General features: G+C 39.0%; 1 protein-coding gene across 1 annotated transcript; it reads right to left on the reverse strand.

Annotated features, from left to right (window-relative positions):
- Window positions 1-7998: 7998 nt before the first annotated feature.
- Window positions 7999-74170, reverse strand: RASSF6 (Ras association domain family member 6). The gene is made up of 11 exons (XM_020988485.2): window positions 74086-74170; window positions 60100-60187; window positions 37677-37755; window positions 32618-32760; window positions 22198-22295; window positions 16787-16971; window positions 13480-13581; window positions 10705-10756; window positions 9836-9954; window positions 9645-9742; window positions 7999-9542 (listed from the first exon to the last, which is right to left on the reverse strand). The coding sequence occupies exons 2-11, from the start codon at window positions 60162-60164 to the stop codon at window positions 9467-9469; spliced, it is 1017 nt and encodes a 338-aa protein (XP_020844144.2). The 5' UTR covers window positions 60165-60187; window positions 74086-74170; the 3' UTR covers window positions 7999-9466.
- Between the last annotated feature and the right edge of the window lie 70009 nt (window positions 74171-144179).

Here is a 144179-nt window from a genome sequence, read left to right on the forward strand (position 1 = left end):
TGGAAATAGGAAGTGCCTATTAAATGCTTTTTCATTCCTTCAGTCTTCTTATTCATTCTGTCACTCTCTTTCCTCTTTTTGGATTATTTAATCCATTTGCATTTAAGGTTATGATTGTTAGACTTGTGTTTTCCTCCTTTATTTCTGTTATGTTGATTTTTGGCCCCCTTTCCTTCTAAGTCAGCTCTCCCTTTCTATTAATTTTCCTTAAGTCACTTTGCTGCTAGTCTATTGTGAAAGCCTTCCTCCACCCCTGCTTCCATTTATCTGCTCTAGCCCAAGTTCCTTGACTTTACTTCCATTTTCATTTTCTTTATTTATTTGCCTGATCCTTTTGATCTTTCTCTTTTCTTATGCAGCTAAGTATGTGGTTCAAGATTTTCCCTTTCCTTCCTCTCCCCCAACCTTTTAATGTAACATCTTTTTAACAGTGTCCTTTCCAAGGAATTTTTCCTTTGCTTTGTTCTTATTGTCTTTCTTAGTGGACTCTCTGAATTGTATTCTTCAGTTTGTAGGCTATCATAACCTTATTAAAACAATTCTCTGCATCACTTATGAAAGTAGTGTTTGTATGATGTCAAATTTGACTCCCTCCTTATACCTTTCATATGTTACTTTATTTGTAGACCTTATTTCATCCCCTCCCCTTTCTACTGTATCTCACTCTTAGGAATATTAGCTTATAAAGAAAGCAGTGCCAAATGGAAGCAGATTGCATGGTGGGAGTTTCTGTTTCACAAGTCATGAATTCTGGTCTTAACCTCTTAAGTGAAATGATATTTGTAAATGATTCATATAGTGCCTGGCTCATAGTAGGTGCTATTTAAATGCTTATTCTCTTCCTTTATCCTGTCCTTGTTGTGATTACTCAGCAATCTTGAAGTCAGTTTACCCTATGTCTGATTCTATGTCCCTCCTACCAGCTTGAGAGTTGGCTGCCTTCAGGGACTCATATATTCCTTCTCCTGGATGGAATCTACAACTCATTTTCAAACAATATGATTGCCTAATGTGAAAAATCCTCCCCCCCCCACCTCAAGGGAGGAGTGGGGAGCAACATTAGTAAGTCTCTGTCTCTTACTGCAAATATACACTTCCTCCCTCATGAGATGCTTTATTATGGCACCTTTCCCATTGCCTTCTAGGGTGTGACCCTTCTGTGCTCCTTTCCATTCTTCTGCCGGATTCTTTCATAGCCTGCACACTCGTAGAGGGATTACATGAATTACTATTCCTCTTTATTTACCTATGGACTAGGATGGGAATATATTTTTAGCTCTACTGTATATATGACCTTCCTTTTTCCCCTCTTATAAATCTTCCTACTGTGTCATCCCTCTCACAAACTATAATTACTTTTTTTTTTTGGTTAGGCAATGGGGTTCAGCTAGTAAGTGTTATATGTCAGAGGCTGGATTTGAACTCAGGTCCTCCTGAATCCAAGGCTGGTGCTCTATCCACTGTGCCACCTAGCTGCCCCACAAACTATAATTACTTATCAGAGCTTACAGGATTCAGTCTACAGAATAGTAATTCAGCTCTTGGTTTTGTTCAGTCATGTTTGACTCATGCCCCCATATGGGGTTTTCTTGGCAGAGACACTGGAGTGGTTTGCCATTTCCTTCTCCAGCTGATTTTACAGATGAGGAAATTGAGGCAAACAGGATCAAGTGACTTGCCCAGGGTCACACAGATAGGAAGTGCCTGAGGGCAGATTTGAACTCAGAAAAATGAAGTCTTGCTGACTCCAGGCCTAGCACTCTATCCACTGCAGTGCCACCTAGTGGCCCCTTCCTTGTTGCCTTCTGATTATATAGATTCCCCTTAGGCCTTTTCTGTCCTCTCTTTGCTTTTTTTTTCCTCTGTACTTCTCAGTTCAATTTTTAAAATAGTTTATAAATATAAGATAATGATTTTATTAAGAATTATTTAAGAATAAGTAATAATTCTTCTGTCAATAATTATACCTTCTTGTATTTTTCTTTTGAGGGATGTTTGTAATTTGAATATTTTGTTAACTTTGTTTTTTTTTCCCCTTTCTTTTTAAAGGAATACCTTAAACACAGCTTCTCTTTCAGAGCCTGGATTTTAGGCAGAATCAAGGCTGTGGCATGGACTGCGTAAGGACTCCTACAGCCAGATCCTGAAGAACAAGTTTGAGAGGTTATTTGCACTCACTGTTCCTGGTACATGGAATGGGCTGGGGGTGTGGGGTGTGGGGGTGGTGGTGGTAAGGATACCAATTGGGATTTCTCAAATTTTTCATTTTTAAAAATCTTGTGTGGTGTGTCTGTGTCCTTGTAGAACAAGCTTAAGTTATTTCATGCATACCTGAATTTTAATTTGTTTTGCTGTGGTTTGGAAAGGCTTGAGGAAAACATCAACTTGCTTATCATGTAATTGTCTCTCATTTAATTTTTTACAGATTCCTTCCTTCCTTCTTTCTTTCCCTCCTCTCTCCCTCTTTCCCTTCTCTTTCCCTCCTCTTTCTTTTTCATTCTTTTTTCCTTTCTTCTTTTTTTCTCTTTCTTTCCTTCCCTCTTTTTAATTCTTCCTTCCTTCCTTCCTTTTTCTTTCTTTCACTTAGTCATGGGTTGGGAGACTAGCTAAACAAGTTTAGTAAGAATTGTTTGTTACTTCAGTGGATCTAGGACTTTACTGGGTGCAAGTCAAAATCCTTCCACTAAACTTTCTTATCCTGTTTAATTCTTGTCTGCCTTTCCAGAAATCCTCCAGAAAAGATGCCCTCTATGTACTGGAGGTCTTCCTTTGGTTTTTACTCTATTTCCTGAATACCATTGCCAGTATTAGGGTGTTCATTTACTATCCTCTGTTCTCCTTGCATGATCTGCTCACCTCTGTAGTCATACATATATGTAATCATGCCTTCATGCTCTTTTTAATCATCAGATCACCTGCAAATTTAATTCTTGTGAGATCTGTGATTTGTCAGCCACATTGTACAACTGGGAAAATACTAAAAGTCCCATAGGGATTTAGCATCAGAGGTGTGATTAGACTCCAGGTCCTCTCAGTTGTCATTCTACTACACTACTGTTCCAAAGACCTTGGACTTAATGGAGGGGTCCTATGGAGTTCTGGAGCTTGATGTAATCATCACAATGTTCTCTACAAAAGGAGATGTTTGGAGAAATTTGACATCAATGGAGAATCCCACTTTCACTTAGACTTTGTACAGAACATAAAAATAGATAGCATTTATATAGCTAAATCTTAACATCATTTATAGATGAGGAAACTGAGGCTGAAAGTGACTTGCCTATGGTCACATAGCTAGTAAGTGTCTGAGGCAGGATTTGAACTCATCTCTGACTCTAGTTACTGTGCCGCCTAGCTGCTGAGACCCTGGTAAGTGATTTTGGTGAGTACAGGACTCCCTGTTTTGTGATTTGATGATGTTCAGGGAATGTTTGAACAGTCATTTATTGTCACATATGTCCTAAAATCTATGAGTTTAACATATGTGAATTATTTTATTTGAGACATTTAAAACTGCTTTTTGCTTCACCTACTCAGATGATTTTATGAAATTAGCCAAAAAGAGACACTGTATATTCAACTAGTAGCCTATGAAGATGTAGTCTCTTGTAGGAAATCATCAGACTGTAAAAACCTGTCTCTTCTATTCTCGTGCTTTCATCAAAGTTACTCTCTATATGTATATATAGTCTTTTTTTAAAAAAAAAATCAAAACGAGAATGTAAGCATATAACGTGGTAGCTACTGCTTCTTCCCCCCTAGTCATTAAACAAGTCAATAAGACTCTCAGTGAGGGCTAAAGTACTTAATGTCTGGGACAGCTGGCCTGGGCATCAGAGGTCTTTTCCTCCTACTTTTGGTTTGTGGGCTATATTCTGAAGGTACGGAAGTTGCTAAAAGCCCAACCTCTCCATAAAGATGTCGTGTATAGGCTAGCAGACTGGGGAGCTGGGGAATGCTCTCTCACCAAGAGGTCCCAGCTTTTGGCTCACATTAACTCACTGGGAGTTAGCCATGGGAGTAATTTAGCCCCAAAGAGAGGAACCAGGCTTTTCTTATACACTCTGGCTTGGTATATATACCCACCCTACCTCCAACACTCAGAGTAGAATTCCAGGTCTGATAAACAAAGCTTAGATGGGTTTGTGTGTAAGGTTTCCCAAAAGAGGACTTATCAGGGTTGTTTCTACAAAGGAACTCAATGTACAAAGAGGATTAGGTATATGATAGTCATTTATTTCTCTACAAAAGAAATACTTAAAACACAAAAGACTCATTGATGTACATTGACAAACAGCTATTAAAACATAAGCTATAATTCCTATTACAGGATTGATACTTAAAATACCAAAATACAAAACGTTTTCAGGGATAGGTAGAGAGCTATTTCTCTTTCACTTTTGCTCTGAATTATCCAACCAACTCCCCCAAGGTCCTCATCTCCCACAAAACCAGCCAATGGCTTGGGCTCTTCTGCCTGCCAGAGGTCATCTCTGAGCAGAATATAATCACAGAAAACTTCCTCCTACTGCCAGTCAGTTCTGACTCAGGGACTCCCATACTCTCGAAGGAGCCACTCCTGAAAAGTTCATCCTTCATGATTTCTGTTGGTCCCATGTCCTCAGGGAAAGAAACACAAAACAGAAGAGGCAGCCAGAGACCTGAGGTAGAGTTTCAGGTTCCCCTAGATGGACATATGCTCTTTCTATCATGCATGATCAGCTTCCAAAGGATAAGAGAATAGAAGCCCCTCCCTACCTCATGGGAAAGTGTCAACATGCTGGGCAGATGGGAAGAGGAGTGACCGTGGAAGTGATTTCTCTTCCTTATGGGTGATTCTTGTCCTCTTGGACATACCACAGGTAAGAGGTCTAAGGAGCTAATAAGGACATCATATCATCATCACAAAGCTTAACACCTTCAGGGTAAAGCCATAGATTATGACTAGAAGTGTTCAGGGGACCTCATTTCAACTTCATACATGTTCCATGGGAGGGCACCCATTCATGAATCTCCATCACTGCCTCCCATCACCTGTCCTAACAACTACATTAAGGACTTTCTTAGGATCATACATTTCGAAATGGCCAAGAGTTAGGCCAAGAACCTTAGACCAAGAGTTCTTAACCCTTATTGTGTCATGACCCCCCTTTAACAGTTTGGTGAAACCTATGGACCTCTTTTCAAAGTTATATTTTTGAATACAAAAAATAAAACACAGAGAATTATAAAGGAGACAAGTTATATTGAGATATAGTTATCAAAATATTAAAAAAAAACAAGTTTATGGAATGCAGGCTAAGAAACTCTTATTTGGCCAACATCTTTCCCCCTATCCCCTTAAGCGGCATAGCAAGGATCCAATCTCACATTCTCTGACTTTGAATTTGGTATCTTTTCCATCGCATCACACTGTATTTTAGGAGTCAAAGTACGAGGCTTAAGAGTCAGGAAGACCTGGGTTCAGATGCTGACTGATGACTTTGGCTAAGCCTCTTTAAGGCTGCTTTCCCATTTACAAAATCCTTGAAAATGCTACCTATGATACAGAATTGCTGGGGATGGTGTGAGTCTGAACAGCAAAGTTTAAATCTCTATACAGATGCCACTAATTTATTAACTACCTTAAATTAGTATTATTTATTCCATTTTAAAAGAAAACAATAGAGATGAAATTCTTCTTGCCCAGAAAACCCCCATAATGTGCATCATTGACCCCATCTTCTCCTGTTTTTTTCCAGCATGTTGCCTTCTCTGTCATCCCCTTTCTGTCACTGAACTTCAGCTATTTTTCTATATAATGGATCCTCTGTTGAAGCCCATGTCTTTCTCCTTCCAAGAAAACCTCATTTGGTTAGCCTTGGTAGATACCATTCTACATCTCTTCTCCCTTGCCTACACTCCTTGAGAAAGCTGTTTACAGTAGGTGCCATCACTTCCTCTACTCACATGTGCTTCCAAATCCTTTGCTATCTGAGTATCACACTCATCATTCAACTGAAAACTGCTTGCTCCAAAGTTGCTAAGGATTTCTTAATTGTCAAATCTAATGGCCTTTCCCAGCACAGCAAGGGGGTGCCATAGTGCATAGAGTGCTGGGCCTAGAGTCAGGAAGACTCATCTTCCGGAGTTCAAATCTGCCTTCAGATACTTACTAGCTGTGTGATCCTGAGCAAGTCACTTAACCTTGTTTGCCTCAGTTTCCTCATCTGTAAAATGAGCTGGAGAAGGAAATGGCAAACCATTTCAGTACCATTTCCAAGAAAACCCCAATAGGGTCATGAAGAGTTGGACGTGGCTGAAAAATGGCTCACCCACAACAAAATGGCCTTTTCCAACCCTCACTCTTCCTGAGCTCCCTTTCTGCTAACTGCGAAACTCCTCATTGCCCTCTCCTCCTAGCTGCTTCCTCCTCTCTGAGCTTTTGTGGCACTACTCTCTCCTGGTTCTCCTCTTCTTACCTATCTCACTGCTCTTTCTTTTCCTTCTAAGATCTTCATTCAGGGCACGGCCACCAACAGGTCTTTAATGACTCACTCAGTGATGTTATTAGCTACTATGGGTTCAGTGATCCTCTCTAGACAGGTTATGCCCAGATCTACCTATCCAGTCATAGTTTCTCTGCTGATCTTCACTCCTGCACCACCATCTGCCTTTGGAGCCTCTCAAAGGGGATGTTCTGCAGGCTTCTCAAAAATCAACATGTACAAAAAATAATTCGTAATCTTTCCCTACCCACCATGCCCTAACTTTCCTCTCTTCTGAACTTTCTTGTAACTGGTGAAGGAAACACCACCATCCTACTGGGCATCCAGGCTTACAACCTCAGGGTCATATTTGACTTCTCCCTCCCACTCATGCCACAGATCAATCCAATCCATTGCCGGATCTTGCTCATTTCTTTTTTCATAACATCTCTTGTCTAAGTCCCCTTCTCACCATTCACACCGACACTACCCTAGTGCAGGTCCTCACCACCTCCAGCCTGGATGTTTGCAATGGCTTTCTGGTTGGTCCCCCTGCTTCCAGTCTCTCTCCATATTAATCCAGCCCTGATTTAGGTGCCAAAGTGATTTTCTGAAAGTTCAGGTTGGAGCATGTCATCTCTAACTCAACAAGCTCTAGTGATTCTTTGTTACTTTCAGGATAGTTCTCTGTTTGGAATTGAGCTCTCTCCCTTTCTTTTCTTCTTACATTTTCCTCATTTTCACATACTATATTGTCCTGCTACATTGGCCTCACACATGACATGCTATCTACCAGGTCCAGGCTTTTGCACTGGTGATCCCTATGTATTCACTCTTCCTCCTCACCTCCACCTCCTTGAGTGAGTCCTCCTTTGAGACTCAGCTCAAAGCTCACAGTCTCTCAAGAGGTCTTTCCTTGTCCTGCCCTACCTCCCCACTGCTAGCACCTTCCTTTTGAGATGTCCTTCCACTTACACTACAAAGATCTTATACAAAAGTAGTTACTTGCATGTTGTCTCTTCCATGAAAATGTGAGCTCCTTGAAGGCAGGGATTGCACATATTTCCTTTGTATTCCCAGAGTTTAGCACAGTGTCTGACACCTGTGTGAATGCTTAATAAAAGCATTTGTGATGAAATCCATTTTTATCAAGCCCTTCTTTCAAGGTATAAGTAATTTAGTCTTCTCAACTAAGGAAAGCTATCAGAAAGTAGCATGAGTTATAAGCTACTGTGATATATTACTTTAATATTGAAAAGTAATTTTCCAGCTGTATACTTACCATACAGCGCTCTAGTGTATATCACATATAAAATGTTCACTTGCCAACTTGCAAGGTCATCCTCATTTTTGTGAAAACCCAAGAGTCATCAATGAGCTATAAACTCCACTCCATATTCTTTATGAATATATGACTTAGAACATTATGAGTTATAGTCTATATTTTCAGCCTCACATTTCACAATTGGGCAAATTTTTCCTGAACAGTTACCAAAAAGCAAACAGAGTAATGAAAGCCCAGTCACATGTATACATACACACACCATACAAGGAAGTCTTTAATATAATTTAATGTATATGAACACACTTTAGTCAATTTTGGCCATAATTTAGAATTATATGTCTTTGAAATGACTGTGACATGTGTTTTAATATTTAAAAGGAATTTTCCAGCTGTGTGCTTATCATATAGTACTCTAGTCTATATCACATAGAAAAGGTTCACTTGCCAGTTTGCAGGGTCATCCTCATGTTTGTGAAAACCCAAAAGTCATTAATGATTTTTAAACTCTATCTTATATTCTCTATAAATACATGAGTTAGAGCTCTATGAGTTATGGTCTATATTCTCAGCCTCTCATTTAGCAAGTAGGCATCTTTTTCTTGACAGTTGCCAAAAATCAAACAAAATAATGAGAGCCTGGTCACATGTAGCATACCATACAAGGAGGTCTTTAATATAATTTAATGTGTATGAACACACTCCAGTCCATTGTGGTGATAATTTAGAAATATGTCTTTGAAATGACTGTGATGTGTATTTTAACATTTAAAAGTAATTTTCCAGCTGTGTACTTATCATACAGAGCTCTAGTCTATATCACATATAAAATGTGTTAGAATTTTTTTTTACAATATCCATGAGAAATAAAAATGGAGGTAGATTAAGAAACAGACCTATTGACCCTTGTAAGGAATTGCTTAAAAAATTATTGTTGATGACAACAACTATAAATAACAATAATAACCACCACAAGCCCCAAACTCATGTTATGTTTCCAGATTTTTTGTGTTTTGAAAGTCAGCTCTGGAAAACAATAAATAGGAGGTCAGGGACAGCTTTGTGAACTTCAGATGAGGTCCTTTACCAGATGTCATGCTGCCTATACACGAGTCCCTTCAGGTCAAAGGAGCTAGAAAGTCAGTAATGCTGGGAAAGGTCTACCTGTAGATATTGCAGTTTACTAGGTGCCTATGGGTCTTTGGTCCTCTGGAGTTTTAGCAGAATAACAGATCACAGAAGTGCACTTACCAACTTGCAAAATCATCCTCATTTTTACGAAAACCTGAATCATCAATGACCTATAAATTCCACTCAGTGAAACTGAATTTCTTTGCAACATAAAGAATGTGTCTGTTTTTAAAAAAGTGTTTGCAGTCTTTATTTCCCATTTCATTTGTCAATTCTTGCAAGAGTTAGTTCACAAAGTTCAAGCTAAGGAAGAAGTTTTAAATTCACACTGTCCAAAATGCATCTCTAACTTTGAAAAAAAAATGAGTACTACTCTGGCCATCTAATTTTCAGGATACATAGTGCCCCAATTCTAATATGAAGGCAACTTCACCTCTTCCTGTGGAGATGAAATTTCCTGGTCAGATGATTTTCTACAAGCTTGAAGTTCCTATATTAATGCATGTACCTACAATATTCAGGCACTCATTAAGTATGCAAATACTTTCACTTGACCAAAGTGTTCGATCCATGGGTGTTTCTTACACTACACTGTTGTCTCTGTCTTTACTATCATTTTATTTTGAAGATGTTTTCGTATAAAAGCCTTCTCTGTACTGAATCTGAAAAGTAAAAAAAAAAAAAAGAAGAAAAGGAAAAATACTTCAATGTGCTTTGGCTTGGCAGCAAAACCAAAGGAACTTAACATAAGAATTTCTACTCACTTTGTGATTATTTTTTGAATCTCTCGTGCTTCTTCATCATTTAATCTTTGAAGGATTGATTCCAAGAAAGAAAGGTGACAGTGAATGTATTCAGCCACCTAAGAAAGGGAGAGACAAAATCGAACATATTTGTGAGAAGCACTGAGTCTCAAAGAAAACAAAGAAAGATTCTGGAGGATGCCGTCTCATACATCACTGCTGATTTCTTCCGCGTCTTTGTCCATAAGGAAAATCCTGGCATTCCTCTGTGAGGGACCTTGCAAAAGCCTCTGAAATAAGGGAATGTCTGTCTTCTTTAGCCGTCTCTTTTCTGAAAATAAAAACAAAGACTGAAGAACAGGCAAGCAAGTTAAGCAGAATGTGGTACAAGAATGTTAATGTTAACCATGCCATAAAAATGATGAATATGAAGAATTTAGAAAAGTAGGGGAAGACTTATATGAACTGATGCAGAGAGAAGTATGCAGAAGTAGGAAAACAGTATAAACGATGGCTTCTTTTAAGTCCCAACTTTACTGGAAGCCTTCCTCAACCCCTCTAAATCCCAGGGCCTTCTTTCTATTAATGATTTCTTATTTATCCTATACTTAGTTTGCTTTGTATATGTTTGTGGGAATGTTATCTCCCCACTAGAATTTAAGTTCTTTGAGGGCAGGGACCGTATATTGCCTCTTTTTGTATTCCCAGAACTTAACACAGTGCCTGGTACATAGTAGATGCTTAACAAATGTTTACTGATTGATTGATATAACATTAGAGCTGAAAAGGACTAAAAATGATCCAAGCTAAACACTAGGTAATTGTAATGATAAGTACCAAATACTCTCTTGTCCTTTATGTTATCAAATTTCTAGGAGTATCTGGAATCCTAGGTTGCCCTAAATATAAGATGGTGGCACAAAAAAATGCCAATTCCTTCCATTTTTAACAGAATGAAACAACTTTGCCATCTGACTTTCTCACTGGTTAAAATAAAAACAAAAACAAAAAAACCCCAACATTCTCTAAAGGAAGGGCCCATGAAAAGAATCAGATGACTTAAATTACCTCCTTTTCTTACCTCCAGTTGCATAGATAATATAAAGAGCAAAATCCTGGGGATTGTTTTCAATCTGTTAAAGAAAAATAAACAATCGTGACTTTCCGTTGTGTAAAAATGCATTGGTTAGCTGTCATGCATCAGTGTTGAGCTCCTTGTTCTATGCTGGAGGTGAGCCTGAGGCTGTGGGTACAAGGCGGCTCATACAGTCAGCTGTGTCAGAGAGGGTGTTGCACCGTGACCTCATCTGCTACTGTCAGGAAAAGCCCAAGGATTTGTTAAGACTAATAGGAAGAAAATCCAAAGCTTAATTTTCTGAATAATATCATCATCATCATCATCATCATCATCTTCATCTTCTTCTTCTTCTTCCTTTTCCTCCCCCTCCTCCTCCTTTCTCCTGAAAATTCTAGAAGGTAGTAGTAGAAGTAGTAGTAATACTAGTAGTAGTAGTAGAAGAAGAAGATGAAGGACTACTACTACTACTACTACTACTACTACTACTACTACTACTACTACTACCACCACCACCACAACCACCACCTTCTAGAATTTTCAGGAGAAAGGTTTTGCTTCATTTTTTTCCCCATTGGTTAAGATAAGGTAAAGCAAATGGGGCTTTACTTTTAACAGATATGACTAGTAAAGGTAGGGGCCTTGGTAGGAAGGCAGGGGACTAGACAGAGAAAGGTGACAGTGCTTCCTATCTTTTGCTCCAACTCCAAATCATTTGGGTGCTAAGTCAGAGAAAATCTTAGGAATGTGTAAGGTCATAAGCTAGATAGTTTGCAGTAACCCTGGACTTTGGCCTACCTTGAACCTGAAGTCTAAAAGTCTTCCCCTTAGCTTGGGAGAACTCTGCTTGTATACCTGGACATAGCTCCCCTGGCTTCCTTTAAGGACCAACTAAAATCTCACTTCACCTTTCCAGATATCTGTTCCATTGATACATTATCTCCAATTTATCCTGGATAAATCTTGTTCGCACAAAAATTGCTTGCATGTTGACTCACCCTTTAGACTATGAGCTCCTTGACAGCAAGGACTATCTTTTGGGGAAAGAGAAGGGAAAGAAATAAGCATTTATGTAGCATCTACTTTGTACCATGAACTGTGATAAGTATACAAATATTATCTCATTTGAACCTCACAACAACCCTACAAGGTAGATGCTATTATTATCTCCATTTAACAGCTGAGGAAAATGAGGCAGGTAGCAATTAAGTGACTTGCCCAGAGTCACATAGTTAAGTGTCTGAGATCACATTCAAACTCGGGTCTTCCTGATTCCAGGCTACTGCCCTACCAGCTGCTTTTTTTATACTCTTAGGACAGTGCCTGGCACATAGTAGGCATTTAATAAATGCTTACTGAGTGACTGGTGCAATGACTGAAAAGCAATTGGCCTCCTCTTATCAGGAAGAGATTCTAGCTACTATGCCCTGGCAGCTTAGAGACAAAAGAAGAGGCCAAAAGCTGGCAGCAGACATCATTGCTCAGTAGAGACTTTGCACCTAGAAGGTATAAGCCACCGCATGAGATGGTGAGATCAAGGCATAGCTGAAACCACGTGCCTAGCACTCACCATGACACTAGTGGGGAATAGTGGAAATTCTTGTTTGTTGCTCTTTGTCTTGAAGAAGACCAACGACCTCACGAGGGTGACGTCTGACTTGCTGTGACCTAGATTTAAGTGGGGCAGAGCTGTGTGAAGTTATCAGCCCCATTCTCTTCTGGAGAGTCAGCAGAGTTCAGTGGCAAGACGAAAGTCAAGATGACTGGTGATGGTCCACCACCCTCAAGGAGAAGTAGGCCCATTGAGAGCAATGCAATGGCATCATTAAAAAGATATCAGTGTTCTTGGGGTGGGGGCAGGGAAGGCAGGCGTAACTTACCCTTCTTGCCCACTAACTTCCTTTTGCATGTACTTCCCATTTGCCACCTGTATATAAATGCCACCCTTCCAACTGATGGTGTATTTTTAACATAGTGTGCCCTAGTTAATAGTCTATTGCTACTTTTTTGCTATGCTCTTTCATTATCTGACTTTGCTTTGAACAAATTACATCCTCTGCTTAGTGGGAGAAAAGGTAATTACATTAACAGGATACTGGGAGTAGATAGAGACTGATGCCACAGAGATGATGTAGAGAAATAGAGACAGAGACTAGAGGACGGTTCCCAGATCACTGAATGTAGTAGACCCACTACTAAAGGATGCAGTTCCTTTAGCCTGGGGTAACTATTTTTGGAGCCCCAAGTACCAGAGAGGGGTGACCCAAGTACTAGCAGAATCCTTTATGATTTCCCCATGATTTGTCTGTAATAATCATCTCGTAAGTCTCTCTATAGTGAATAGTGGTACAATCCTTTAAAAATGATAAAAGGAGGTTAGACCATTTTTCAGGAAGCAGAGCAAGGATGGAAAGGGAAAGCCTATATCTTCACCTGCCCATAAGAACCAGGGCAAATGGAAACCCAGACCTAGAGAAGCAAGGCTGGCAATGGGCGAAGCCCTGAGCTTGTCGATTGTAGAAATAGTAATGGCGGAGATTGCACTGGATTTTGCACCGAAGTAACCAAAGAGATAGACTAGTGATTTCCACTTGAGTTCAGAAGGAAAGATTACCTTGAATTTTTGTTTGTTTGTTTTCTAGGCAATTGGGGTTAAGTGACTTGCCCAGGGTCACACAGCTAGTAAGTGTCAAGTGTTTCATCTGAGGACAGAATTGAACTCATGTCCTCCCAAAGTCAGGGCCGGTGATCTATCCACTGTGCTGCCTAGCTGCCTCTTACCTTGAATTTTTGTAGAAGCTGCTTTATTACTTCTTCTGTTCTCATGTTACTGTTAATTCTCACTTTGGTTTGGGATCCAAAGGCTGGTGTAAAAATTGATGTCTGGAAGAAGGAAATAAATATTATAGCCACATTCTAAGACCTGATTCTTCTATTTGCAGGCTAAACTTTAGGCCCCAGAGCATCAGCAACAGAAAGTTTTGGGTGTAAAATAATAGAGTGGACCATGGCCTGCATCTGTGAATGTCTGGTAGAGTTCTTCAAGATCCTACTATATTAATTGATTATTGATTTTTAATTTTTTATAGCTTTTATTTTTGTAACACCTTCAGTTCCTGAATATATGCCTCCCCTTCCCCATCCCTTGTAATGGACAATAAAACAAAAAAAGAAGGGAAAAAGCAATTGACCCAAACCACCCAACACATCAGTTGAGTGTGATAGAATATGAATGGTTCATACCCACAAGCCCCAATTTTGTAAAGAAGGGAGGGAGGAGCATTTTCTTTTCTCTTCTTTATGGTCTAACTTGGTTTTTGTGCTCTGCCCAGGAAATCTATATGTCTTTCTATGGTTAATGCTATTCATTACCTGGTTAATTTGACCTCAGAAGCCTTCCATATTTTATTCACATGCCTAGCGTTCCTAGGTTCAAAATTTGGGTGGGGGGGTTGGTTTCAAATGAGAGGAGAAGAAAATGATGCCACAGGTTAAATTTCTAGGATAGGGCTTTGTTCCCTAAATTAAATTTCATATTACAGGGCATTACCAATAATGATTTATATGTCAACAGTGACATAAAAGACACCATCAAGGACATGAATGGGCAGAGAAAGAGGTGAGCTAATGATTTATTAAGGAGAAGGGGCAATGATGAACAGCCTGAACACTGCATAGAGAAATGATGGAGAGAGATGGAGATGGCTGAAAGCATAGACAAATAACAATAATTAGACAGGCAGAAAGACAGGCAGAAATATAGACAGACAAAGTTCTTTGCAGATTGGAATTGCTTCATTCATTGAATTTGTATCCTCGGTACCTAGAATAATGCCTGGCGTGTAATAGTCATTTAACAAATATTTTTTGATGAGTTAATTTTGTGTGTGTGTGTGTGTGTGTGTGTGTGTGTGTGTGTGTGTGTGTGTGTGTATGTATGTATGTATGGATTGGTAGATAGGAAGAAATAAGAGGAGAACAGGAGAGATGGAGGGAGGGAAAGAGAGATGATGAGAAGAGAAAAAATGAAGAGAGAGGGAAAGAAGGGGAGAGGAAGGAGAGAAGAGAGACAGAGAAACAGAGACAGATGGGGAAACAGAGAGACAGACAAAGACAACATGCAGGGGTAGGGAACCTTGAGGCCACAACCCTCTTCCCATCCCTGGACTAGAGGATGGTCCCCAGACCACTGAGTAGAATCTCTATATAGGATTTTGGGAAAGATACAGAAAGAATGTCATAGGATGGAAAGGTATGGATTGACTTTGTTCTACACTGGGAGGAGGAAGATCCTTGTTCTTGAGCTGGAAGGGGCCCCAAAGGCCATCTATTTTACAGATGAGGCAATTGAGGCCCAGAGTAGGGTATCTCAGCAGCCATATACAATCCCTATTCCAAGGCACCTGAAGTTAGCTGAAATGGATATTACAAAATTTTAAGAGATTAGAAACTCACTATATATGCTTGATCAGTATGTAAAGAATCATATATTCAGTTAATTATAACTAGACTGGGTGCCCAGTATGACATTTTCATAGTCTATGCTACACTGTATTATAACTAGGAAGCAATGTATGTAATTTCCTATTTATTCTGTACATAGCTTGCTTCTATGTATATTTGTATGTTACTAGATTGTGAACCCCCTGAGGGCAAGGACTGTCTTTTACTTTTCTTTGCATCTCAAGCTCTTAGCACAGTGTGCAGCACATAGTTAGGTGCTCCATAAATGCTTATTGGGCCACTGAGATCTGCTGACTGGAACGGAATATTTTGCCTTGGTAGTTTTTGCCTCACAGAGGTAGCTTGGTGGGGTGGATAGAATATTGGACCTGGAGTCAGACCTGAGTTCAAATCCTACCTTTCACACTTATTAGCTGTGTGACGCTGGACAAGCCTGTCTGAGCCTTAGTTTTCTCATCTGGAAAACGGGCAGATTGGACTCTATGACTTCTAAGATCCTTTCTAGCTCCGAATCTACAACCGATGAGCCACGATCCACGTACCCCTGTAGATGGAGCTGTGTTTTCAAGAGATGGTGCTGCTGTTTTCTTGGCTTGTTATATACATCATCTCTTACCATAGCCTCTCAAATCTCTTCCAGGGCAGGGAGAAAAATATTTTTCAAATGAAAAAGACCATTAGATGGTGAGCTCCTTGAGATCATAAATTGTCTTTTCCCTTTTTTTGCATCCCCACTGCTTAGAACAGTGTGAGCACATAGTAGGTGCTTAATGGATGCTATTTGACTGACTGAAAGTACTATATAAATATTGTACAAAGAGTAAAAAGGTTGAGACTATGATAGGCTGTCATTGTAAATCGTGGGAGGGTCAAATGGGGAACAATTTGGAGAAACATTCTTGAACTGGGAGTAAGTCCAAGTTGAGCAAAAAAAAAAACCAAGGGAATATGGAAAGGAAATTTCCATTCCTTTAGACTTCAGAAGAAATGCTGCCTGAATGATTCCAAGGGTAGAAAGACAAAGAGTCAGATTAGAATAGCTGTTGGGAAATAATAACAAATGTCTACATCCTCAGCAATGAGGTTTTGTTCTCCATGCCTTTAGTAAAATGGAGTCTTTCTCCCAAAGCATTTGTTAAAAATCCTATTAAAAACTAGGATAATATTTATATAATGGTAACAACACTGCAAAACAATTTTGAAAGACTTGAAGGACTCAGATCCCCACAATTCCCAATTGTGATTCCAGAGGACCAATAAAAAAGCAGACAATAGCCCTCCTGACAGACAAGTGAGGCATACTGGGTGCAGAATGAGATGGATGTTGTGGAAATGGCCAAAATGGGAATTTGTTTGAATATGGATATCTGTTTGATAGGTTTTCCCTTCCTTTCCTCCTTCCTTCTTTTCCTCTTCTTTCCCCCTTCCCTTTTTCTCTTTGCTCCTTCCATTCCTTCCCTTCCCTTTTCTTTTTTCAATTGGGGGAAGAGGGGAGGTGAGTAGGAGAGAAAATAATCTTTTGTTCATTGAAAAAGCATACAAAAAATATAAAAGTCAGCCAAAAACTCCTATTCAATGACCCATGCTTCATAATCCCTTCCCTGCCCACTGAATTTTAACTCACCTCATGGTTATAGAAGTGGCCATTAATAGACACCCTGTGATGCTGTTGGCCTCTTCTCTCTGTCCTGCCAAGGTTTACCTTCTTTCTCACCAAGGTTGCTTCACTCATCGTTCTGTATAGCAAGGGAGAGTCCGGTTCATCCCCCACCAGAGGCCTCAGGGTGTTGCTGTTATAAGACACATAATCTAAGAAGAATGCAAGATTATTAGCTCGTGTCTGCTTCCCTGCTTCCTGGTTTGTTCCTGGAATCCCTTTCAGGAACATTTTTTTTTAAAAAGGGATATTCCCAAGGATGATCTAGATTTTTAATGTCTGAAATCCAGAGTAATCCTTCCCCCCTCCCCCCCTTCTTCAGGAAGTGATAATTGTGGCCAAACAGACATTTGTTCCTAGAGTCTGTATCCCCAATGCCCACATCACTGAATTTAAGGGGATTTCAGAAAGGGGGGAGGAATAGCATGGAGTCATGAGGTTGAGGAGCTGTTGTTGCTATTCTGAAAAGGTGAGGCTGGGATTATAAGCTAGACTGCTTTAGCAGGAAACTGTGTAAAGGCTGGGGGTGAACGCTTGGTGATCATCCTGAGAGGAGATGAAGAAGCCACAGACGCTGGAGTGGAGCTGCAGCAGCTTTGGGCAGATAATCACTCGCCAGTTGAAGCAGCAGATGGTGGAGTGGGCTGGTGAGATACCCGTACCCCTACTACCATGTACCTGATACCACCATTGCTAGCAGACAAGTGGTCTTTCATTAACTGACTGAACATTCACCTCTTATTTTCACTCTCTCCAAGAGAGGGGAGAGGAGTTTATATTTCCTATAGTGACAGCTGATATTTCAGTTGAATGGTTCCCCAATTGATCTCTATGATTTCCCTTTTTAAAAACTCATTCCCACTTTATAGGTATATCCATATGTATGTGTGTATATATACATGTATATATGCACCCCCCCAGACATACATACATATATATATATATAGATATATATATATATCTATATATATATCTATATATATATATCTTATATATATCTATATATATATATATCTATATATATATCTATATATATATCTATATATATATCTATATATCTATATATATATATATATATAGATATATAGATATATATATAGATATATAGATATATATCTATATATATATAGATACACACACATATATGTGTGTGTATCTATATATCTATGGAGGGAGGGAGAAGAGAGGGAGAGAGAGAGAGAGAGAGAGAGAGAGAGAGAGAGAGAGAGAGAGAGAGAGAGTGAGAGTGTGTGTGTGTGTGTGTGTGTGTGTGTGTGTGTGTGTGTGAATGTTTCAGGTCTACAACACTGAATGGCATAATGACATTTACAGTGATGTGATTGGTAGAGGGAGCAGGTTTGTTTCTCCCTCCAGCTGAAGAAGAATGGAGGGGAAGGCTCTGCATCTAACAAGGGAGAACATCTGAATCCAGATTTTGTTATTGTTGCTTTTGTTGTCATTGTTTGGGCAGATAGTTCTTGGCAATAGATATAAAAAATCTCATATGGAAAACATATGCAGGTTGGAGAAAGGGCATCGTGACCTGCTTGGCCTTGGCAATACTGTAATTGGGCTGTTAACATGGTATTAGCACCAAACACAAGAGTCATCATTCCCTGCGAATGAGACATATTACATCTGAGTCTTATACTACCTCTGGACTTTATTATATGCATGGAACATCTCCATGAGATGTCTGATCTCCTTTTTATATCTCTTCCTGTTATTTTGAAAGTAAACTTTTATTGATATCTTTTTTTTACATTGCCTCACTTTCCCCTTATATCTTTCTCTCTCTTCCTCCCAGACAGCCACACCATATTACAAATAATATCTTACAAGAAGAGAAAATTAAGAGGAAAAAGAAAAGATCATCAAAATTAATTAATACACTGAACTTATCTGAAAATATACGTGATGTTCCACCTAAGTAGACTTTTCACCTCTGCAAAAGATGAGGGAAAGACCTCTTCTGATCCCTCTTTTGACTATACTTGTTCTTTGTAATTTTCATTTTTAATTGTTTTGTGCTTCAGATTATTTTTCAAAGGTTATTTTCTTTCTCTCTTGCCTTTGGGATTTTTAGATCTTACAAAAACCACCTTGGGGATTCCCTACTCCTTCAAAACAGTTATTGATCTTTCCATATTTTTTCTCTCTTCTTTGAACTGAATATTAATTCAGTTTGTTTTCTTTTGAAATAATTTTCTGAATTTTTTCCTTTTTAATATGTATTTATTTTATTTTTAAACTTATGGAATAAAACAATCATTTCCATAACATAGTACAATTTTAAAAAGACGATCGCACATGGAACTGCAAATCTATTCCGTACAACTTGCTATTCCTTTTAAATATATAATAAAGTTATCATGTAAATCTCTTTTTTTCCTTCTTCATCCTTTTCCCCTCCCCATGCTAGAGATGGCTACCATTAGACACAAATAAGCGTGTCTGTGTGTATACACAGACACACACGATATATGTATGTAAAATTATTCCATACATTACTTCTATTTATCAGTTTTCAAAAAAGATTTTCTTGCTTATGTACTTTATAAAAAACACTCCCAATGACAAGAAAGCTCAGTGGCTCTTTAAATCAAAATTTTGTTTGTGTCCCATGGACAATTTCTTCTTTAATAATCAATTCACTGAAGTAATTGTCATCATTTGTCCTTGCTTCTCAAAGAGGATCAATGACATCAAGACAGTGATGTCCTGACTTGAAACTGAATTGGACTGAAGTGAGGCAGGGCTGTGCAAAGTCACCAGCCTCACTGTCTCCTCCAAAGCCATCTGGACCCAGTGGCAATTTATAGATCAGGAAGACTGGAGATGGCCCCGGATGCAGTGGGAGACTTAGGCCTTTTTAAACTAGGTTCTTTCCCACATCTCAGTTTGTCTGAGGTAATACCCATTCAGGGATTAAGGCTAGGTAAGAAATGAGGCCAAAAATGGCCTCTTTTACCTAGTAAAAAAAAAAGTCAAGAGGGTTTCTGGACAAAACAGAAACAATTGCTGTTTACACTCACTCTGAGCCACTGAAACCCAAACAATGACCAAGTGAGGCTTGGGCTGGGACCTATTGTTGGCCAATCAATGAGAACCTGAATGATTTGGGTTTAAGCGTTTAAGTAGCTTTATTTTAATCCTAATGGGCTTCATCAAAGTCTAGTTTTCCAGTGCTGTATTTTAAGAAATCATAAATGAAACTACATGAGGCAAAAGAGTTAATTGTCCCAGTTCTTTTTTTTTTCTTTTTGGTGATGCAATCAGGGTTAAGTGACTTGCCCAGGGTCACACAGCTAATAAGTGTCAAGTGTCTGAGGCTGGATTTAAACTCAGGTCCTCCTAACTCCAAGACTAGAGCTCTATCCTCTGTGCCACCTACCTGCCTCCCCAGTTCTTTTTTTAAATCATAGAATAAATACATAGGGAAGAGGGAAAAAAAAATTCTTGCCCATAAACACCAAGATATCTTACGAGGTTTCACTGATCAAGATTTATATTCCTTTGGGCAGAACACCTGCCGGTAAGGGTATGTTTCTCTATATGGACAGAGGAAAAGAAGAAGAGGAAGAAGAGGGAAAGAAGGAAGGGAGGGAGGGAGGGAGAGGGAGGAAGGAAGGAAGGCCGGCCGGCCACTGAAGTAACAGGATTGTAAATACATTTTTTGGTGGGGGTGTTGCTGCTGGTGCTTATATGTGTGTTGGACTGACCTATTAGATGTTGTTTGTCTAAGTAAATACTGGTTGTTGGCACACGAGTGCATTTATTCAAATTGTTTCTCATGGTCATGGGGTTACTATCTGTTTCATTGCCACCAATTGGCATATATTTACTGCTTCATTTGCCACATATAAATTTTATATAGCACTGTTGCATTGTGTTGTTGCTGCACAATATTGTATGCTTAGGGCTTATGGTAGCAGACCTGGTTTGCTGACTATTCAATCCTGAAAAAGAAAGGGGGCTGAATTGGTTGAAAGATATTATTGTGTTATGGGCATGGAGCTCTTTGGGGACTTCCTGAAATTAGGAGTGGGCACAGAATGTAAGATTAGGCTATTAGAAAAATAAAGAGTCTTAAAAGACGTGGATGAATGCAATGCAATTTATAACAAGCTCGAGCTGGAGGAGGTCATTTAGGTAGAGTTCTGGGAATTTCCAGCTCTATTCAATCATTGAAAAAAATCTTGAAATATGGTTAGTGGGAGACAGTCTGGGTGTTGTTGTTGAGTCCCTTTTTTCAGTTATGTCTGACTCTTCATGACCCCATATGGAGTTTTCTTAGGAAAGATACTGAAGTGGTTTGCTATTTTTCTCTCAGCTTATTTTACAGATGGGGAAACTGAGGTGAACAGGGTTAAGTGACTTGCCCAGGGTCACACAGCTGGCAAATGTCTATGGCCGGATTTGAACTCAAGAAGATGAGTCTTCCTGACTACAGGCTTGGTGCTCTATCCACTGTGCCACCTAGCTGCCCCTTAGTAGAAGATAATACCTGGAAATTAATCAGCGAGCCACTATCTGAAGAGGGAGATGCTTTTAAAAAAATAAGAGCTCTCATGAGTAGGGAAATACTTGGGGAAGAGTAGTTCAGGAAGAACTATTGAGGGAAATCACACACTTAGCAATTACATGGAAGTCTCATGTCTTTATATTATGAATACTTCCTTTGAGAAAAGAATTGGTAGGTACTGGACCAAAGAACATTGCAAAGGATAAAATAGATTATATTTTCACAAACACAAAAAGACTTGATGCTGACGTGGGAGTTGTTCTTGAAATCGGCTATCTGGGTGCACTTAGACCACAAACTTGTCAAGGCAAAGATAAAAAGTTAAGAAAAAGCAAGAAGAAAAAAATAAAAGCAAAAATAAAAAAGATAGGCTTTACAATTGGAAAAACTCTAACCTAAACTATATAAATAAGTAATTAGCAGAGAACATTGAGAAATGAACATAACAAGTGATAATGGCACAAATTGCTATAATTTTATGCTGAAATTTCACTCAGTTTTGAGAAATTATGATTGGACAGTGACAGATATATGTACCAATCCTGCTGAAACAGAGAAAACAGCCAGACAGTGGGTGAAAGTATTAGTAATAATGGCAATGATGATCTCCAAAGCATGGAACAACCACCATCGTAACCAAAATCATGAATACCAGTTTACATTGGCATAGAATCTTTTCCTTTTAAAATTACACATATGCAGACATTATGAGATCAATTGATAAAAGTGGCTTCCAAGTAAACCTTTTGGCTGGTAATGGGTAAAAAAGGCAAATTTCAGGGAATCATGGATTAATCTTTTGCCCTTGCTTCCAAGGAATACCACACATGCCATGGAAGGTATTGACACTGACCTTCTTTGGGATCTTTGGCTTCCTGCACAGAACTCTGTTTCTTCTCCGGCTCACTGATGCGATAGAGGTCATCAAACTCCCCCCAGCGGGTCATACCCCTGAAATAAAGCATTCTTTATGTTAGTGACATCTATGACAGTTATGCTACAGAACACCCTTCACCCATGGCCATACCTTCAGCTGTATACACATTTAGAGAACTTTAATCCTCATAGAGCCCCTGTAGGAAGGGAGGCCAGGACAATCAGGCAGGTGAAAAAAAATGTTAAGGTTAGGTTCAGATGAAATGAGGCCTCAATAATTGTCGTAAGGACTCCTTATAATTTGACCAATAACTAGTAACTGTTGACAGATTGAATGTGTACTTTTTGTTTTGGACTGGTCTTGAGATTTCACTGGTATATAGTATCTTGCCATATGTTGTGAATGTCCAATAAGCAAATTCCCTCTGTCAATGCCATTTGGCACCTGCCTAGTGACCTGCACACACACACACACACACACACACACACACACACACACACACACACACACACACACACACACACACACACGTATATGTATACATGTATATATGTATACACGTATGTGTGTATATGTATGTATACACACATATATGTACACACACACACACATACATACATACCTGGTAAGTATTTAAGTTATTTTTGCCATTTCTCTGCACCAAGAGGCTAAATAACTTGCCTAAGAGTCCACAACCAGTAGGTGTAAGTACTGAGGCTTGAGCTCAGCTCTTCCTTACTCTGAAGCTGACCTCTATCCATTATCCCATGATACCCCTACCATACATAGTAAAATACTGTCTATAAAGAGATCCATGATACTTTGAGCCCTAGATATCTCCTATCTTGTAAAGTCCAAGGAACAGGAGGCTCCAAATGAGTCTTGGATCTGATGGTCTGCAGCACTATACACCCGGCAGAAGCTCAGGAATTATGCTTTCATGTGTATGTGATATTTCTCCTAATGTAATATAAGCTCCTTGAGGGCAGCAATTGTATCATTTTTACCATGATACCCAGTAGTTATTTAATAGATGCTTGCTGATTGATTGATGCTATAAAACAATTCCCTAGGGGAAAAAAAAGATTTGTTTATTAAAGCAGAAGGAGAGTCTTTAGCATTAGATATCTAATTCTCTGGCCAAACCTGGGACAAAGAATTTGGAGAATCTGGAGGCAGAAGGAGGACTATGTGGAGAGTGATGCTGCGTGCGTGGTACTGGCCAGGATTGAGCTGTCTGCTCAACTGCTCTCCCAGAAGTCATTGCAGGCCACCATGAGTGCTACCACCAGTCCCACATGCTCCTAGAAGTCAACCATCTCTATTGTCATCCAGGCCCTTCATCACCTTGTCTGCTTTGTCCACATTCTTCTGGGCATCTAAGCAGCTTGGAAAGCTCATATGATGGAGGCTCCTTCCTCAGTTCATACTTTTACCCTAACCATAATAAGCATGGAACAATTGACAGGAGATTCCATTGTAGTCTCCTGTTCCAAGCCTATGGCTACAACATATGGGTGGGTTCTGGGCTGAAGTATAGTCGAATCTCTTGTAACCAGAGCCTGTGTGGTAAAATCAGGATTTTTCAAGTTGTAGAAACCCAAATGGAGATGTTGCTGAGCAAAAAGGATTTAGCAGTGGCTTTAATCATTCAAGGATTTGTGCTTTTGTTGTGAGCATTCCTTCCATAATACAGATTACAACATCTCTACAACTTAACGGATGGTCTCTAATAGCTGTGGTGGATGAAAAATTTCATTGACTGGTGACCTATGAATCTCCTGAACCAGCCTAGACTTGTCCTTGAACAACAGGCAAGGTTCGTCATCAGACATAGTCTCAGGCATAGAAGAAGAACTTACAAACTGCTGGAAAAGCCTTTGAAAACCCAGGGTCACCTGCTCTCCCTGATGAGGGATTACAGTAGGGTATGGCTACAGCTTGAGTTCCAAGAAAAGGATGAATTGGCAATGTAACAAGGGTCACCTAAAGACCCCCGAGAACTCTTGTCTCTGGAAACTCTTGCTTATTCACCCAGGTTCTGTGCTGGGTGTTTGGGAAAATAAATTATTCAAATTGCAGTCTAAGCCTCAACCAGAAGAATATTCTCTAATTACTTACAGACCATGGAAATAGCAAAACAATTAGTTAAGACACAATAGCCATACAATAAACAAGGAAAATAATTGAGATTAATAGAATAATTCTTAACCACTCCATAAACAAATGGGTATAATTCCTCATAGGTTCTAGAAGTTTTATAATCTAGGCTAGAAAAAGGGGCAGTCACTCAACTAGCATTTATTAAGCACATATGATGTACCAGGTACTATGCTAAGCTCTAGGGATACAAAAAAAGACAAAAAGACAGTCCCTACTGTAATGGAGCTCATATCTAATGGGGGAAACAAATATGATTTTATTGGCAAAGGGAATCCCTGTATGAGGAAACTCCCTCTACCAGTGCAGATTGGAAACATCTTTTCTTTTATAATTTTCGTTGCCTAGAGCAGGACTTCTTAAATTTTTTACACTTATGATGCAGTGTTAGTTGGTGTTACATGGCCTGAGGGCATGCACAGTGCAAAGTGTGCATGCTTTGTGTTTAGAACCAAGACTGCAGTAAAATGGAGTAATATAACATGGGCAAGAGCTGATAGAAACACCTTGGATTCATTACATATTTGATTTTTAATTAATTTTTGGTCATTATGTGTTCAGAAACCTTTTACTGTTGATATATACACACACATATTACACACATACATGTATACTTATACATATATATGTATATGTGTGTGTGTGTGTGTGTGTGTGTGTGTGTGTGTATATATATATATATATATGTGTCTATCTATCTAACTAGAGGTGTGTATAGAAAAGCAGGTTGTTAAACATTTACCAGCATACCCTTGAATGAAGGTAATATGAAAAGATAACAACAAAATATGATTTTTATACAGTCTCACGGGAAATCAGGAGTGGAATACAGCTGCCTCTGAATTCATGGTCCAGTAGTAAAAGCTCAGAGTTTGGTACTGGTTGTTTCATGAGAATCTATAAAAGCCTTTTAGGAAACAAGTAAGAGAGCTGTTACTGACTCCTTTCTCTAGTCTGGGACCATTGGGATTCTCCCAGGACTTCTGCAGTAGCACCACTTCCCAGGCTCCTCTTCTTCCTCTCTTCTTTCACTCTATCTCATCTTTCCTGGTCCTACTCATGGATGCCTTCAACAGTTCTGCTTTTTTTTCTAGACCTCTTTTCCTAGAAGACTTTCCACCAACTGAAGTCTTCTCCTGGTGGCACCAATGCTTCATAGCTAGACACACAGAGTCCTTGGAAATAAAATCCAGGGAATTTCTTCCAATGAGAGAATAGGAAATTAAGTTCTAGGGACTTTTATCCATATAAGGGTGATAACATGATATAGTAGAGAGAATTCTGAACTTGGAGTCAGAATGACTTGGTTTTTAACATAGCCTCAGAAGTTTATGACCTTGGGCAAGTAATTCACTTAACTTTTTTTTGCCCTCAGTTGCCTCATCTGTAGAATGGGGATAATATGTAGTAGATGTTTATTAGACCTCTATTTTATTCTAATCAGTATTCATCAGCTTAATATGATTCCACATGGGGTAGTGATTATAACTTCTGTATATTAGGCCCCAGAGCTGTGAACTGCAGGTAAGTTCACTTACTTAATCATAGGAAACTAACCAGAGGACCTCCACCCTTGTTTTTCCTTGTTATGGTGACCAAGCCCAGTGTGGTAGAGGTGACTCAATTGCATGGAAAATCCCCTAGCTATTTTTGCTGCCCTTCTGTCCCTGGTCATCCTTCTGTTGCCCAACATGGGGAGATGGCTATGAGCACTTAACCATGAAAGTGTTTGGCAGCCTATGGACTGCCTTTCTACTTGGCCCATTGGCCCACATAGATATTTTCACATCTGCTTATCAGCCTGGTACATAGGTTTGCTCATTGGCTTTGTAGGACCTCCTGAAAGGACAAGATAGGTCTGTCAAAGTCTGCTCATCAGCTCATTTGTCAACCAAAGGGATTCTATATTTCATGTAGACTGTCTTGGGGGATTAAGGTCAAGATCTATCCACCAATAAGACTCTGCATTTTACTGTGTCTCTTCTGTGTCACCTGGGTACCAAGTACTATAAAACTAAGGCCCTGGAAGAAGGGGGCATCACAAATCATGAGGGAGATCTGAGATCCACTTCATTAGAGGGGACTGTGAACCCTTTAATAAAGTGCAATTGGCTCAGAGCTCTGCCTCAGTTTCTTCTGTTGTAGGTTCGTCAATTTTGGACCCCATAAACAAGGACTTCTGTCTCACAGGGTTGTTGTGAAATTATAAGCCACAGGTTAGAGAATGGGGCCAGGGTGCTACATGCAGGTCCAATGACAATAGCAAGGAAGGATGACTGAAAGCCTGATAAAAACAACAGACTTCAGACACAAGAACTGAAAAAGACACAGTGGTCTGGGACCATTTAACAGAATGGGAAATAACAGTGCTATACAGTTCAACAGACCTCAAGGCCAATACCAGACTACATAACAGCTCCATATTTTAGATTTCTAAAGATGATTTTGAATAAGCAAACGGTCAATCAATCAGCAAGTACTCATTAGGTACCTGCTGTGTGCCAGGCACTGTGGAGAAAAGTTTAAGTGTGTCCAATGCCTCCTGTCTAAGAAGGTAGGAAAGTCTGCAACATGGTTTAGAAAAATTCTCACGTATTTTATCAAGTTTGGAGTTTCAGTTTTCTACAAAAGCGACATGTAAAATAACTCATTTCTCACATATGCCAGGTAAATTAGGCACTTCCCCATTAACCACTCTTTCTTACCACTCCCTCCCTCAACCATTTTATAACTGAAGTGCAGGGAAGATCAAGAATTTTACCCAAAGTCAAGAAACAGGTTCAGCATCTGAGTCTCCTGCCCACCCCATTCAGCAGCCTTTGTTTCTCTTGCAATATTAATGTGTTGGTCTTAGTAGGACACAAGAAGTTATTGGCAAACAAGATTCTCTCATCATTATGGTGGACTGTGGCTTCTTATCAGCATTTGATTACCCGGAAGCAGCTGAGACATGCAGAAAAGCTGCCTGGGAAGCCTACTTGACTAGATGTGGTGCTTGAGTTTCTCAAAAACACTTTTTGATGAAGATCTTATAAGTGTCTTAAAATATTTCTGCTTAAATTATTTGACCTCTCATTGACCATTTCATAAGATCTAAGTTGAAGAAATGAGGCAATTTGCCAGGCACTTGAATATTTAAAGATCTGGCATCACTCCTTGGTGATAAATGGTTTCTAAAGTATGGAAGGTGGGAAATTACCTGATAGATGATGCTCATTCTACTCCAGTTTCTAAATCTTTTAAATAAAGTGGAATTTTCATGAGTACACTGGATCTGTGATTAGGTTGAAATACTATAATTTAGTGCTAAATGTACCATATATTGCATTGTATATTTCTCCCCCCATTGTATACAATGGAGGACATCATTTTTTAAAGCATGGATTAAATGTTTTGCTTGGTGAATACCACCAAGACCATATTTACGTGCTACAAGATTTGAATGAAACTCCCTAAGATGTGAAAAGAAGTATTCATTCTAATTCAGAACATAGTCTACCAGATCCAGTCCTGGCCTTCAATATAGGGATTTCCTAACTGAACTAGGGAAAGTGGTCAATGCTTGATTGACAGTTGGTAATTCTAGATGACATAGCCCCTCCCACATAGACTTTGTATATTGTTATTCTTCCTTTAAGAGAGATATTGTATACTTCCTCCCATCATGTATAATAGAGGGCATCATTTTCAAAGCATGGATTGTATGTTTTGCTTGATGAATAAAATCAATACTATATATAAGTGCTGTAAGATTTCAGTGAAACTCTCTAAAATATAAAAAGAAACACTTATTCTAATTTAGAACCTGTCCTACCAAAGGCAGTCCTGGCCTCCAATCAGGGGTTTCCTAAATGAGCTAAAGAAAGTGGTCAATGATTGATTGACAGTTGGTAACCCTAGATGATATAGCCTCTCTCAGATAAACTTTGTATATTGTTTCTCTCTCTCTCTCTCTCTCTCTCTCTGTGTGTGTGTGTGTGTGTGTGTGTGTGTGTGTGTGAGAGAGAGAGAGAGAGAGAGAGAGAGAGAGAGAGAGAGAGAGAGAGAGAGAGAGAGAGAGAGAGGGAGAGAGGGAGAGAGGGGGAGAGGGAGAGAGGGGAGAGGGAGAGAGGAGAGAGGGGAGAGAGAGAGAGGGAGAGGGAGAGGGAGAGAGAATGAATAGAAACATGGAGTGTTGATTGTCATGACTGGCCTATGTAAGTCTCTTTCTTATGGAAGTCTTTGTAAGACTTTGAAAAGACATTAATGGAATTTCATTTCTTAGGAGACTCATAGAGTCATAGTTTGGAGAAAGAGTCTGTGAGTCGCTTGTGCAGTTAACTGTCTGTCTCCTAAGACATGAAATTCCATTATTTTTATTACAGGGAAGAAAAACATGCTAATATTTCCATTATCAATCTACTTAAAAGAAAATCTTCCAAGTAAGTCAGTGAATCAATCAGTTAAATGCCTACGTGTGTTAGATACTGGGCTAAGTGCTAGTGATACAAAGAAGAGAGGACAACAGTTTTTTCTCAAGGAGTTTACACTGTATCAAGGGAGACAACATGCATGGAGGTAGGTATGAGATTGAAATAGAGACAAAGTAATTTTGGTGAGGGTTTGTAGGACGATCTAGGGGAAAAGAAAAAAAATCGTGAGATGATGCTTATTCTGACTTTTGAGGGAAACTAGGATAGGCAAGCAGAGCGTGCATTCCAGTCATGGAGTCAGCCCATGACTCTCAAAAGCATAAGAAGGACATTGAATGCCATGTCTGAAGAACAGTAAGAAGGACCAGGATGACTGGACTGGAGGATGCATGAAGGGGTATAATGTTAATAAGACTCAAAAGATAGGTTGGGAAGGACCTTAAATGCCCAAGAGAGTAGTTTTTGTTTTTAGAGTAATGGGGATCAATTAGTGTTTATAAGCAGAAGAGTGGCATCAAATTTATGCTTTAGAAAATTTACTTTGGCAACTGTGTGAAGGATGGGTTGGAGTGGGGGTGATGTTTGAGGCAGGGGTTTCAGTTAGGGACTATTGTAATAGCCCAAGGAAGAATGGATGAGGACCTTAACTAGGAGAATATGGGTGGAGAAAGGAAATGGAAGAGATAATGATAACGACAATAATGACAACAGCAGTAATAACAATGGTGATTATGTGTAAGTAAGGCCACAACTTTGGGGTTTAAGGGTGCAAGAAGACAACTCATGAGAGATCTCAGTTATATAAGTCTGGGAACTCCAAAGGAAGAATTAGTTAGCTAGTTATTGAAAGAGTTGGCATTTTTAGTAATTTATTAAATATATTTATCTATATCTTTCTATCTATATGTATAATGTGGATCATCTTTGAACTCAAGGAAAGAAACAATTAAAGAAGCAATCAGCCAGTAAGAGACTGAAGCAGAGGAGTTCAATAAATTTTATAAAACACCTATGTACCAGGCGCTGTGCTGAGTGCTTTTATAAATACTATCTCATCTGATCCTCACAGCAACCTTGTGAGGTAGGTGTTACTATCATCCCTATTTTTGTTGTTGTCTTTGAGTTGATTCAATCAGATCCAACTCTCCGTGACCCTTTTGGGTTTTTTTTTTTTTTGGCAAAGATACTGGAGGGGTTTGCTATTTCCTTTCCAGCTCATCTTACAGGTGAGGAAACTGAGGCAACCAGGATTAAGTGACTTGCCCATGGTAACACAGCTATCTGAGGCTGGATTTGAAGTCAGGTCTTCCTAACTCCAGGCCCTGTGCTCTACCTACTGCTCAGCTAGCTGCCCTAATCATTATTTTACAGTTTGAAGAAACTGAGGCTGACAGAGATTAAGTAAGGTCTTGCCCAGGGTTATATAGCTAGAAGGGTATGAGGCTAAAGTTGAACCCTGGCCTGACTAACTCTAGGCTAAGTACTCTATCCACTGCACCAACTAGTTGTTTTATCTTTTTGGGTCTCATTTCTTCAACTCAAAGATGCAAAGAATTCCACTTACTACCTACCACAAACTATTCTGAAAGTAAATGCTGAATGAAATCATTATATACAGGGAAATCATCCATTTCATTTCAGGTACTTAGCCTTTAAAGGTTTCCCTTTGAGGCTCAATTCAAGTGCCTATATTAGACCTTTCCTATTCTCCCCAATTACGTTGTGTTTTGGTATAGGACTAGACACGTGATTTCGTTGTGCAAGAAACTCCCAGATGAGAAAATTCCCTTGACCAGTGCAGGTTGGCATCTTCTCTTATGCTCTTAGAGTTACCTAGGAAGTGGAAGAAATGACTTATCTGGGGTCACATAGTCAGTATGGGTCACAGGTGGGGCTTAAACCCATGTCTTTCTGTCTCTAAGGCCAGCTCTCTATCCATTCCACCTTGTTGACTTGTATAAATTTCATACATTTCTATATACATGTTATTTCTCTAAACAAATGATGTAAGTTCTTTGAGGGCAGGGATCATTTACATTTTTGTCTTTGTGACACCAGTACTTAGCATAGTGCATGGAACACTATAGAAACTTAAATAATCACCTGTTGAATTGAACAGAAATGAGACACAGCCACCTGTTAGTTCCAGCTCATGAAAACTGACCTTAGAGATCTGAAACTTTAAGGAACACCTCAAGACCTTGGTCTTGAGAAGCCCAAGAAGGAGACTTGGAAAGGTCGCACAAATTCTTGCTTGATTTAACAAGCAGCTAAAGAATTACCTTTTCTAAATTGCCTTGTTCAAGTCTGAAGGCCAGCTGCAGCCTATTGTTTTCACCCTATTTTTTTGCAGTTTTTTTCCTTTTGTTCTATTTCTTCTTTCACAACATGACTAATATGGAAATATGTTTCACATGACGGCACACATATAACCTATATCAAATTGCTTACCATCTTAGGGCAGAGGGAGAAGAGGGAAGGAGGAAGACTGAAAATTTGGAACTCAAAGTTTTTAAAACAATAATGTTAAAAGTTATCTTTACATGTCATTGGAAAAAATACTATTTAAAAAAATAAATTGCCTTGTTCCTTAAAGGGAGCATACAAATTAAATTTTGGTTAATCAAATTCTACTGAAGTGCCCTTGGGGAGTTTGACCTTTAGAGGAACCATGCAAAGAATCTTTATGAAATGTGAAGAATAATCTCCAAAATGACCCTATTTTGGACATTTGGGTTTTTTAATATAGAATGCACTTGTCATTTACTTAAATTATGCTATTGACTATGGGATGGCCATCAGCCTACATTTCTATAGGAAATGTGAACAAGATGTAGTCAAGAGTCTTGTTCTGGGGAATGTGGGGAGAGTCATCATACTGTTTGCGTCTCTGCTGTCTCACAAATGCTGTACCTTATAAACGTTGGGAACACAGCTTATAGAAGGGAGAACGAACATGGAGCTCTGGGTTCCACCATCCAGGTAAATGTTAGCTTTCCTTTGATGTTCATAGGCTTTTTCCTATCACCAGAATCAAGTTGTTAAGACTGTTCTGTTATTCTCTTTCTTGTTCTGCTCCTCCCTCCCCCAACCCTCTACCCAACCACCATGCCCCCATTCCACCCCATCCTCCCTTCCACCATTCATTCCCCAGATTGTATTTTGTTTTCAGAATGGCCATGAATTCTACTGGAAATGAAGAAAAAAGTGATAATATTAATGGCACCAATTCTAATTCACTGATGGTGAACTGTAGGCTGCCTTCTAGGAACTAATTCAATTTCCTTCTTCCCACAGTAAGTTTGAGAGGGCCTGGCATGGGACTTGAAGGGTCAAAAGGGGAGGGAATAAGCATTCATATAGCATCTACTATGTGACAGGAACTGGGCTAAGTATTTTTCTTTTTTTACAAATATGCCATTTGATTCTCACAACAATCCTGGGAGGTAGGTGCTATTATGATTCCCATTTTACAGTTGAGGAAACTGAGGCAAACAGAGTGAAGGGACTTTACCAGGGTCATACAGCTAGTAAGTGTCTGAGGTAGGATCTGAACTCAGTTCTTCCTGACTCCAGGCCTAGTGCTCTATCTACTGCACTATGACAATTAGGCTGAACGTTACTAAGGCTTCAGTTTGTAGAGAGTGAACAAAGTATATAAATATAGCTTGGAAATAAAAGGCTCTGTTTGGAACAGAAAATTTGTCTCTGGTAGACAAATATCTTTATGTCTAAAGAGTCATATATTACTCACTTTTATTCCAGTCTAAACATAGCTCATATTTGCATTACATTGTATTTGAGTTATCTGAGGTATAGCTCACCCCTTCTGGGAGAATACAGTTGATGACTTGATGGTGGCAAAAGAAGGGACCTCCTTCTCATCTTGTATTTTCAGCCGGATGGGCTTTTTTACTCCCCAGAATATATTCAAAATTCCTTCGATAACTAGATTGTCATCTTCAGTCTAGAAAACAAAATCTCATCAACACTCTTTGTAATGTATCAAAAAATTCAATATTCTCTCTAAAAAACATAACAATTCAATATGAAAAATGCAAAAATAAAGTCTGTTAGAAATAACAGCAGGAGAAATTGACAGAAAAAACCATATTTGTTTGGTTTCTCAATTTGTCCGCAGACAATTTCATTGTTCAGGGCATCCTTTCATGCTTGATAAGAGGTATAATAATTCATTCACTGATTTTTAAGATAAATATGTAGTGGCATCTTTTATTTTGAAATTTCTTCAAGTATCCCTCCTCTCTCCATTTCCAAAGAGCCATCTCATAACCTTCAAAGACATATACAAGAACAGTAGAAATGCAGCTATAAAGACAAAGTACAAATTATGCCCAAAAGAGACAAAAGAAATATGAAGAGGTCCTATATGTTTAAAAATATTTTTAGCAGCTGGTGGTACAGATGAGAAGCAACAAAAAAATTGTGGTATACAAATGTGATGAAATACTATCATACTGTAAGAAATGAGGAAATAGATTGTTTCAAAGAGATGTGGAAAGAAAAACTTATATGACTAATGAAGAGTCAAGTGAGCAGATCCTGAAAATGGAATTACTATAACATCAAAATTATAAAAATGAAGAATTTTGGAGTCTTTTTTAAACTGATAAAGAATGAAATGAGCAGAATCAGAACAACTCCTGTAAATACTGGTAGGTGGTGCATGCGATAGAGAGCTGGATTTGAAGCTAGGAAGATCTGAATTGGAATATTAGCTATGTTGCCTTGTGTAAAATCACTTTGTCTATATCTGCCTCAGTTTCCTCAACTGTAAAATGGGGGTAATCATAGAACATATTTTCCATGGTTGTTGTGATGATCAAATAGATATCCTAAAGCACTATGTAAACCTTTAAAAGCTTTATTGTTGTTGTTATTACAATAACAACTCTGAAAAGAAACAACTTTAAAATTTGCAAGAAGTATTCAATGACCACCCATTATTCCAGAGGACAGATGATGAAATATGTTATCTGTCTGTTCACAGAAGGGTGATGGATTTAGGCTTCAGAATATTTTTGTACATAGGCAGTGAGGGAACTGTTTTTGCTTGACTATGCATATTTGTTACAAGGAATTTTTTTTTCTCTTTTTTATCAATGGGGTTGGAAGTGGGAGGGAAAGAAAATAGATTTACAACTAATTAAAATGAATTTGTGTTAATTATGTTCATTAAAATATTTTTTAAAAATAGAGAGATTGGTGGGGCTCCAAGTGCGGAATGCTGCATGTACTTTCTGATGATGTCACTGTATTGTTAATTTTTGCTTGTTTACTTTGTTACAAGAGAGTTCTCATAGGGTTTGGGTAATCTGGAAATGTTTTTAATGTAATAATAATAATTATTATTAGAGCTAGCATTTATAAAGTACCTGTGTGCCAGATATTATACTAAGCATATTACAAATATTATTTTATTTGAATCATATGACAAACCTAGGAGGTAAGTTATGTTATTTTCCCCATTTTGCAGTTGAGGAAATGGAGGCAAACAGAGGTTAAGGGAGTTGCCCAAGGTCACACAGCTAGCAAGTGGCTGAGGCTAGTAAAAGCAAAACATGGCAACGTATTTTTTAAAGAACTATTCCATATAACAAATAACACTGTTTTAAAGAAAAATAATGGCTTAACAGATGTAATGGAACATTATTGTGCCATAAAAAATGATGAAATGGATTATTTCAAAATTAACTGGTAAGACCTTTATGAAAGATGCAGAGTGAAGTAAGCAGAACAAGGAAAACAACTGATACAGTTCTAACAACATTAGAGGGAAAAAAAACCCTTTGAAATACGTTAGAATTCTTATCAGTGCAATAAAATTTATGAGTCTAAAAGAACTAAGATCAAACACTCCACTCACCTGAGACGGAATTTAAAATGGTGGTGAATTTAAAATGCAGAAAGAAATATCCATTTTTGGACAGGATCAATGTGGGAATTTGTTTCACTGGACTATGTAGACCATGAGAGATTTGTTTGGGAATGTGTTTTTTTTTAAATGGAGGACTATTTTAGAAGAACTAAATAACAAAAATAAGTTTTTTTTGAAACAAAATTAATAAAGGATTTTTTAAAAAAGAGAGACTTGATACTTGGCCGTAACAAATGGTTTCTTGTATAGATTTCTGTAGTCTGTTTGTCAGGATTTTATTAAAAACTCTTGAATCAGGGGGCAGGTAGGTAGCACGGTGGATAGAGCACCAGCCCTGGATTCAGGAGGATCTGAGTTCAAATGTGACCTCAGACACATAACACTTACTAGTTGTGTGACCCTGGGCAAGTCACTTAACCCCATTGCCTAGAGAAAAAAAAAGGAAAAAAAAGAAAATTCTTGAATCAGTATTTCTTAATGCTCTTGATTTATTTTGTTGTTTTGGTCATTTCATTCCCAAGTGACTCTTCATGACCACATTTGGGGTTTCCTGGGCTAAAATACTGAGTGGCTTGCCATTTCCTTCATGTTCTGTTGTTCTCCTTATTTAACTCTTCCTTGGTTTAAGTATTAGGACTACATTAATATCATAAAAAGATCTGGTAGAATGCTTTCTAGATTAAAAAATACTTTGTTCAATATTTGCGCAGAATATTTTAGAAGTTTGATAGAATTCTCCTGGGAATCCATCAGGACCAGGAGGTTCCTTCCTCTCTCCCCCCTACCCCCATGCTTTGGTGTTTCTTTATAGATTGTTCTATTGTCTTTTCTAAACTGGATTGTTAAAGATATATTTTTGGTAGGTAGTTTTGGTATTTTATGTTCTTAAAAGTATTCCTCTATTTCTTTTGTGTTCTCAGTTTTGGTAGCATTAGAATGCTCACAATAGGGTTCAATAATTCTTTATATTCTAATTTTGTTGTGATTTCACCTAATTCATTTGCTGTTTGGTTGACTTCATTTTCTGCTCTTCTTTATAATTGGGTCAGTAAAGGCTGATCAATTTTGCTAGTCTTTCCAAAGAACTAGCTTTTCATTTTATCATTTCTATAGTATTTTTGGTTTCCAATTTATCTAATTCTCCTTTAATTTTCATTATCTTTTGAGTTTATTTGTTGGTTTTCTCATTTTTGAAATACATATTCATTTCATCAGTCCTCTCAAATTTTGCTGTTTGTTGTTCAGTTGTTTCAGTCATGTCTGACTCTTGAGGACCCCATTTGGAGTTCCATTGGCAAAGATACTAGAGTGGTTTGCCATTTCCTTTTCCAGCTCACTTTACAGATGAGGAACTGAGGCAAATAGGGTTGAGTGACTTGCCTAGGGTCACACAGCTAGTAAGTGTTTGAGGCTGGATTTCAACTTAAGAAGATGAGTCTTTCTGACTCTAGATCTGGCACTTTATCCGCTGTACCACCTTGCTGCCCCTCATATTTTCACAATGTATGTTTTTAGGTATATACACAGTTTTATCCATCCATCCATCCATCCATCCATCCATCCATTGTTGTTCCCTGCCTTGAATTCCTTAAACTCTTAACCCACTGTCTCCAGGGCTCAGCAGGCTTAGCTGTTTAAAGACTTTCCCTAGGGCATGGCCATTCTTCATCCAGATAAAATGTGAGCTGCCTTTCCAATTTAACCAGATAACTTCTTCCACAGGATGACTGGGTCTGAGACATATCCCAGCAATTTGTTAACATACTAACTCCTGGTTAACTCTGTCCTTTGTCCCTTCCCCACCTCCACACCTACTTTCTTTGATGACATCCAAAATTGAGGGTGAGGGTGGGAGGCCCCTCCTCCCCATAAAAACAAGACTTGGCTCAAGTCTTATTTTAAACACTTTCTTTGAATCATTTATTCCAGTCATTTCTGAAACAGTATTGCTACTATTATCTGGCTGTTGAGTTGCTTTTCAGATTTGTTGTCTTGGAGGATGATTCAGAAGTAGAACTCCAGGACCTTTATATAGTATACCTGAATGTATAAGTTGCTTCTTAGTAAATTTGATGATCACCACAGCATGACATCTTTTCTTAGTGAGATTCAAACTCTTTGAGTTGTTTGTTTTCAATCAAAAGGGAAATTTATCTAGGGGCCTTCGATGGAATCTTCAAATGGATGAAATTGCAAATTCAAGAGTTCTCATTTTCTAAAAAGTTTTTTTTTAATGACCATACTTCCTATGGATCATTTACAGTGTTGTTCTGAGGCAGCTAGGTGGTGCAATGGGTAGAGCACCAGCCCTGGAGTCAGGAGGACCTGAGTTCAAATCCCATCTCAGACCAGACATTTGATACTTACTGTGTGACCCTGGGCAAGTCACTTAACCCCAATTGCCTCACCAAAACAAAACACAAAAAAACAGTGTTGTTCTGAGTAACAAATTGATTATCTAACCATCATCTATTTGCTTTTAATTTTATTTTTAATATATGGAATAAAACAAGTATTTCCATAACATAGTACAATAAAAAAAATAATTGCACATGACACTTCAAATCTACCATGCACAACTTGCTATTCCATTCAAATATACAACATGTAAATTATCATTTAAATTTCTTTTTTCCTTTTTTTCTTCTCTACCCCCAATATAGCTACCATTAGACACAAATAGGTTACATATATGTAAAATTGTTCTATACATATTTCAATTTATCAGTTTTTTTCTCTGGATGCAGATAGCGTTTTTCTTCATATGTCTTTTATAGTTAATTTGGGTCATTCTTAAAACAATATTGCTGTTAGTGTATACTGTTCTCTTGGTTCTGCTCATTTCACTCTTCATTATTTTGTGAATGTCTCTTTCCACGCTTTTCTCAAATCAACAAGTTCATCATTTCTTATAGCACAGCAGTATTCATATACCACAACTTGTTCAGCCATTCCCCAATTTTTAAGAACGATGTTGCTCTTACCTCACCATATATAATATGCCGGTTCTTCTGGTCCCCATAAAAAATGTTATAGGTCTTCAATAAAGAATTCAGTTGATCTCTACAAGAAAGGACCACATCAAAATACCATCAGTCTCGATAATGTTAATAATAAAAGGAAGTCACTGAATTTTCATTTCACAAAGGAAATGGAATAGAAAATAATAATTCAATGATTTCTTTCCCCACAATCCCTCTCTAGGACCAAAGTAGATAGCTGACAACTGAAACTTATTTTTAAAAGTTTTAAAAGGGATGTTCCTTAAAATTTCTGTACCCATGACAATGTATGGGTGGAGTGGGTGATAAATGATTAAAATCTATATCCAAGGAATGGAATAAAAAACAATGGTTAGGAGATAGCTAACCTAGAAGAGTCCACTTAGGAACTCAGAAATTACTTCATACAATTGTCAATTGTAGCAAGCAGAACTTGGCAGGAGTGTGCTATTATTTGAAGATCTTCAGGCTTAGCTTCTAAATGCCATTTGCTTCCTGGATATACTCTTGCCTCCAGGCATTTTTCTCCAGAGGTCTCAGCTTGCCTTCAATTCTCTCCCTCCTTACCTTTGCTGCCTGGCTTCCTTCAAATCTGAGCTAAAATCTCACCTCTTGTAAGAAGGTTATCTTGGTCCCCCTTAAATGTTAGTGCCTTCCCTCTATGATTATCTCCAATTTATCCAGTATATATCTTATTTGCACATAGCTGTTTGTCTTCTCCAGTAAAATGTGGGCACTTTGAGCGTTGTGAACCCTGAACCCCATGAACCCCACAAACTCCAATTTGAAAGAGAGACAAATGAAATTGGGTACATGAACCCACGGTTTAATTTCTCGAAGTGGTTTGACATGCATTGCATGGGAGTCCAAAACTGGGTCCCTCTAAGGGGGCTTAGTTTGGGATTTTGGGATACAGCCTTATATGCCTGTAGAAGAGTCAGTGTTCCCAAGGGGTGCCAATCAACCGTGATTGGTTGAGATATCAAGAGATAGGTCATATTAAAATGAGTTCTGAATACGTGCTTCAGAGCATAGTCCATGGGGCCAATATCACCTGCCATCAAAGGAAATACCACCCCCAGTCTTGGAAGTCTGTCTCCACCCAAACCTGAGTAGGATAAAATCAATTCAGACCTGGTTTGGTGTTTGACCAAAATAAGATTTGATGCAATCTCATTATCAGAGATGTCCTTCTAAAGAACATTAGTCAGAAGGATGACAACGGGGTACGAGGGGGGAGCTCCGAGTCTCCAGAACACTGATTACCAAGAGAAATCATTTTTAACAGAGTAAGGGGCTATTTTTGTTTTTCTTTGTATCTCCAGTGCTTGGCACAGTGCCTGCCACATAGTAAGCACTTAATAAATGCTTGTTGACTGACTCAGAGGTAGTTTGACTGTTTACTTCACTGTAGTTACAAATCTAGGGCGAGTGGTGCCCTTCCTAGCTCTTGATGAATCAGAATGCATCAACCTTGTGTGGGGCAACAGAAAAGGAAAGTCGTTGTTTGGAATGACAGATTGCAATGAAAATAATTTGGTCTGGAATTCTTTTGCATTTTAGTATAATAAACACTAATTAAATGCCTATTATTTATGATGCTTTAAATGCCAGGCTATATAATTGGTATTTTAGCCTATTAGTAGAAGATCAACAAGGCCATATCCATGCCTGGGGAAGATTATTTTGTCATTTGTGGGGAGGGATCATGGATTGGAGAGGAGAGAGATGGGAATCAGGGAGATAAATTAGAAGATTACAGCAAGAGTTTATCTGAGAGGTGATAAGGGCCAAAACTAGAGAGGTGAGGCTTTATGAATAAAAAGAAAAGGATGAATATAATAGACGTCAGGGTTGTAGAACTGACAAGAAGTGACAACTGATTTGAGAAAAGTGGTGGGGGAGAAGAAAGACTCAAGGATAATTCCCTAGTTGTGAAACTTGGGTGAATGGAAGGATGCCAGTTAATAGAAAAAAATAGAATAGAAAATAAGAAATAGAAGAAAAATAGAAGAAACAAATTTTCTTAATAGAAAAAAGGAAATTTGGAGGAGAGGTAGGATTAGGGGAAAGATGTTGAGTTCTATTTTTAAAAGTCTTCATTTCTTTGGTGAGAAATTTCTATACTTACAACTTCACTTTGAAAATCCCTATACAAATTAAATTCTTTTTAGCATTCAAAAGGCATAAACTGCTTGAGAGTAGAGATTATTTCATTTATCCCCAGTATTCAGCACAATGTCTAACACATAGTAGGTGCTTAATAAATGCTTATTGATTGAAAAGGCTTTGCATATGTAAGGAATGAGTGATTTGGCCACCAGCTAAAGCTTTAGCAACAGAAATCTAAAGTCTAAAACTTAGACTCTAAACAATAGTTTAAAGACACAAAGAAACCAAATAATTTGAAGTGTCTTGGGACAAATGGAAACAGCTGCTCACTTATTCTTTTCCTTCCTAATTTGGAAATTGGACAAAATATGAAATATTAAGTTATACAAGCTGTCCCAAAAATCTTAGTGTGCTTTCAAGCTGTTAGAGCTTACTCACTCTCAAACTGCAGAACGAATTAATTACCAATGCTCGCTGATTCTGGCTCCACAGAACTCTTGCATCTATTCCCTTCTGCCTATTTGCATGGCTGTCAAATAAATTCAGACCTAGCTAAAGCAGCAAGGCACCCTGAGAAACACAGGAGGCTACAAGTATGTGCCAGGATAGTTAAACCAGCCCCACCACCTTGATCACCTCAGACCCTGGTGGTAAAACCCAGAATTGTGAACCCAAGAGGCTTCCAAATGACCAGACCTACTTCTAGCTTAGTCTCCTGCAGCCAGCACTGAGGGGAGAAATAATTGTGTCAAACAGTCCCACCTTTCTCATCGCTAATAGCAACAACTGTTGACCAACTGCCATTAAAAGGCAGCTATCCTTAGCAATCCTTAGAGTGGCAGCAACCCCTGGACCACTAGTGCTACCCCTGGCCCAGCCTTGTAGCCATCATTCAGAAAGTAATTCCTGTGGAAAAGGGGCCGGCCACTCCCCCTTCCCCACAACCACCAATTAACTGCCACACACAAGACAAGTAAGCCAGACTTGCAGAAGCAATGAGATGGCCTGAAGAGAGAAGCAGGACATGCCAGGCAAATCAAATCATCACCACTACCAGGACTATCTCTCCCCTCACTTCCCAATGGACACAATCCAGGGCTTTGGGGATAGCAATGTTTTTAACCCACTGCCCACAGCTGGCAACCTATGTGGATGCAACCTGGCAACTGCTACTATAGGTGCTCAGGCCACATATCTTGAAGACTCGGAAGAGAAAATTCTTCCACCAAAGTTCTTGGCCTTGTTGAATTGTTCAGCATCAGAAACCTAGATGATTTTATTGTTGTCATTTTTTGTTTTTTAGGCAATTAGGGTTAAGTGACTTGCCCAGGGTCACACAGCTAGTAACTGTCAAGTGTTTGGTCTGAGTCTAGATTTGAACTCAGTCCTCCTGACTTCAGGGCCCGTGCTATATACACCGTGCCACCTAGCTGCCCCAATCCAGACGATTTTATCAGTGTAAATGACATTAAAGGCGAGGTACGACCATCTCAGCTCCAGTACTTCTTCCTACACCAGGCCTTTCATGCTGCTCCAAATGAAGTTTCTCCCCTTGTTCTCTTTATGTTTTTGTTAATGGGGCTCTGCAAATCCCATCTCTATCCTAAAACTGGATTATTTCCTTAGCTTGGAGGGTGAATAAAATAATAATAGTAACTAACATTTATATAGCATTTACCATGTGCCAGGCACTGGGCTAATTGCCTTACAAATACTTTCTCATTTGATCCTCATAACAATGCTGGGAGGTAGGTTCTATTATTATCCCCAGATGAAGAAACTGAGGCAAACAGAAGCTAAGTGACTTGCCCAGGATCCCATAGCTATTAAGTGTCTGAGGTCGGTTTTGAATTTAATTTTTCCTTTCTCCAGGCCTGGTGTCACTGTGTCAGTTACTTGCCCCTTGAGGTCATCTCCATCTTTCTTTCCAAAGGTTAGTTACAATTGATCTTGGCCATTGTCTCTGGGACCATCTCCAGTTATCCTGTTCTATGTCTGGCCACTGGACTCAGATGGCTCCAAAAGAGGGAGCGAGGCTGGGACTTTGCACAGGCCTCCCTCACTTACAATTCACTTGCAAGTCATGGCATCTCCTTCCTGATGTCATGGTTCTCTTTGAGAATGAAGGGCAAACAACAAGAATAATACAATTGATAGGGAAAGTAACTTTAAGGAGTTCAGTGGTGTTTAAAATTACTATATTAATCTGAATTCAAGGTGCGTCCTAGTATAGGCCACACTGGTAAAATCTCCTTAAAAGGAAAAAAAGGTACTTGTTAAAAAAATGATTCACAAGAGTAGGTTTGTAAGTTACATTCAGGTTTGTATAAACCAAGATTTAAGGGAGGTGGGGAATAGTCTCTATTTGGACCAGCATAGTAATAGTTGGAAAAAAATGTGGTTCTATTCAAAATGTTATATATCATGTATGAGGGCTGTAATATACTGCTCTTAGAGTCAGAAGACCTTGGTTCAAGTCTTGTGTTCTCCCACATACTAACTACCATATTGAGTAAATTACATCACTTCTTCCCAGTACACTACTTTGGACTTCTCCATAATGGTGGCATCCATCTTTCAATTTCCTTTTATATGTGGTCCTTCCCCATTAGATTGTAAACTTCTTGAGGTTAGAGACTATTTTTCTTTTTTGTATTTATATCCCCAGCACTTAGCACAGTGCCTGACACATCATAGATGATTGACAAGTATTTATTGGCTGACTATTTTTTTCATAGGCTAGTGAAAGGAACAAATGAGTTGATATCAGTGGGGAAAATGGCTTTCAGTTTATAAATAATTATGTAAATGTAAGAGATGATGATATGATGGTAAGGATAGGAATAGGGATGGGGATGCTGATAGTGGTGACAAGGAAGGGCAGGAGAATAAAAAGCACCAGAATTTATTATGGGATAATTAGAGAGAGAAAAAGCAAAACTTTATTTCAACATTTTTCACTTCACTTTATAGAATCTATAAGCTTAATTTGCACATTACATAAATGAATATTCATAGGATGCCTCTTTGTGATACCAAATAACAAGAAACAAAATCATGACCATTGATGGGGAAATGACTGAAAAAAACCATGGCATGTGAAACAAATTGAGTATTATTGTAGAAGAAGGAATGACAGGCATAAGGAATTCAGAGAAACATTGGGAAGATTTGTATGAACTGATAGATAGTGAAGTAAGTGGAGCGCCACAACTACAATAGCATAAAAAAGAATACCGAAGTCCAAGTGATGGAAAAACCATGGAAGGTTGACATGTGGCAACACAACTGAGCATCCTACTCCAAATATGGTCTGACAAGGACAGAGCACCTTTCACACCAAAGGATGACCATATACTTTATCCTGGATATGACACACCTCCTGATTCAGCCCAAGATCACACTGGCTTTTGGGTCACCATCTTACATTGCTGACTCCTAATTGACCTTGAATCCACTGACCTACCAAGATCTTTTTTTTTCAGACAGTCTAAACACAACTTCCCCAACTTGTACTTATGATGTTGATTATTTAAAACCAAGAACTATAGAATTTCATCTTTATTCAATTCATTCCTATCCCTGTCAAAGTCTTTTTTCCCCCATATTGACTGTCATCCAGGGTGTTAGCTATCCCCCCTGGCTTTGTGGCATCTGCAAATTTGATAAGCATTCTATCTACTAATGTATCTAAGTCATTGATAAAAATGTGAAACATCACTGAGCCCAAATGTAGATCCCTTAAGCACTTCCCTGGAGACCTCCTGCAATTTTCTATTGAGCCACTGATGTCTACTCTGGAAGGCCAGCCACTCACCCAGTTCAGAATACATCTAATTGTATAATTGTCTGGTCCACAGCTTTCCATCTTTTCTATAAAAATAACCTGAGATTATCTAGTAAATGGTTTGCTAAAAACTAAGTAAATTAAATAAAAGCATCCCTCTACCCGCTTGGTAACTCTGTCCAAAAAAGCAAATAAAGGTAGTTTAGCTTGACTTGTTTTTGATGAAGCCAGGATGCCCTTATTTATTCACCACTTCCTTTTCTTGATAATCATTAACCCACATTCTCCTTGGCTCACCTCCATGGATGCGGAGGGAAGGAAGATGTTGGTTTCAGTTCTGTGTAGCTCACTAACCCTATGTCCAGTCTGTTTTACTAGATTGTTATTCTAGAATTTTCCTAGGAACTGAGGTCAAACTCTCTGAGCTAGAACTTATAGACTATTCTCTCTTCTTTTTTGAAAAAACAAAAACATAGGAACATTTGCTCTTCTCCAGTCCTGCAGTTCCTGTGTGATTTGCTAGGATGTTTCCAAGATTACTAATGGTGGTCACCAATGTTGAGATGCACCGGGGATATCTACTTAGATATGGATTAAATGATGTGTTTTCTGACATCATTGCATGTTCCTATGGCTAAGTGAGAATGTGTAAATGATATTTTGAGTAATATGCTTGGGTGTTAATCAAGAAACATTTTTAATCCCCTATTATACGCAGCACTGTGCTAAAGCACTGTCATATAGAGGATGGTAATTGGCTATTCTGGATTCCCACTGGGGGAAAAAAAAGAGAATCAGCTTATAGTTCAAAGTGAAAGACAACACCCAAATGAGGAAAAACTTTCCATATTTAAAAGTCAAACATTAGATTAAGTGACTGACCAACATGGTGTCTCTTCTTCTAAATGTGTGTGTGTGTGTGTGTGTGTGTGTGTACATGTGTGTATGTCCATGGATGTGTACACACACACACACGCACACAGAATCATCTTTCCAGGTAGTTTGTCTGCAGACAAAATGAAGTAGCTAAACTTTCAAATTCAAAGTCCAGATCTACTGCTTGCTAACTTTGGGTTCTCTGCATCTCTCTGGGCCTCAGATTCCTTATCTGTAAATTGAAAGGATTCATTTCAATTGTCTCCAAGTTTCCTTTCCCTGCTAAATCTTATGATCCTCTAAGAACTTAAGTTCTATAAGAAGCAGGTTGTTACACGACATTTCATAGGTACAACATATGCCATGTTGGGCCCTCCAAATCAGCTTGTGCTCTGCCTTTGTTAATCTGAGAGAAAAGCAGTGGCTGAAGATAAATGATTCGAATGCTCCAGAGACCCTCTGTGCCACATACAGTAACTGTCTTCTAAATTTAGGTATGGCATTCGAAGAACAAGGGGTGGAGGAAGAGAATGCCTCTAGTCTGTGATAACTGCACAAACAGTGCTTTCAACTACCTTAGGGTCGGTTTGCATCATCTGCCCTTCTGAATAGCGACCAGTAACCTGTTCCCATTTTCTATCAGGCCAAGGTGGGGGAAGGAAGGATGATGTCAGGCAGTCCAGCCCGGCACACATGGCTCTTCAGTCCAGGGCACAGTTGGAGGCAGGGGTAACCAACCATGGAGGGCAGAATGGAACGACAGATGTGGGGCTCCTGTAGGAAGAGGCAGAAGGCTTGTTCTAATGAGTTAACATAGAGCGCTCAGGGTGAAATGCTTAGCAGTACTTGGTACTTGGTGTATGGTGAACATCACTGCTCCTCTAATGAGAATTACTCCTACTCTGAGGCAGGGAAGGAGCGCTATGAAATAGCTTCCTCCGTCTTCAAGGCACACTTGGACTGCTTTGAATCATCACTTCCCACAGATCTGTATAAATACGTATTGCTGATATATGGGTATAAAGTGCATCTCACTTTATACCCATATAGGAACATAGATTTAATGCTAGAAGGGACTTTGGTGGTCATTTGGTCTAAGCCCTTTGTTTGACAGATGAGGAAACTGGGCCCCAGAGAAATGAAGAGAATGGACCAAGGTCATGCAGTGAGGATGGTGACACAGTCACAATTTGAACCCAGGTCCTCTGCCTCTGAAGCCAGAGTTCTACCCATGCTGCCAGCCACGTGGGGGCAAGGACTATCTTTTGCCTTTCTTTGTATCCATAGAGCTTAGCACAGTGCCTGGCACACACTCGGTGTTTAATAAATGCTCATGGATGGACTGACTGCTTCAATATTTCCAAGAGCCATGTTTTTCTCAGCATGGATGTCCCTATTCCTCCACCTCAGCTCCACTGTAGACTGTGGTAGCCCCAACACATTATATTAAATAGGTTTGTTGAGTTGCTATGAACCAAAACAAAAGAAAACAAAAACCAAATAACCTCCTGCTATTCAGATTTCTGGTGATAAGCCTCCCTCAACCTGCCTAGGTTGGCCTTCAAATGACAGATGTGCAATATGTCCATAGCTATAATTAAAGTGCCTCCATCTTCATAGGTCCTGAGCATACAACCACAGTTAGGAATTCTGTTGCCCAGGGTGGGTTCAAGTAGGCTTGGGGCCACTTGGAGAAGGTGCAATCATTCTAGGAGAAAAGGGTGTCTCCTTTGGGGAGACAGATTGAGGATTCCATCAGTAACCCGAGAAAGGACCTGTCCTTTCTCCCTTTTTCTTTTTAAAGTTTTAAATTTCAAAAACATGTATTAGGTAAATTGGTATGCCCCCCCCCTTTTCTCCATGTGTTCCATGAAGGAGGCCCATTGCAGAAGACTGGAGCAATGAAGAAGGTCAGTAGGGTGTCTATGTCAATAATGCCCAGAATTCCATCATCTTCTCTTTTGTACATGCTTGGCCATGATGCATATGGATAGCTTCCTCAATATTTCCTCAATATTCATAACTTGATAATCTTGTATATTCTTTAATATTAAACCTTTAGGGCAAGTGCTCCAGCTACTTCTTTATCACAGTAAAATCAGATTTCTCATTGATAAAAGGCTTAATATTAAGCATTATTATTAAATAATTATAGCCTCTAAAATTATTTTCTCCAATATTAGACCTTTACAACAGATAACATTAAGGAAACATATATTTTTCTTTAATGCAGGACCAGGATATTGTATTATTAAAATTTTTTTAAAGGAAGAAAATAGGGCTTTATGTAACTATTAGGTCATCCATCAAGAAGTGCTCTATCAGCTTATATGTACTGATATCTATAAATAACAGCAGAGTTCCCCTTGTTATCTTTAGAATCCATTTCAGTCTCAATAAAAATTCTGAATTTAGAGGCAGCTAGGTGGTACAGTAAGAACGCTAGACTTGGAGTCAGGAAGTTGTGAGTTCAAATCCTATCTCTGACACTTATCAGCAGTGTGATCCTGAGCAAGTCAGTCAACTTTTGCCTGCCTCAGTTTCCTCATCTGTATAATTGGAATAATAATAACATCTATCTCACAGGGTTGTTATGACCCAAGTTCAAATTCTGCCTCAGACACTAGCTGCGGGACCCTAGGCAGGTCACCTGACCTCTCAGCCTCAGTTTCCCCATTTGTAAAACAGGGATAATAATCTTCTGAGGATCAAACAAGATAACACATTCATAGTACTTTGCAAACCTTAAAGAGCTCTTTCAAGGGTCACTATTAGAGAGCTCCTGCATTCCTGGTTCTACAGGTTTGATCGGACCCTTCATATTCTCCAAACTGTCTTTCAAGGCTTTTCATATGTTTCTTCTCTTCTTCCAAATCACAGCCAAATTGGCTTTGTACTGCTCTTCTCACTAGGCTTTTGCATAGGCAGTGCCCTACTCCTGGAATGCCCTCCCTCCTCACCTCTTCCTTTTCCAATCCCCATCTTCAAAGTTTCATTCAAATGCTTTTTCCTTCTGGCATGAGGCCTTGTGGTTCATCCACAAGGATCCCTTTGCATTCATTGTAAGTGTATTTATATGGATACTTGTTGTCCTCTCCTGGTAGAATGCAAGCTCTTTTAAGACAGGCTATTTCATTTTTTGCCTTTGCTTAGCCAAAGGAAAGGCACACAGAAGGAGTTTAATAAATACCTCTTGTTGATTGGTGCTAAGGAATACCAATAGTTTCATACTGTTTGTCACTCTTCTTTAAGCCCTTGTTCAATCATGTGACCAAGTAAGCTCCTCCCTCTACTCTCTTGCTTGTCAGCTGGTGTTAAAATAAAGGATTTGAGGCTTATTTACACATGGCTAGTCCTACCTGGCACTATGGATAGAGCTCTAGGCCTGGAGTCAAGAAGACTTGAGTTCAAATGTGGCCTCAGGCACTTACTAGCTGTGTGACCCTGGGCAAGTCACTTAACCTTATTTGCCTCAGTTTCCTCATCTGCACAATGAGGTGGAGAAGAAAAGGGCAAACCCCTCGGTATCTTTACCAAGAAAACCCTAAATGGGGCTGTGACTGAAAATGAATGAAAAACAATAATACCTTAGTCTTAAATGCCCATGCCATCACTGAGACAAAATGGGTGCCATGATCACTGTGCTCTGGCTCCAGAAGGTTGCCTGCATGCAGCTTCCTTGAATAATTTAAACTATCCTATCTATATGAAAATAGGTATATGGATAACAGGGTCAGGTGGAAATCCTACAATTAGGCTAGCCTCACCACCTTAGGGAGGCTCTGTCTATGGTACAATGTGAAGTGGTGCTCAGAGCTGATGACCCTCTGAAGCCTCAATCGTTCAACCATTTCAGTGTGTGACTCCTTCAGTGTGGAGAAGCTTTAGAAATTACAAAGGAGTCTCAAGATGTCTATAGAAAAAGAGATAGGGATAAAAAGGGTTAATTGCTTCCTTTACTACTAATGGTTTTAAAGAGATCCCATGTGAGCTGACTTTGCTATTTGTTTTGCTAAGAATATTTCACACAGCTAGTTTGCATCAGAACATGACTTGAGGTCTTCCTAAGATTTTCCTTCTAGGCATTACAATACTTTGCCTCTTCAAACTTTTTTTTTTGGGGGGGGGGTTGGTTTAAAAGGAAGACCAAGTCAGCATTATACAAAATCACAATGGTAACTCCCTCTACCAATGCAAATTATACTTTTAGAGTTTCCATGAAGCATAAATAGGTGGGAGAATAGTGAGGTAAGATTTAAAATTATAAATAAATGTGAAAAATGTGCCCAGAGTCACAGTATTGTCAGTATTTGACTCAAAAGCAGCTCTGTCTCCACTCTAAGATGCTGCCTTCCGACACGGCCAAAGGGATCTAGTCTTGTCTTTTGGTTTCCTTTCTAAAGCTTTGAATGCTTAGGATTTATCTCTGAATCTTGAGACTACCGAGCCAACTGGCAGCTCCAGTTCTGCACCTGTTCACCACCTGGAAGGCAGGCCTAGGTTATCTTTATCCATCGGTGTTTGAGCTTCATCAGTGAACCCACAGGTGGTGTGCAGGAGAAAAGGAAGCAGGGCCCCTTTCCAATTCCACGTAAGCCCCAGGAGCCTGTACTTTCAGCAGCAAAGTGACCGGACCATGGACGTGGAGTTTGCCCAAGTCTGTACCCATGATGCTACTGGGTGGGTAATAACTTAAGAAGGCAGCTGTTGGGGTTGGAAGTGGTTTGGCCACCTTCCTATGCCTTACACTCCCGCCCCTTCCCCTACGTACTCTTTGATCCAGTAACACTAGCTTCCTTACTGTTGCCGGGACAAAACACTCCATCTCCCAACTCAAGGCATTTTTTCCTGGCTTTCTCCAATATCTGGGCTTCTCCTCCTCCTCCTTTCTACCTCCTGGCTCCCCTGACTTCCTTCAATTCTCTTCTTCAGGAAGCTTTTCCTGATCACCTTAATACTGGTTCCTTCCCTCAGGTCATTATTTCCAATTCATTCTCGATATGGCTTGTTTACACACAATTATTTGCATGTTGTCTCTCCCCTCCCCCACCATCAGAGAGAGAGTTCCTTGAGGGCAGGGACTCTCTTTTGCCTTTTATTTTTCCATCCCCAGAGTCTCTGGCACATAGTAGGTGCTTAATAAATGTTTATTGACTAATTGAGCTACAACAATTTTGGTCTCCCAGCACGTAACATCCATGGCCCTTCCTTGGCCACACCCTAGCAAACCATTTGGTAGACAGCCTAAACCAGGCTGAAGGGTACAGACAGGCCTCAGACCTGCTGCTGAGTTTGAGGGGGGGGGGTCTATCCCAAGCATGTGAAGACTCTATCCACTCTGGAGTGGATGCCACAAAGGCGGCTGAAGCAGGTCCATGGAAAGCTTAGAGCGTGGTCAGGCACTGAAGACGCTAAGACTGCATCCCAGGCCATTGCCAGTCATGCTGACTTGGGACTTGATGACTCAGGAAGGGAGTGAGGCTGATGACTGCAACTCTGCCTCACTGAAGTCTAATTCACGGGCAAGTCAAGACCTCATCTATGATGTCATTGGTCCTCTTTGAAAAGGAACGCCAAAGAGCAAGAGGGGCAGAAGGGTAGGAGGAAGTGCCCTCTTCTACACACCAGACTCAGGCTGCCCTTTGGGGAACTTCTTTTTCCTTTTAAAGGTGTCTTTGATATTCATTTTAACCTAACACACCAGGGAAGGAAAGAGCACCCAGAGTGTGTGGCAAGGCGCCAAGTTCTCAGAGATTAGCTAGTTCCTGGAGGTGTAAAATTCAAGCAGAGCAAAATCTAAGGTACATTTAATACACAGAAAATGATAGAACCACAGATTTACATTACGAGAGAGGCTGCCCAGTATAATACTTAAATCAGTGGAATTTGACAGTTTCTTTCCCTGAGCTATTGTGGGAAATAAAAGGGTCCCGCACCTTTCTTCCTACAAAGACGGTGAAGGGCCGAGGCAATACAGACCTAGATGGCACATAACTTCACAATCATGGAGGGTTAAAGTAAAGAACATCCCCATGCTGCTCACACAAAGCGCTGGGATTTCCCAGGAAAACTTCCCCGAAGCTCCACTGAACAGCTGGTGGTTAGAGCCCAGGGCAAAGTCCTTGGTGATAGACCATTGTGAAAAAACTAAGTGAACCATAAGAGACTTCTTTTCCAGAACAATCACAACTCAGTTTGTTCCTGGGACAGATCAAGCTACTGTTGCCCACACCCGTGTTTGCATAAAAGAAATTATCTAATGGTCATTATTATAATGTGCACTCAAACTTTTTATATATTAGGTTAACTCTGAATGAGAAGCATCTTATTTATTTATCATTCTCTGAAGATCAGGTTTCCCTATCTTGCTCAGGCTGGATATGTATGGGAGCTTTGGCCTGCTCTGTCTGTCACCCTGGCCAATGAGATCCTCCTTAGGCAGCCTGATAGCCCTCCTGGTTTTAGGGGCTCAACCACATTAGTGTGGAGCTTAGTGAAGACACCTGAGTGAATACCCTATTGTAGCTCAAAACCCTGGGCTCAAGCAATTTGTCGGTCTCCTCAGCAGCTGGGATTATAGGCATGTACCACTCTGCCTGGGGCAGCTAGATGGCACAGTGTGCACAGGGCCTGGGGTCAGGAAAACTCATCTTCAGGAATTTAAATCTCACCTCAGACACTTACTAGCTGGGTGACCTTGGGTAAGTCACTTAACCCTGTTTGCCTCAGTTTCCTCATTTGTTAAAACAAGCTGGAGAAGGAAATGGCAAACCACTTCAGTATCTTTGCCAAGAAAACCCCAAATGTGGTCACGGAGAGTTGGACACAACTGAACAGCAGGTTAAAATTAAAAGTACAAATGGGAAGAGGAAAAGGGTGTCATGGAGGGATCTTTAAACAATGTCATATGAGAAATTCTGGAAAAAACTTTAGCCTTCATTTGGAAGACTAGACTTCAAATCCGTATAATACCTGTTAAATATCTGAAGAGCACCAAGTCAAGGATTGGCCTTGTTCTGCTCCATCCCCGAATGAAAACCCACAAGTCATGGGTTTTGTTACATGGAGGCAGATTTTGGCTTAGCCTTTCTAATAATTCAAGACATCTAACGATGGAATATAATAGGCAAAGTAACGTCACCAATAGCAGGCTGCCTCAGGCATCAGGAACACTTGGGTTAACCTTCCACACCGTCTGCAGGGCCAGGGCAGGTCACTCAACCCTTCTGCTCCCCAGGCAACCGTAAAACCTCAACAACCTAAGGGATGTTAGTCGACATCCACTGAGGACATCCCCACACTGATGAAATATCAGACCCTGACCAAATACTAAGTTTGCTGTTGCTAGAAGTATTTAAATACTACAAAGAAATTCCTACCTTGGGTTAGGGGCTGCACCAGTTGATTGAATGCTGGGCAGGGAGTCGGGAAGACCTTGGGTCCGAGCACCTCTGACATATAAGGACTGTGTGACTTTGGGGTATGACATTTCACCTTTAGTTAGTGCCCCAGGCAAATCTCTAAAGGTACAAATTGCAAAACAGGGAGTTCTCTACCTTAATGAAATCACAGGTCTGTCCTCCTCTCATCCCAACATTATTAGTTTAGAAGAGTATAGTTATCCCTTCCACATTGCAACTTTCCCCATCACAGGTTTCAATATAGTGCAGGTCAGCATAAGAAATTAAATGGGAATTGTTGGGGAGTTTTGCTGAAGCCGCAGAGGACACGCAAAGGCCAGCAGATGCCACAGAAAAAGTTTAGAAATACATAAAATATATGTACAGTATTTTATAATATCAACATATTTTGTCTTTTAATAGTAGAATAATTCAGACTTCTCTGGTATGAAGGGAGGGCCACATAATTTTACATGGATTTTCTAGATAGTGGTGGCACCACACCCCTACCCTGTGCTGTGGAAGGAATAACTGTAATCCCCAAGGTAGAAAGGATCTCATTCTAGTTCATCTCCTGCAGGAATTTCCTCTCCAGTATCCCCAACAAATAGTCACTCAACTTTTATTTGAAGACTTCTAGCAATCTATGAAACTTTCTTTGGGTTTAGGTCACACGAGCATCTTCTTTCACATAATATTTGCCAGTCCAATGGTGTGTGCTGGAGAGGGCTCATTTTCACTGTGACCATTTATACCTTGGAAATTAGTAACAGCTACAAACCAGGGCTTGATTTATTGGTTTGTTAATGGTCTAGACTTAAGAAGTGATGGAAAAATGCTAACAATGCAAATTAAACTTAAAAGGGTGTTTTTGTATAATGCCCCCCCAATCAGCTGTTAAACATTTACCAGCATGACTCTGTTTGTCATGAACACAAACCTTAAAGGTTAAAAAGACTAAAGAAAATTCTGCAACTTTTGTGGTAGTAGCAGCATGTTTTACATAAATTGAGTTGGCTGATTTCTCTTAAAGGGGCAAGGAGGCTGTCCTTGCACTTGGATTGGTCTGGGGTCGAATTATTGGTGGCTTCCTAGTTGCCCAAAGAATAAAATGCACCTCATGGATAATTATATAAACAATACATAATGAGGCATTATTTCTTGTGCCTCATTATTTGTATAATTGTCGCTAAGTGAACGGTAAAACTTTCTGACCAGGCATTGCCTACATAGTGAATGCCAAGGCGGAGAACCTAGTCAACCTGAATTAATTAATCCTGATTGATCCTTTTTGTTTTGTTGTGGTGTTTTTTTTTTTTGGCTAGGCAATGGGATTAAGTGACCTGCCCAAGGTCACACAGCTAGTAACTGTTATGTGTCTGAGGTCGGATTTGAACTCAGGTCCTCCTGAATCCAAGGCAGGTGCTCTATCCACTGCACCACCTTGCTGCCCTTTAATTGATCCTTTTTATGGTGGAATAAACAAATGTCACACTTTATTCCAATCCCAAACCTGAACCTGGCCCTCAACATCTCAACAGTGGTTAGTATCAGTTAGTTAGCTAGTAAGTATTATTGAATCCTATTTATATAAAACCTTAGGCTGCTAAGCTCATAATTTGACTTTGTGGACTTTTCCAGATTGGAAGGCAAAAAAAAAATCCATTTAGTTTTCTATCCCTTATTGTTTCAGTGGTAGCCGACTCTTTGTGACCCCATTTGGGGTTTTCTTGGCAGAGATACTGGAGTGGTTTGCCATTTTCTTTTCCAGCTAATTTTACTGATCAGGAAACTGAGGCAACCAAGGTTAAGTGACTTGCCCAAGGTCACATAAGTAGCAAGTGTCTGAGGCCAGATTTGAACTCCAGGCTGTGTGCTCTATCCACCTAGCTGGGCTCATAGAAGGCGAGAAAGTCTATCTGTCTATCTGTCTGTCTGTCTGTCTCTCTTTCTCTCTGTCTCTGTCTCTCCCTCCCCTACTCCCAGTTATTATCTCCAAAGGACTTGAGGGGGAAAGTGAATGCAAGGCCGCCTCTGATGATCACTGGCTGGTTCTGGGATTCTGTCCCTGGCTCCTCAGTGCCTGCCTCCTGTCACGGGAAGATCTGATTTAGTGGAATGAGGATCCTTTGAGAGTGCTGGCTTGCTATCTTCTCCCACTCTTCCTCTTCAAGGTCAGAATAGGATGAAAACACTCTGCATAGTTTGTCCTCAGGTAATATCTGACAACCTTTTTTTTCCCCCAATGGTCAGCTCTATTCTATTTGGTTTTGCTCCATATCTTAGCTCTTTTTGGAGTTTTGAAAAGGTCTATGACGTATTTATCATGTGTTGACATTAAAAATGTCTTTTCCTATCACTAGGGCCCCATTCTACACAGCATTTATTTCAAGTTTTATTTAAGACAACCACAAACGCACACTTTTCTGTCCTTTTAAAGGAAGAGGTAAATATTTTTGAGCCCTTTGACCTTGATTTAATTTAAATCCTAAGTCCCAACTCCAAGCTTTCAGAACTAGGTCCCCTTATCTTCAAATAGCTGAACTCAGTATGGCGGGAAGTGTTCACACCTCTAACCTTTGGCCAAGTGAACATCACAGAAGCTACTGAGTACCCAGGGAAAACACAAGTACTCCCCAGTCCAAAGCCAAGAAGGAAGCATTCTCTGGAACAGTGGGCCTTTGTGTGAAACTGGGGCTCCCTGGAACAGGTGGCCTGGTTGCCTGGTTTCAGTAAAAGAGAGCCGAGCCTCTGAAAATCACACCCATTCACCTGAATTTCATTATATCCCATGAGTTAAATTTAGGCAATGAAGGCAGAAATGCCCAAGGGTGGCACAAGGGACAGCTCTCTCTCTTTGGCAGTTGGCGTTGGGTTCCAAGGTGTAAAGAAAGACAAAACAGATTCTCAAAGGGAAGACTGACCTGGTTCTGTTTGGGGTAACTGACTCTACACTCTTTACTTTTGGGAGCCTGGGAAGAGATTAGCTGTGAGCCAGAGTCAAAGTGTTTTACTTCGCTCACCTTTTAGCCTATTGCAAAAGGCAGAGGAAAGACAGCTTTCTGCCCTAGTTTCTGGCCCTGATAGCTTGGGAGGAGTAACTCCAGGACAGAAAGCAGGATTGTAAACAACAGCAGCTATACAACTGGCAAGTAGAAAATGGAAGCAATTGAATGTATGATACCCTTGCCTCAGGATGATCAAAATGTTTTCAGCTTTTATCGATAGCTTTTGTTTTTACATCATCCTTCATTTCTGAATATATCCCTTCTTCCTTACCTGAGAGAGAGAGAGAGAGAGAGAGAGAGAGAGAGAGAGCGCCTTTATAACAATGAAAAATAGAAAAGAAAAAAACTACACCAAATTAAACTCATCAATCTCAGACACTAGCTATGTGACCTTGGGCAAGTCACTAAACCTCTCAATTTACCTGCATGTACCACTGAGGGGATGCTCTTCCTCCCAGTCATCCTAGCTCCCAATCCAGGTGGCATCTTCAACTCTTCACTCTCCCTTCCCTCCCTCTCCTTACATGTCCAGAGGTGGGCTGGTAAATATTTAATAACAAGCCCTCAAAACACACATACACATACACACAAATACATGTGTATATACACATATATAAAATATATTATATATACAATTGTATATATGTACATATATATTATATATACAATTATATATATAATATTATATATACAATTGTATATGTACATAATATATTATATATAATATATGCAATATATTGTATATACAATTGTGTATATATATAAAATATTCAAAAAATATACAATCTCACACACTCTTAAGTTTACTTTTCATTATTAGCTCTTTCTCCATCACTTTCTTAAGTCTAGAAATCAACAGAATAATAAAGCGAGCCCTCATTTAGAATGCTGGATGATTTCTGAGGTATAAATGCTCACGCTTTATTTAAATTAAATTTGTATTTATTATTACATTAATTATATATTAGTTATATTTATTTAATATAAAATTATTTAAGTTGAACAGTTGGCTCTCTGGAGCTGGCTTATGCATGCTATGCCGCTGCATCCAAATTGTTGCTAAAGCCTGTTGATTTTAAGATCTTTCCCATGAAACCCTTCTCTCCACCCCCAGCTCGGTGAAGGTCTTATCACCTTCTGCTTGCACTATTACAATATCATGCTAGTCTGCTGGTCTGCCTTCTTCAAATCTCTCCCAACTTTGGTCCATCCTGTGTCTATTCAGCTGTCAAAGTGACCTTCCTAAAGGGCAGGTCTGACCATGTCATTCCTCACCCCTGTTCAATGAATTCTACTGGCTCCCTATTACCCCCGTGATTAAATATAAAGTCTTCCATTTGGCCTTGAAAGCCTTTTTTGACCCCATCTCTTCCTACCTCTTTAGTCTTGTTATACTTCCTGTACTCACTATGTTTTTACTGACTGTCTCTCATTCCCAGTAGGCAAGATTTGAGCAAAGTCTTGAAGGAAGTCAGGGAATCCAAGAAGAATTGAGAAGGAAGAGCATTCCTGGCCTGGGATGAAAAGGCAAGAGCTAGAAGATGGAGTGTTATGTGAGAGGAACAGCAATTAGACCAGTGTTGCTGGACCTTATAATACTTGGCGGGTTAAAAAGTCTAAGAGTAGAAAGATAGAAAGGGGCCAAGTCAGGTTCATTTTCTGTATTTGAGTAATGAAATAGAATTTCTTCCACCGTTCTGGAAAGCAATCAATACCTACAGTCCAAAGTCAGTAAACATGGTATGTCCTTTGAGAATCAAGTTTCTGTTATCTAATCTCAATTGGACCCTCCTTGCAGAGAATCATTCCTCCCAGTGCATGTGCTGCATCTCTACTCCCATTGATGGCCAAACTCTTAGAAAGAAAACTGTTTAAATTTGCTGCATCTACTTCCTCATTTCCCATTTACTTTTTAACCTCTAGCCATCTGGCCTTAATTTGGACCACTCCACAGAAAATGCGCTGTCCAAGGCTACCAGTCAGGTCCGAATTGCTAAATTTCAGTCTTTTCTCCTTCTTTCTTCTTTTTGACCTCTCTGCAATTTTCACATTTGTTGAGCAACTGATCCCACCCTTCTCCTGAAAACTTCTATTTTCCTGCTAAAATAACTTTATTTCCCTTTTTGATAGTAAACTGGTTGATCAGGGGCATGCTATACATAGAGTTTATTTAATTTTTTAAAAAAATTATTTTATTCTCAATTCATAAAACAAAACAAGCATTTCCATAACACAGTACTATAAAAAGATGATTGCACATGAAACTGCAAATCTATCATGCACAGCTTATTATTCCCTTCAGATATACAAAGTTATTCATCTACACATTTCTTTTTTTTTTTCTTCTCTGAAAACTTTCCCCTACTTTCTTGACACTGTTCTTTCCTGGTTTTTTTCCTAGCTCTCTGACTGCATCTTCTCAATCTTCCTGACTATAACACCATCCTTTTCTCACCCCCAACCACTGCCTCAAAGGCTCCCCTTCTATTCTCCCTCTGTACCCTTTCTCAATGACCTACTCAGCTCCCATGGACACACTTGTCTCTAGCCAGATGTCTTCCAGGTACACAGCCAGATCTAATATTTCTCATCAATGGTGAGCTCATATCACAGCTTTTGCCCATTGGACATTTTCATTTGGATGTCCCAAAGGCATCTGAGGCTCAGCATATTCAAAATGAGACTTGTTTCCCTTCAAATTCCACCTTTCCTCCATGTTTTTCTGTTTTTCTTTTTATATCTTCGTCCTTCTCATCCTCACAACAGCATATCTCTTGGGATACTGTGATAGCTTACCTCCACATTTTAAGATCTTTTGTTTCCTTTAGTAATCCTTAAAGATCTCATGGTCTACAAAAAGTTTTTCCTGATACCTCCAGACCCCATAGGAATATCTAAATGCCCAAGATCTCCCTTCTCAAATTAATATGTATTTACTTAGCTACTTAGCTATTTTATTTACCTACATAAAGTAAGTTCTTGGAGGGAAGAGGCAATTTTTCTTTCTTTCTTTATTTTTTGTATATCCCACACCTACCATAATTTCCTGAAAATGGAAGCTGGAATAATAAATATTTATTGAATAGAACTGAAGGTCAGGGGTATCTGATGCTTGAAGATACACTTTGAAGTTCAACTTTCTGACTTCTTATTATTTCAGTTGTTCTTATGCCAGTCTTAGAGAGATGCTACCATTTTCATTTTAAAATAGTATTTTATTTTTTCCTATTACATGTAAAGACAATTTTTACATTCACTTAAGAAAAATTTGAGTTCCAAATTTCTCTGTCTCTCTCCTCCTTCCCTAAACAGTAAGCAATTTGATGTCGTTTATATATGTGACACTACAATTTTCAAGAACGTGTTAATGGATTATATTATGTGATTGCCCAGCCAAGTTTCATAACAAGTTTCAAGACAGAAACAGGAAATGGAAATCTGTGTTCAACATCTGGAAAACAGCTTTTAGGGGAAATGTATTTATGGTGCTCTGAGAGTCCTCATTTCCTTTGCTTTTTACGTAATGCTGCTTTTTACAGTTAAAAGTACTAGAAATGACAGAATCATAAAGTCCTATGAATCTCTCTCCCTCTCTAATTAGATTGTGAATTCATTGAGAGGAATTTCTCATCACTTTCTATGTATCCTCAGAGCTCAACACAGTACCTGGAACACAGTAGGAGCTTCATAAATGTTTGTTAAGTGACTAATTTTCTCTTTGAAGAGGAAAGGAACCTCTCTTTTACAGATAAGGAATCTTAGCCTCACAAAGGTCAAATGAAGCAATTAGAGTTAGTGATTAAGGTTAGACCTGAGTCTAAGAGCAGCCCATTAACGAGTTATATCTAGAACTGAGGTTGGTGTATGACTTGGGGCTCCCACTGGTTCAGGCAGAAATCATCCCAGAGTCCATTTACTCGGTTCTCTGATCCTGTCACTGAGCGGGGCGGGGCTGAACTTTGATAGATGAGCTAGCCTTTCTCATTTTAAGGGGTCACCTAAGAGCTGAAGCCATGGCAGAAGAGCAGGAAGCATTAAGGGTAAACTGAGGAAAGCAGCCACAGCTAGGTTTGAGAAGCCGCTGCTGAAAGCAGTTAATGGATGCCAAGAATGAGACAAAGGCTGTGAGATAGAGTTCTATAGGAGGGATACGGGGCAGGAAACGCTACTGGTCAATCCTCCAAAGCTGGATCTGCTGATCCTTCCTCCTCTCCTCTTCCTACTCTACTCACTCTTTCTCCTCTTAGATTGTGAACACCTTGAGAGCAGGGACTTCTTTTGTATCATTAACACTCAGAACAGTTTTTTGTTGTTCAGTCCTTTCAGTCATAACTGACTCTTTGTGACCCCATTTGGGGTTTTCTTGGTGGAGATAGTGGAGTGGTTTGTCATTTCCTTCTTCAGCTCATTTTACAGAAAAGGAAACTGAGGCATAGTTAAGTGACTTGCCCAGGGTCACACAGCTAGTAAGTGTTTGAGACTGGGTTTGAACTCGGGTTTTCCAGACTCCAGGCTTAGTACTCTGTCCACTGGACCACCTAGGAACTTAAGAAATGCCTGTTTAGTGATTGACTTATACTTTGGGGAGGAAAGGAACCAGATACCTCCTTTGAGGAATGCTTATTCATTGAAAGACTTGTTTCTACTTCTTAAAATTTAACTTCCTGTTCACTTTGCCATTTTGAACCAGCTCACCTAATTTATGTGTGTCACTACCCAGATGTAGCAAAGGTCAGCAACAGGGTAACTCTGGAGGAGGAGAAAGATAGATATAAAACCTCAGTATCTTGCCAGAACACTCTTTTCTGTCTTGAAGCTCAGAGCTCATAAAAGAGAATTATTGATTCATTTTTATAACTTCCTAGGGCAAAGAGAGAAAAACACTTGCTAAGATCCATCTAGACAATACAAATCAGCAGGCTAGTCCCATTTTTTTCTTAGTCTGGCTTGAAAGGAAAAAACCCTTCCCAGAAGGGAAGGGCTGAGGAAATGGCTAACGCGTATAGTAACGTCTAAGGGGAGAGGTAGACCAGTTCACACAAGGAGGGGTTACAGAGTTTGTATAAGAGGGGGTGACAACCCTGCTCAAAACAACACAAAAGAGCAGCACTTTAACATCACTGCTAAGACAGCCTCCAAACCAATGCTCTTTCTATACTACCTGCAAATAGCAGGTCACATAAATCACAATAAAGTGGAATATTATGTGAAATTGTACTTACCTTGTAATGAATTTCTTCTCATTGATGAATATCAGAGAAGGGGACTGGTGAGGATTGGTGGTCATTTTTCTCCACTCATTCAGACTGGCTGAAATGACATTAAAAAAAGAAATCCACATGGATGCTTCTTTCAAATGGTTCCTGACTATGGCTATTGGTCGGTAAAAATTAGGAAAGGAAATTATCTGGTATGTCCAGTGATGGGAATTACTATATTCAAATGGAAACTGATTTTCCAGTTCAATGAAAGTGTTTCACCACCAAAACTTTCATTCCAAATGTTTTGTTGCTATTGTGCTGAGAGCAATTTTATGTAGTGATATGAGGTGTAGATGTGTGATGCTTTCATATACCTTTTAGGTACTCAGGGACATCCCCACCAATCCCCATTCCTCTCCTTATTCATTTCTTCTCTTCAGATATAAAGGCACTCTAGTGGGTATGCTCTGGAATAATCTCATAATTTACAGAAACTTTAACAGGCTCAGTCCTCACGCAAGAGAAAAACCAAGGAAATCTCTTATAAGTTGGTTTTTCTTGTCTCAATATTAAACACTGAATTTGTAAGTTTACATGAAAATCACTATTAACAGCCTTGTAATTTATTAGAAATATCAAGTAACATGAACATTTATTTTTATCAAGTAACATAGGTAAAGGCAGCTAGGTGGCTCAGTGGATAGAACACTAGGCCTGGGGTCAGTATGACCTGAATTCAAATCTGGCCTCAGATACCTACTAGCTGTGTGACCCTTGGCAAGTCACTTAACATGCTTGCCTTAATCCACCGGAGGAGGAAATGGCAGCCCACTCCAGTATCTTTGCCGAGAAAATCCTACGGACAGTATTGGTATGCTATGGTTCATAGAGTCACAAAGAGTCAGACACAACTGAATAGCAACAGAGATAAACATTCAAACAAAGTGTAGAAGGCCGCCATCAAGCCAGGGTCACCTCTTTATCCCCCTCCTACCCACCCATTTGGTTTGGGGAAGAGGTAATTTCTTTTTTGCTTTTTTTTTTCCAGGCAGTTGGGGTTAAGTGAGTTGCCCAGGGTCACACAGACAGTAAGTGTCAAGTGTTTGGTCTGAGACTGGATTTGAACTCAGGTCCTCCTGACTTCAGGGCCAGTGCTCTATCCACTGTGCCACCTAGCTGCCCCCAGAAGAGATAATTTCTTAAGAAAAAAAATGTGCTTTGGAAAAATATGGGCTGGGGCTGAGATAATTAGAGGATTTATGCAATTTTACACCAAGTTATGGAACTGGCTAATTTAGTGAATGTGTTCTTGTATTTTGTCTTTGAGCAATGTCTCTCATATGTAGTCTCCACAGGGGAGTATATTCCCCTTTTTATAAAAGCAATCCAACCCAAATAGACAAACCCTGTTCTCACAAAGCAAATGGAAATGTAAGCAGTCAGGCAGGCTGAAATCATGCTCTGACTTGACCAGCCTGCTAAGTTGTGCCTAATATCCTTCTAGCCAACAGTGAGCTTTGGAGAGTGAGTTCTGACATGAGTGACCTTTTCCTTCTAATTTTCAGCTCAGGGGTACCGGGTTAGCTACAGGGCTTATGTGGAAAATGTCCATTGTACTCCATTTTATTCAGCAATGGAATGCCTTATTGCCTGGACCTCTATGCCTACGAACAGAATTAGACTGGAAGGAAGCAGAGAAAGATGCTGGAGATAGAGTTAGAAAGTGTGGGAAATAATTTCTACCTACTTAAATGATACAGTGCTCTCCTGTATAATTATACTGACCAAGCTTGGCTCCAGAGAAGAGTTGAGAAAATATGTGACTCTTCCCTCTTTGCAGAGGTGGGGAGTTATGGTACAGAACATTGTATATGCCATCACACATGATTGATGGGTTGACTATTTTTTAACTGCTTTTTCCCCTCCCTCTTTCCTGTTAAATTTTTGTTATCATGGATGAATCTTTGTGTAGGGCAAGGTGGAGGAATATATTTTTAAATGAAGGTTCTATTTGTTTTAATTCATTTATTTTTAGTTTTCAACATTCACTTCCACAAGATTTTGAATTCCAAATTTTCTCCCCATCTCATCCCTCCCCTTACCCCAAGATGGCATGCATTCTGCTCTTATCCCCTTCCCCTTCTATTTTCCTATAGGGCAGGATAGATTTCTATACCCCATTGCCTGTAAATCTTATTTCCCAGTTGTATGTGAAAACAATTTTTAACATTTGTATTTAAAACTTTGGGTTCCAAATTTTCTCCCTCCCTACCCCCCTGTCCACCCACCCTCATTGAGAAGGCAAGCAATTTGATACAGGTTATACATGTGTAGCCATTCAAAACACTTCTATAGTAGTCATGTTGTGAAAAACTAACTATATTTCTCTTCATCCTATCCAGCTCCCCCACTCCCATTTACTCTATTCTCTCTCTTGACCTTTCCTTAGAAGTGCTTGCTTCTGATTACCCGCTCCCCAATCTGACCTCCCCTCTATCATCCCCCTGCTCTCTTATCCCCTTCCCCCCTATTTTCCTGTGGGGTAAGATAGATTTCCATACCCAATTAAGTGTGTATGTTATTCCCTCCTTAAGCCAAATCCTATGAGAATAAGATTCACTCATTTCCTCTCACCTTCCCCTGTTTCCTGTTCACTGTAAAAAGAGATAATTTACCCCATTCTACTTTCCCTTTTCTCCTTCTCCTAGTACAATCCTCTCTTACCCCTTAATTTTATTCTCCAGATATTACACCTTCATCTTCAACTCACCCTGTGCCCTCTATTTATACATACTGAAGGTTGTATTTTTAAAGTTACTAATAAAAGTAAGGTTAAGAATAAACAAAAGTTGTAATGGTGAAAACGATAGAGTGCTTTCTACTTGTCCTTCCCTTTTCAATTCCAGCCTGCTTTATTTTCCTTTTCAGGCAAATCCGTGCCTACCTCACAGTCTTCCTCCCCTACTAAACCTTCCCAGATAAACACTATTCAACTCTCCTGTCCACCTTTTGCTAATATCTCTTTATTAATTTCAAAATTACATATTATAGTTCAACCATACAATGATGTGGAATACTCTTGGGATTGCTGTCCCCTAGGTATTCTCCAGTCTTCTCACCTGAGTATAGTGCTGCTGACCTATGGTTCTTATTCAAGTCTAACATCTGTACCACGGGTGGGGAGCCTGTAGCCTCAAGGCCACATGTGGCCCTCTAGGTCCTCAAGTGTAGTCCTTTGACTGAATCCAAACTTCACAGAACAAATCCCTTTCATAAAAGAATTTGTTCAATAAAACTTGGACTCAGTGTAAAGCCTGCACCCAAGGACCTAGAGGGCCACATGTGACCTCAAGGCTGCAGGTTCCTACCCTGATCTGTACCATAGGAGAATTTTCCTACAATATTATTTCCCCTTCAGCACATGTCATTCCTTGTAGAGCACACGACTATTTTAAAAAATATTTTGTGAATTAAGATTGATGCAGGACATATGAGTGCAGGAAGACAGTGTGTATTTTGACCTTCAGGGCTCACGTGTAGGCTTGCTTCTTTATTCCCCAAGTATTACAGGACATAGCTAGGAGGACTAGCATATGTGGGATGCTCTTGGTCGCTCAAAAGGTTACTGGTAGAATTCTTGGAGTCAAAATCATAATCATGAATGAAAAAAAACCAACCATGTATTTAGAGTTCACTATGTACAAAGGCAGTGTATTTGCCCCACGCATTTGCATTTTCCTTACAAATACAAAAGTAACTCAGTCCCTGCTCTTCAGAAGCCCAAATTCTAATGGGGACATAATACATATGGAAGGCTTCATCTACAAGTCATGCTGAAGCTAGCTTCCATTTCTGTAGCATTCAATATTTGGCAGGATATTTCCCTCACCAAATCCACGTGAAGTAGGATGACAGGAATTAGAGTTAGAAGTGCCTTCAGCAATCACCTGGTCTAATCCCTGCAGTTTGCCAAAGAGGAAACCAAGGCTTGGAGAGATGACGTGGCTTGCCTAAAGTCACACAGAATCTAAACCCTGGTCCTCTGATTCCAAATACATCTCTTTCTCACATACTACCATGGTAGTACAAGCATTATTATGCACATTTTTTACAGATCAACAAACAGATTCAGCAAAGGGAAGTGACTTTCCCAGGATCGCACAGCTGCTCAATGGCTCAAGCTATGACTCAAACCTAGGTCTTGTATTCCTTCTGCTCCCCCAACCTGCACATGAACAAAGGTTTGAATGAAGCAAATTGGGTGGTTTTCTCACTGCTTCCATTAGCTGTGTTTCATTTTGACCTGGGCCTATGATTTATTTGGTGTTGAGAAATCCCAATGAAGAAACTCCTTTTTACCAGTGAAGATTGGTGACTATTCTACAGCTTTTAATCTTAGAGAGCTGCCAGAGGCACTGAGAGATTAAGCAGTTTGGGCATTCACACAGCCAGCATGTGTCTAAGGCTAGACTAGAACGCAGATCTCCCTGACACATCACACATCCTCTTTCCCATTGCTTAATTTGTATTAACAAACAAAAATAACTAACATATCTTTAGCAAAACTGGATATTCATGCTGCATTTACACTGTGAATCATACTCACTAGTAACCCAAGCTAGATGGAATAAAACCATTTTACTGTTGGTCATAGGCCATCAGATGGCCTAAGGAGATTTCAGGTGGTTGGATGAAAGGATTGGTGATGTCTTAAATCGCTCCATGGCTTTAGAAAGGAAGCTGATGTGGGGACAAAGAGTGCCCTAGGATTAAAAATAATATTAAGGGTTACTTTCCCAGGCCCTCTGAGGGGGTTTGAGGCTCATTCTGTAGCCCATCCTGTACCTTGAGATCCAGGAACTTGAGAGCTTCTCAAGCCCTTTCCCCCTTATCTTAAAATACCATACAGCTTGTACCAAAAGAATTGCCTTTGTTTCCCTTACCTTGTCATTAATCTTCCTCATCCTGTGTCACAACAATTTTTCCTTATCTTGTAAGCAACCATCTTCCTTATCTTGTTTGTTCTTATCCTGTCCCTAATCTCCACCTCCCATAAGAAATCCTAAAGATATGACATCATCCTACAGGCTGTGTAGCTTTCTGTGTATATAAACCTGGGTCTTCTTATGTAGGCATCTTTGTTTAGCTCCTTGCTAACCTCAGGCCCATGAAGCTTTCATGAAATAAAGCTCCTAAGGGCTACAGAGAAAGTCTAAGTGAATTCTTTCACACCTGAACTAGCTCTCCCAATCTAAACCTCAACAAAGCCTATTGAATGAAATGAAACAGAAGAATGCAAAACCAAAATAAATTCTTTTTTCCCCTCACTGTTAAATGAAAATTGGGCAGGTCACAGATAAACCTGAGATTTAAGAACAAAATATTTTAGAAATACCTGAAAAGTCAGGACATGCTTCTGGCAAATGAGTCAGCAATAATGAAGTGTAAGAGAAGACAATCTTTTGCTTTTTTTCCCCTTTTACTATGAATCTGATGAGGGTGGCTCCTGAAAATTTATTTTCATCTATGGAGACCTATAGGAACCACTGGTCTTGACAAATTCCCCTAAACATTTGAAGGGAAGAAAGCAGGGGCATCAGATAGTAAAGGCACAGAGAACATGATAAAGGGAGATAGTCATATGCTACCTATTTTGATATATTTAACAAATATTTGGTAAATGGTTTATTTTAGAACAAATCAATTAGTAATAGATTTAAAGAATATCAGCACTTACACGCATAAATTTCGGTACCTTGATAGGTTCAGCTATTCTTTTGGTACAAATGAGATACATGCAAAGTGCTTAGCTACAGTTTCTGATATATAGCAGGTGCTATATAAATGCTACCTACCTATCATTATTGTTGTTGTTGCTATTGTAACATGGAGAAAGAGTAGTCAGAACAGTGGAGGAAAGACAAGTGAGAGCCTTCTTAAAGGATCCAGGGAAGAGAAAGTATCCAAGAGGAGAGGGTGGTCAGTGGTATTGGGAAGGTAAACTTGTCTCTTTTCTCCCTTTTAGAATGTAAACACTTCACCATCATCTATTCCCTTCCAACTGACCCAAAGTATTGGCCTTCCTAGGTTTCTTTTATCTCAAGTGTGTGCATTTTATAGATCCTAAAGAACCATTTCCCCCTCTTAGGAATGCTTCAAAATCCTCTATTTTATCCAAGTTCCATTTTTTCCTCATCATAGGATTATATTTAGTTTTTCTGGGTAGGTTATTCTTGATTGTAAGCCCTTTTTTTTGTCTTTTGAATATTGTTTTCTAAAATTTTCTTTCCTTGATAATACTTGCAGCATAGTCTTGTGTGATCCCAATGGAGACTTTCTGATACCTAAACTCATTCTGGCTGCTGATGGTATTTTTCTTTGACCTGGAAACTCTGGATTTCAGCTATAATATTCCTAGATGCTTTTGAGTTTTCTTTTAGAAAATGAGTAATGAGATTCTATTTTCCCTTTGCCCTTTTATTCTAATTGATATGGGCTATTTTCCTTTATGATTGATTCAAATAAAGGCATCCGATTAGTGGACCTTGTGTTCACTTCTGCTGCACTTGGTCCAGAGCACCTACATATTTCAGGCCCTGTGGAGTCAGTCTGGTTTCAGGCTTCACTGGTGCCCCACAGGCTTTAGGCCATTTACTAGAGCTCACTTTGTCTTCAATCTTCCCTGGCATGAGTCCTCTCCTAGTGCTTATGGGTGTCTGTTCATTATGCAGCCCTGGGTAGGTTGCTGCTGTTTCTCTTTGTTTTCAGTCATTGCTCTATCTGGTGACCTTTTTTAGACTTTTTCTAGAGTTTATGTGGGAGAGCTAGGCTTTTCTGTGATTTCTCATGTTACCATGTTAACCAGCTGACAAATGATGTTTTCAGTTGCTTTGTATTCGTGATAAAATGAATCTACCAACTCCTTTGTTTAGTTTTCCAAGGACAATTTGTGAGCCATGCAATATTTATTAATTGTTTGAGATTGGGTCTGTCTCACTTGGGTTGGAGCAGCGTCTCATGGAATGATCCCACTACTGATTGCCATGGGAACTTTGACCTATTCCATTTCTGACCTGAACTAGTTCACCCCTCTCTAGTCAGCCTGGTGGTTCACCACTCCTGGGGGTCTACAATATTGGTGCTCGACTTAGTCCAGACACCCGATTGGCTTAGACTACTGCATGCAGCTCAGAAATCTGCCTCAGCCTCCACAGTGTCTGGGATTATAAGTGTGAACCACCAACCTCAGCCTCACTGGTTTCATTTATAGGGAGAATGTCAAGACTGACAGGATGGAATTCCTCTCCTAATTGTCCACTTGACAAGGATTATGCCAGTGATGTACCAACAGCTAAATCAGTGTTTAGAAATGGCCTAAATACTGCCAGGTAGCACAGTGGATACAGTGCCAGAGGGCTTGGCCTGAAGTCAGGAAAACTCACCTTTCTTAGTTCAAATCTGGCCTCAGACACTTTATTACCTGTGTGACCTCACGCAAGTCACTTAACTCTGTTTGCCCTATCTCCTCGTCTGTAAAAATGAGCTGGAGAAGGAAATGGCAAGCCACTCCACTCCAGTATGTCTACCAAGAAAACCCCAAATGGGATCATGAAGAATCAGATGCAACTAAAATGACTAAAGAACAACAAAACATTGCATGAGTCTAACTACCACTGCCTTCTTTTTTCACTACTCTGCCACCATCACTGCAAGATTGGAAAAGGACCACATAAGACTGAAGGTTATTTTGTATTATTCTTAATTTCTTGGGTTTCTATGGAATAATAGGCTAGGCTCGATACGTGCTGGCCTTGTAACTTAGGTTCGATACTGTAATGAAATGAAACAGCTATCTTATTTCATCTGATGATCAATGAAAAAGGCTGTTCTTCACCATGGTGGGGGAAGGATATCGAGCAAGCATGCAGGGTTCATTCAGGTGAGCCAGCTTCCCTGCTCCTGTTTCTTGTGAGGTCTGAAGTCTTCTACTGACCAGAAGCCTAACAGAGATGCAAAGTGGCCTTTTTGTGTCCTGATTCTTTTGCATGTAGGCCACCAACAAGCTCCATCAATGACCTGAACCTTAGACTTAGGAGCCAATTAAATATGAAGGCCAGTGTTTATACGTATTTAGCCTAGCCTATGTAGGGTAGGGCCTTTGGATACTGTTCCTACTACAGGTGGTCAAATTATTTGTCAGTCAAGGTAGAGCTCAACAAACCAATATCTATGTAAATATTTGTGTTCAACCCTTGCTGGCATACAGAATAGCCCAGAGGCAAGATTTATGGAAAACTCTTTACATAACAAGCATTCAGGTAGCGCTTTAAGGATTGAAGAATACTACACAGTAACAGCCATGTTGTATGATGACTAACTTTGGTAGACTTGGCCCTTCTCAGCAATGCAAAGATCTAAGACTTCTCCAAAAGTCTCATGATAGAATATGCTATCCAGGTCCAAAGAAAGAACTATTGAGTTGGACTGCAGATCAAAGCATACTATTTGCTCTTTTTTTTTCTTCTGTTTTCTTTTGTTTCCTCTTTTTTGTGGTTCCTTCTATTGGTTCTAATGCTTCCATACAACATGACTAATGTGAAAACATGTTTAATAGGAATGCATATGTAGAGCCTATATCAGGAGGTAGGGACGGAGGGGCAGAAAATTTTAAAACCCAAAAGCTTTTGGAAGTGATTGTTCATAAATCAAAATAAATTAATAAAAAAAGGATTGAAAAATACTTTGCATGTTATCTCATTTGATTCTGTCCATTTTATAGGTGAAAAAATTGAGGCAGGTAGAGGTTAAGTGACTTGTTCAGAGTCACACAGTTATAAGTGTTTGAGGCAGAATTTAAACCCTTGGAGTCCTTAACTCTACATCCAGTGCCAAATCAGCTGTACCAAGTTGTCTTGAGTTGAATATTTCCTTTTAGTCTCTTTTCCAGGTTAAATAGACCCATTCTTCTAATTATCTGTCACGTGACATGATTGTGAGGCATTTCAACATCCTAGGCAACTGTCCCTAGATGTGTGCCAGTTTGTTGATGTGAATGCAAAGTCTTACTGGCTGGCTGGCTCATCAGCTTAAAGATGACTTGCTGATGTGGCTTCTAGCACTTAAAAATTCCACTTCGCAGGATGGAAGGAATGATTTTAGATGTGGTGTGAAAGTTTATCTACCTTGTTCTTGATATTCAAGTGCTATTCATGCTGCTTAAGATCACATTGGTTCTTTAGGCAGACACATTTCATACTTATTTATTCATTTGTATGAATAATGTAGTTAAGAGAAATCCCCACTTTTTTTTCCCCTACACACCTTAATGTTACAATCCTCTCCATGCCACCCTCATCCAGTGGCTCTTCCACTTAAAGTTTCATCTTAGATTTGTCCCACCATCCTAGATGCTTGAACTCTTTTCTTGGACCCCAATTCTGCAATATATTAACTAACCTTTCCATCTACTAATTGGATACCATGCCATATTTTTCTTTATTTGATCCCAATATCCCCTCATTATCATTTTTTTGTCTGTCCTCTCACAAACTCCTAGAAGAAGCCCTCTTTCCTTGTTCATATACTTCCTCTCTTCCTCTTCACTTCTTAACCCCTTATAATCGGGTTTACAATCCTAACACTCATTTGAAACTTTTCTCTCCAAGGTCACTGATTATCTCTCATTTGCTAGATCTTATGACCTTTACTCGTTTCTCATTCTCATTGCAGCCTTTGACACTGTGGGCTACCCCCATCTTTGAGATATTCCCTCTTCCCTCAGTTTTCACGACACTGCTCTTCTCCTGGTTCTCTCCCTATATCTCTGTTTACTCCCTAGTCTCCATTGATGGATCCTCATCTGTGTCCTTCTCCTGGTGCCTGAGCATAGCCCAGGGCTCTGTCCTGGGCTATTTTATCTTCTTTCTGTACCTTTTCTCTTGGTGATATTATCAGCTTCCATGGGTTTAATCTTCATTTTTAAGCAGATGACTCCCAAATTTACAAATCAAATCCTTATCTCGCCCCTGAACTTCAGAACCACATCTGCAATGGCCAGTTGTTCATCTCTCCTTGAAAGTGCCATAGGTATCTCACATTCAACATGTTCAAAGCAGAACTCATTCTATTCCATCCAAACCCATTCCTCTTCTCACTATACCTCTTTCTATTGAATGAACACCATCCATTCAGGCAATCACATATTCAACCTTGGACTCATTCTTGCATCTTCTTTCTCCCTATATCTCTCACATATCTAAATGGCTAACAAGTCCTTTCAATTCTATTTCCAAGATATTTCTATCATTCTTTCTCTTTGTTCATATAGTCATTATCCTAATATGGGCTCTCATCCCCTCTTCTCTGCACTATTATATTGTTTTTCAGTCATGTCTGACTCTTTGTGATCCCATTCGGGGTTTTCTTGCAAAGATCCTAGAGTGGTTTGCTATTTCCTTCTTCAGATTATTTTATAGATGAGGAATTGAGGCAAACAGTGTTAAGTGACTTGCCCAGGATCACACAGCTAAAAAGTATCTGAGGCCAGATTTGAATTGAGGAAGATAAGTCTTCCTGTGTCCACACCTAGCTCTCTACATACTGTGCCACCTATTACAATAATTTCCTACTTAGACTCCTGATCTCTAGCCTCTCTACAATCCATCCTAGTCTAAACAGTTGACATAATGATACACCTAAAGCACAGGTCATTCTTAAAAGTGTTTCTTGCAAACATTTTGTTGGATTCTGATTTTTAATTCATTCTGCTATCTATTTCCATTTCATGGGTGAGTTCATCCCATTCACATTCAAAGTTATAATTACAATTACTGATCATAGCAACTCCTTCAATGGCTTCTCTTTGCCTATAGGATAAAGTAAAACTACTTTGTTGGTTTTTAAAGCCTTTTATAGTTTGGCTACAACCTATCCTTATAGACTTATCCCAGATTAATCTCCCTCATGTACTTTATGCTTTTGTTCAATTTGTTCCCTGTACATGATATTCCAAATTCTTTTTCTGTGTTTTTGCACAAGCTGTCCCCAAGTTTGGGATGTTGGTCCTTCTTAGTTCAAGTGTCTTCTCCTACAGGAGGCCTTTTTCATTAAGGAGCCTACCAAAATTTTCTTTTCATTTATTTTGTAAATGTGTTATATTTACTTGAATCCCTCTTATTTCCCTTTCAATAGAATATAAGCTCCTTGAGGGAAGAGAATTTACTATTTTTATATTTGTATCCCCAGTGCCTAGCATGGTGCCCAGTACATAGTAGGTACTTAATAAATGATTGTTGCCTTGAATTACTTAATTCATTCAATTAGTTGCTGAAAAATGGTGAGCCTGCCAGGGCCAAAGGCAGAGTCCAGAAACATTTTACTAGAGATCACTTCCAAGGTGACGGAACTCATTAATCAATGTTCCTTGACTATGGTTTTCAGCTAGCTATGGAGTTACCTAATCGTACTGTCATCCAGCCCACATCTTTTCCACATTGTCCAGTCCCAAGAAAGTTATCAAATGTCTCGCGGAAATCAAGAGATATATTGACATTTTCCCAGTTTACTAGTCTCGTAATCCTATCACAAAAAGAAATGAAATAAGGTTGGATTGGCAATTCTAGATAAAAATGGCTTCACCTCTGATAGTTAATCAACTGTGTGACCCTGGGAATGCCTCTATACCTCTCCAGGCCTCAGTTTCCTTCTCTTTAAAATAAATGAATGGTTAGATGACCCATAAGATTAATTTCAATTCTAAACATCTGATGCAGCTATAAATGAATTAGGACCACTGGAGGTATTTATGCCCAAATAGTCCTCAAGCAGGGAACAATTTGGTGTAGTAAAAAGAATAAAGCTGAATTTGGGGTCAGAGGAATTGAGTTTCTATCATGGCTTTCCCTCCTTACTGTCCATGTAATGTCAACCCAGTTACTTAACCTCCCAAAGCCCCAGTTTTCTCCTTTTCAACAACCAAGTCTATGATCCTATGACCTCTACGACTCCTGATAGCTCTAAACTGATGAGTTTACATTTGGAATTTCAACATTGTATGATTATATCAGATCTGGATATATCATAATATAGATGTTGTTATTGTTAATTAGAATTGTTATTGTTCCAAATGGAACTTATTATACTCCCTCCAAATTCATCTCTTTCAAACTATATCATTTCTATTGATAGCACCATTAATCTTGCAGTCAAATGGTTCAGGACCTTGGAGTCAACTTAACTCTTGTCTTGACTATTCTTCCTCCACATTTCCTGCATCTATCTTTCACTCTTCCCTAGTCCAGATCCTCATCAGCTTCTAGTTTCTCCCATCTCCAGTCCATCCTCCACTCAACTCTCAAAATAATCTTCCTAAAGCATTAGTTCTGATCATGTCGCTCTCTTGCTCAAAAACATGCAATGGCTCCCTATTGCCTCCAGGAATAAAATAAAACTTTTCAATTTGGTATCTAATGTCCATCACAATCTAGCTGATCTTTCTGGACCTATTTCTATTATCTCCTTCATAAAAGTTCAATTCCAGCTAAACTAGTCTATTCTTTTTTTTCCCTGAACTCAGTTTTCCATTCCCCAACTCTGTGCCTTTGCTCAGAAGGTGCCTTCTCAGGCCCAAAATGCTATTTCTTCACATCTCTTGGACCTCTTAGATTTCTTCACATCTCAGGCCTGATCCCAGGCCTTTCCAGCTCCCCTCTCTGTTATTGTTTTCTCCCTTCTCAAATTATCTTGCATTTACTTAAACTAATTACTTTTCTCTCCAGGTAATTGCCTCAGCATTCGATTATTGAATATTTTACTCATAGGGTCATAGCCAGTATTTAAATTGTGTTTAAAGCAAAGCAATATAAAATCAATCTGTTACTTTGGATTATATGTGTAGGAGAGCTGGATTTTTAAACCTAGGACTGATAATTATTGCAGTTTCTCAGTCTCATCTGTCTCTAGGGTTTTTCCTTCTTGTCCCACTTTGTAAGAAAGAATGTTTAAAGCAAACTAACAAAAAAAACCAATTCTAAAATGCAATAAAGTAAGAATTCCCACATGTAAAGCATTTTCTAATTTACCTACTGTTTCTTATGTCAGCCCTGAGGGGGTGGGCAGTGAAATTATTATCACTCCCTTTTATAGGTGATAAAACTGAGGCTCTAGATTCAGTCACTTACCAGAAGTCACTTACCAGAACTCAGTTCTTTTGATTCCAAGTCCAGGACCAGGTCCACTACCCTTCAATTGTTTCTCAAATATTATATAAATATAGTTTAACCATTCCAATATTCAGAGAAAGAGGCATTGGGAGCATAGTACTAGATAGCTAGGTAGCATATAAGATCCCTGGACCTGGAGTCAGGAAGATCTAAGTTCAAATCTTCCCTTAGACACTAGGAGCTGTGTAACTTTGGGGAAGACACTTCTCTTTGCCTCAGTTTCTTCAGCTCTGAAATGGAGCTAATAGTACCCACCTCGAATGGTTGTTATTAAGATCAAATGAGATAATAGTTTTAAAGCCTTAGAGGCTGGTTATATAAATGCTAATTATTAGTATTGTTATCATGTGCGAATGAGATATTTACAATGTTTAGATTTAAAATACTTTTATGAATTTAATAGGGAGGGGATCTTTTAAGGCTCAAGGAGACATCCGGAGAATGGTTGCTTTAAACCTGGAAAAAAAGAATGAAAAGAATGGAGGGAAGAGGATGTTCAGTCCGAGGTGGGTCTGACCCACGTGGGCTTCTGGATTTCTTTATTCCGAGGACAGGTGCAGCCGGGATGATGTCAGAGCCCATGCCCCCAGCTCTGATCCCTGATCCCTAGACCTGAAGGGATTGACTCCAGGGGACCAGGCTCCTCCCTTCCCTTTCTCTCATTCCTTACATTCTACCACTGACCTTCCCCCTTCCTACAGTTGGTGGAACAAAGTCATCCAGAGAAGCAATGAATCATCTTAGCCACAGGTACGGGATGCCCACTCACTGTAAAAAGTTGACTTACCTGGGAGGGAGGTCAGAACCACGGAGGAAAAGAGAGGTTTTGTCTGGTTTTCCCTCGAGCATGGCAGGGAGCTCTCTTCCTGACAGATGTCCCTCCACAGCCTTATAAAGTCCAAGAAGCTGTTAATTATTACTCTAACTCTTAACAAGCTGGGGCGTGTTGGAAACCTGAGACACTCCCCGTGGCTCAGTGCATGTTGGGAGTGTTTATTTTCCTCGAGAGGAGCAGCTGATAGGAACACTCCCAACCACACACCTGTAGAAGAGGTAAATTGACTCTCCGGTTAACGCTTTAGAGCCTGCCTGTGAGCCGATTCTCCTCTCTTAACTGGATTCTCTCTGGGCTCCATACATGCCCTCTGTGAGCAGCAGGAGCCCACACTGATGTAACGTTTGAAGATCTCCTTTCGATAATCCTGTGGCATGGGCAGTGCCAGCGTTCTTGGCTTTATTTCGCATTTCTTGAAACAGACTCAGAGGTGAAGTGATTTCCTTATAGTCACACAGCCTGGAGGGCATGGAATTCAAAAGCAGGTTTTCTGATTGCAAGCCTGGTGCCCTTTCCACTCTAACATTTATTAATAAGTGACAATGATTGGGGCTGAAACTAATTCTTCACGATACCTTTTATTTCTCCCCACATTTGAATGAGCTTGGTTTGAACCCCTTTCTGCTGCCCAGCAGATGTTAGAAGAGGGAGGAAGAAAAAGGGCACAGCATGTGATTCAGCTGAGAGAAACAGGTATCATTTACCGCCACGATTAATCTAACTACAAAAGGAGCATCAGAGAAGCTTTGAGATTCGGAGATAGCAAGTGCTATTCAGTAGGGTATTAATTTTTTTTCTAGACCTGCCATTTAATTTTCCAGTGCTTATCACAATGTCTGCCACATAGTAGACTGTGTAATAAATTGGCTGACTGAAGAGATGAGGAACTCCTGGTGTCAAAACTTCATCCTTTCCCCCACCCTTCTTTGCAGTAAATGTGAATCTCATCGTGTTAGCAGTTTCCTCCGTAAAGCAGGGTAGATAAGATTTTTTCTACCATAGGCTATTTTACAAAAGTAGTCTTGACACTCTCGCAAAGAGTTCGATTTCTTCACTTGACTGGTCAGCCAAAGTTGTGTCTTGGTGCCTGTGGGGTTCACATGTCACAGGAAAAGAATGGTTGAGACTTTAGCTTTGTGTAATAATAATGATTATAGCTTACACTTATATAAGTCTTAACATCGACAAAACCCCACAACAACCCTCAGAGGCGAATGAAACAAGTATTGTTATACATATTTTAAAAATGAAAAAACTGAGGAGCATTGTGGTCAAATAGCTATACTTCACATAACTAGTAAGCTTCAGAATCAGAATTTGAACTTAGGCCTCTCAACTCTAAATTCAATATTCTTTTCACTGTGATCACAGAATAACTAGTAGAGAAAGGAACATTCAACCAAACTATGCCTGTCTATTTTTATATAAGGCAGAATTTATATAACACTTTAAGGTCTACAATGTCCTTTTCAGATATCTCATTTTATGCTAACAGGTAGCTCCCTGAGGTGGGTGCTATTGTTGTCCTCATTTTACAGATGTGGAAGCTAAGGCAGAAAGAAGTTAAGTGACTTGCCTAGGTCACACAGCTAGGTTTGACTCAGATATCCTTGACTCTAGGTTCAGTTTTCTTTTTTTTCTTTTTTTTTTGGTTAGGCAATGGGGTTCAGTGACTTGCCCAGGGTCACACAGCTAGTAAGTGTGATGTGTCTGAGGCCAGATTTGAACTCAGGTCCTCCTGAATCCAGGGCCGGTGCTCTATCCACTGTGCCATCTAGCTGCCCCTAGGTTCAGTTTTCTAAACACAGCTTTACCTACCTGCTTATCTGGTTGTGGGGTCCTAGACATAGCAGTTTCATTATTTATAGTGATGACTTAAATCTGAAATATTCTGATGAACTCAGTGAATCATATCCTATTGAACAGAAGCCTTAGAAACCTAGGTATGGCTGCTATGACCGTGGTATAATTCATACACAGGTGAATATAATCGAAAAGTTTGATATACTACTCACAGTTTCCTTTGGCCTGGATAGGCCTGACCTTTGAATGCAATATTTGCAGACTCTAAATCACCAAGACATCTTTGTTCAAGCCAGATCCTTCATCTTCTGTAGTCTACTGTTATCATTTCTCCATTATCAGGAGTTAGGCAATACTCCTTTGAAATATACTTCTTCAGATATCCTTGGAACATGTCTTCTGATCATCTAGTTTCCAGGTGGCTTTCCTTAGCTTACTGCACAGAAACATGGCTTTGGCTACTTGTGTCTTCCCATTCAGATTCCATGATTTGACAGTCCTTCCCAATAGGGATTAACTGGCAATGACTTGGAGTCAATGACAGTGATAGCAAGACTGCCCCTAACAGCAGACTTATGAACAAACAAAAGAAAAAGAATGAACTCGGATCTCAGGTCCATCATGGAGTCCTAAAAGTGAGAGAGTCTCTCTTATTTGGAGAGGTAACAAGCAAACTTTGTTTCAATATGATCACAGATTTCCTGAGTAAAGAAAGAGAGGGAACCTTCTAAAATGTAATGTTTATTTCTGATTTGTCCTGGCTATATCTTGTCTGTACATTTACAAGAAATGACCAAAAGGAGGGAGCAGAAAGGGAAAGGGAAATAAAGGTGGTCTGTCATCAGCATAATCCAGGTAGCACAAACTGGGAAATTGACAGCTGACAGTTCCTCCCACAAGAGGGTTGAAATAATAGATAATAGAAAGTTGACAAACATTAACTTAACTAGCCCTAGTGACTCAGCCATTATTGCCAATTAATTTCATCTCCTAGATTATTATTTTGGGTTATTTTAGGCATGTATGCTGGTGAAACTGAAAAGGGAAATGAGAAACCTTAAACAGGACAGTGGAATGTAGAGTCAAAAGTCAAATCTGGAAGTTGCTACACAGAGGAAGCCAGGCATTCATGGGAGGGGCAATGTGAGGGACATTTAAAACATAACTGTGAAATTGTCATAAGCAGAGAAATTTTTTGACCTCAAAGTGCTTCACTTTTCCTTAATACTAAATGGCCAAATTTTCCCTCTGGAGAATATCCAAAAGTCTATTTTAGACTAGAACATTGAGTTCTGATGGACTCTTGAGATAAAGGGACAGTTATTTAACACATTGTTTACTTCCCATGAAGAAAGAGATTTAAAGATTCCTCCCCTCCATCAAATAAATGAGAGACAAGTAGAAAGTTTCTCATCTAAAATATTCTCAAAAAACTATTGATAGGATCAGTACTGGTGCTGATAATGATGGAGGTCACCCGTCCCCCATTCAATAAATTCTATAGGCTACTTATTAGTTCCAGGATCAAATATAAACTCTATCATCAGATGTTTACTAACTCTGTGACCCTGGGCAAGTCACTTAACTCTGCCTCAGTTTCCTCAAGTATAAAATAAGAATGATAATAGCACCAACCTCCCAGATGTGTTGTGAGGTTCAAATGACATAATGTGTGTCAAGTACTTTCCACAATACCTGATACATAGTACATGCTGAATCAATTCTTGTATCCTTTCCTTCCCTTATCCTCCTTGCTCCATCCCTTCTCCTTTCTTCCTTTTCTCTGTCCCTTCCTTTCTTCTTCCTTTCCTCCTTCTCTTCCTTCTTTTCTTGATTCTCTCCTCTTTTTCTTCCTTCCTCTCTCCCTCTTTTCCTCTTTCCTTCCTTTCCTCCCTCCCTTTCTTCCATCCTTCTCTTATCCTCCTTTCCTCTGTTCTTTCCTTCCTTATTTTTTTCCTTCCTCCCTTCCTCCCTTCCTCCCTCCCTCCCTCCCTCCCTCCCTTCCTTCCTTCCTATTCTCCTTCTTTCCTATTTCTTGCTATTTCTTTCACAAGACACTCCATCCCCCAACTCTGGGCATTTTCACTGGCAGTTTCCCATTCTTTTCTCCTCATCTTTACCTCCTGGTTTCCTTCAAGTCCTAGCTAAAATCCCACCTTTGATGGGAAGGCTTTCCCAATCCCTCTTAACAATAGTGCTTTCCCTCTGTTGATTATTTCTAATTTATCCTGGATGCAGCTTGTTTGTCCATAGTTCTTTGCATGGTATGTCCTTCAATTAGACTGAGTTCCTTGAGAGCAGAGATTGCTTTTTGCCTTTCTTTGGGTCCCCAGCACTTAGCACAGTACCTGGAACATAGCAGGTACTTCGTAAATATTTGATGATTTGATAGAAATGATCTCATTCTGACTCTACAACAGCCCTGTGATTGTACAGTATGGATATTCCCATGTAGATGACTTGCATCCCCATACTCCCATCTTGTCCTGCTCTCTTTAATGGCCTCTCACAAATTCTCCAGAAGAGCTATCCAACAGCCTAGGGGCCTTCCTCTAAGTCTTTGAACACTTTGAACACTTTGAAGCAGGTGGGCTGTCCCTAGGTTATTCCTTACCCCAGCTGCATGGTCGGCCCACCTCCTTGTCCTCTCATAAATCTCTTCTGTGATATCTGTTACACTTTTGTGTAGTTCTTCCTGGGTAACATTGTGGCCTATTCACCCCACCATTGTTATCTCCATTGCCCTTTGGGTGAATGAAGCTTTAAACCACTGGGAACTGTGGGATGCCATGATTTGTAGTCATACAGTATCACCTGATGAAAAACTGATGATAGAGAATACTGATTGGGATTTGTTTCGGAGAGAAGCTTAATATCATTAATTCATCCACTGAACAAGCATTTATTATGGACCTACTGTGTGCTGAGGACACAAAGACAAAAATGAAGCAGGGCTTTTCCTTAAAGGGTTCGAATTCTATGGGGCAGGGGGGTGGGACAAAACATCAATCAGTCATAAAAGAAATACACATTATTACAGAAGGACAAAGTGTATTGAAACATAATTATGGAAACACACAGACAAACATAATTATGAATACACAGCTAGATGGCCCTGTGGATAGACTGCTGGGCCTGGAGTCAGCAAGACTCAGCTTCCTGAGTTCAAATCTGGGGTCAGACACTTCCTAGCTGTGGGACCCTGGGCAAATCACTTAACCCTGTTTGCCTCAGTTTCCTCATCTGTCAGATGAGCTGCAGAAGGAAATGGCAAACCATTCCAATATCTTTGCCAAGAGAATCCCAAATGGGGTCACAAAGAGTCAGACATGAGTGAAAATAATTGAATAACTACACACAAGCACATGAATTACTCATATATGTATATATGTGTGTGTCTTTGTGAAATTTATGGGCCCCAGGTTTGGGACTCCTGCTTCAGAAGGCTATACTTAGGCTGAACTTCAAAGGAAACTAGTGATTTTAGAAGCCAATGGTGAGAATCTGAGCACATTCCAGGTGGGAGGGTGCTGTTGTTGTCAGAAATAATTACTTTGAGAAGAGAACAGATTTAGGAGGAAATTGACAATTTCTATTTTGACTATATTAAGGTTAAGCTGCCTATTGGATATGTAGGTAGTAAATGTGAGACTTGAGTTTGGTAAAGAAATTGGACTTGGAATTCTAGATCTGGGAGTCAGCTGCAGAGAGGTGATGGCTGGACCCATTGGAGCTGAGGAGATAATTAAGAGGCAGTATAAAGAAAGAAAAAAAGAGGGCCCAGGCCAGAGTACTGGGGGTACTTTATATATAAAGTGTCTACAAAGTGTCAGATAAGGATAGTAATTCAGTAAAGAAAACTGAGAAAGAATGGCAGACAGGTAGGAGGAGATCCAGGCAAGAGAAGTGTAGTGAACACCATGGGAGGATAAAACGTCTAGGAAGAAAGAAAGGAAGTCAAAAAAAATTAAGGACTGAGAAAAAAATATAAGAGATGGCAATTAAAAGACCATTGGTAAACTTGGAGACAACAGTTTCAGTTGAACAATGATGATGGAAACTGGGTTTTGGTTTTTTGTTTGTTTTAGTATAGAATAACTATTTCCTCCACATAAAAGAGACATTTACAATGCAAAAGACTCATAATATGTACTGACAATGACTTAAATCTGAAATAGTAACTCATAGTGCAGATTATTCACCATAAGTTCCCTCTTCCCTTCTTTTCATCTTAAAATGCCTTGACAATATTACTCATTTTCTTCTTTCCTCTTTCTTTGATCTCTGATGATGAAGTAACCCTTTTCCTAGCCAAGACCAGCCCTTTTTCATATGCTCTTCATCCCATCCCATCCCATCCCACCCAATCCTTCAAGCCAGCATAGTACAGCTCTCCTTTAATTTTTTTTCCTGAACTTAACAAGCATCAAATAAAATGAACATTTCAATATACAAAATAGTACAGAAAAAAGATTAAACATGAAATTGTGAGTCACTTTGTAGAGAGTTTGCTTTTCCTTTTAAGTATTTCATGAATTCAATGTATAACTTTCTAAGCTGTCCTGTCCTGTTTCCTTTGGGCTTTCCTTCTGCTCTTTTCTTTTTGTTTGTTTTTGCTAGGCAATGGGGTTAAGTGACTTGTCCCGGGTCACACAGTTCGTAAGTGTTATGTGTCTGAGGCTGGATTTGAACTCAGGTCCTTCTGACTCCAGGGCCAGTGCTCTATCCTATTATCCTGGTATTATCCAGCACTTTGCTGCCCCTCTTCTGCTTTTTTCTGTGGACTAAAACATTCTTCAATGTCCCTCTTTTCTTTATTTCTTTTCCTTTTCTGTCAATCCTGTCACTAGCTCCATTTTCCTTTCTCTTCTCCCCCACTTGCAGAGGGAACTTTAAAACAAAGCAAAACAATTTCCAAATTAGTCTTCTATAAAAAGTTATGTCTCCCTCTTCTCCCTGAGTCCTTCTGGGGTAGATAGAACGTTTAGTCATCATCCTAAATTTTTTAAGTCTTTCAAAATTGTTGGTCTTTACAATGTAGTTGTTATTGTACAAATTATTCTCCTGATTCTACTCACTTCACTCTCCAATAATTCAATCATATCTTGCCAGGTTACTTAGTACCTATCTCCTTTGGTCATTTCTTATGGTGCAATAATATTCCATTACACTCACATATCATAATTAATTTAGTCATTCTTCAATTGATGGGTACATACTTCATCTCCAATTATTTAATAAGAAGAGCTGCTCTAAATATGTTTGTATATATGAGTCCCTTTTTCTTTCTTGGATTTCTTTGGGGGTATAGGCCTATTAGTGGGTTAAAGGATATGCATAGTTTACTGTCTTTTGGGGAAGTTCTAAATTACTTTCAAGAATGGTGAGACCATTTCATAGCTCTTACAATAATAATTTTTTCCCTAATTTAGTTGCATTCATTTTATTTGTGTAAAACCTTCTTAATTTTATGTAATCAAAGCTGTTCATTTTATCTTCTGTGATATTCTGTGCCTTGTTGATCAGGAATCTTTCCCTCTCCATACTTGCAAAAGATATTTCCTTCCTTGCGCCTGTAATTTGTTTACTATGTGACCTTTCATATTTAATTCATATATCTATTTGTGGCTTACCTTTGTATATGGTGTGAGATATTGATCTAAACCTAATTTCTACCACACTGCTTCCAAATTTTCCCAGAAAATTCTATCAAATAATGACCCCTTCTGGGCAAGTAACTAGGATCTTTGCATTTACCAAACTCTAGGCTACTAGGCTTATTTGCTTCCATGTATTGTACGCCTGATGTGGTCCTTCAATTGACCTCTATTTTTCAACCAATACCAAACAGTTTTGGCAATTGTTGCCTTATAGCAGAGTTGGAAATCTACACTCCTTCATTTTTCATTATTTTCCTTTGATATTCTCAGTCATATTTCCCCCCTTCAATTGAATTTATTATTTTTCTTGCCTTATAAAGTAATCCTTTGGTAGTTTGATTGGTATAACACTGAATAAATAAGTTAATTCAGGGAGTATTATCATTTTTATTATACTGATGTGGCATAACACAAGCAATTCATCTTTCTCTATTTAAGACTATTTCTATAAAAGTATTTTATAGTTGTATTTATATAGTTGCTATGTATGTGTTAATGGGTAGATTCCCAAATATTTTATATATTCTTCAGTTAATTTGAATGGCATTTCTTTTTCTACTTCTACCTCCTGGATTTTGTTGATAAGGGATGGAAATGCCAATGATTTATATGGGTTTATGTCATATCTTGAAAGGCTGCTGAAGTTAGTTTCACTTAATTTCATTTGTCTCTAGGGTGTTCTAGATAGACCATCATATCATGTGCAGAAAGCTATAGTTTTATTTCTTCTTTCCCTAAGCTTTTCCCTTGTTGTCTTTTCCTTCACTTATTGCTAAAGCTAGATTTTGTAGAACTACATCAAATAATAGTGGTGATAATGGTATCCTTTTATCCTTGTGATTATTGGAAAAGACAATAATAATAATTAGTAGTTTATATATATATATATATACATACACATATATATGTATATATATGTATACACACACACGCGCACACACACACACACACACACACACACACACACATATATATATGTATATATATATGGGGAGAGAGAGAGAGAGAGAGAGAGAGAGAGAGAGAGAGAGAGAGAGAGAGAGAGAGAGAGAGTGTCCTTTAAGGTTTGCAAAGTATTGTACATATTGCTTTATTTGATCCTTACAACAACCTGATGAGGAATATATTATTATTATCATCCCCATTTTATAAACAAGAAAATTGAGGCAAAGGTTAAATGACTTGCCCAGGATCACAGAGATAGTAAGGGATTGAGGCAAGTTTATCCTGTTACTCTAGTTTATCTCGTTACATGTATCACTTGAGAGAACAAGCTCCCAAATCTGAAATAGTTTTGGAAAGAAATTTATTAAGTCACTTGGGAGGGAGAGGAAGGTAACGGGAGAAAGAGAGAGAGAGAGAGAGAGAGAGAGAGAGAGAGAGAGAGAGAGAGAGAGAGAGAGAGAGAGAGAGAGAGAGAGAGAGAGAGAGACAATGACAGAGAGAGAGACAGTGACAGAGAGAGAGAGACAGAAAAAGAGAAAGATAGAGACAGAAAGAGATAGTGACAGAGAGACAGAAAGAGAGACAGAGACAAAGAGACAGAGAGATAGACACAGACACAAAGACACAGAGAGACAGAGATAGAGAGACAGACAGACAGAGACAGAGAAGCAGCACATGGCTTTTCCCTTGAATGGTGGACTATTGGCTTAATGACAATTGAAACAAGCATACCTGATATCAAAACTCAAAATATTATCAAATTGCTTTCCCAGAGATTTCACCTCAAATAGCAAAATTTCATTAATCACAGCTTAGGGCTAGGCTCTTGTTTTTCTCACGTTATTATAATAACAATTAACAATAAGCATATAAAAGGACATATAAGCACTTAAAAGTCTTTATATTGTTTGTCTTTTCTAATTTAAATCCATACTGTAGCAGAAATCATTAGGAATTAACAATAATCACATTCTGAAGTTTCACAAATATAGTAAATACATGATAGTTTCCCCCACAATAAGTTATTATACATTTTAAAGCAAAACATACCCAATTAAATACTTAACAATTTTCAAACATCAGCTCAGTTCATAATCTAATAGCATCCAGCTTAAAAGAGAAGTTAATCTTCTAATGATATAATTATATCATCCTCTGGCTATAATTTCTCAAATTAACAGCTTTTCTTATACAATGGTTTCCCCCAAATCACAATACAAGAACAATTAGAATTCTAACAATAACATTAACACTATTATAGATTTAAAAAAACAACATAAAATTTTTCACCAGTTAAATAATATTAATTCAGTTGAGTACATGCTGAATCCTCTTATATAGAAAATCACGACCTATCAATTTGGCATTCTATTACCAATCACATTCAAAAACCAGTACAGAGTAATTATACTTAATAAAAGTAATAATAGTTAACATTTATATAGCATTTATTATGAGCCAGGCAATGTGCTAAGCACTTTACAACTATTATGTCATTTGGTCTTCATAACAACCCCAGTTTACAGTGAGAAAATGGAGGCAACCAGAGGTGAAGTGACTTGCTCAAGGTCATGCAGCTAGTGTCTGAGACTGGATTTGAACTCGAGTTTTCCAGGTCCATGCATTTCCAAGCATATTGCCTTAATGTCAAATATCAAATGTATTTTTCATTAAGTTCTGCTTTACCACAATTATCCTAAAAGGAGAACATAGACCTATTTAAATGAGACCACATAATAATTTAGTTTCAGATAAACCTCAATCAAATCAAATTTGGATTTACAATCCCAAATGATGAACACTGAAATACTCAATTTTCCCAAGGGCCATTAGCTATGAACTCTTCAAATTATAGAGCCCTCTGCTTTTAGTTAGGTAACTTTCAGAGATAAATGTGATAGTCTCGTATTCCTATCCCCCTCTTTTTGGAACCCACGAGGCTATAATGATTGGAACAAGCCTTTCTAATGGTCTTTCAAGAACAAAATTCTAATATGCTATACTCAAATAATTCCATGCTTCATATTTATTTTTATAGTTTCCATTTCATAACTGTTATAACTTGATAGAACCCTGTCTATCTGAAACTGCTAACAGGCACTTCTCCAAAAAGCTTCTCATTTCCTTTTTCTCTCAATGGGCTCAAAAACCTTCTCAACTCACTTTCCAAAACTCCAAATCCTTACCTTACATTCATATTGTCAGTGCAAAAGGCCTCCATCTTATTTTTAAAAAAATTCTACCATTCTCTTTTTTTCTTTCTCAGTTATTTTTCCTTATATAATACCAATTAATTGTTAAACTTTTACCTCAGAAATAACATAGTCTATTTCAATTTAGGTGACTTTGCTACTAATTTACCTAAACAATTTAAATTCAGTTGGATCATTTCAAACTAGCTTCAGTTCTGCTTATTTTCTAGTAAGTGAAATACCTTTCTACTGGAAAAATAAGTTCATCTCTCATCCTCCAGGAAGGGGAGAAAGGTGTTTGCTGTTTGTGTTTAATCTTAATCCTAACTGCAAAGCTTCAAAAAATCCACTAAAATGTTTTAGCAGTTACAAAAAATAAATTTAAACCATAATTTGGAAATTTACAATAAAGATGTCACATTTTAGTTACAAGTTTTAGTCTCTAGTTAGTTTATAATGCTATAGATTTCAACAAACCAGGAAAAAAGAGTTCCTTTCTTTTCTTGTCTGTATTCATCCGTGTAATCTTCAACTTAGCCAGAATTGTGAAGGTAGAATCTAACTGTCTTCGTCCTTATCTCCCTCTGAAAGTCTAATAAAAAAGAGTTAGCGAGAGTAAAACCATGCTTAATATTGCAGATAGTGGGAAGAGTTGTTTTAAGTATGAAACTTCCTCAGTCTTACTCACCTTCTAAGATCCCTTTCTGTGATCAATATCAGGTCTCCAGGAGTCTTCTGACTCTGTGAGCCGACTTTCAAGATTCTATCACTGCTTACCATATTAAGATAAAGTATATTTATTCCCATGTCTACACATTTTTGCATGTTTTAAAATCTCTATGGGTATCATATTTTGTAAAAAAAAAATGTAAGCATCTATTGACAACTTTTATTGTTTTTGCTATTTGAAATATCTTTTGTATTAGGTTTTCTATTATCAAACGATCCTGCCTTCCTGGGATTCAGAAGACAGAGTCAGTCATTCCTTCTCCCCCATTAGAATATAAGAACTTCATTATTGCATGGCCCCTTCCAAATGCTCAGATGTTTTACCTTTCTAGTTTTCTCTTGAAATATTTACATTTCAAGGTTTCTACTCCAAATATGATCTGTGCATCAAGAATGCTTATGAGTTCTCTATTCTATCTGGTTTTGTAGGTAGAGTTATTCTTGGTTGTAAGCCTCTGTCATTTATCTTTCAAAATATTGTATCGCAAGCTCTCCTTTACATTATACTGGTAGTTCAAAGGCTTGTGTGAGTCTGACTGTCATTCCTTGGTACCTCCACTATTTATTTCTGATTGTTGGCTGTACTTTTTCTTTGACCTGAAAATTTCGGAGTTTGGCTACAATGTTCCTAGAATTTCTCATTTTAGGGTTACTTTTAGGAGGTGACTCGTAGGTTTTCTATTTTTCCTTTTAGAACTAGAAATAGATATGGACAGTTTTCCTTTATAATTTCTGGAAAGTTATGATATAGGCTTCTTTTTTGTTTTTGGTCATGATTTTTAGGTAGACCAAGTATTTTTAGTTCAGTATTGTCAAATTGAAATAGAAATGGGGGCCACTAACCCATGGCAAACATTAAAATGTAAAGTTACCCATCTTTTATCAAATTTTAATTTTATTAAATATTTTCAAATTAAATTTTAATCTGGTTCAGGCTATATTCAGAACTCTCCTGAAGGCTGTGCGTTTGACACCACTGTCTCAGATTACATCTTCTTGGACTGTCTTAAGAAACATATTCCTTATGCCTCCATCAATTCCCCAACCCAAGTCTTTTGATTTTGATATAACATTTATGCTACTAGAAATTAAGAGAACCATGTAGAATTGCTAGAAAGTAATTGGGGAATGGCTGAGCAAATTGTTGGTAAAACTGTAGTTGAAAACTATGATGCTATAAGAAATGAGGAAAAGATGATTTCAAAGAGAAATGGAAAGATTTCTATGAACTGATATGGAACAAAATGAACAGAACCTGAACAATTTGTATTAAAATTTGTATGTGCATTTGGCATTAAGCATTTGTAAAAATGAACAATTTTGAAAGACATAAGAACTCTGTGACCAACTAAATGGTCGACCATGGTTGTTATAGTGGATTGGTAGAGAAGAATATGGCTTATCTCATGATGAGAGATGATGGACTAACATGGAGAAAACAGAAAGCATTTGTGTATGTTACCAATGTGGAAATATATTTTGCTTGACTGTGTTTATATAATATGGGAGTTCTTTCTTTTTTTCTTCCAGTGAGTGGGGGACATTGGGAGGGAAAAAAATGAATTCTTGGTGATTGGAAAATTAAAAAAAATAAGTGAAATATTTCCTGTGCATAAGGAGCTTACATTCTAATATTGTGTATATGTACATTTTTGTTGTTGTTGTTGTTTTTGCTTTTGCTGGGCAATTGGGGTTAAGTGACTTGCCTAGGGTCACACAGCTAGTACATGTTGTGTGTTGTGTGTCTGAGACCAGATTTGAACTCAGGTCCTCCTGACTTAAAGACCGGAGCTCTATCCACTGCGTCACCCAGCTGCCCCTGTGTATACATACATGCAGAATATACACATGTACATATGTATGTGTATATATGTGTACATATCTAAATATCTGTGTATATGTATGTATATGTGTATGTATGTATGTAATAGTGACAGTATGGTTTGGGGAGAGAAGACATTAACAACTAAAGGAATCAGGAAAAGCTTCATGTAGAAGATAGAAATGGAGCCAAATTCTGAGGTAAACCAGGGATATCTGAGAGGTAGAGGTGAAAAGAGAGCATTTTGGGTACATGCATGCCTGAATCTCATATTAGTTCCAACTTCGTTTCAACATCCAATCAACTTAGCTCCCTGAAGCTTAGAACTCTGGCTAATGTTCTGGTTTTTGCTGATTTTTGTTCTCATTGGTCATCAACCTCCATTATATTGGAGTTATTTCTTCTTGACTCCAAAGGGCAGAACAGACCAATGGATGGAGGTTCTAAAGAATCAAAATTAGCCTTGAGGTAAGGCAAAATACTCTAAAATATCGAGCTATTGGAAAGGGGAATGGGCTTCCAGGGAGGTAACCTCCTCTAAAGGTAGTTTACCACTTGAATGTTCTTCAGATGTGGGGTGGACTAGATATTCTCTGAGGTCCCTTCCAGTCCTTAGTTTCTATGATTCTCTCTATCCAGATTGGCTTAGTATGATTTAGAGGGAGTCTCCAAGTTGTGGAGAGGTTGTATTCCAAAAGTTCTTTTATAAATTAGTTCTTTGAAACTCATAATGCATTTTCCATAGAAACAATATTATAATATTATAAATTAGGTTCACAGACTAGCCCAGGGGTGGGGAATCAGTGGCCTCAAGGCCACATGTGGCCCTTTAGGTCCTCAAGTGTGGCCCTTTGCTTGAATCCAAACTTCACAGAACAAATCCCCTTAATAGAAGTATTTGTTCTGTAAAACTTAGACTCAGTCAAGAGGTCACACCTGAGGACCTAGAAGGCCACATATAGCTTCAAGGTTGAAGATTCCCCACCCCTGGACTAGCCTATAGAAAGCCATTACCCATAATACAGCTGAAATATTGCACATTTACACTGAAAGTAGTAAGATGAAGTACTGGTCCTATCTGAGTAATTACGTAAATCCAGAGAAAAAACGAAATTAAATTAGAGGAGGTCTTAATTTATCTTGAACACTGGTCCCTGCTCCCCTAGGATGTCTTTACGTTTTCAGATGACCATTGGCCAATTAATAGTCCTGAGGGAAAGAACACACTTGAGGAAAGAAGGCATGAGATCTGAATAATTCTTCAAAGGAATAAAGAAAATATCAATTTAAATCAATTCAAAATCCATAAATAATCAAATCCATGGCTAGTTGGGAAGCAGGAAAGGGAGTTTGTCACATTGGTCTAAATCCAGGGAAATTAACCCCAAGTGATGAGAGCCAACTCTGAAAGGGAAGAGTAAGTATTAGAGAGCTGATTTGTCTCACCAACCCCACTGAAGGAGGTTTTTGTTTTTGCTTTTGTAGGAAGGGGATGTGCATCCCTCCTTCCTCTCTCATGCTGGTGATATGGGATGGGAACAGCTTTCTAAGAGGAGTTTGAGAGGCTGACAGAGACTTTTTGGGGATTCTGAAAGTCCTCACAAGGGTTTCCAGAGGTCATTAGTTTGATTCTTTATTATGTCTAATTTCATTTAATAACTAAAGCTTTCATCTTCCTTCATGGAAGTGTAATAGTCTTATGGTTTAAGCAGGGTCTGGCTTCCAGATAAAATGAAGGGAAGAGATGTTTCATAAGGTAAGTGATCAGTTGGTAGAAGAAAGGAAAAAAGGAAGAGTTAGTTTAAAGACCTTTATGCATATACAGATGGCATAGTGGATAGATTTCTGGACCTAGAGTCATAGAGACTTAAGTTCAAATCCAACCTCAAACACATCTGTGAGACCCTGGGGGAGTCACTTCAATTTTGCCTGCCTCATTTTCCTCCTCTGTAAAAAGGGTCATGGTAAAGATTGTGAGGATAAAAGATATTTTTTAAGTGATTTGCAAACCTTAAAGAGCTATATAAATACTAACTATTGCTATTATTACATGAGATAGATTTTGCTTGAGATGGAACCTACTGAATTGTCAGAGTACAAGAAGGTACAGGTGATCTGGAAGGTATGATTCCTCACATGAGCCACAAGATGGCACTGTGGACCAGAATACCTTAACATGTTTCCCCCAATATCTCCTTTCACTTTCCCCCCAGGATTGTAGTGGAGTGAGTAGGGAAGGGGAGTGTACTTCCTTCAACCAGGGACTGCATGGAATTTTTGCCAGTCTAGTGTTTATACCTTGAGTCCAACCCTTTAATGTTTTTACAATGTAATGAGGTGATACCAGAGAGGGCAAATAAGTTTTTTTCTTTTATAAAATGGTATCTATAGACTCCTTTGGAAATATATATCCTTCAGTTGGGGACCAAGAAAGAGTTAGGGAAGAAGAAACAAAAAGTCAGAGAGCAAGCTACTTATAGTTTTAAGGCAAAGATAAGAAAAGAATTAAATAACAAATTAAAAGCTGAAGGTGTCACAAAAGTAGAGAATGAAAGATTTTTTTTAAATGACAATTTAAGGAGAAAATTGAATAAAATTTAAAGACTTTATTTCCAGCTTTTCTTGTTGTAAGCTAATGGTCTATCTCATTTATTCAGTTGTCGAACAGACACTGACTGTGACCCCTCAGGTCTCAAATGAATACTAACCATGTGGGCAAGAAATGGGAGAGTAACAACAATTTCTTAAAGAGCCTAGAAAATTGTTGTTGAATTGTATTTAGGAGCTTCACTTAAGTTCAGACTTAGAGCTCTCTCCATACAAGCTAAAGATTTTGTAGTTTTATATTAACTAGGACTAAGGGCTGTGACTGGTACCATTCCATTTCTTGACATTGGACTCACTGATTGAGTCCTGATTATTGGCTGATGCCGGCATATCTTTCTAAAATGTCACCTAGAATTTTTAGTGGAGATGAAAGGCCTACAGAGGTGAGGAGATTTCACTGATGCTACTGTACTGAATTAGTTTCCTATTGCTCCATATTTATAGATCTACTTAATTCTTTAATAATCAATTCTGAAAGAAGTATTTAATAGAATTCTAACAAGGAATTTGAGTGCCAGAGGCACTCAAGTTTAGGGATTAGAGAGGTGGGGAGGGGGAGAATATGATTATGGTTTGGGAGTTCACTTTCCAGTCAATTGCTTGTTCATGGTCTAAGAGCTATCTTTCTCCATTCCCAAGGCAGAACAAGGAGCAGAAAAGTATGCCCCATTTTTTTTGAGTTGTTAAGTCCTCTGTGGTTGGAAAAGGGTCTGGGGGACCATGCTCTGATCCACCATTCATTCCTGAGTTGTCTGGGAACTGTGTTCCCTCTCTGCTAAGAGTTGCACCTTCTCAAGAGGAGCAGTATCTCTCCAATTGACCCTATTCCTACCTGCTTCTTGTTATAGGACAGACACACCAGGGGCATATAACTTCCCCACACTTGTGTTCCTTGGATAGAGGAATACCATGAGGAGGAAGTATCCCAAATTCAGTGCCAAGGGGCAAAACTTTGGTTGCATAATCCTACTTACAGTTCTGACTTTTAATCTTACCTCTAATATTCACTGCAGTCCTGTTAAATCAGTACAAACATAAACATGAAAAGGATATGCCAGAAAATTGTTGCTGAAATGAGACTAGGAGAGAGTCTATGTAAAAAACAGCTTTGTTGTTGTTCTTGTTTTTAGCAGACATGCCCTGAAATGTGAAAATTCCAGTCACCCAAACATGTCATTCTTTACCCCTTAGGCAAAGGTTTTAGTCATCTAACATGTTGCTGTAAGCAAGGAATTAGACCATGTAAGCTATTAGGAGAGACTCTTTGAACAGACCCAATGCCAGTTGCAAGGAATATCAGTTAGTTACATGACTCTTTCTTCACTGGCATTTTGCAACAGCAAAAGTTTCTTCACCATTTCAATAAACAGCAAGTGCAGTGCTGGGCATACCCCCACTCATGCGGGCACGTACAGTCATGAGCTCAATCTTCCTTATGTGTATTGCTGTCTTATGACATCATACAGAAGTTTAAAGACTTTGACATTGAGTGCCACAGTCATTGTGGTTACTGCCAGCCAGTTGACAAAAAGGGAACAGTGCTCATTTCCATGGCATCTTTCCAGATACAAGAACATTTTGTGAACATTTAAGTAAGTGCTTGACGTGATAAAGAGCCAAAGAGAGAAGTTCCATTGTACATAGCAACAGCAACATTGTTAGGATAATCAACGGTGATAGTTTTAGCTACTCTGTTCAAGAAATGATCCAATACAGTTTCAAAGGATGCATGATGGAAAATGCTACCTACCTCCAGGAAAGATCTGATGAACTCTGAATACAGATTGAAGCATAATTTAGAAAATCTTTATTGTTTTATTTTGTTAATGTTTTCTTTTGCAATATGGCTAATATGAAAATGTTTTGTATGACCTCAGATGTATAATCAAAATTGCTTGCCTTCTCAAGGATGGGGGAAGGGGAAAAGGGCAGGAGAGAATTTGGAACACAAAATTAAAATAAAAAGGTTTGTTAATTTTTTACATGTAATTGGAAAGTATTTAATGAAATAACTTAAAAATAGAGAATTCTCTGTTTCTTTTCTTGATAGCTCAGATTCTACCTCTCCTACTTCTTGATGAATAAAAACTCATTGAAGAAAATAACTCCTTAAGAATTAGAATTGGGCAAGGAGAAACTAATGATTTCACGAAACATCAAGAAATAACAAAACAAAATCAAAAGGATGAAAAAAATAGAAGAAAATGTAAAACATCTCATTAGAAAAACAACTGACAATGGGGCAATTAGGTGGCACAGTGAATGGGCACCAGCCATGGAGTCAGGAGGATCTGAATTCAAATCTGGCCTTAGACACTTAATACTTACTAGCTGTGTGACCCTGGGTTAGTCACTTAATTCCAATTGCCTAGCCAAAACCAAACCAAACCAAACCAAAAAATAAATAAATAAAATAAAAAGGAGGGGTACATATAGGTGGTGTATTGGATAGAATACTGGTCCTAGAGTCAGGAGGACCTGAGTTCAAATCCAAACTCAGACAGTTGATACTTAATAGCTGTGTGACCCTGGGCAAGTCACTTAACCCCATTGCCTAGCAAAAAACAACCCCCACCAAAAAAAAAAAGAAAAAGAAAAACAACTGACTTATAAAACAGATCAAGGAGAAATAATGTGAGAATTGTCAGCCTACCTGAAAGTTATGGTAAAAAAGTCTACACTTTAATAAATTATTAAAGAAAACTGCCCTAAAGTTCTAGAATGAGAGCATAAAATAGAAATTGAAAAAATAAATCCACCCAATTACCGCCTAAAACATTCCAAAATGAAAATTCACAGGAACGTTGTAGCTAAGTTTCAAAGTTCTCGGGTCAAGAAGAAAATATTACAAGCAACTAGGAAGAGACAATTTAAATATCGTAGAGATACAGTTAGGATAACACAAAATTGGGCAGCTTCTACATTAAAAGACTGAAGGGCATGGGACATAATATTCTGAAGAGCAAAGAAGTTGGGTTTGCAACCAAGAATAACCTACCCAACAAGGTTGAATGCAATCCTGCCAGGGCAAAAAATGCATATTTGCTGAACTAAAAGACTTTGAGGTATTCAAGAAGAAAAGACCAGAACTGAAAAGAAAATGTAACCCATAAGAATCAGGAGAAACATAAAGAGGTAAACATGAAAGACTGACTATAAGGGATTTAATAAGGTTAAACTGTTTACTTCTTAGAGAAGATGATGACATTTGCAACTCTTAAGAATGTCAAATACTTGGAGAAATATTAATTGTTCATGGATAGGTGGGACCAATATAATAAAAATGACAATTCAACCTAAATTAGTCTGCTTATTCAGTGCAATCCCAAATAAACTATCAAAAATTATTTTATCGAGCTAGAAAAAAATAATACAATTCATTTAGAACAAAAAGTCAAAAATATCAAATGAACTAATAAAAGGAAGGAGGTTTAGCTGTACCAGATCTTAAACTATATTATAAGACAGTAATTATCAAAACTATTTAGTACTGATGAAGAAATAGAGAGGTAGATAAATAGAACAGAATAGACATACAATTTATAGCAGCAAATACATGTAATAGACAAGTGTAAAGACTTAAGATTTTGGGATAAGAATTCATTATTTGGTAAAAATTATTGGTAAAACTGGAAAGCAGTATGGCAGAAATTGGGCACAGACCAATATCTTATACCATTTACCAAGATAAGGCCAAAATGGATACATGATCTGGATATGAAGAGAGAAATTACAAGAAAATTTGAAGAACATGGAACATATTACTTGCCAAACTTGTGGACAGGTGAACAATTTGTGAATAAACAAGAGATAGAGAGAGCAGAATGAGGTGTAAAATAGTTTCAATTGCATCAAATTAAAAAGGTTTATTTTTTACAAATAAAGCAAATGTAGCTAAGATCAGAAGGAAAGCAGAAAATTGGGGGAAATGGTTATAGACAGCTTCTCAGATAAATCTCATCTGAAATATATAAAGAACTTGGTAAAATCTATGAGAATATGAGTCATTCCCCAAGTGATAAATAGGCAAAGGATATGAATAGCCAGTTTTTGGAGGAAGAAATCAAAGCTATATATACTTCTAATTATATATAGAATATAAAGTTATTCTAAATCATTATTTATTAGAGAAATACAAATTAAAACAACTTTGAGATATCATCTCACAACTATCAGATTGGCTATAATGACAGAAGAGGAAAATGGCAAATGTCAGGGGGGTATGGAAAAAATTGGACATTAATACACTGTTGGTGGAATTGTGAACTGATCCAACCATTTTGGAAAGCAATCTGGTATTATGCCCAAAGATTTATTAAACCGCCTGTACCTTTCGACCCTGCAATATCACTATTAGGTCTGTTTCCCAAAGTAATCAGGAAAAAATGAAAAGAACTTTTATGTGTTAAAATATTTACAGCAGATCTCTTTGTGGTGGCAAAGAACTTGAAATTGAGGGGATGCCCATTAACTGGAGAACGGCTGACTAAGTTGTGGTATGTGATTGTGATGGAATACTATTGCTGTAAGAAATGATGAGCATGGGGCAGCTAGGTGACGCAGTGGATAGAGCACCAGCTCTGAAGTCAGGAGGACCTGAGTTCAAATCTGTCTTCAGACCAAACACTTGACACCTACTAGCTGTGTGACCCTGGGCAAGTCACTTAACCCCAATTGCCTTAAAAAAAAAGAAATAATGAGCAGGTTGATTTTAGAAAGACTCATAAAATAATGCAGAGTAAAATGAACAGAACCAAGAGAACATTCTATAGAGTAACAGCAATATTGTTTGGAGAACAAATACAAATAACTGAGCTATTCTGAGTTATATAAATATTCAAATCAACTACAAAGGACCTATGAAGGAAGATGCTATACACCTCTAGGGAAAGAACTGATGTATGGAACTATGTATTATATAGGTTCACATATATATGTCTAATATATATGTGTCTAATGGCATGAGGGTTTGGGAGGGAAGGAAGGAAACAGCTTGGAACTCAAATGCAACAAAAATAAAATAAAATAAGTATTACAAGAAAAGAAAGGTAGGGGGAGGACATGATGGTGATGTCTATTCTTGCCTCCCTGTGAGCCATATTTAGAGAGACAACCCATCACCCCCTTACATGTAGAAATGATTAAATTTTCAGGGTGAATATTTAAATGTCGAAAATTGTCAACAACTACAAATCCGGGTTTGATTTATTGTTTGTCTAGACATAAGAAAGTGGTGGAGAAAATGATAATAACATGGATTAAAGTGTGTAAAAACCATTTTCCCCCCTAAAGGGCCTGGTTTTCTTGATGATCACATGCCTACTTTATCAGCTGAGAATCTTGCCTCACCTTTTACAGAAAAAAATTGAAGCCATTTTTTTCTTTTCTCCTCTTCTCCATTTCTTATCACTCATATGCCTTCTTCTACTGTTTCTTCCTTCAGTCATTTCACATGAAGTCATCCCACCTTCCCCATCACATTGCCTCCTCTGTTATTCCCACTCTTTCACTTATTTTTTTTATCTCTGCCTCTCTACTGACATTTCCTACTGCCTACAAACATAACTAAGTCTCCCTCAACCTGAAGAAGCCCTCAGTTGATCCTTCCATTACCACTAACTGTAGTCCTATATCTCTTTTGCCTGTTGTGGCTAAACTCAAAAAGGCTGTGGATGGTAGGTGCTTCCACTTTCTCTTTTCACTCTCTTAACCCATTACAATTCAGCTTCTGAGCTTATCATTCCCCTGAAACTGCCCCCCTCCAAAGTTACCAATGATTGGTTAGTTGCAAACCAGCTCATTAATTCACACATCATAGCAATATTCCAACACATTCTGATCCTATCTGAAAAATTGTGTGTGAATGTTTTTTTTCCCAATTTCCTGCATTCCTTCTATTCTTGGCTACATTGGTTTTACTTAATACAAGAAGATTTTATTTTAAAATAATTGAAATTATCCATTTTTACACTTCAACAATGCTCTCACCTTATAATATTGTTTAAGGTCTGATACTGCTGAATTTCCTTCCTTCACATCTTTTCCCCCAGTGTCTTTGAAATTCCTGATCTTTTCTTCTAAATTATTTTTGATATTATTTTTTCCAACTCAGTAAGATAATTCTTTTAGCAATTTAATTGAAATGGCATTGAATAAATGGATTACTTAGGCAAAAGTGTCATTAAAAAATTATGTTGGCTCTATCTACCCATGAACAATAAATAGTACTCCAGTTATTTACATCTGATCTTATTTGTATAAAACAGTGATTTATGCCTTTGTTCATATAGTTCTTGTGTCTGTTTTGGCAGGTATACTCTCAGGTATTTATAATATCTAGTTATTTTAAATTGTCTAATTGAATAATATTGCTGACACATAGTGTAATTTCCCTATTTTTTTCTTTTAAGTCTATTTTAGTTTTGATTTCATCTAAAATTATGATTACTACCCTTGGTTTTTTTTTACATAACAAATTCTACTCCTGTTTTTTATTTTATCTTTGTGTGTATCTCTCATTTTTATTATATTTCCTGAAAGCAACATATTGTGGAATTCAAATTTTTTATCAGCTACCATTTTCCATTTTCTGGGTTAATTCATCTCATTCTAAGCTATAATTACTTATTGTGTGCTTTTCTCCTTCATATTTTTCCTCACTTACCTTCTCAACCTGTTTGCCCTATCCCTCCTCACTCCTCTGCTTTACTTCTACCTGCTACTTTGCCCTCCTATTCCTTAACCTACCCAGCCTTTTAAGAGTCCTTCCGTATTCTTTACCCTTGCCCTATCTCCTTACCATCGTATTTCTTTCTGAACTTAGAAGACTTTTATACATATATATATATATACATATGTATATATATATGTACATATATGTATGTATGTATGTATGTATGTATGTATGTATGTTGTTCTCTCTTTAAGCCATTCCTGATGAAAGTAAGGTTCCAGCATTACCCACCCTCCCTCCACTAGCTTCTTTTGCATCAGTTCTACCTTTTATGCCTCATTTGTATGAGATAAGTACTCCTTTTTCTCTCTCCCTATGCAGTTATTTGTTTTTTTTTTTTTAGAACAACTCCATCATGGTTAGGCTCAGCCCAAGCCTTTCTTTCAAACTACACAAATAATGATAACAGCCCTGAGAACTGCTAACATTTTCACATATAAGAAGTAAACACTTTGACCTTATTGAGTCTCTTACGTTTGGTCTTTAATGTTTACCTTATATTTCTCCTGGATCTTATCAGTTTTCCATTATGTTCTGCTGTTTTTGTCACAAAAACCTGAAAGTCATCTAGTTTGTTAAATGTTCTTTTTTTTATTCAAGATTATACTTAACTTTGCTGGGTAAGTTACTGTTGGTGGTAACCTCAGCTCTTTTGTTCTATGAAATATGATATTCCAAGGCTTATGGTCCTTCAACATAGTAGTTGCCAGGTCTTATATAATCCTTATTGTTAGCTCCATGATATTTAACTTGTTTTTTTTCTCTTGTTCCTTGAAATATTTTGTCCTTATCCTGGGAGTTTTGAAATTTGGCTATGATATTTCTGTTAATTTTCTTTCTAGTGTCTCTTTTTTGGTGGTAATTGGTGGATTTTTTTTCTGTTTCTGCTTTACCTTGTTCTAGAACTTCAGGGTAATCCTCTTTGATAATTTTCTTTTAATATTGAATCAAGACTCTTCTTTTAAAAATCATAATTTCAGGTAGTCCAACTATTCTCAGCTTATTTCTCCTTGATCTGTTCTCCAGATCAATTGTTTTTCTTATGAGATGTTTCACATTCTTTTCTATTTTTTCATTCTTTTAATTTTGTTTTTTGATTTCTTGGTGTCTTAGAATATGATTAGCTTCCCCTTGCCTAATTCTGGTTTTCAAGGAATTATTTTCTTCCTTAAGGTTTTGATTCTCTATTTCAAGTTGGTTAACTTTCTTTGCATACATTTTCTTGATTTTCTTGTACTGTTTTATTTTTTTCCTAAGTTTTCCTTGATCGCTCTTATTTGATTTTTAAAGTCCTTTTTAAGTTTTTCCAAGAACTTCTTTTTGTGCTTGGGAACATTTGATGTCTCTCATTGAAAAAGGAATAACGTTTTTAGCTCCATTATCTTCCTTTGAACACGAACCCTGATTTTCCCTATCCACACAGCAGCTCTCTATGGTTGGCTTCTTTCTCCTTTGCTTATTCATTTTTAGGTTTTTTGTTTTGTTTTGTTTTCTTTTAGTTATTTTATTTTATTTTTTAGCTGCTATTAGTGTAATCAAGTTTTAGTCCTGAGGTATGGTAAATGATGCCCCAAGCCCCAGGTGGTTCTCACTGTTATTTTCTGAGGTCTGTCTTGGGGCCCAACCGTAGGTTCTCCCCTCTACTCCTAAGCCATGTCTAGGACCCCTAGTGGTCCCTCCAGTTGCTGCAAACTATAACTGTCCTCTCTGCTCTGGAACTGAAACCAGGGGCTTTGCTCTCCTGCAAGTGCCCATAACCAATAGGGTCCCTTACCCTCTGCTATTGCACTCACCAGGTGTGTGCTAGCTCCTTCTCCCTACAGCTGCAGCTCAGGACATGTCTGGTCAATGGAAGGCCCTTCAGTCTTCTCTTCCTTGGTCTTCTTACCTCAACACTGTCCTTGAGGTGAAAGCTCCTGAGACTGAGGTTGCCACCTGACTCAGCTGCCCGCAGGGTTTGCTGTTTGGCAGAGTCAGCCTGGAGGTATTTGCGCTTCCCTCAGGCCCAACTTCTGCCTTTGGACATCGGGTCTTTCCTAGGGACTTCTTAGATTGTCTTAGGAGGACAACTGCTTTACCCCTACTTTTGTTTATTTCCACTGCTCTACATTCCCTCAGAGGGGATGTTCTGTTTTTTGTTTTTTTGTGGAGGAAATTTGGAGAGCCATAAGGTTCCTGACCTACTACTCCATCTTCCCAGAATCATCTCCAGTTTGCAATTCTTTTGACAATTGTTTGTTTATATCATTTGATGATTTATCCACTGGGGAATGAATGATCTTTTATGTTGTATATTTGTGACAGGTCCCTATAAGTCTTGGATATCAGACAATGAGTGAAACTATTTAACAATGAGAGAGAAAGTAGTTGCTTTTGATAGTATTTTGAAAATAGGATTTTGGAAATATTTTTATAATTGTGTGAATTTTGTTGTCTTAAACAATGTGTTTACTATTAAAAAAAACTTCCATAACAACACATTAAAGATTTAAAAACAGAAATTTCTAACTGGTAAAATTTTTTTCAAATGAAGAGTTTCAGTAGATTTTGGACTTACCTGTTAAAAATATAAAAATCTAACAGCTTCAGCCTTCTTTGATTGATGGGAAGATGGGGACTTCCTAGCCAGAATTAACTGAAAAGCTTTGAAAAATTGATGAAAGGGATTGAAAACTGTTTATCTTGACTTAATAAGTACAGCCAAAGATACACTTCTTCCTTTTGGAACTGTGTATCACTGTGAGATAGTTTTCCCAGCTGTAGCAGCAATTAAAACCCAGTATTGAAATAAAACAGACATGGTACCAATAACACATGTTTAATTTATAAAGAAATGGTAATATATCAGGAGTACATGTTCACAATTTTTTTTTACTGACAGGAGCATAATCAAAACAGCTTGGAGACCACTGATATAGACAGATTTGGACTCTGCCCTTAATGGGCTTTACACGTAAGAAAGACAGCACTCAAGATTTCAGCATCCTGATATGTGTAAGCCTAAATTTTAACTTCTTCAGAGTCAGAAAGGATTTATTTTCTTCCTAATATAGTGAATATCCTGTCCTTGTAATATTTGGAAGCATTACTCTGTCAGCCAAATGGTGGACAGTATACTGACTCTGGATTTAGAGGAAGTGGTTTCAAATCCTTCCTCAAAAACTTAGTACTTGTGTGACCTTAGGCAAGTTACTTAACTTCTCCCCTGTAAAACAAAAGGCCAGACTATATTGTCTATAGGATTTTTTTCAGTCCTGCTCTATAATTCTGTCATCCTGTCCTACAGCACCTGGCATGGTGGTTTTCTGGGGAAATTTGTTATCTCTCAGCATCATTGTCCACAAAGAAGGTCCTACCTTTTGCTCCCACATGCCACTGTTACACGACCATAAATTTTCAGCTGTGAGGAAAGTACCACATGGTGGTGCTAACTCTCTGGATATTACTATGTGGAGGTGAGACATGAAGTTTTGAGAGCCCTTATGTTCTCACACACTGTTCTGGCCTCTTCCTGGGACAGACCTATAGCTTTGGCAGAGCACGAGGGATGGGAAGCAACCCATTGCCTAGAGGGCCTGACTAGACCTGAGTCAGAAGGAAGAAATCAGGGTATCAAGTGATTTAAGTGTCAGGGAGGTTCTTGTTGAAATTACAGGCATTTGGGGAGGCATTTCCAAATTTTCAAAAGGGAAATGGTCACATGCTATAGCTTCTAAAGATAAAGAAACAAGGAAGATATTCTTGAGGAAGTGAGAATCAGGAATCACAGCCAATGAGAATCTTTAGGCATAGGGGAGTAAGAAGACTTGGGTTTGATTATTTTTCTTGAGTCCCAATTTCCTCATCTATAAAAGAGAGAGAGAGAGAGAGAGAGAGAGAGAGAGAGAGAGAGAGAGAGAGAGAGAGAGTGTGTGTGTGTGTGTGTGTGTGTGTGTGTAGATAGCCATGCCTTTATTATCTATCCCAAAGGATTGGCTAGAGGATCAAATGAAGACCATGCATAGAAATCTTTGTGTCCCTTAAAGTGTTGAGTGTGAAAAGTAGGAACTGAGGCTTCTCAGTCCTCTATAATTCTACATATCACTTGCTATGGTTTTTTTTTTTGCCATTACTAGGTGAAGGAATGAAGGAAGGAAGGAAAAAGTATTTATTAAGTGCCTACTATGTGTCAGATATTGTGTTAATTATTAGGTGTTCAAACTAAAGAGTGAGAGAAAAAGAGAGAATCTTCAAGAAGCTTTAAAATATTGTTTTATATCACCATAGTATCCTCCAGTATCCTTCCCCTTCCCAGAGAGTCACCATATAAGAAATAGCATTTTAACATATGTATATAGTTTTATTTTTCTCCAATTACATGTAAAAACAATCTTAGTGTGTTTTTTAAAATTTTGATTTCCAAATTCTTTTCCTTTCTCCCTCCTCCTCTTCTTCTCTCATTGAAAAGGCAAGCAATTTTATATAGTTATACACGTGCAGTCATCCAAAAAATTTCTATATTAGTCATGTTGTGAAATAAAACACAGACCAAAAAAACCCCAAGAAAAATAAAGAAAGTTTTAAAAAGTATGCTTTGATTTGCATACAGCCTCCATCAGTTCTTTCTCTGGAGATGGATAAAATTTTTCATTATAAGTTCTTTGGAATAATTTAGGGTCATTGTATTGCAGAGAATAGCCAAGTCATTCACAGTTAATCATCATATATTGCTGTCACTATGTACAGTGTTCTGATGGTTCTGCTCATTTCACTTTGTATCATTTTATGTTGTCTTTCCATGTTTTTCTGAGAGCATTCTGTTAATCATTTCTTACAGTACAATAATATTCCATCATAATTACATACCCCAACTTGTTCACTATTCCCCAATTGATGAGCATCCTTCAAGTTGCAATTCTTTGCCACCACAAAAAGGGCTACTATATATATTTTTTGCACATAGAGGCCCTTTTCCTTTGTTTTCATCTCTTTGGGATGCAGATCTAGGGGAGTAACCAATGGGAGAAAAATCACTCCCTTACTTGCAGAACAAGGTGTCTTAGCTGCTGGGTTCCTTCCCTGCTGGACTGGGACAAGCAAGTTATTCCTTAAGGACTTCCTCCTTCCTCCCATTGCTCCCAGGAGTGGATTATCCTTGACAACTATATCCTTGGTTGTCCCTGGCAACCATGATGTTCTAGGATCTGTGTGGGGCACACAAAGCTCACAAAGGGAGTGAAAAAGAGTGCAAGGCTCTTACTGTTTTAGGGGTGATGTCCTTCAATCCCTAATTCCTACCAGACTTGTACCAGTGTATAATGAGTAGTCTCAGGGAGTTGAGAAGCCAGATATCAGAGCTTGTATTACCAGAGAGCTTCCCAGTTTAAAACATGATTTTAAAGGCAATATGGTAAGTGGAGCTATGCTCTGGAGTCACAAGCCATGGCTTCAAATTCTTGGGCCTTGCTTTCCTCATCTGTAAAATGAGAGGTTTAGATTACATGACCTCTGAGGTCCCTCCAAACTCTAGGCCGAGGATCCAGTGAGTCTGTCTTTCACAGCAATTCAAAGGAATTAAACTTTACTAAAAGGTCAAGAGGAAGGGCCCAAAGTGGAGGCCTCAATAGACAGGACAGTATTGCCATTGAAGCAGCAAGGGCTATCAGGAAGATGAATAATTAGAGAAGGAGGGGAGCTAGTCAAATCACAAGAGTAAGCAATCACCAATGGACAACCTTATGTTCCATCAGTATCTGTGTGACATCAAAACATCTAGTGAAAGTCCTCTAGCACAGTGGGCAGACCCTCTGTGCAAAACCCAAGGATATGGATAAGAATTGCATCGGATGAAAATGAATAGGTGGGTGGTGATCTGATCCACCGTAGGGAATGCCATAAATTAGAGAAAATAACTGATTCATCAAAATAATAGGTGTGTAGCAGAGTTTTACTAACTTACCTATATCAGTTCAACGAATGAAGGTATGGGTGTATATTTCAAGGCTTGATGTAATAAGGCAGCTAGGTAGCTTAGTGGATAGAGCATTGTGCCTAGAGTCAGGAAGACCTGAGTTCAAATTTGACCTCAGATACTCACTAGCTATGTTACCCTGGGCAAGTCACCTAATCTCTGTTTGCTTTAATTCATTGGAGAGGGAAATGCAAACTGCTCCAAGAAAATTTCATCCAGAGTCATGAAGAGTCAGAAAGGACTAACCACAACTCAACTCATTTCCAGGAACTCCCATTAAGCTCCTACCTGTCCCTCTCCCCCACCACCTTCAGGCTCCTACTGGCTTATTACCTGATTTATTCTTTCACTGGGCTCAAGGGATATTTAGTAGGCATGAATAGTAACATCAAAATACAAAATTGCTTTCATTAATTACTAATAAATTAGATCCAAGTTCCTACTATGAGAAAACAGGAGAAATTTCTTTTCCAATAAGCTTTCTCTCCTCTCAATCTGTAACCCCAATCTCATAGCCTTATATACACATTAGCTTGACCACTCTTATAATTTATTGGCCATAGCAAATAATGCATAGATAAATGTTTCTACAATACATTGACTATAAGGTGGGTCACAGAGTTACTACCCCTATGCTCTGGAAAAGCCAGGGAAAAGAAGTTATTGACTGCAATTGCTGACTCCTCCAAAATGCTGAAAAATTCAGTTCTCCCAGATGGCAGGCAAAGTTTTTCCATTCCATTCAGGAATTCTCAGAATGTCTTCTCCGCAGAATATCTTCTCCCCAGAATAAGCGTTAACTCAATACACGTCTCATGAGCAATAAAATACAATTCAATTCATTTAATTCCCCTATGGAATGACAATTTAACTCAGTTCTCTAAGAGATTCTTTGGACTTTCTTAAAAATGACAGAATATTCTCCAAATCCTTCACAGATTCGCCCTTAAATGGCAATTAACTATATTCTCTCACAGATGTTTGCTTCATGACAGCTAACTCTCGAAGTGTCCTTGGGAAAAAAGTTCTCTGGGTCCTCCCACAATCTTCTTCAAAATGGACATTTAACTGATAGAAACCACAAGAAACATTTAAATATGAAATTTTGAGGGGGAGGTACAGTATTCCTGGAGAAAATGCAATAGTTTTTATAGCTACTTTACAAAAAGTATAGAACGTCCTTCTTTCTTCAAGGGACATTTACAACATCCAAAATCCACAAGAGATAGTGTTCAACAAGTTTAATCATTTATACCTGTATGCATTTGTGCAGAGTGTGGGCTCATGTGTATTTGGGGCTATTACCTCCATTCTAATGTAATTCTCAGCAGAGTAGGAGTCTTTCCTTCCATTTCCTTTGACTGTCCTCATCATAGATAATACTTTGGATGTTGAAGAAGAGGGTTGATTGATTATTCCAAGGCTAAAACTTGCTAATGCTCAGACTGGACCATCAGGAATAAAAAAAGAAACTAAGTAAAACAAAACAAAAAGCAAAAAACCCCAACAAAAGCCAGCCAATTCAGTCTGAAAAACAAGTTCATCTTTTCCCCACAGGAAGGGGAAGTCTTTTTGCCCAGAGACTTGCAGAGGCATTGGGCACAGCCTGAGAAATGAGCTCTCTTATATGCCAGGAGGTCTATCCATTCCAACAATAGATTCTTTACATGACATGTGACATGCTTTTGTGGTCCTAAATGAAAGCTCAATGATTTTGGCTATTGTTATTTTCACTTTGGGATATATCATATGCTAAAATCATTATCTAATTTAACCAAAAATATAGGCTATGATATTCACCATCCACTGTCTGTAACTCAGAAGTAGAGTTAAGACAGATTAAAGAGATGCATAAATAGCCATTATTATTATAGGCTTTGGGGGGAATTCCGAGGCTCCCATCTGAGATTCTGTTCGTAAAAGGAACTCTTGGTAAGGAATCTCCCTCTACCAATACCACATTGACATCTGCTCTGCAACTTATGGCTTCAGCAAGTTGCCTGGGCCACTTGAGTGGTTAAATGACTTTTCCAGGGAAAAGCACCTATCAGGTGTCAGAGGCAAGACTTGACTGTCCCCCTACGGCACCCACACCCTTGCCATGGCTTCATTCTGAGGCTAGCTCTCTGTGCACTATACTGTCCTGCCTCATAGAATTGTGGTTACAAGTAAAAAATGCTCCTATTAACATTCAAGAAGTATAATAGTCCCTGATGGATTGTTTCTAAATTTCCATATGAGCCATTAACTTGGAAAACGTATCAAAGGCATCATGGTACAGCGGAAAGGCCATTACAGAACTCGAGTTCATGTCCTGACTCTGACTTGTTGTCTGGCCTTGGGCAGAGTCCTTTGTCTTACCTCAACCTTTGCTTTCTCATCTCTAAACTTCCATGAGTCTCCTCACAGGAGGAATATGAGGAAGATACTGTAGACAACCTCAAACTGCTGCATCAGCCATTGTTTGGAAGGTACCTCAGAAGCCCACACGTCTTGACGCTAAATATAACCCTTCAGTGAACTCTCTAGCCCCCTTGTCTATGCTTTGTACCTCCTATACTTTATGATTTCACAGCAATAGCTCCCTTTTACTATAGACCTCTGATATTTGACAGTTAGAGGTGTGATGGAATCTTAGCCTACTGTCCTATGAAGGAGATTCCCTGAAGGAAATGGCAAAAGATGACTCTTTGTGAATGATGCTATGAGAATGCAAGTGAATAATTCTAGGAACTTGAGCCCACATCCCTCTTTTAAATGATTGAGATACTGGCAGAGCCTGAATGTCTTTGCTTTACCATGAAGTTTCTATTTCAGGCTATGAGTCAAGGACCCACAGATGGGCCAGATCCCTTTATCCTGCTTCTGACAAGTCTACCCTATGTTTGTTCACTGACTTTGCTGAAAGGTCAAAAGCTGACTATTTTTTTTATTTAGTATTTTATTTTTTCCCAATTACACGTAAAAACAATTTTAACATTCATTTTTAAAACTTTGGGGTCCACATTATCTCCCTTCCTCCCTCCCCACCTCCCTGATTGAGAAAGCAAGTAATTTGATATAGGTTATACATGTGTAATCATGCAAAACATATTTCCATATTAGTCATGTTGAGAAAGAAAAGAGATAAAAAAACTCAAGAAAAATAAAGTTTAAAAAAGTATGTTTTAATCTGTATCAACACCATTAGTTCTTGCTCTGGGGTTGGATAGCATTTTTCATCATAAGTCCTACAGAGTTGTCTTGGAACATTGCATTGCTGAAAATAACTAAGTTATTCACAGCTGATCACCTTACAATATTGCTGTTTCTTTGTACATGGTACATTTCACTTTGCATCAGCTCATGTAAGTCGTTAGAGGTTTTTCTGAGAGCACCCTGCTCATCATTTCTTATAGCATAATGGTATTCCACCACAATCACATGCCACAATTTGTTCAGTCATTCCCCAATCAATGGGCATCCTCCCAATTTCCAATTCTTTGCCACCAGAAAAGAGTTGCTACAAATATTTTTGTACATATAGATCCTTTTCATTTTTGTTTTTGATCTCTTTTGGAATACAGACCTAGAAGTGATATTGCTAGGTCAAAAGGTATGCAGGCTTTTATAGCCCTTTGGGAATAGTTCCAAATTGCTCTCCAGAATAGTTGAATCAGTTCACAGCTCCACCAACAGTGCATTAATGTCTCATTTTCCCCACATGCCCTCCACCATTTTTCATTTTCCTTTTCTATCTTATTAGCCAATCTAATAGGTATAAAGTAGTAAGTACCTTAGAATTGTTTTAATTTGTGTTTCTCCAATCAATAGTGATTTAGAACATTTTATTCATGCGGCTATAGATAGCTTTGATTACTTCATCTGAAAACCGTTCATATCTTTTGATAATTTATCATTTGGGGAATGGCTCTTATTTTTATAAATTTGATTCATTTCTTTATATATTTAACCAATGAGGCTTTCACCAGAGAAATTTGCTTCAATTTTTTAAATTATCATTCTAATTCTATTTCCCTCCATCCTGTTCCCCTCTGCATTTATTCTATTTTCTGTCTCCTTTCACCCTGTCCCTGCTCAAGTGTTTTGCTTCTGACTACCACCTCCCCCAAATCTGCCCTCCCTTGCATTCCCCCTCCCTTTGCTTATCCCCTTCCCCTCCTACTTTCCTGTAGGGTAAGATAGGTTTCTATACCCATCTGAGTGTGTATGTTATTCTCACTTTGAGCCAGTTCTGATGAGAGTAAGGTTAACTCACTCACCCCCACCTCCTCTATATTCCCCTCTACTGTAAAATTTTTTTTCTTGAATCTTTTACATGAGATAATTTGCCACATTCTACCTCTCCCTTTCCCTTTCTCCCAGTGCATTCTTCTTTCTCACCCCTTAATTTTAGTTTTTTGGTGTCATCTCTTCATATTCAACTCACATCTGTGCCCTCTGTCTATATATAGTCCTTCTAACTGACCTAATAATGAGAAATTTTTTATGAATTACAAGTATTGTCTTCCCATGTAGGAATGTAAACTGTTTAAACTTATTAAGTCCCTCATGATTTCCCTTTTCTGTTTACCTTTTCATGTTTCTCTTGAGTCCTATATTTGTAAGTCAAATTTTCTATTCAGCTCTGGACTTTTTATCAAGAATGTTTCAAAGTCCTCTATTTCATTTTTTTAGTTTTATTTTTTTAATTTTTAAATTTTTTAATGTAAATATTTATTTTTAGTTTTCAACATTCACTCCCACAAGTTTTAGAATTCCAAAATTTCACCTCATCTCCCCCCTCCCCCCGCCCCAAGATGGCATGCATTCTGAATATCCCTTCCCCTAGTCTGTCTCTTCTATCTCTCTCCCCTTCTCTTATCCCCTTCCCCTTCTATTGTCCTATAGGGCAGGATAGACTTCTGTACCCCATTTGCTGTATTTCTTATTTCCCAGTTGCATGTGAAAACATTTTTTTTAAACATGTGTTTTTAAAACTTTGAGTTCCAAATTTTCTTCTCCCTCCCCACCCACCCTCATTGAAAAGGCAAGCAACTCAATATAGGTTGTACATGTGCAGTTATGCAAAACACGTCCATAGTAGACATGTTGTGAAAAACTAACTCTATTTCCCTTAATCCTATCCTGCCCTCCCATTTATTCTATTCTTTCTTTTGACCCTGTCCCTCCTCAGAAGTATTTACTTCTGATTACCCCTTTCCCAATCTGCCCTCCTCTCTATCATCCCCCTGCTCTCTTGTCCCCTTCTCCCCCTATTTTCCTGTAGGGTAAGACAGATTTCCATACCCAATTGAATGTGTATGTTATTCCCTCCTTAAGCCAAATCCTATGAGAATAAGATTCCTCATTCCCTCTCACCTTCCCCTGTTTCCCCTCCACTGTGAGAGACTTTTCTTTTCTGTTTTTTTTTGTGAGATAATTTACCCCATTCTACCTCTCCCTTTCTTCTTCTCGAGTATAATCCTCTCTCATCCCTTAATTTTATTCTCCAGATATCTTAATCTTCTCCCCTGTCTATCTACATATACATACATATAATTTTTTTCCTTCAACTACCCTAATACTGACAAAGTCTCATGAGTTAAATATCATCTTTCCATGCAGGAATGTAAACAGTTCAATCTTAATAAGTCTCTTATGATTTCTCTTTCCTGTTTACCTCTTCATGTTCCACTGAGTCCTGTATTTGAAAGTCAAATTTTCTATTCAGCTCTGGTCTTTTCATCAGAATGCTTGAAAGTCCTCTATTTCACTGAATGACCATTTTTTCCCCTGAAGGATTATACTCAGTTTTGCTGGGTAGGTGATTCTTGGTTGTAATCCTATCTCCTTTGCCCTCGGAATATTATATTCCATGCCCTGTGGTCCTTTAATGTAGAAGCTGCTAAATCTTGTGTTATCCTGATTGTGTTTCCACAGTACTTGAATTGTTTCCTTCTGGCAGCTTGTAATATTTTCTCCTTGACCTGGGAACTCTGGAATTTGGCTACAATATTCCTAGGAGTTTTCCTTTGGGGATCTCTTTCAGGAGGAGATCTGTGGATTCTTTCCATTTCTATTTTGCCCTCTGGTTCTACTATATCAGGGCAGTTTTCCTTGATAATTTCTTGAAAGATGATGTCTAGGCTCTTTTTTTGATCATGGCTTTCAGATAGTCCAATAATTTTTAAATTCTCTCTCCTGGATCTATTTTCCAGGTCAGTTGTTTTTCCAATGAGATATTTCACATTGTTTTCTAATTTTTCATTCTTTTGGATTTGTTTTTCATCTTGATTTCTCATAAAGTCACTATCTTCCAATTGCTCTATTCTAATTTTTAAGGAAGTATTTTCTTCAGTAATCTTTTGGACTTCCTTTTCCATTTGGCCAATTTTTCTTTTTAGGGCATTTTCTCCTCATTGGCTTTTTGGACCTCTTTTGCCATTTGGGTTAGGCTATTTTTTAAGGTGTTATTTTCTTCAGTATTTTTTTGGGTCTCCTTTAGCAAGCTGTTGACTTGTTTTTCATGATTTTCTTGCATCACTCTCATTTCTCTTCCCAGTTTTTCCTCTACTTCCTTACTTGCTTCTCAAAATCCCTTTTGAGCTCTTCCAAGGCCTGGGACTGATTCATATTTTTCTTGGAGGCTTTGGATGTAGGAGCTTTGACTTTGTTGTCTTCTTCTGGTTGTATATTTTGATCTTCTTTTTCACCAAAGTAAGATAATATAGTCTGACTTTTTTGCACTGCTTGCTCATGATCCTGGCCAATTACTTGAGTTTTAAACTCTTTGTTAAGGTAAGAGTCTGCTTCCAATGTGGAGAATATACTGTCCCAAGCTTAAGGGGTTTGTGTAGCTGTTTTCAGAGATACTTGTAGGGACCTGTAAATGTTCAGTTCTTCCAAGGTGGTATGATAAGGGGCGAGGTGTTTACTCCTTTCCTGGCCTGTGACCACAAGTATTCCTTTCTGTCTTGTAACTGTGAGGAGAGGTTCCTCTCCACAGCCACTCCAAGCTCCACCACTCCAGCGCTCCTCCTCACCCCCCAGCACTGCCACCCAGAACTGTGACCCAGATCCACACACGGGCAAAGCAAGAGATTCCTGCCTCAGCACTGGCAAAGAGATCCCTGCAATCCCTCTCTGATCAGCCACTGGATTCCCCCTCAGTCTGTGGGCCAGAAGCTCGGGAAGCAGCTCCCCCCGCCCCGGGCCACGCTTTTGGGGAATGGAGCTGAAACCCTACCTTCGTGTCTCAGCACCGACAGAAACATACTTTTCCCACTGACCTTCTAAATTGTCTTTGGCATTTGTGGATTGAGGAGTCTGGAAACCTCCACAGCTGCCCATGATTCTGTCCTCTGAGGCCTGCTCCAGGTTCCCTGCGGCCTGTGTGCCCACCCCGCACTGCGCGGCACTTCCAGCCCCTCTTGATACACCTTTCTGATCAAAAATCCAGGTTGTCCTGGGCTAGAAATTTGTTTCACTCTGTCTTTTTGTGGGTTCTGCTGCTTCAGAATTTTAGAGCCATTTTTTATGAGTATTTGGAGGGGTTTGGGGGAGAGCTCAAGCAAGTCACTGCTTTCACTCTGCCATCTTGGCTCCGCCCCCTCTGTTTCATTTTTCCACTTGATGAATTATACTCAGTTTTGCTGGGTAAGTGATTCTTGGTCATAATCCTAGCTCCTTTGCCTTCTGGAATATCATATTCCAAGCCCTCTGACCCTTTAATGCGGAAGCTGCTAAATCTTGTGTTATCCTGACTGGCTCCATGATACTTGGATTGTTTCTTCCTGGTTTCTTGCAATATTTTCTCCTTGTCCTGGGAGCTCTGAAATTTGGCTGTAATATTCCTGGGAGTTTTCATTTTGGGATCTCTTTCAGGTGATTGGTGAATTATTCCAATTTCTATTTTACCCTCTGGTTCTAGAATATCAGGGCAGTTTTCCTCATTTGGAAGATCATATCTGGGTTCTTTTTTTGATCATGGCTTTCAAGTAGTCCAATAATTTTTAAATTATCTCTCCTGGATCTGTTTTCCAGATCAGTTGTTCTCCCAATGAGATATTTTACATTGTCTTCTATTTTTTCATTCTTTTGGTTTTATTTTATTGTTTCTTGGTTTCTCATAAAGACCTCAGCTTCCATTTGCTCAATTTTAATTTTTAAGGAATTATTTTCTTCAGTGAACTTTTGTATCTCCTTTTCCATTTGACCAGTTCTGCTTTTTAAGGTATTTTTCTCCTCATTGGCTTGTTGTACCTCTTTTACCATTTGGCCTAGTATGTTTTTTAATGTATTTTCTTTAATACTTTTTTGTGTCTCCTTTACCAAGCTGTTGACTCATTTTTTCATGATTTTCCTGTATCATTGTCATTTCTCTTCCCAATTTTTCTTCTATTTCTCTTACTTGATTTTCAAACTCCTTTTTGAGCTCTTCCATGGCCTGAGGCCAATTGATATTTTTTTTTGGAGGCTTTGTATGCAGGAGCTTTGACTTTGTTATCTTCTTTTGAGTGTGTTTTGATCTTCCTTGCTACCATAGTAACTTTCTATGGTCAGATTATTTTTTCTGTTGTTTGCTGATTTTTCCAGTCTATTTCTTGACTTTTAACTTTTTGTTAGGGTGGGGCTCTGCTTCCAAGGTGGAGGGTGCACTGTTCGCAGCTTCAGGGGCTTTGTGCAACTGTTTCAGAGATACTTGTAGGGACCTGTAAGTTTTCAGTTCTTCTGAGGTGGTATGATCTAAAGGAGAGGTGTGTTTACTACCCCCTTGGACTGTGCTCTAGTCTTTAAGTGAACACAAGCACTCTTTTCTGCACTGGAGATGTGATGAGGGTCCCCTCTGCTGTGCTAGTGCTTTCTTGCCTCCTCCTTACCCTGGTGCTGCCACCCAGGACTGTGACCCAGATCTGAGTATGGGCAAAGCAGCAGAGTCCTGTCTCAATGCTACCAAAGAGGCCCCTGTCATCTCCTAATGACCAATTGTTCAACTCCCTTACCCTGTGTAGGCTGACAGCATGGGAAGCAGTCACTGCCACTACTGATTCAGTGGCTTCCAAAGTCTACTCCTAGTTTGCTGGGACCCAGTCTGAACTGGCATGGCCTGCACTGGACTGTGCTCACCTAGGTGTGACAGACCTTTCCTGCTGACCTTCTAAGTTGTCTTTGGCTGGAAAATTATTTCACCCCATCCTTTTGTGGTTTCTGCCACTCCAGAAGTTGTTTTACAGCATTATTTTAAGGTATTTGTAGTCATTTTGGTGAGAGCTCACGTAAGTCACTGCCTTTTTTCTCTGCCATCTTGACTCTGCCTCTCTCAAGAGCTGATCATTTAACAGGAACCAGTGGAAAAGACATTTTATCTATGGGCACTAGGCCTGGGTCAGGTAGAAACTGCTTGTTTAGATGCTCCATAAAGTTGTGGTTCCTCAAAACTACTTGGGCTATCTTAAAGAAAAAAAACAGATAGATAGCATAGCTATAGATATAGATTTATATGCACACATACGTATGTGTGCATATAAACATGTCTGTGTACACATGTGCTTTTAAAAGTATGTATACATATGTGAATGTGTGTATATGTATACACATAAGTTTATGCATATATTATATATACATTGTTGTTGTTCAGTTGTTTCTGTCATGTCCAACTCTTCACGACCTCATTTGGGGTTTTCTTGGCAAAGATACTGGAGTGGTTTGCCATTTCCTTCTCCAGCTCATTTTACAGATGAGAAAAGTAAGGTAAATAGGATTAAGTGACTTGCCCAAGGTAACACAGCTTGTAAATGTCTAAGGCTAGATTTGAACTCAGGAAAATGAGACTTCCTGACTCCAGGCCTACCACTCTATTCACTTCTTCACTGTACCTAGCATCTCTCTCTCTCTCACTCTTTCTCTTTCTGTCATCTCCTCTCCTCTTTCTATCTCAATCTTATCCCCGTCTGTATCCTTATCCTTATCCATATTAATCTATATCTACATCTGTCTCTTTCTCTCATTTATCTATATCTATCTATCTGTCTATCTATCTATCTATCTGTCTGTCTATCTATCTATCTATCTATCTATCTATCTATCTATCTATCTGTCTGTCTGTCTGTCTGTCTGTCTGTCTGTCTGTCTATCTATCTATCTATCTGTCTGTCTGTCTGTCTGTCTGTCTGTCTATCTATCTGTCTATCTATCTATCTATCTATCTATCTATCTGTCTGTCTGTCTGTCTGTCTATCTGTCTATCTATCTATCTGTCTATCTGTCTGTCTGTCTGTCTATCTATCTATCTATCTATCTATCTATCTATCTGTCTGTCTGTCTGTCTGTCTGTCTGTCTATCTATCTATCTATCTATCTATCTGTCTATCTGTCTGTCTGTCTGTCTGTCTGTCTGTCTGTCTATCTATGTATGTATGTATGTATGTATGTATGTATCTATCTATCTATCTATCTATCTATCTGTCTGTCTGTCTGTCTGTCTGTCTATCTGTCTGTCTATCTATCTATCTGTCTATCTATCTATCTATGTATCTATGTATCTATCTATCTATCTATCTGTCTGTCTGTCTGTCTGTCTGTCTGTCTGTCTATCTATCTATCTGTCTGTCTGTCTGTCTGTCTATCTGTCTATCTATCTGTCTGTCTATCTATCTATCTATCTATCTATCTATCTATCTATCTGTCTGTCTGTCTGTCTGTCTGTCTATCTGTCTATCTATCTATCTATCTATCTATCTGTCTGTCTGTCTGTCTATCTGTCTATCTATCTATCTGTCTGTCTGTCTGTCTGTCTGTCTATCTATCTATCTATCTATCTATCTATCTATCTGTCTGTCTGTCTGTCTGTCTGTCTATCTATCTGTCTGTCTATCTGTCTGTCTGTCTATCTATCTGTCTGTCTGTCTATCTACCTATCTATCGTATACATAAGTACCTCTTATTTTTCACACTCGCCATTCACAAGTATCTACCCTGCCTTGGATCCGCTGAATTCTCCTTTGTAACAGCTAAGGACAGTTAAGTAACAACAAATGAGCAAACCACTATGTCCAACAGTATATGAAACATTGTATCTTTTTCAATTCTTCTTGTCTTTTTAACTAGGAAGCGTTTATTTCCGTTCCTTCACCTCAGTTGGACACAAAAGAAAACAAAATCCTGTACTAATGTTCCAAAAGTCTGTAACAGATACGCATTGTCAAGTAAAACAAATTCTCACATTGCTCCCATAGGCAACATTCTGCCCCAATAGCTCCCCAACTTTCTGCTGAGGAGTTGGAGATGTCTATTATTAACTGTTCTATGGACCAAGACTGATCATCATCTGGGTTGGGGTTAGAGCGCGGTCACTCCATCCTTAGGTATCCCCATATTTTTGGTGTCATATGGTCTTCAGAACAGAGTTTCCACATATACATCTTCTTCCCTGAGTCATAGTGCATGTTAAAGCCACCTCTTGCCAAAAAACAGAAACAGAAATGAATCTGGCAGTGGTCAGAATACATCAATGAATTGTCCACACTGGATATTTATCTCCACATATAAAGCCCTTTAACTTTTTAGTGCCCATTTTAAATCAGAGTACCACAGTTTTTCTTTGGGATAGTGGGTTTCACTGTCACCAAATTCTCTATTGACAAATGAAATGGATTCTGGTGATCAACCATCATTCTCTTGTTCCAATATTCCTCCTAGGTCATCCAGGCTAGCATTCATTTGCAGGACAGAATATTCCCTGTTATCTACCTCTAGGCTAACACTGGTACACAGTGAAAACAGGGTCTTTTTTCTACCATGTGTTGATTCCTCTCAATCTCCTACCTTTCATGGCTAACCCCACTCTAGGGATAATAGCCATCTGACTCTCTATGTCCAATAGATCTCTAATGATCTGAACTCCACTTTTCTTCTATCCAAGAACCCTCACTCAAGTATAAAATTGCCAATCTTCTTTTGTTTTCATGGCAAGAACCAGATAATTTGGTGAATGAGAGGAGATGAAGTGAAGGCACCATTTGTAAATAGTTTTCTCAAGGAATTTAGTCACAAAGGGGAGAAGAGATAGAGGATAATAGCTGGCAGGGTTGCTTGGTTCAAGTATGGGATGTTTTACAGATGGAGAAGACACAGATATGTATTTAGGTAGCAGGAAAGGGCTAGGAGAGAGAGAGAGAGAGAGAGAGAGAGAGAGAGAGAGAGAGAGAGAGAGAGAGAGAGAGAGAGAGAGAGAGAGAGAGAGAGAGAGAAACAGAGATAGATATTAACAGAAAGAGATAGAGTGTTTGCTTGGCAAGAAGGGCCACTTTTTCATGTCAGAAATGTTTTATGGAGGAGCTATTGGTGAAAGATGTCTGAGGAATGTGAGATGATTAGGGGAGAAGAGAGATCTCTCAATGAATGGCCTTACTTCTTTTTTGTTGCTCAAAATTGAGGGAAAATCCTCAACTGAGAAGGTAGAATATAGTAACAAGTTAGGAAATAGAATGATACCTGAGACACCCAGCAGTTCACAAGAGAGAAAAAAAAATCCGAGGAAGTAACAAGAAATAAAATCTGTTACATAAGATGTTTATACAGAAATAAAAGAAGCATAGTAAGGAGCAAGATATCCAAATTCAAGGAAAAGATTTGGTGGAACATGATCCCTGATAGAACCATAATTTTGGAACTTAAACTTTATTCAAAAGAAACAAGAACTTTAAATGTGGATAAGGGTAGGTATGGTAGCCCTATAATATTTAGAAGCAGTGCTTATAGAAGGAAGTCCAGTCAATCAATCAAAAAGCACTTATTAAATATTTATTATTTGCCAGACATGGCTATAGGTCCTGAATGAACAAAAATGGCATTCCTGGTCTAGGGGACATCCTATAGAAAGGCATGGAGATGCCAATGATGATGAGAGATGGAATTTTCTGTACAAGGAGTGTCAACAAGGCCAGTTGGACTGGATTGTAGAATACATGAAGGGCATTAGTGCATCTCGAAGGGTAGGCTGGAACTAGGTTATAAAGGGCTTTAAATGCCAAACAGTGGAGTACTTATTTTATCTTAAGGATTATAGGGATTTTTTTCTCTCTATTAGAATTTATTGAATAAAGGTGGAGGGTATGTGTGCCATGACTAGACTTTATGAAAATCACTTTGATGGCTGCATGGAGGACAGATTACATAGCAAAGACATTTGAGAGAGAGAGACAATTAGAAAGCCATTGTAACAGTCCAGGTAAGAGAAATTGAATTAAGCTGTTGATCATTTGAATTGAAAGAAAGGGACAGATACAAGAAGTATTGTGGTGGTAGAATTGACAAAGCCAAAGGGGGAAGCATAGGAGAAATCAGCCCAGCTGATTCAGCCAGGTTGAAGAGTATTTACATTTTGTTCTAGAAACAATAAAGGAACGGTGGAAATATTTGAGTGGGAGAGTAACCTTGCTATTCAGGCTTGATGTTAGGAAATACTTCCTAACAGTAAGAATTATCAAAAAGGGGAAGTCTGCCTTGGGTCACCCTTTGGGTTCTTGAAAACTATCCAGTGGCCAAGTTCTGACAGGTTCAATCAGGATCTAAAGACTCTGGGTATGTCTTTCATTCAAGGAGAAGCTGAGTTAAATTCATTCAGTCAATAAGCCTTTATCAAGTCCTCACTATTTGCTGGTCACTGTTGATAGGGGGATTGACCACATGATAACTTTTGATTTTCTTTTGAGCTATAGTAATGGGGTTGGGATCTGGGCCCCAGAAAGGAAAAACCCTGGACTTTCCCACATGGCCAAATCTCTGGTGTTCACCTGAGGCTATAATCCCATCAACTGGCCTTTCATTGTGGCCACACCCAAACTCCCCTCCATTGTCTTACCTCTCTATGGCCGCTGGCCATTTCCCACACTTAATCCTAGCTAGGCTCCATTGTCCAGGTCTCAGGAGTTCTGTTCCCATCCAGATCTCCTTAGACCCCTCCTCCAATCACCCCAAACTACTTGGCCATTCCTAGATCCCTCCCACAGGCTTTCTGTATATAAGGTCTATCTTGTCTCCATCAAGATGCTCCATTAAGGAATCTAGCCACTGCTTAGATTCTTAAAATCTAGCCAATAAGCCAATAGCTTGCTAATGTTCAGACTTCTTAAGAGTCTGCCCAGTATGATGGATGTTATAATAAACCTTGTCCTTGCTGAAAGAAGGCTTGGGTCAAATTCTTTCAGGCAGGATCCATGTATTGTGATTTTGGGGTCCCAGGATCCCTGAACCTCTAAACTGCATCATTTTGGTGCTCCATCTTTTGGGCAGGACCCACATGTTGTGATTTTGGGGTCCCTGAATACCTGAACCTCTCAACTGCATCGATAGCAAGTAATAACAGCCATCTACTAAGGCATAGAAGGATTGCTATCTACATCTGTGGAGTAACACAAATACTGATGAACTCACAGAGTCTTTAGGCATTTAAACCAGATCTTCTGACTCTAAAAAAACAGTGCTCTTTTTATGGTGTCATGCTGCCTGTTAGAAAAATCTGAAACCAAAATCTGTTACAGCGAGTGATTTATTATGCTTCTCACGAGAGAAGAGGGCACAAGTAGCACGTGGGCACTGGTTCAGTGATAGAATCAACTATTAAACTGTTAGTAAGATCCATACTCCACCCATCAGGGTTCCTATTAGTCTAGTTCATCTGAGTTACACCCTTCCTGGACAACTCATTGAATGTTCGTCCATGTTCTGTTAACTCTGCCCACTTCATAGGCCCCTGGGTCAAAAATGGCTGCTATCTCTGCCCTTGGGGTGTGTCCGTTCATATTCAATAAGCTTATTAAGCAAGCATAGTGGAGAAAAGTCTTTGCCTGGTCAAAGCCCTGTCCTTGAACCCAGCTGGTTGCAACTGGTTTAGCCTTTAGGGCTCTTTCTTAAGAACTAGTTGTTTATAGAAAAGTTTGGAGTGCCACAAGATCTTGGAATTTCTTATCCTGCTGTGGAAGCCTAACCCCCTAAAATCTTTCTTACACTGCCCCTCCTTCATTATCTTAAAATTTAGATTGAGCTAGTGAGCTTGTAAAGCATTAGGGGTAGGAATTGAACCTGTACAGAGAACTCCCAAATGAGAAAACTCTCTCTACTTATGCAGGTTGGCACCTTCACTATAACTTAGTCTTAGTGAGATGCTTAGAACTCTTAGATATTAGATGACTTCCCCAAAGTCATACAGCCACTGTATGTTAGAGATGAGACTTGAATCCTGGTCTTATTTCTTTCAAGGTTAGCTCTCTATCCACCATGCCATGTGTGAACTTACACACAAAGTTCTCCCCCTCACCATAGAAGGATTAAATAAAAGTTCTTAGTCAAACAGAGACCTTGCTCAATCAAAAAAAAATATTTTTGACTCATTCCTTTGCATAAAGCCTTGCACAAGAGACTCTTAGTTATTTATAAGAGACAATTCCAGGTACATATGGGCAATGAGAGAGAAAATTTCCCATTGATAAAAATCAATCTTGGTCAGAAAAAATGTTGCTAATAGCTTAAAGATAATCTTTACTAGTTTAATTAAAATTTTAATGAATAACACTCTCAGTTTCCTCCCTTCCTCTATATAAACCACTTGTTCCTTTATCATATCTCCCAACAATATCTGTTCTATATTTTCTCCTCTTTTCTCAAGCTTCCAAACAACTCCCAGCTTACGGAATGTGTGGGACAGCGACGCCGACGCCAACCCAAATTAAACTCAGAGACTTCTCAAACGGGAAAGCAAAGGTTACCTTTATTACAATCTCGTGAGATGGCTGTCTGTTCCTCCAATACACGTGGGGGGGGGAGAGAGAGAGAGAGAGAGAGAGAGAGAGAGAGAGAGAGAGAGAGAGAGAGAGACCACCTAACAGGGGCCACCTTATAAAAGCAAATCTCCGCCTACCATGAAAACAAGTCTCCACCCACCACTATCCCTTACCCCCTTAACTGGGGGTGGGCTTACATTCTAAGCTTGAAAGTTTCTTCCTATCCCCTTAACTGAGAGGTAGGGATTACATTCCAGGTGCCGAAATTCAAAGCCAAGGACAAAAGGCTCAGGTTGGGGGTGGGGCAGGGCTTATTCTTTCTGTTAAGTGCTTAAAAACAGGGTCTGAGTGGGGGAGGATTTTGAAAGTAGTAATCAAGAATTATTTGACCCTTTGAGGAACCTTCACTTCTGAGAGTTCATTTCTCACACTACCTTCTGAACTCATTACCTTAATTACACTGAGAAGTCTTCACTGGGACATTCCATTCAAGAAGATAAGCTGAAATCCATTTTATGTAGAGGAAAGGACCTATTTAAGGGAGTTTCTCCAATTCCCCTTCTCCTCACACTAAAATTTCTTTGTATATTCATTCACTCTATCCTACCCTCTGGTCTCAGATCATGAAGTGTTCCTCCTTCCTGCCAAAGCTAACTCTTCTATCTGTACCTATCTGTACTCCTACCCCTTCTATATTTCTCTAAGAAAAATGCTCCATCATTTATCTCCATTTCTAGGGAGCTTATGAAAATGCTCGAATCTCCCTTAGCCTGAAAACACAGATGGAATAACAATAAACCCATTAAAGCAAAAACTCCACCTTCCTTGCTAACACTGATCCACTCTCAAGATACTCTCCTCCCTTTTACTCACAGGCTCCCAGAATCAATAATTTATGATTCATTCTTCCCACTCTTACAAACAATCAATAATCAATCTGAGAGAAATTAATATTATACTATTATATTAATAATTAATTATTAGTTTATAATTCATCCTTTTCCCTCATATTTTTGCCAAGACCTCACTCTAGAAAAGGCCAGTCATTCATTCTCCCAAAGATATGGCTGAGTTGCATGATTACTGTAATCCCCCAAGGCACTAGCTCAGTAACTAGTTTGAACTGGGCCCCATCCCAATGGGAACTTAACTTTTGTTTATCCCATAAACAAAAGCTAAACTGAGCTGGTTCTTGTTACCAAGAGTTACCAAGAGTCACTAGCTTGACCCTGGTCCCTTCACTAGAGTTTGGGAGTTTGGAGTAACCTGGCTCACGAAGGAGAAAACTGGCCAGAGTCCAGATTGAAATGGCTTCTCCTGTTCAGATTGTTGGAGGCTGCAAATTCTCATGATCCACATTGTCAGCAGGAGAGGCTGAGGACTCTTAGCTCATGTCCTCATTAACTGTCTACCAATCAGAATTGAGTTTCACTTGTCAGGGGAATTCCCCATCAAAAGGAACACTCCTGATTTAAGGTGTTTCAGAGTTTCCCTTTCTTGTCTTTGGTTATGAAGAGAAGAGGATTGGCTACCAATTAATTGATTGTTGGCTAGCCTGGTGAATAAATTGATTTTTAATACCCAGAAACTTTGTCTCTCAAAATTTTACTCACCAGTTAATCAATAAGCAGTTAATAAGTACTTACTATGTGCCAGGATAGGAAAAATGAAAATGACATAGTCCCTGCCCTCAAGGAGATTACATTCTAGTAGGGAAGACTACATATGCATATGGAAATGGAAAGAGAGTCTGATGACTGTGCAAATCTCATCAACGTGTTCCAGGGATACATCCTTTCCATAGGGAAGATACTGGGAAACTTGCTACCAGAAGAATCATGATGTGGGAAAGAAGTACCTTGCAGAGACTTACTGGATAGACATTCTGGAATAGGTTCTGGTCAGGTAACTGTATGCTTAAAGGGAGCCTCTTTCCCAAAACCCAGTCAGCTTCAGCTACTTCCTTTTCCTCCTTTGTTCAGTTGGTATTATTCAGTGACTTCTCTCATGATGCTGGGTGAGATACTATGCTATCAAGAGAGAGGGTCCTTTTTCCCTTGATGTCATATGGCCCCAAGAAACAAGACTTGCTGCAGTCTAGGGGTGTTGGGAACCCCAAAATCAAGGGCAGAAGATGTGGGTCCTGTCTCAAAAGAACTTGACGCAAGTCTTCTTTCAGTCAGAGATAAGGTTTATTAAAGCACCGGTTGAGGTGGATGAGATTTTAAGAATCTGTGCTGTTTGCCAGATTTTAAGAATCTGAACTATTGGCCATATTTTAAGAATCTGAGTGATTTAATAGGGGTAAGATGGACACATATAAAGTGGCCAAGGAGTGGGTCTAGATGGAATCACAGAATTGAGATTGGGGCAGGGTGAAAGCCACAATTCAAGGACAGTTGAAAGGATTATTAACTGGGAAGGGCTGGGTTGCCCCAGGTGAATACCAGGGACCTAGGCCACATGGGAAAATCCAGGGCCTTTTAGGGATCCATCGCTAGCTCCCTATAAAGCTTGGCCCATGGCAGAGGTTGTATCTATTCTCTAATGCCATTGCCATAAGCTTCTACTGACTCCATTTCGCTTGCTATTAGAGGCCAGAGACCATCACTGTAGATCCATTTAACCACTTAATATCGGTTAGCTTTTACAAAAAGATATTTACTTCAAGAACAAAGTGCAAACGCTTTCCTTGGTGATATGAGATCATACTCTCCTCTACACCACCTCAGCCTCTGGGGGAGTAGACTCAAATCCTAACTCACTTTCTACAGAGCTTTGGTTCTATCAAGTTTGTGTCCAGATTTAGCATAGGTGCCAGATGGGTCCTTGTTTATGCTTTCATTGACCTTGGCTCAGAAATTCACTCCTTGCTCCTTAGGAGACTGATTCTGAGCTGGCTGCAGAAACCAGCCTGGAATATCAAGGTGCCCTCCAGGTCCTTTGAACTCATTCCACCTGGAAGGGATAAGAACAATTCAAAAGGTCAAGAACTCAGTCTGTTTCTTGAAACCACAAGGCCTCAGAGCAATTATAGCTTAGTGTCTCATCCAATGCTATGGGAGGAGTTGACAGGTCCAATCAAGTATATGAGGCAAAGAGAAAGGAGTTGAGGTTGGCAGACCTTTAGGATGGACTCCATAACCAACAAAAGAGCCTCCTATTCTCCATGTGGTTAGTCAACCAGAACCAGTTAGGGAATGTCTGTGCATGCTCTGCAGTCTCTTTAAGACACTTCTTTTAATTCCCCTCATGATTCTTCCAGAAGCCATCACCCCAATGTCCTCTACAAAGAAAGGATGCATCAACCAAGCAATGCAAAGGTGCCATGTCCCTCTTATGTAAATATATATGAAATAAGTATGTGCCCCAAAGTATAAAATAAATACAAGGGAGTTTGAGAAGGAAGAAACTAGAGGCTGAGGCATAATGTAGAAAATGGTGACAGCAGCATTAGGAAATTGAAGAAAATTAGGGATTCTGTCAGGCAGGGGTGAAGAAGGAGCACAAAGGCAGTTGAGTTGGGAGATATAGTGGCATATGTGAGGAACACAGGGAAGACCTGAATGGCTGATTCATAGAATAAGAGAAGTGGAGTAAAATGTAAGGAGACTGGAGAAATTGGTTGGGCTCTAGTGAAGGGGCCACATTTGAGAGCCACATGGGAGTTTATATCTTATCCTAGAGGCAACAGGGAAAAAATAACATTTTATTGTGTAGGAGAATAAGATGACAGGGTCTTGTTTCCTCTACCTTCTTTGATGGTATCTCTTCCTTTTCCCTTTTCCCCTTCTTTTCTTAGCTCTATCCTTTGGTGATTTCATTCAGTCCTTTTGCTCTAATTATCACCTTTATGTGGATGATTTCTTAATTACTTATCTGCAATATTGACTTTTTATCCAAGATTCAGACTTACATTCCCCACTGTCTACTGGATATCTACATGTGTATCTCCTGGCGATTCAAATTCAATGTGGCCAAAACTGAGCTTAGCAAACTTTTGTTCAAAAGATTGCTCCTTTTTCCAAGTTTCCTCCATCAGTCAATGGCACCATCATTCTTCCTCTGAAGTTTTTGACTACAGCAACTGTCCAAGTACATCTACCAAGTTGTAGAAGAGTTGTGATTTATGTCAGTGAAATAAAGCAGTCTCCTTAGCTTAGCGCTCAGAACTCTTACAATACTACCCTAATCTACCTTTGTCATTTTTTTCTCATGTTTTTCTGTTCACTCTTCAGTTGAACTGTATTCACTGCTTCTGGTACAAGTGCCTATTTTCTTATAGCTGTAATGGGGGTAGCTTGTGTGGCTGATGCAGCCTTCCCACATGGAGGATTCTGGAGAGAGGGGTTCTGGGGAACTCATGAGGACTTGTAAAGGAAAGTACCTCAGAGAGACTCTGGAGCATTGTAGACATTGTGTAACTGGTTCTGGTTGGTTAACCATGTGCTTTGGTAAAGTATCTTTCCATCATTTGTGTAGCCAGAACTGTTAGAGTCTTTCAAAAAGGCCTGGATTAGCTTTTCGCTTCATTTGCGTTGGGGAGAGCTTACAATAGCTGGAGTGCAGGAAGGAGAGTCTCAAATTTGTTTATGACAATGAGTCTCAAGAATATGGGGAATCAGAATCTAAGCCAGGGATTGCTAGCAGACTAGCATCAATCCCTTGAGGAGCCAGAAGTGACCCTCCAGGACCTACCTTAGTAGAAGGATTCATCCAGTTGTCATGCCACATCTGGACATGAACTTGGTGGGACTAATGCTTTGTAGGAATTCAGCTAAATGTTGAGCCTACTCCTCCCAGAGACCAAGATGGTATAAGGAAAAGGATGTTCTTATTGGGGAAAATATTTTTACACATGTTCTTACTGTGTCTAAATACTTACTAAAGCTAATTGGGGTGCTAGTCATCAGCCTTTAACAAATGAAGGGAACAGAGCTACTCAGGGCTCAAGCCAGTGTCGAGAAAAGAGACATTTCACAAATTAATTTGGGGTGGGGGGTAATGGAGCCCTGTTAGCCCTGAGAGAGTAAGGCCAGAGTGCACACATCCCACTATGACACTTGGACTGCCCTCTCAAAGCCTTTGGAAATACTTTCCACCCTTTGAACTTTGCTGGAATGCCACCTCCATCAAGAATAAGAATAACTCTCAGCTGCATGAGGTTTGCAAAGTATTTTCCCCATGACAACCTTGTTAGTATTATTTTATAGCTGTGGGTACTGAAGCTCGGAGAAGTTAGGAAATCAACCTGTGGTACCACACCATGTCTGAGGAAGAGCTTGGTTTCGGGTGTCCTAAATCTCAGTCTTACACTGTATCTACACTTTCCCATGAAGTCCCTCATGAGCTAATTCCTTGTTGTCCTCCAACCAAATGAGATCTCTTTGTACTGTGAATTAATTCTCTTAGGGATAGGGGTTAGACCTATGAATTCATTGTTACAGGAAACTCTCAGATGAGAAAACACACTGTACTGATACAAGTTGGCATCTTCTCTGTAACATAGTTTTAAGGAGTTAATTAAGGCACTGAGAGGTTACATGATTTGCCCATAGTCATAAAACCACTACGCATCAGAGGCAGGTATTAAACCCTTGGCTCCAAGGCTAGTTCCCTACCTACTACACCTCATTGCCACTCTTAGTACTTTGTTTTGTGGCCATTTCAGTTTTAATATTCTAATTTGTATTGTTCTTACTAATATGTGTGTGTGTGTGTGTGTGTGTGTGTGTGTGTGGATTGGCACACTTCTTAAGGAGATGAGTATGTATGCACTGGCCCTGTGGGGAGCCTCTTTCAGAATCTTCATGTATAAGCAGGGGCTCCTAGTAGGTCTGGGTAATGGAGCAAGATAGTATCAAAGAGGACTGGTCACTGAACTGAGAAGAACTGGGAAGTCTTCAAAGGAAAGAACAAAGTCTCTTTCTCCTCTCTATTGAATATACCACTTGGGACTCTGTCTACCGTGTGTCCATTGGATCTCTGTGGCAATGAGGAAGAGATTTGTCTCATCTCCCTCCTCCCTTAGTCAGTCGTTAAGTGCCTACTGCACAACAAACACTACGCTAAGCTCTGGGGATACAAAGAAAAGCAAAAGACAGTCCCTGCTCTAAAGGCATTTATAGTCTAATGAGGGAGACACTATGCAAAGAGCTATGTACAGACAAGCTACAGACAGGATACATGGAAGATAATCAAGAGTGAAGGCACCAGAATGAAGGGGAACAGGGAAAGGCTTCCTGTAGAAGGTGGGATTTAAGCAGGGCCATAAGGGAAGACAGGGAAGCCAGGAGGCAGAGATAAGGAAGGAGAGCATTCTGGGAAAATGCCTGGAGTTGGGAGATAGAGTTTCTTCTTGAGGAACAGCAAGGTCATGGCTACTTTCCTAGACTATGAGCTTTTTGAGAACTGGGACCTCGTTACACATCTTGATAGCAGTGCTTTACAGTGGAAAGAACACAAGCTCTTGAGTTAGACCTATCCCAGGTCAAGTCCCACCCTTCCTATTTGATCTTGGGCATTGAATTATTTAACTTTCCTGGGCTTCAGTCACCACCACTGCTAAATAAATGTTCTGGATTAGATAGCTTGTGAGGTGCCTAGATCTATGATCCCGTGACCTCCCTCAGGATCTGCATAGTGTTTTTCATGCAATAGGTGCTTAATCAATGTTTGTTAGATGATGTGATGAGTGAGTGAGTGAATGAGTAGATGAACAAATGAATGAAATAATCAACCAAAGGAGCTGGTTTATGTTGCAATAGGGGAAGTTGGATGGTAGAAAGGTGATGTGACAGGATTTAGAGTGATTAATTTTTATTGTTCCATCTTGATCAAGTATGAAAGATGAGATTCTTTGCCAAAAAAAAAATTACTCCTCCTGAAAGAATTTGGGCTTAGATTCACAGTGGAAAGAATTCATCATAGTAAGACCATTAAAGGTGATTTCCATAATAATCACCATAACCAAAAATGAAATGATACTCATTGAGCTTTTGCATAATTCTTAGTCAGTGATTTGCAAAAGACTTTAGTCAACTCCTGTCTGTTCAAATGTGCAATGCTCAGATTTAGCAGAATTTATTTCATTTTCTCTTTAGGTTGCCACCTGGTTTCTTTTTCCTTTTTTTCCTCAGATTTCATCCCATTGGATTCTTCCCTGGATATCCAAGAAAAAGGAAAGAGAAGAGAAATAAATCCTCCTCTCCCAACTTGGATCATCATTCCTGTCATTTGTATAGTGGTAGCTTCTCTATGCTTTTCAAAATATTCTAATGTATTGATATATGGGATATTTTTGGAGAGACTTATAACTTCAGGAGTGGAGAATTAAGGTGAGGAGAGAGAAAAGTAGTCAGATGGAAAGAAGATGAAGAAGTCAGATGAAGAAGACAATGGAGAGAGGAAGACCAAGAGAAACACTGGGTACTGTAGTAGAGGACACTTACTAGTCTGCTCAATATTGGCTGATTCACCACACCACTGTTGAACTCTCCTTCAAAAAGTTTTCCTTGCCTTTCCTCTGTGATCTCTTTTGAGTCATGTTGATGAAGGGCCACACAAAGAGATAGGAAGATAGATTAATGAATCCACCTTCTTATATTCATCAATATTCAGTTATCTTTGGATATTTTTATCAGTTTTTCTATGACCTATTATTAGCCATTCTAGCTGTCAAGATTTTATGACCCTATTTAAATGCTTCCTAGTCTATAGACTGCTGGTTTCCTTGAGATATACTAAACAGGAAAAAAATGCTCATTTTCCCCTCTGTTATCTATTAAGCAAGAATTCAGCTTTGAAATATTTGATATTTTTGTTATTATAAAGACCAGTACCACCTATGATTCATGCATTCTTTTCAAACACAAGCCTAACACCTCCTATCTATGAATCATTGCTCTCTTTATCTTGTATTTCCCTTTAGTTAAGCCTTACCTTCAGTAGACGATGGGCTGGTAATTTTAGCTATAAACTATTAGAAGTCTCTACCTTGGCTAGACACAATCTGAGAGCCTTCCATTAAATCATTAACATATTTCATTCAGGCTTGACAGGATGAGAGACAGTTGGACATAGTGTGAAGCCCTGGATTCAAATCCTACCTTTGACAAAAAAGGGCTCTTATGATGGGCAGGTCACTTAACCTCTCAGTTCTCTACATAGCTTTTTTAATTTGCAGAGGAAACACTGACCTGCATTAGTAGAGAGGATTTCTTCACCTGGGAGTTCCTTATACCAATGAAATCATAGGTTCAGTTCTTATTCTTATCCCTTTGAGAGGATAAATAAGAACCAAGTGGGAGAGGGTTGAGATTGACGCACTTGGGTCTCCATTCTTCCACAGTAGATCAGTATCCCAATTGGTTAAATATTTATCAAGTGTCTCTGGAGTACATAGCACTACTTCAGACATTTAGGGGGAAGGAATAAAGATTTTACATGATATCTGCTGTGAAGTCGTGCCAATGGGATAAATAGGTCCTTGACCAAAGGCTTACAGTGGCATCATCCAATTAAATTTAGTTGGAGTCTTTTCTTGATTTATTTTTAGTTTTCAATATTCACTTTTATAAGATTTTGAGTTTAAAAATTTCTCCCCCTTTTTTCTCTTCCCTCTGCCCAAGATAGCATACAATTTGATACAGGCCATACATGTACAATCACATTAAACATAATTCTACATTAGTCATGCTATAAAGAAGAATTAGAACCAAAAGGAAAAACCATGAGAAAGAAAAAAAAAACAAACAACAACCAAAAAAAAGGAAAAATAGTATGCTTCAATCTCCATTCACAGTCCATAGTTCTTTCTCTGGACATGGATAGCATTTTCCATCATGGGTCTTTTGGAATTGTCTTAGATCTTTTCATTGCTAAAAAGAGCTAAGTCTATCAAAGTTGGTCATTACACTCTTCTTCAAAAATAACTATTTCAAAATTTCCACCAATTAAAAATTGATTTAATGCTTTAAAAACAAATCCAAAAGTCCAAGGGTTTAAGCCCCAATTAGGTTCAATTGGTATTGACTTTTAGGAGATTATCAAATCAACAGCTAATGTTGATAAACAAACATTTACATGTTTATTACACAACAAACTTATGATGTGTCAGACACTGATGATACAAAGAAAGTTTCAAAACACAATTCCTGCCCTCAAGGATCATTTAATCTAATGGAGGAGATAATATGTAAGGACTAAATAGTGTGGATGAGGGAGAGAGAGAAAAAACTTCGGGTGGTGGATGACTGGAGGAGTGGAGATCAGCATGAGGATACTGAGTGTCTGTGGAAGGAGAAAGAAGGCAACAGGTGAAAGAAGCATTTGGATAGGGAAGTAAGAGGATGATAAAGACAGCTTTTACCTCCCTAGGAGTTTTGTGAGCCTCTGCTGTGGTGACATCTGTGTGAAGATGTTAGGACTAGTTTGGAGAGTTCCGTTTCCCTCCATTCATGCCAACCTCCTCATTCCGAGATAGTCCAGGAAAGCTCTCTAACTGAATCCAAATCAAATTATCTACCCCTCACTCTACTGAGGAGGAAGAGAAGGTGGAGGAGTAGAGATTGAGTTGGTGACTCCTCCCTCTCCCTCTTAATTTAGTACGTGTGTATTTAGCACATTTAGTACATAACAATTACATAGTACATTTAGAACATAAAGATAGCTATCATTTACTTATATGACGTTGGTAAAGTTTGAAGGCAAAAAGAAGAAGGGAGAGGTTGATCTGGATAGGTAGTGTCATGGAAGCAACGAGCACAACCTCGGACAGACTTCAGGAGATAGTGGAGAATAGAAGGGCCTGTTGTCCTATGGGCCGTGGGATCAGGAAGTCTGAATGACTGAGCAACAGGAGCTACAACAGCATTATCTGTATCATGCTTTAATGTCTGCAAAGCAATTTCCATAGATTATTTATTTGATTCTCATGACAACTGTGAGGTCAGTGCTATTATCAGCCTCCTTTTATAGATGAAGGAACTGAGGAGTGAAAGGAGAAAGTGTCTTGCCTAGGGCTACACAGCTACATAAATATCTGAGGCAGCATTTGAACTCAGGCCCAGCACTCTCTCACCGCACTACCCAGCTGCTTCAATATGGAAAATCTCTCAATAAGTAAATCAGACGCTATGCCAATTACATCCGTATGATAGATGATGCATATCAAGTACTGAAAACATGTTTAATTATTTCTATGTTGGGTCCCAGAGGAGTTGACAAAATTTGAGGATAGATTTTTTTTTCAAGAGATGCCTAAGATAGACATACTTACATACATATAAATAAATTCACACACTACATATGTGTACATGTATACATATATACATTATACATACTCATGCACACACATTAGTGTTTTACATACACATTCAAATTTGCAAAATGAAAAGAGGCAGGATTGAACACAAGTGTTCCTGACTCTAAGCCCAGAGCTTATTGGACCGGGCTTCCTAACTGCCTCTGACTCACATGGAACCCAAGCAAAGAAGATGGGATGCTGACTGCAAAGAGGCCACCCAATTACCAAGAGGCAGAGGAATGGCAGCCCAGATGCGCTGGGTACAGACCAAGTATCCAAAGACAGCTCTAGTTAGTATAAGGGTGACATTACCGGACTGAGTCTTGAGGCAAGAGTTTTGATCCTGACTCTCCCCCAAATGCTTTCGGTGGTTTTAGGTTAATCACATGTTCTTTCTGGGCCTCAGTTTCCTATCTACCAAATGAAAGCTCTAGACCACAGGATCATTAAGACTTTTAAGCTACAAAGATCTGGGATTCAATGCCTTGAAGTTCAGGGCTAAAACCTCTAGACCACATGCTTCCCCAAGGGTGTCAAGGGTCAAGATTTCACTTTATGGGTAAAGAGCAATCTGGTTGCTATGCAGATGGTAGGAAGTGAGTAGCATTAGCATGCCAAGCAATGCATCTTCCCATCCATCCTTGATCTAGGCAGTTTAGACTTATACAAAAGACTAAGTGATTACAAATTTAAGCATCTGGTCAAGCTTCACAAAATGTGTCTGAGGCAAAGAGTTGGACATCTTGTGCTCCTCCTCTGTCCTCAAATCAAAATTTTAAGAAAAATGCAGGTGTTGGGGATGGGGAGAGGCCATGGGAATCAATCAATCAATCAATCAATCAATTAATCAACATTTATTAATTACTTGCCCTCAAAGAGCTTACAATCTAATGGGGAAGACAAGATGGAAAGAAATATATATATTTGGAAAGACATGGAAAGAAACACGTTATATATATGTATATACATACACACACATAAGATTAATAAAAGAGGGAAAGTGCTGGAATTAAAAGGGATTGGAAAAGACTTCCTGTTGAAGGTGGAATTTTAATGGGGATCAAAAGAAGCCAAGTAGGTCAGTAATTAGTGCACAGGAAGGATAATGTTCCATTAATGGATGATCAGCCAGAAGAAATTCCAGGAAGGGAGAGATGGAGTGTCTTGTTTGTGGAATACCAGTGTCACTGGATTGAAGAGAGGAGAGCCCAGGGGGTTAGGAGGCTGCTACTGGGGAGGCCATGGGTGGGGGTCAGGAGTAGTCAGTGGAGAAGCTAATTTGGGATAACTATGGCATCTGGCAACCTCCTTTTGGAATGACATTTACCTTCACCCAGGTACTTCTGCAATGCTCAATGCAGGTCTACCCTCTTAGGTCTGCCTTCCCCACTCCCTGCCCCTTTCTCCAACCTCAGGAATGGGGACTGGCAGAGTCAAATCCCTACTTGTTTAAAACATTATGAAAAAGGATATCGTGAAAACTGAGAGAAGGCCTGGGGCTAAGGTGGGGTTGTTCCTTCCTCACCACCCCCTTTCCTGTTTGCTTTGTTCTCATGCTGTGGTGGTTGTATTCATGCGTGGGTAATAGCTTGCATCTGTAAACATGGGTCCCCTTGCCTTAGAATGTGAAATCTTCACTCAGAGGTGGGCTTCAGAGAAGTAAGCACTGGGAGTTACATTTGATCTCAATTATGGAAGCCAGCCAATTATACCCAGAAACTGACACACTCTTTGGGGTCTTTATCACACGGAGCTTCTAAAAATGTTTATTTCTAAAAATGTTTTCTTATTGAAAGGAAAATTTGGTTCCAACTCTCTCTAGGTTCCAGGTTTCTTAACCAAGGATCTAGTAACTTGTTTTTAAATATTTTAAGGACCTTATTTCAATATAAGTGGTTTCCTTTGTAATCTTAAGTATTTTATTTTATACATTGAAAAGCATTATTCTGAGAAGAGGTCCATAGGCTTCACCAGACATCTTAAAGAGCAGATCTTAGCATGCTGGTCCTTCCCATTCAATAAACTCCAGTTGCTCCCTATCACTTCCAGGATCAAATAAGTAGAAGATCCTGTGAATTTAAAACCCCCTCATAACCAGGCCCCTTTCTATCTTTCCTGTTCTTATAGCTCCCTCCCTCCCCTCCATGTACTCTTGCTGTTTCTCGGATAAGACACTCATGTGCCTACTCTTTGCATTGGCTGTCTACCATGTCTGGAATTTCCTCCCTCCTCATCTCCATCCTCCTGGCTTCCTTCACTTCCTTCAAGTCTCAGCTAAAATCCTACCTTCTATAAGAACCTTTTCCTGATCTTACTCAAGGCTACTTCTTTCCCTCTGAGATCATTTCCAGTTTATCCTTGACTGGCTTGTTTATACATAGTTGACTGCATGTTGACTCCCTCCATTAGACTGTAAGCTCTTTGAGGGCAGTGACCATGTTTTTGGGTTCATTGTATCCCAAGTGTTTAGTACAATGCCTGGTACATAGTAAGGGCATAATAAATATGTGTTGACTTGACCAGACTGAGAAAAGGATCCGTGATACAAAAAAGAAAGTGCAAGAAGCTCTAGCCTAGGCAGGGTTTGGTTACTCAACCGTACTCTGTAGCGTTCACTTGTGATGGTTTGAGATAGGCATGAGAAGCAAGGTGATTGGTTTAGACCAGTAAAAAGCCTTTTTTAAAAAAAAATTTTATAGGCAATTGGGGTTAAGTGACTTGCCCAGGGTCACACAGCTAGTAAGTGTTAAGTAAACACTGGTCTGAGGCCAGATTTTAACTCAGATCCTGACTTCAGGGTCAGTGCTCTATCCACTGCACCATCTAGCTGCCCCTAGAAAGCCCTTTTGAGGACAATTTGAAAACTGAGTCATTAACTGTGGGTAGGATTACCGCATCTGAAAAACAACCTTTAAAACTACTTAAGAAAACAAGCCAAATGGAAGAATAGTGTGCTTAGGGATGAGGCTTAGCAGGTTTTATTAGCCTGGCCAAAGGTCAGCTTTGAGATTCAACATTTACACAGTTGTATGTTTTGTGTTATTAGAAGCTGAACCAGTTAAGTGATAAATACCAAAAGAAGGAAGAATGTTTTATAGCCTATTCCAACTAGAAAGGGCCTTTTCTTTAGAAAGAAACAACTTTAGAATGAAACAGACTTGTAAAGGTCATTTATTCCAACCTTCTTCCGGATGCTTGAAATGCCCCCCCCCTTTTTTTAACAACATACACTGAGAGGTCTATAGGTAAAGAAATCACTACTTCCTCAGGCAATCTTTTCCACTTCTGGACAGTTGCAATTGTTAGTAAGGGACAGTTAGGTGACACAATAGATAGAGCACTGGGGCCTGGGGTCAGGAAGATGGGAGTTCAAATCCAGTCTAAGACACTTACTAGCTGTCACTTAACCTTGTTTGCCTCAGTTTCCTCATCTGTAAAATGAGCTGGAGGAGGAAATGTCAAACTGCTCCAGTATCTTTGCCAAGAAAACTTCAAATGGAGTCATAAAAGACTTGTACATGACTGAAAAAAAATAAGGACTAAACTACAATAAAATGTTATTAAGGGTTTACTTATTCTCTTCTGAAACCATCACTAGGACAATTGCCTTCGGTCTTTGCCTCAGGGTACTAACAATAGAGATTGCTACAATCCTTCTAGCAGATTAACAAGAATATAAATTAGCTTGAATGACCACATACCAAGTGGCCATCTGCTGGCCTAGCCCCACCCTCTTCTCTCTACCCCTCTTCACTTCATGTCTGTAGCAGCCTTCCGGATCTTGGCCTCAGAGAATTCCAAAGTCAGGCAATTAGATCTATGACCTCCCTTTACTTCCACTGAATTTGTTTTTGCTGCTGAGGTGTGCTGGAGGCAGTTCTACCTGGCTTGGAGAGTCTGATTGTTAAATTTTCAGCGTGTGCATTTACGCCATGGACATGCTATAAAACAAGGGTTGATTGTTGTATTGATTGTTTGGATTTAAGAAAGTGATGAAGACAAATGTTAATAATGCAGATTAAATTTAAAAGTATGTCTTGGGTAATTTTTTTTTCTTCTCCACAGACAGCCAGTTGTTAAACATTTACTAGAATGTCCCTGCATCCCTGAGGTAGGTCATTCTATTTTTGGACAGCTCCAATAGTTAGGCAGTTGGCTTCCCCCCCTTAAATCAAGACAGAATCTGCCTCTATAATTTCATTCTGTCGGTTCTAGTATTTCCCTTTGGGGATAAGAACAAATAGTCTAATCTGTCTTTCACCTAATATATTTTCTAAAGATAGGGATTGTGTCTCTTTTGATCATTCTCTTCTCCAACATTAACATCATTCCATATTCCCTCAATCAATGCATGAAGGGAAGGGGTGGGGAAAGCATTTACTATTACTATTATACTGACGATGGGCCAAGCACAGTGCTAAGTGCTTTCCAAATATTGTCCCATTTGATTCTCACAACAACCTTAGGAGGTAGGTGAAATTATCATCTCCACTTTATAGACGAAGAAATCGAGGCAGAGAGAGGTAAAATGACTTGCCCAGGCTCACACAGCTAGTGCATGTGAGGCCAAATTAGAACTTCTATCTTCATGACTCCAAATCCCAGGCTCTATCTACTGCACCACCCATCCTCCATATTAAAAAAAAATTCTACCTCAGAAAAGTTTTTAACAAGTAATCTTTAAGTACCTGTGATGTGCTAGGAATGGTGCTAAGGCCTGTAAATACAAAGGCAGGCAAAAACAGACCCTTGCCTTCAAAGGTGGCTCTAATGATTGTATGGCATAATTGGTGATCCTCTCCTGGACTCCCTCCTTTGTCCATGTTTGCGTTGTCACTTCCCAAATCTGCTTTTCTTTTCTAAGTCTCTTACCTATGATGGGCAGCAGTGAGGAAAATGCCAACTAATGTCTTCAGTTTCTTGCTCAAGATTTCATAATTTTTGGCAATACTTTTCCTACTCCTTCTAACAAGTATTCTAAATACTTGGGGAAGGGCTTCCTTTCTTGAGCCTTCAAGCCATTAGATTGCGAATTCCTTGAGAGCAGGCAATGTTTATTTGTTTTATCTTTCTTCCTCCCCCCCTCCGTCCCTCCCTCCCTTCCTTCCTTCCTTCCTTCCTTCCTTCCTTCTTCCTTTTTTTCTTTCTTTCTTTTTCTTTCTTTCTTTCTTTCTAGATATACTCACTAAGCTCTATGCAGTACTTTCCCTCAGCAGAGTACAAAGTTACCATTAAATAGCACACATAAAAATGCTGTTTCTACTCCTTCCTTAGAGATCATCTCCATTTTCTTGGAGCAGTGCAGTATAGACAAAACAATGATGGATCTAAAACTCAGAGGATGTAGTTAAAATCCCGTCTTTCTTACTCAGCATGAATATATTATTGGGTGAGTCGCTTATTCTCAACTATTCTTAAAACAGTGCCTTTCCCTCCCTGTAGGCTTCCATTTCCTTCTTTATAAAAGGGACAATGAGATCCTTGCTGTCATATCCAGCTTTAAATCTATCTCCCCAAGGATAGTCTATTAGTTAGGGTCTGAAGTGAAAACCCATCATAGTTTTGAGATAATCCTTTAGAAGAGGGTCTGCATGACACAGTACCCACCTTATGTCTGGATAAAACCAACAGTAGATATTCACTTTTGAAGTTTGCCATGGATTATTTTAACAGCCAGCATGCCCTACTGCCCTACTGCCCTACTAAGAAAGTTTGAGAATTTGTGCCAATGTGAGATGATGATCTAAGTAATAGATACTTAGCTGAATAAACTCCAAACAAGGAAGAAGTTTTCTGTTTCACAGAAGCATAGACATGTTTGTGAAATTAGGTTCTTTATGGGAGACTGCGGTTAATGGTTATTTCAACAATGACAAAGGAGTTGAGGAAGCAAAAAACACCGATTCTGGGACTAATAAGATAAATACCTTCTGACAAAAGAAGGTAATCCCTTTTGACCTTGGGCAAGCATTTATTGGCTCACCCAAGGCCATGAGTCACTTTGATTTAATACTAATATATGTTCAGATGATCTAGCCTCTAAAAACAAACTTTCAACGAGCTCTGCAGCCATATTGCATGTCCTGGGCAGTGCAGCATGGCCTGAATTATAGTTTTGGTGTCATGGTTTCAAGTACAATGTAAAGGAAAATTCTGGAAAAAGAAGGATGGTATGTTTTGGTACATTTCTGGTACAATTTCCCCCCTTCTCAGTCCCCAGCTGGTTGACATATTTATAAAAAGTAAGAGACATATAGCAGATGTAATGATGTATTAAAGAAAGAGCATAGACACATGTCTAGTCCCTGTTTATTCTTTTATTGCAAGGTGAAAAAGTTCACCATTGAATCAGCTTAGTCAAGATTAACTATGCCCTTGCTAGTCTTTAAAAAGCTGAGCCTGAAAGCCCTTTTCCCATGTGTGGTACATGGGAGCTATTCCAATGCAATATTCAGATGGTCTCTGAACACCCATCTCCGATTAGGTATTTGTTTTCCTTACAAATCAGCTAGAGAATAGGTGATATATTTGTCTACAACCTCATGTCTAGGAAAATTCTCTAGGAACTAAGATTCTTTGTCTTTTCAGGTGTTTCCACAGTACTTTGTGCCAAAGAATGATAATAAAGTCTACGTGGCACAGTTCTCAAAGACTTCCTGAAGGCCATATAAAGAGTCATTGGGTATTCAACACAGTTCTTAAACAATTCTGCCATTCTATGAACATAATAAAATGCTATTGGGTTATAAGAAATGATGACAGGGATGGTTTCAGAGAAACTTGGGAAGGCTTGCATGAACTGATGCAGAGTGAATGAAATCAGCAAAGCTAGGAGAACAGTTGCTTCAACAATAATATTGAGTCTTAAGATCTCTGATTCCAATCATGATTCTAGAGGACTAATAATGCCTACCCACCTACTGCCAGGGAGGTGATGGACTTAGGGTACAGAATAAGACATGTTTTTCAATGCAGGGAATTGTCTTACTTGACTATGTATGTTTGTTACAAGGGTTTGGGCTTTTTTTCTTCCCCATGGAAAGGGAGAAAAATATTGATTTTTGTTCATTGAAAAAAAGCCTTTTGTGAGATAGCATTCATTGTCAAAGTTATACAAACCTAATAAATAATATTTTATGAAATTTATCATGTTTCTAGTAGTCTCATGTTTGTAGGAAAATATATCAGCCCAAGCAGCTGGAAAAAAGTCAAAAATTGAAATATAGTAATTAGTATAAGTAAAAAGTGGAGAAAAGAAAAAAGGGGTAAAAATGATCTTGCCATTTCAGAAAAAAAAAGTCTAGTCCAAAATGAACACTCTGGGCTCTGAAACTCTTCCAGTAATTATTTATGATAACTGTGCATTTGGGAAATGGTACAATGCTTTTAAAGATCCCAAGCTGTCCTCTTGTGCAAAACCCCATCCTTTTGATCTGAATTTTCTTAGCAATGAGATATTGCCAGCAAATCTTAGAAAACTACACAGTCTTTCAATTATAGGTGACCCAAGGAGCAGTAGAGAGGTGCCTGCTATTATATATGCCTTGTTAAACCCTAACCCTTTATTGTCCATACCACTTCTTCCCTCCCCTTTTGATTATGTGTTGCTGAACTGGGATAGAGGAAGTCATGAAACCATGTGATCTGGGTTAATTATTGCTGTCCAGACTCATGGGTATTTGCTGTAGCTGGACAATCATTGTCTTTTCCCTAATTGGTTAGTCTCTCATGATTCCCTACAGAAGTTATTCCAAACTTCTCTCCTCAAGGCTCTGTACACCACCCTACTTACTGACCTTTTCAACAGAACACTTTGCATTTTTACTGAGAAAATAGAAACCATTTGCCCTGTTCTCCTTCTAATCTTTTTTTTTTTCTGTCTTTCAATATGTTTTTTGTTTGTTTGTTTGGCGAGGCAATTGAGGTTAAGTGACTTGCCCGGGTCACACAGCCAGTGTCAAGTGTCTGAGGATGAATTTAAATTCAGGTCCTCCTGGCTCCAGGGCTGGTGTTCCATCCACTGTGCCACCTAGCTGCCTCCTCTCAATAATTTTTTTCCCAACATTCCTTTCCATCTTCAAGACCTTTCATTTCTTAAACACTAAAAGATTAGGAGAACAGAAAAAAGATAGTTCCGAGGACATAGGATGATATGATGAACCATATTGAAAACTCAGGGCTACAAGGCATTGTGGTCCCTCAACTTGTTTGCATGTAGCTGTTTTAAGATTTAAGAAAGTGAAACAACAACACAAAAAGAGAAATCTCATAAATATTTGGAGACTAAAGTATTATTAAAAGAGATATCATGAGGGGAGATTTGTGAGTTCCCTGTTAAGTGATAAGTAAGTCACTGAGTGACAAGAGACTGATTTAAGCCATTGAGAGATACCAGAGTCCTACGATATTCTTAATAGGAAGATACAAAGGGCTGTATTGGAGCTTTTGGAAGAGATTCATACATGACAGGCTTTGGTTTCTAGTTCCCAATTAACTGAATAAAGGCTACAGTTCTGGCTACTGCCCTTCAGCCCCCGTTGGGGTTAAGAGAAGTGACACCTCTGATAAGTGCCTCTTGTCCCTTTCCTGCCCCCTCTGGTTTGAGAAAGAAAAGCAGAGAGAGGAAATGTATGACAATGCTATGATTTAATTAGACTATGTTTTCCAGATGTTTAGGCTCTTCTTTCTTTCTTGGTTTCTTTTTTGTTGTTGTTTTTGCTTCTTCCTTCCTTCCTTCCTTCCTTCCTTCCTTCCTTCCTTCCTTCCTTCCTTCCTTCCTTCCTTCCTTCCTTCCTTCCTTCCTTCCTTTCTTCCTTCCTTCCTTTATCTCTCTCTCTTTCTTTCTCTCTCTCTCTTTCTCTTTCTCTTCTTTTTTCTCTCTTTCTTTCTCTATCTCTTTCTTTCTCTCTTTCTCTCTCTCTTTCTTTCTTTCTTTCTTTCTTTCTTTCTTTCTTTCTTTCTTTCTTTCTTTCTTTCTTTCTTGTCAGGGTTTTCAGAGAGATAAAACTTCTTTTTAGTCTGGTATTCTTGCCCTAGTTATTCCTTTGCAGACTTCAGACTGGGCTAGTAGATGGAACTGAAACCTTCCTCTGTTTCCTCTGTAGGTCTGAGCCATATGGTTGGAAATCAATTGGATACAAAGAAAGTTCCTTCTCTTGAGAAATTCATAATATATTGGGGTACCATCATGCAAACAACTGTGTACAGTCAAGCCACAACATTTCTGTATGATCTTGGCTAAGTTTGTTTTATTTGTACAAAAGCTTTTAAAAACAAAACAAATGTAGCCAAGATCAGAAGGAAAGCAGAAAATTGGGAGTAAATTTTATAGACATTTTCTAAGATAAAGGTCTCATATCTCAACTATATAAATAACTTGGTCAAATCAATAAGACTTCGAGTCATTCCCCAATTTATAAATGGTCAAAGAATATGAACAGGCAGTTTTCTGATAAGGAAATCAGAACAATTTATTGTCACATGAAAAAATGCTCTGAATCATTATTGATTAGAGAACTGTAAACTAAAACAAATCATTTTACACCTATCAGATTGGCTAAAATGATTGAAGGTGAGCGAAAATGTTGGAGGGAATGTAGGAAAGTTGGGACACTAATTCACCATTGGTGTAACTGTGAACTGATCCAACCATTTTGGAGAGCAATCTGCAATTATGCCCAAGGAGTTCTTAAACTGCCTTTGACCAAGTAATACCACTACTGGATCTGTTTCCAAAGATGGTTAGGGAAAAAGGAGAAGAACCTATATGTTCTAAAATATTTATAGCAGCTCTCTTCATGGTGGCAAAGAACTGGAAATTGTGCAGATACTCATCAGTTGGGGATGGCTGAACAAATTGTGGGATATGATCATGATGGAATACCATAGTGCTAAAGAAATGATGAACTTGACAATCTTAGAAAAACATAGATAGACTTGCATGCAATAATGAAGAGTGAAATGAGCAGAACCAAGAAAACATTGTATACAGTAACAGCAATATTGTTTTAAGAACAACTTTGAATGACTAACTTATTTTGACTATTACAAATACCCAAATTAACTACAAAGGACCGATGAAAGAAGATGCTATTTGTCTCCATGGAAAGAACTGACAGAAGTTATGTATAGAATGATTTTTCTTATATATACATATTTGTGTCTAATGGTAGCCATTACTATGATAGGGGCAGGGGGAAAAGAAAAAAAGAAAGTAAAGAAAGTTACACAGTAACTTTAATATATATGTAAAAGGAATAGCAAGTTGTACATAATAGATTTGCAGTTTCATGTATAATTATCTTTTTTTCCTATTCTACTATATTATGGAAATGCTTGTTTTGTTTCTGTCAAATCTGCCTCACTGGGATCTCACTGGGGACTAGTGCCAAGGTTATCTCCTATCTACTTTGCATATACATTGGTGTATATACTGATTGTAAGCCCCTTGATGGCAGGACTGCTTAATTTTTGGTCTTCCTATCTCTTGTACTTGGTACACAGTAGGTGCTTAATAAATGCTTTTTGATTGATTGGTTGATTTTTCTCAACCCTAGTTGTTGTGCAGAATGGGTTAACAGAACACACCTTATCTCAGACACTAAGAGTTGAAGACCAACAACGTTCTTAGCAGATTAGAAAGTTTCTGTTCCTTCCCATGGAACTCACCAAACTGCCCCAAGTTCAGTGGCTGACTGTGGATCTGACATAACTACATACACTATGTATTACAGTTATCCCTTCTACATTGTGGGGTTGAGGGGTACAGCACCTTGGTGATATGGAAAATTCGTGTAAAATCTTTTGGCCCTCCCTTTGTACCAGAGAAGTTTGATTTTTTTTCTTTTTTTATGGGGCTGTTTACAGTACCTTAGTGTAAAATTTGGGTTAGATATTTGGCAATGGGCTATATGTAGGTCAATATTAAGTAAAAATACTTTTTCCATGTTGTCTGCTGGCCTTAGTGTGTTATCTGTGGCTTCCATAAAACTCTCCAAAAATTTCCATTTAATTTCTTTTTTTTCCTTTTTTTCTTTTTTTTTCTGGCTAGGCAAGGGGGTTAGGTGACTTTCCCAGAGTCACACAGCTAGCTAGTAAGTGTCATGTATCTGAGGCCAGATTTGAACTCAGGTCCTCTTGAATCCAGGGCTGGTGCTCTATCCACTGTGCCACCTAGCTGCCCCCTCCATTTAATTTCTTATGTTAACCCATGATATATTGAAATGGTGATGGGGAAAGTCACAATGTGAAAGAGATAACTGTTTACATTATGTGCTATTACCATATCCTTTGAAGCCTGTGATTATTGGTTCATATTCAGGAACCCGTTTGCATCATAGAATCTTCCCTTCTCAGTGACCAAACTGATGCTTTTCAATGCCCTTGCTTATAACTTAGAAAGAATGTAAAGCATTTAGGAGACTCGTACCCTGAAGTGTAAGCAGCTGAGTCCTGATCCTGTGCACCTCCACACCCATTTCTCCCAACACACACAACACCAGCATTTTATGTTGTGTGCCTGGTTGTCACAACTTATTAAATGTTAATAGAATTGTTGTTGTTATTGTTGTTTGTCCTTCATTTTCCAAGAGGCTAATGACATCATCAGCAATGTCCTAACTCGTGGGTGAATTGGCTTTAAGTGAGGAAGAGTTGTACAAAGTCATCAACCTCACTCTGTCTTCCACAGTCATAAAAGTCCAGTAGCAAGATAAAAGTCAAGATGACTGGCAATGGCCCAGGATGCAGCAGATGACCTTTGCATCTTCAATGTCTGACCAAACTCTAAGCCAGGGCTGGGGAACCTATGGCCTCAAGGCCACATATGGCCCTCTAGGTCCTCAAGTATGGCCCTTTGACTGTGTCCAAGTTTTACAGAACAAATCCTTTAAAGAAGGGATTTGTTCTGTGAAGTTTGGATTTAGTCAAAGGGCCACACTTGAGGACCTAGAGGGCCACACACTTGGCCTCAAGGACAGTTTCCCCAGTCCTGTCTAAGCACTTCATAGCACCTGCTTCAGCTGCCTTCATAGCCATTGGAACAAATTGTTGTCATCTGCCCATTCTGCCATGGGAAGTCTTTGCATACTGGGGGTTGACGTCCCCCTAATTCTCTGATGGCTTTGAAAGCCATTCGTTACCCTCAATCTGGTTGAGCCATCTACCGAGATAGTTTTACTGGGAAAAGTCCAGTGCTTTCCCCACACATTTTTGGAGCCACAGCTGAGAACTGAGTGAGAGATGGACACCAAAGATGGATGAGCAGCCCTGAAAAGGTCTCAGCCAGTCCTTACACCTAAGGTGCCAGTTCTCCTGAACACCCCATATACCCCTGTTAATAGAATATAAGCTCATGGAAAGCCAGTACTGTATCCCAAGCCCCTGGCAGAATGCCTGACCTGTAGTAGATACTTAATATCCTCTGATTAATGGAACATTTGTTCCTGGAAAAGTGAGCTTCACATTAAAATCAGAGGATGGATTGAGCAGCAGCGTATGTATGCCTCACAAGGGGTCACCATGCTTGGAATTGGACTGCAAACCCACCTGAGCCTTTGGAAGCTCACCTTCAGCTGTGCTTTCTTTCTCACATGCTTGTGTCTTAAAGTTACTTACCAAGCCCATGAGTCAACAAACTAGAGAATATGCAAAAGGAAATGCAATTGAGCAACCTGGAGTACTCACTCATTACTTGTGGTACTTTGTATATGTTTGTTAAGAAAAAAAATGGGTGTTAATAGTTCTGAGGTTTTGTGTTTTGTAATCAATAAGAAAAAAAAGGAGACAGTTTGAAAACTTCTTACAAATGATCATGACCTCAGCTCGTGCTGTTTTCCTCATTCTATTGACATGACTGTCTTGTGTCAAGTTTATGAAAATATAATGAATGTTTAAAATATTAGTATCTTTGTGCTTTACATCTTCATTTATGAATGTATTCTTCCCCTCTCCTGTAAACCCACCTTTATGTAACAGAGAATAAAAAAGAAAGAAAAACAGTGGTCTATGTAACAGAGAATAAAAAAGAAAGAAAAACAGTGGTCTATGTAACAGAGAATAAAAAAGAAAGAAAAACAGTAGTCTAGAAAAACTAACCAATGCTTTAACTGAATCAGATGATATTTGAGATGTCAAATATCCAAGAAGGGAGGTGGGTGGGTAGGGCATGGATTTTTTTCATTTCCTCTCTGAGGACAAGCTTGATCATTATAATAGAAAGGCACTCAGGGAAATTCAAACAATTAAATTCTCATCAAGGAAGTCTGCAAAAAGTAATTTTTAAAAAGCAGCTCCTTTGTGGCAAATGAGTCAAATATTTTATGGTTTTCTTTTGGCCCAGGCTTCTGAAATGGGGATATAATACTTTTTGGAGTTCCGTGACTCCAGCTCTTTCCACTTACTTAATATAAAGGGACATTCCTATGACACACCATAGAAATGACAAACATTAAATCATAACTATGCTGCAGTGTTCTTTGGTCTGGGGTTAAAAGGAACCAAAGCTGGGGCTTGGTCTAGAGTCCATAGACAGTCATAACTCTGGTAGAATGACTAGAGATTTATCCTAGGATACTGCCATCTGTTAAAGGGGCATGGTTTCTTACCACATTGGATCAGCAGTCCACCACCCCTTGGCTTGATGGCCCCATACCAGTCAATAAATGGAGCATTCTTTCTCATCCCTCAATTGTTTCCAGATCATCGTCCTCATATCCCTCTACCTTCTGCTGTATACACCCCTGCCCACCTCCTCCTCTTACCTCTTCCTGAGGGTTAGTGGGTCGGGGACATCAAACGGGTGCTGGCCAGACTCACACAGGGATGAGTTATCCCTTCTCGTGATACAACTGTTCTTAACCAGGGTTGCATTATGGAATAGCCAGACCTATACTTCACAGGAGATAAGTGGTTTCAGAAGTAGGTGGATAGGTGCCAAGATGGAATATTGAGATCTTCCAGCACTCAAGTGAGCTCCTCACTCCTTAAGTATATTTACCCTGGCCATCAGAATTTCTAGTTATGGCTTTTCACATAGACTCCTGCTTCTTTCTATGAGTCTATGAGCTAGAAGTCACCTTGGAGATCTAGTCTATCCCCTTTACTTAGAAATGAGAAGGCAGGGTCAGAGAGGTAACGAGCTTTGCTTTTGTGATGAAGCTCATCATAGCATAGCAGCTAACACCGCTCAAGTGCATGTTAACAAGTTAAAATGGAAGTGATCAGACTGATTGAACCTGTCCAGTAATACAGAAAACTCATTCTTGAATATGGGGTCACCAGGAAAAAATACTCCAGGTTCAAAGTACTCTGAGACTCTACATCCACTGAAAATCACAGCTCATGAGCCCTTACGTATTTGTTTTGCATTTATTAGTTAGCCAGAGGACACAAAGAGTTAAAAGAAAGGCATTATAGTAAGCATAGTAACAGAATTAACACCCTTTAAGCAAGGAGTACTCAGAAATACATCATCAGTGGGCTTAGTGGATGCAAATTGTATATAAGTAAAGAACCTGTGTGACCAGAGCAATTCCCTTAGAGGGTTCAACCTGTAGGAAACCCTTATAGCCAGTGCACATGTAAGGAATACAGTGCCCAGCACTTATAGTGCCTGGCACATATAGATGATTAGTGACGTGTAGCCACTGTCTGCCTGTCTGACTTCCTGAGAAGTACAAAGGTAGGAAATACATATGGCCAGGTGACTTGAGGGGGTAAGTCATGCCTTTGGTGATCCAGGGACCCCAGAGTTTTCTGGTGATGTCATCACACTATTCTTTCTATGCTTTTTTACTTTGGTGCATCTGGGTACCTTATCATGTCTCAATGCTCTCCCACTGGCCATAGAATCACTGGTGCTCTCAGTTCTCTCTTCCTCCCAGGGGATTCTCTGCTCTCCACTGGGCATGCCACCCCAGTAAGCCTGGTGATTGCTTCAGGACCTTCCCCCCTGCTACCCCTTCTGAGATTCATCTCAGTCCCTATCTGCTAGAAATCAGTATTGCCAAAGCCTCTCCCTAATAAGGGAAGGCTGACAGCCCTTTAGTCATAACTAGAGGCTGGGAGCCACCACCCCTAGAGAAAATTCTACTGGAAGAAATGTCTATGTCTGGGGCTAAATCATAGACATCTATGCCATCCAACTCTCTGACTTAGGGTAGGAATTTTCCAAGATTCTTTCAGATTTGGCAGAAAAATCAATTTTGTTTAGAACAAAAAGTAAGTGAAGGAAGAAAGACCGCTGGCCTCTGCCACCCAGACAGCGTTCCTGACTTTATTATTTATATCTGTAATCAGAAAAGTCCACTAGATTTGAAGCTATATTAGGACCAATGAAAAAATATGTCATCCTCCAACAGGAGTAGCCCAATTGTCAACAAGCCAGACCTTCTCTTCCATGTCCAATGCTCTCCATATTCTGAATGCCATAGCCTGCTGGTGGGTCTGCCTGCCACAAGTCTCTCCTCACTCCAATCCATTTTCCATTTAGCCTCTAAAGTAATTTTCCTAAAGCACAGGTCTGACCATGTCACTCCTT

The sequence above is a fragment of the Phascolarctos cinereus genome, unplaced genomic scaffold (genome assembly GCF_003287225.1).
Source record: "Phascolarctos cinereus isolate Bilbo 61053 unplaced genomic scaffold, phaCin_HiC Scaffold_9;HRSCAF=440, whole genome shotgun sequence".
Lineage (NCBI taxonomy): Eukaryota > Metazoa > Chordata > Mammalia > Diprotodontia > Phascolarctidae > Phascolarctos > Phascolarctos cinereus.

Coding starts and splice junctions, on each gene's coding strand:
- RASSF6 (XM_020988485.2), bottom strand. CDS start 60,164: ATGACCACCAATCCTCACCAGTCCCCTTCTCTGATATTCATCAATGAG. Junction 32,761..37,676: donor GGCATATTATATATGGTGAG/GTAAGAGCAACA, acceptor TTTGTTTTCTAG/ACTGAAGATGACAATCTAGT. Junction 16,972..22,197: donor AGCCAAAGATCCCAAAGAAG/GTCAGTGTCAAT, acceptor CATTCTTCTTAG/ATTATGTGTCTTATAACAGC.